This window comes from Nymphaea colorata, chromosome 12 (genome assembly GCF_008831285.2).
Source record: "Nymphaea colorata isolate Beijing-Zhang1983 chromosome 12, ASM883128v2, whole genome shotgun sequence".
In the NCBI taxonomy this organism is placed as follows: Eukaryota; Viridiplantae; Streptophyta; class Magnoliopsida; order Nymphaeales; family Nymphaeaceae; genus Nymphaea; species Nymphaea colorata.
In genome coordinates this window covers 20,729,220-20,870,106 of record NC_045149.1, presented here as the reverse complement: position 1 = coordinate 20,870,106, position 140,887 = coordinate 20,729,220, and the positions used below count along the sequence as shown (strand labels likewise).

General features: G+C 37.5%; 15 protein-coding genes across 21 annotated transcripts; 6 read left to right on the top strand and 9 right to left on the bottom strand.

Moving 5' to 3' along the window:
• The first annotated feature begins 1,063 nt into the window (after positions 1-1,063).
• On the top strand, positions 1,064-6,188 carry LOC116265346 (NADH dehydrogenase [ubiquinone] iron-sulfur protein 6, mitochondrial). Its single transcript, XM_031645902.2, has 3 exons — positions 1,064-1,265; positions 5,665-5,749; positions 5,926-6,188. The coding sequence occupies exons 1-3, from the start codon at positions 1,137-1,139 to the stop codon at positions 6,033-6,035; spliced, it is 324 nt and encodes a 107-aa protein (XP_031501762.1). The 5' UTR covers positions 1,064-1,136; the 3' UTR covers positions 6,036-6,188.
• A 5,398-nt stretch (positions 6,189-11,586) lies between these two features.
• Positions 11,587-19,408, top strand: LOC116266227 (secretory carrier-associated membrane protein 4). 2 transcript variants are annotated; one of them, XM_031647351.2, is made up of 12 exons: positions 11,588-11,749; positions 13,946-14,056; positions 14,141-14,200; positions 14,635-14,668; positions 14,741-14,863; positions 15,840-15,902; positions 16,013-16,106; positions 16,624-16,669; positions 16,755-16,822; positions 17,698-17,746; positions 18,710-18,775; positions 19,171-19,408. In XM_031647351.2, the coding sequence occupies exons 1-12, from the start codon at positions 11,693-11,695 to the stop codon at positions 19,204-19,206; spliced, it is 807 nt and encodes a 268-aa protein (XP_031503211.1). In that variant the 5' UTR covers positions 11,588-11,692; the 3' UTR covers positions 19,207-19,408. The 2 variants fall into 2 exon arrangements, with proteins under 2 accessions (XP_031503212.1, XP_031503211.1); XM_031647352.2 differs by lacking the exons at positions 18,710-18,775; positions 19,171-19,408 and adding an exon at positions 18,456-18,652 and having other exon boundaries at positions 11,587-11,749.
• Positions 19,409-22,579: 3,171 nt separating this feature from the next.
• LOC116266337 (phosphoribulokinase, chloroplastic) lies at positions 22,580-26,337 on the top strand. The gene is made up of 5 exons (XM_031647504.2): positions 22,580-23,424; positions 24,543-24,627; positions 24,708-24,792; positions 24,878-25,122; positions 25,887-26,337. Exons 1-5 carry the CDS (start codon positions 22,874-22,876, stop codon positions 26,136-26,138), a joined length of 1,218 nt encoding a protein of 405 aa, XP_031503364.1. The 5' UTR covers positions 22,580-22,873; the 3' UTR covers positions 26,139-26,337.
• Positions 26,338-27,799: 1,462 nt separating this feature from the next.
• LOC116265143 (protein BASIC PENTACYSTEINE7-like) lies at positions 27,800-29,869 on the bottom strand. 2 transcript variants are annotated; one of them, XM_031645665.2, is made up of 2 exons: positions 29,716-29,869; positions 27,800-28,853 (listed from the first exon to the last, which is right to left on the bottom strand). In XM_031645665.2, exon 2 carries the CDS (start codon positions 28,787-28,789, stop codon positions 27,944-27,946), a length of 846 nt encoding a protein of 281 aa, XP_031501525.1. In that variant the 5' UTR covers positions 28,790-28,853; positions 29,716-29,869; the 3' UTR covers positions 27,800-27,943. The 2 variants fall into 2 exon arrangements, with proteins under 2 accessions (XP_031501525.1, XP_031501526.1); XM_031645666.2 differs by having other exon boundaries at positions 27,800-28,863; positions 29,716-29,856.
• Positions 29,870-34,004: 4,135 nt separating this feature from the next.
• LOC116265137 (plastidal glycolate/glycerate translocator 1, chloroplastic) lies at positions 34,005-39,938 on the bottom strand. The gene is made up of 8 exons (XM_031645653.2): positions 39,558-39,938; positions 38,890-39,205; positions 38,244-38,505; positions 38,045-38,160; positions 36,844-36,953; positions 36,176-36,353; positions 35,213-35,342; positions 34,005-34,291 (listed from the first exon to the last, which is right to left on the bottom strand). Exons 1-8 carry the CDS (start codon positions 39,822-39,824, stop codon positions 34,141-34,143), a joined length of 1,530 nt encoding a protein of 509 aa, XP_031501513.1. The 5' UTR covers positions 39,825-39,938; the 3' UTR covers positions 34,005-34,140.
• Positions 39,939-42,034: 2,096 nt separating this feature from the next.
• LOC116265758 (F-box/kelch-repeat protein At5g60570-like) lies at positions 42,035-43,941 on the top strand. Of its 3 annotated transcripts, none has more exons than XR_007574982.1 (2): positions 42,035-43,555; positions 43,692-43,941. XR_007574982.1 is itself a non-coding variant. In XM_050080845.1 (1 exon), the coding sequence occupies exon 1, from the start codon at positions 42,257-42,259 to the stop codon at positions 43,421-43,423; it is 1,167 nt and encodes a 388-aa protein (XP_049936802.1). In that variant the 5' UTR covers positions 42,035-42,256; the 3' UTR covers positions 43,424-43,618. The 3 variants fall into 3 exon arrangements, 1 of the variants encoding a protein (XP_049936802.1); XR_007574981.1 differs by having other exon boundaries at positions 43,688-43,941; XM_050080845.1 differs by lacking the exon at positions 43,692-43,941 and having other exon boundaries at positions 42,035-43,618.
• Positions 43,942-44,618: 677 nt separating this feature from the next.
• LOC116265759 (choline-phosphate cytidylyltransferase 2-like) lies at positions 44,619-48,849 on the bottom strand. Its single transcript, XM_031646634.2, has 8 exons — positions 48,427-48,849; positions 47,306-47,419; positions 46,387-46,482; positions 46,205-46,247; positions 45,964-46,119; positions 45,681-45,770; positions 45,123-45,233; positions 44,619-45,004 (listed from the first exon to the last, which is right to left on the bottom strand). The coding sequence occupies exons 1-8, from the start codon at positions 48,645-48,647 to the stop codon at positions 44,927-44,929; spliced, it is 909 nt and encodes a 302-aa protein (XP_031502494.1). The 5' UTR covers positions 48,648-48,849; the 3' UTR covers positions 44,619-44,926.
• A 7,560-nt stretch (positions 48,850-56,409) lies between these two features.
• Positions 56,410-63,504, bottom strand: LOC116266095 (CSC1-like protein At1g32090). Its single transcript, XM_031647188.1, has 11 exons — positions 63,002-63,504; positions 61,548-61,700; positions 60,955-61,090; positions 60,695-60,793; positions 60,056-60,172; positions 59,846-59,926; positions 59,225-59,544; positions 58,641-58,886; positions 58,172-58,478; positions 57,236-57,466; positions 56,410-56,861 (listed from the first exon to the last, which is right to left on the bottom strand). The coding sequence occupies exons 1-11, from the start codon at positions 63,313-63,315 to the stop codon at positions 56,511-56,513; spliced, it is 2,355 nt and encodes a 784-aa protein (XP_031503048.1). The 5' UTR covers positions 63,316-63,504; the 3' UTR covers positions 56,410-56,510.
• A 5,742-nt stretch (positions 63,505-69,246) lies between these two features.
• LOC116265416 (CSC1-like protein At1g32090) lies at positions 69,247-77,019 on the bottom strand. The gene is made up of 11 exons (XM_031646001.2): positions 76,465-77,019; positions 74,955-75,107; positions 74,359-74,494; positions 74,092-74,193; positions 73,418-73,537; positions 73,209-73,289; positions 72,491-72,831; positions 71,903-72,148; positions 71,414-71,738; positions 70,577-70,807; positions 69,247-70,027 (listed from the first exon to the last, which is right to left on the bottom strand). The coding sequence occupies exons 1-11, from the start codon at positions 76,776-76,778 to the stop codon at positions 69,740-69,742; spliced, it is 2,337 nt and encodes a 778-aa protein (XP_031501861.1). The 5' UTR covers positions 76,779-77,019; the 3' UTR covers positions 69,247-69,739.
• Positions 77,020-79,377: 2,358 nt separating this feature from the next.
• LOC116265202 (uncharacterized) lies at positions 79,378-85,266 on the top strand. Its single transcript, XM_031645752.2, is given in 9 exon segments — positions 79,378-79,711; positions 79,714-79,848; positions 80,220-80,328; positions 80,649-80,764; positions 82,182-82,301; positions 82,455-82,544; positions 83,171-83,328; positions 84,056-84,341; positions 84,909-85,266. Coding segments are annotated over 9 exon segments (1,251 nt in total). The 5' UTR covers positions 79,378-79,627; the 3' UTR covers positions 85,062-85,266.
• Positions 85,267-86,499: 1,233 nt separating this feature from the next.
• Positions 86,500-91,408, bottom strand: LOC116265848 (transmembrane 9 superfamily member 3-like). 3 transcript variants are annotated; one of them, XM_031646800.2, is made up of 8 exons: positions 91,180-91,408; positions 90,694-90,950; positions 89,583-89,623; positions 88,869-89,454; positions 88,634-88,771; positions 88,385-88,541; positions 87,812-88,296; positions 86,500-86,938 (listed from the first exon to the last, which is right to left on the bottom strand). In XM_031646800.2, the coding sequence occupies exons 2-8, from the start codon at positions 90,837-90,839 to the stop codon at positions 86,719-86,721; spliced, it is 1,773 nt and encodes a 590-aa protein (XP_031502660.1). In that variant the 5' UTR covers positions 90,840-90,950; positions 91,180-91,408; the 3' UTR covers positions 86,500-86,718. The 3 variants fall into 3 exon arrangements, with proteins under 3 accessions (XP_031502660.1, XP_031502661.1, XP_031502659.1); XM_031646801.2 differs by having other exon boundaries at positions 90,694-90,873; XM_031646799.2 differs by having other exon boundaries at positions 90,694-90,878; positions 91,180-91,407.
• A 2,213-nt stretch (positions 91,409-93,621) lies between these two features.
• Positions 93,622-106,757, top strand: LOC116266268 (uncharacterized). The gene is made up of 8 exons (XM_050080972.1): positions 93,622-93,851; positions 99,492-99,538; positions 100,825-100,932; positions 101,087-101,316; positions 101,723-101,805; positions 103,431-103,542; positions 104,373-104,441; positions 106,339-106,757. Exons 2-8 carry the CDS (start codon positions 99,529-99,531, stop codon positions 106,474-106,476), a joined length of 750 nt encoding a protein of 249 aa, XP_049936929.1. The 5' UTR covers positions 93,622-93,851; positions 99,492-99,528; the 3' UTR covers positions 106,477-106,757.
• Positions 106,758-111,445: 4,688 nt separating this feature from the next.
• LOC116266465 (uncharacterized) lies at positions 111,446-115,529 on the bottom strand. Its single transcript, XM_031647704.1, has 4 exons — positions 115,223-115,529; positions 115,021-115,093; positions 111,803-111,889; positions 111,446-111,717 (listed from the first exon to the last, which is right to left on the bottom strand). Exons 1-4 carry the CDS (start codon positions 115,394-115,396, stop codon positions 111,665-111,667), a joined length of 387 nt encoding a protein of 128 aa, XP_031503564.1. The 5' UTR covers positions 115,397-115,529; the 3' UTR covers positions 111,446-111,664.
• A 2,233-nt stretch (positions 115,530-117,762) lies between these two features.
• Positions 117,763-129,420, bottom strand: LOC116265605 (D-xylose-proton symporter-like 2). The gene is made up of 14 exons (XM_031646330.2): positions 129,150-129,420; positions 128,945-129,051; positions 126,353-126,431; positions 125,105-125,164; positions 124,914-124,980; positions 124,714-124,838; positions 122,879-122,980; positions 122,412-122,780; positions 122,227-122,274; positions 122,056-122,118; positions 120,910-120,990; positions 120,594-120,692; positions 119,460-119,597; positions 117,763-118,137 (listed from the first exon to the last, which is right to left on the bottom strand). The coding sequence occupies exons 1-14, from the start codon at positions 129,216-129,218 to the stop codon at positions 118,006-118,008; spliced, it is 1,539 nt and encodes a 512-aa protein (XP_031502190.1). The 5' UTR covers positions 129,219-129,420; the 3' UTR covers positions 117,763-118,005.
• A 9,208-nt stretch (positions 129,421-138,628) lies between these two features.
• Positions 138,629-140,486, bottom strand: LOC116265957 (STOREKEEPER protein-like). The gene has a single exon (XM_031646976.2). The coding sequence runs from the start codon at positions 140,389-140,391 to the stop codon at positions 139,108-139,110; it is 1,284 nt and encodes a 427-aa protein (XP_031502836.1). The 5' UTR covers positions 140,392-140,486; the 3' UTR covers positions 138,629-139,107.
• Positions 140,487-140,887: the final 401 nt, after the last annotated feature.

Sequence of the window (140,887 nt, the reverse complement as noted above, 5' to 3'; positions counted from 1 at the left end):
AGCTCTCCTTGAAGCTTAATCTCCCTCCTCTACCACTGACTAAAAGGGTCGTGGGCTAGGAGATAGTTGTCATGGATGAACTTTGCCAACAAGAAAGCATTGTTGATTACTTGATATAACTCTGCACTTGATAGGTCTTACGCACTTCACCATAATGCAACTTGAACTTCATGACATTATTGCAAAGCAAAATTGGTTTAAAATTATGAAGTTTAACATCATTTAAAAACTTAGAAAATAATTTTGCTTTTTGGAATGTTTGAGAAAAAATAGGGTTTTGTTTTGAAATGAAGAAGAAAGGGACTTGCCCATCAATACAAGGCCTAGCAGTTCCCATTTCACTTAGGAATAAAGCGAGCCCTTGTATATCAATGGAATAGACTCCATAGAAGCTTCTAGGTTGAATGAGGTTTCAAGGTCGAGCCAAGTTGCGGCTTAGTCGAACCCTGACTTCTTATCGGGCTCGGGCCGGTCTGATGTCCGGTCTTCATTTGAAACTTTAAATCCAAGAAAGTTAGGAAGGAAACTTGGCTCACATTGGTCATGGATTCCGATGCAAACCTGCGGGGAGATGAGTCACACATTGGTCATGGGTTGAGTTGGGAACATGTGGTTGCAGGCAGTTGGGTCGAGCCCAAGTTGCGGCCTAGCCCAATTCTGACTTCTTGTCGGACCAGTCTGATGTCCAGCCTTAATTTCAAGCTCTAGCTTCAAGAAATGTATGTAAACTTGGCTCATATTGGTTATGGGTTCATTGGTCATGGGTTGAGTTGAGCAGATGAGTTAAATTGTTTAAGAGATTTAATATCTCCTGCTCAGATGGTATTTATTTTTCTATGTTATTTATTAAATTAGATCAGGTAAACCATTCGGATCTAGATTCAGACCATTATCCTTTGCATACTAAGAGTTCAAATCCCGGAGTCTTAAACCATTGTCCTTTTGCATCCTACCCCAGTCCGACCCGATTACTTACTCCCCCAAAGCGTTCGACAATATCCCCGGGAATCCGCGTAACTTATGTAATTTCAAAGAAGTGCATGCGCATCTGCAAATTAATCATCTTGCCGCCGTAAGAAAAAACTCTCATCCTCACCAGAAAATTGGAGAAGCTCCCTCTTCCCTTGTTCTGAACGATGGCTTCCGGAAGGAAATTAGGGTCTTTCCTTCTCTCTTCGTATCTCAGGAGATTAGATCCGTCGTACGCCCGGAGCTCGGTTCGGAATCTGTCCCTTGTTAGTGCCCACACCGCAAAGTGGATGCAGGTCCTTACCTTCTTCTCCCCTTTCCAATACAGATTTGTTTCTCCATTTTCTTATACTTTTGATGGGGCTTTCAGTGTTACCTTCTGCCCATTTAGACATTTTTTGGTTTTTCTTAGTGGATTTTCGTTTTTTGGTGATTCTGCAACGTTCGAATATTAGTTGTTCCTTCCCTTTCGTGGGGCTATTTTTTGTTACGCTCCTGCTCTTTTCTTTCTTTCGTTTTATTAGTATTAATATAAAATTATGCCCAAGTTGTTAATTGCATATCTTACTTTTCTTGTTCATAGCGAGTTTTAACTCTTGGGTTCGAAGTCTTGTGTTTGATGTTGTATGATTCATGTGTTTCCTGTTCTCCTCTTGAGCGAACAGCCATTGCAAACTTTACTTAAAAAAAACTCAAATGCTCTGACATTTCATTTCAAGGCTCCAAAAAAATGGTGATCTTCGGAACCTTTCAATACAAGTAATTCACGCACCTTAGAGACTGAATGCAGTCAATTAGTTACCCAGATAGAGATAGTCATCCGGAGAACATGGTGTTACTGTTACACAATAAACTCTAACCATGACTTGATGTAACTAGCAACTACGTTGGTGCCTGTAGCGGGAATGAACTCATGAATAAATAAATTTTTTAAAATGCAGTTCACCGTCCCACACAGTCTCATGTGAACTGATATTCTTCCGACAATCTTGCACTTTCACTAGATTATATTCCATTCTAGTGGAATAGCAACCCAAATCTTAAGGTCACGATGTACATCTTGAGTTCTAGTGGTCAAGGGCATGAGAGCAGCTATCAAAACAACATGCTGTTTTGGATGGAATTCACTCAGCATGACAACTTCTTTATGGCATCCATTGATGAAACACTGAAGGCAGGTCTGCACATGCTTATTAAGAGCTTGACTTTACCTGTCAATTTGAAGATGATATGCTGAGCTAACACAAGATTCTATGCTTTGCATTCTGAATATTTCTTGCCACATGAGAGTTTCAATTGTAAATTGTCCATCACTTGCTACTTAAAATTTAGACATTCCTTGAAACATGCTAAAAAAAGAACGGGCCATCATGCTTATTTGTATGGGCAACTTAGGATGGCATAGTGAGCTTGATTGATGTAGCTGACCACCAGATAAATAATTGATCTGTTCAGAATGGCCAACCTGCATGATGCCCATGGCCCTCCCATCCACTTGAAGTCCCATACTCACATGGAGGCCAGCTTTTCAGCAGAAGAATTTTCTATTTGGTTAATCTGGCACATCTCATATTTCATATAATCCTTATTCTTTTGTCTATTTTCCAGGGACACACTTGCTACACCCTTCTCTTTGCTACAGCTGAAATCATATTGATTAATTTTTTCCTCACACATACAAAGATGAGGCATATTTTTTGAAAGTTCAACTAGAATAAGTCATGGGATTCCTTGCTTCCATGAGTGTGACGTTGATGCTTAATTTGCACGCGCAACACCTGATAGTGAATGTTTTTTAAAGTTTAGTAGTGCCAAGCCTGGTGAGTGTGTCAACTATTTCAGCTGAACATACTCCAACACCAGACCCAACATAGTACATCACTCTATATAGCTTTCCGAATTGGCATTTGAATAGCTGCACATGGGTTTGAGAATAGAATTTTTAGTTGAGTTGAAAATAGAATTTTAAGTTGAGACAAATGTTCTCCTGGTATCCTCTCCAATTGAAGAAAATTGTTATTTATTTATTTATTTTTGTTGCAGTTATGATTACTAAATATACTGACAAGCGTAAATGGCATTGTCGAGAACCTCCCAATCCTGATGGTAGTTGTTCGGATGCCCATGTTTATGGAAGTGCATTTAATAGTATCCAAAATGTATATCATGCTTATAATAAGAACCTGCTTCTTGACAGTATATAGAAATAAAGTACATATATGAAGTGAAAATGAGCATCTGGAAACCTAAAGCTGAATACACGAGGTGCCCTAGTTAGAGGCAGATTCTAATGTTCTTTCCTATGCCTTTCTCTACCTCTTTTCTCCTTAGGTGAAAAGGATTGGAGGAAGTTGGATATTTGATTACTGATTGGTGAGTTCCATACTTAATGCTATTAAAAACACAAATGTTGAACCTAACTTCAGTTTAATTTGATTTTTGATCGACCCTTTCTTGTTTTGGTTTTTGAAACTTTTAGTCTATGGTGAACCTTTGGATTATTTCTTGCGAATTCCTCCATGTTTTGGTTTTTGAAATTTTTATTCTATGCTGAAGCATAACCTTTGATGTTCTTGATGTGGCGAGCACACAACAAGAATGTATTTTCTCAGGCCATGCCTGATGGAAAGTTACTACCCATGCTTGTAGGCGGGATTGTAAACGAAAAGTATCATATTTCATAACCTTTAGTCGTATCTAGTAAAGGGATCTGAGTCCAATCACGAATCAGATTCAAATTCAGTATACAATTTCATAACTATATCCAATCCCGAGTCTGTTATCTGACTGAGGTCCGACCTAGGTACATACAAATGTCAGATCCTATGCTACTTGGATACAAATTCGGTTTTAAGAAATAGTGTTGGAATCTGATTGCCAATAATTCAGTTGAAGTCAAATTTGGTAGATGTTGGATCTGATTCAAACCTGAATCATTTGCATTGCCACATGTTGAGTCTTGCTTCAGGGGGAAGCATCTTAGCTTGCAAGAAACTCATGGACAGCTAGTCTAATGAGCTACTGGTTGTATCCGTGATATTGGTCATTCTACATGATTAAAATGCATATATATTGTTGGATATGGATAAAGAACAATGTGCTGAAATGGAAGTGGGAACTTTATCTTTCAAGTATCCTGGTCCTCCGGGACATAGTTGTGACTAAGCCTATGTAAGCCTGTATTTACTCATGAGTAGTGCTACGCTATGGAACCCCAAAAGATTCTCCAGTTTATGATTTTTGAGAGAATCAGAAGCTTAACCTTAACTGCCTGACAGTATAGGTTGGTCGGTTCTCTGTCTTTGTACTCCTTTCTTTTTGTCCCTGCTGCTCCTAAACTTTTAAGGGCGCATTTAGTAATTTAACTTCTTAGAGCATGTAGAACAGCTTTATGTCCTAGTTGTCATTATGAACTAATAGACAACTGATACAGACAATTGTTTCCTTGCCATCTTAGACTTCAGGAGCAGCACTTGTAGAGATTTAAGTAGACATGTTTTGGTGGCTGACAGTGGTCCATGTTTCTGAGAATTACTTTGGTAGAGCTCCTATTTTCAAACTGGCCCCTGGTCTTAATTTCACATGAGACGAATCAACAGTGGAGGCTTCAGGTGAATTGGCCTGACAAAATTTCTATACTGACACTTGATTCTTCAAACTTCTCAGTATGTTTATAATGGACGATCTGGGTTGAGTTGCTTTCTCACAATCTCCATTCCATTGTAATCTAAAATATGTTGAGGCACTGTCCACGTTGTAAATGAAGTACACCACAACATACTTGATTCTCCAGCCTTGGGCCCTTGTGCTTCTAGATGGCTGTATACAACCTATTGATGCCACTGCCATATTTGAGGATGACTTTTTCAAAATCAGAAAACAGGTATACTCTTTCCCAACCTGAATTACCTTGACATGGTCTTGTTTTTTCAAACACTACCAGATTTCTCAGAGAGAGAGAGAGAACATATTATTAGATATTTTGGTATGATGATTGTAGCAGTTGTTATGAAAATGAGTCAAGGTGCATTGCACTCGTTTACTTTGCTGCAGATTAGGAACATGCTGAAAATGTTCAGGAAATAATAGAATTGCATAGGCAAAGTGAGTACTGATTGTGAGATATATCAAGCTTGAAGCTCTCTCAGCCGTCTGATAGCAACCAAAACTGTATCCAGCTTGATATATGGCAGACAACTTATGTTGTGTAACAATAAGAGAAGAATATTTCTCCAACCAAAACACCAAAGAAGTGTTATACACCTCTCAATGTGTGTAATGTGATACCGCAAACTCCAACCATGATTGACTCCAAGGATATGATCGCTGAGTTCTTCGAATGCCATAACATGTTTCTTATGAGAGAATATCACTGGCTGGATTGATTATGTAACTGATATCAGCAGTTAGTTTAGGATTTATCTGTGTGAGGCTGCGAGCAAATTTAGGGTCTTCATAAACTGACTACAGAAGCTGGAAAGCCGAATGAGTTTATGGACCTTGACAGGTAAACACGGGAGTTAGTCTCTAGGGAAAAGGAGTTGCCCTTGTTGAAAAAATGTGTTCTGTATCAATGACTGCATTATATAAATAATGATAACTTGATTGTTGTGTCTGCTTCATTTATTTTCATGCGATTAGTTCTCTATGCCTGTATAATATTGCTTATGTTTTCTGATTCTCTGATCCATGCAGGACACCAGTAGGAAATCTCCCATGGAGTTAATTAATGAAGTCCCACCCATCAAAGTCAAAGGACGCATTGTTGCCTGTGAAGGAGGTAATGCCAGTCTTTCTTGTTCTAAATATAGTATCTTGCATGAACTTAGCTTTTGATTAACTGGATCATTAAAGACGAAGCAATCTAGTCAAGGTACTTCTCTTGTAGCTTGCCTAGCACCATCTTTTCTTCTGATTGCATCTTACTTTGATCTTCTTCTTGATTCTTGCTTGCAGATACCAATCCAGCTCTTGGGCATCCGATTGAGTTCATATGCCTTGACCTTAAAGAACCAGCTATATGTAAATACTGCGGCCTGCGGTATGTCCAACATGATCATCATTAGAAAAGGGAGCCCTTGACTTGGTTCCAGTTAATCAATGCAGAAATGTCTATTATCTTTGTGACGTCCTCGAAGTGGTCATTTCTTTCATACCTGGATTCCAAATGCATCTGGCATGTACCTTTTCATGCCTAATAAGAATTTCATTGATAACAATCAACTTCTTGCTCTCTTGCACTGAATGAGAACAAAAGATGGTTTGTGGACTGAAATGCTTATCTGTGGATTGTTCTGGTAATTTTTGCCACACCCAGTCCCATTGATGCCATTTATCAGATATGACTGCTTATACTGGTGCTAGATTCAAAGAAGCATAGGCCAATGGTTTCAAGTTGAACTTGAAGCACTGTGTTAGCTGCCGGACTTGTCCATGGATGAACAAGCAGACCGCATGGTAGAGACACAAACCAGTCCTGATGTATTCAAGTAAACCTGGTGTTTTCTCGTCGTTATTGATTCGTTATCTGTCTTTGGTTAGGTTTTTCAACACAGCATCTGGTGGGAAGCCTCCTTTAAGTTCGAATTTTAATGTACAGGAAAGAATCAGGAATGAGGCAAAAATAAAGACCAAAAGAGAGAGTCCAAACAATGGGACACTCAGTAAACTGTTACTTTGTTGCTTTTAGAACGAATAGTTTTGACTCCCACTGACGTAAGTACTAATGCACTTTGAAAAACTGAGGCATTCTTTGCAATGCCTCACCCAAACTGCATGGGGCGTTCGATAGTCTACTAAAAGAAACTCAGCCCAATGTTTTTACCTGTATGGTTGTAGGGGAATCAAATAATTGTTTATTGTAGTATTATTAAATTCGGCTTTCGAAATGAGTCCTTATAAAAATATATAGGTGAAGGTGATTGGCTGAATCAAAAAGGAGTCAGAATCTTTTTTGAATTGAATCAAATCAAAGTTACATAAAGAAAAAAAAATGAACCCGAAATATATAAGTTCAAGAACAAGTTAAATGAAAAATATTCCGCGTATTTCCTTTGAATCAGAGCGCGTATTGGATACAACTCATTGTGTGGGTTCTTTTTTTTTTCTCCCCTGTATACCTTTGGACGTGTTTTCTTCATTGGAAAAACTATCTTTTGATAACTTGTTCAGCCAGGAGCATTTAGGACGTGTTTTACTCAAACATCTCTTCGACTTCTTTAATTGTGCCTGAATTTTTTCTACCGGATTTTTTAGTGATGATAAAAGTTGTCTAAGGTGCTCATTTTTTGTGTTTGAGTGACCTTTTAAAAAATACACTCTAAATCTAAAACTTAAGATCTTAGCAGTCGAAATCCAATCGAACACTACCTTACTTGGTATCATCTTACTTGGTATCATCTTAAGGACAAAAATAACGAAAAAAAGGAGAAGAAAAAGGAGGATAAAGATTTATTTATTTTTCCTGCTAGCAAGTCGTGGAAGTAGTCCATACTTTAGTACAGTGCTGGCATGTCAAAAAAGTAGGCCTAGGCGTCGGGCCGGGCCGCCGCCGGGCCCGAGCCAGGCTCACCGGCCCGATGCCCACCCTTAGCAAAAAGTACTTGAAAAAAAGAATGGTAACGTCACATGAGAATATTTTTTCTTTATTCTCGTATAATTTCATCGGTTGACTGTGACAACTAAAGTTTTTACGTTACTGAGTTCTTTAAAAGCGTGATTTTGGTGTCTTATCCAAACGCGCCCTGAAACTTTTCAAGCTGGTGTTTGTTGAGATGAGCACGCGTATGCGTGCCATTAAGCTTGCGATGACAAACCGGCAACCGAAAAAATGAATGAATATATATAAAGTATCCAAATTTAAACTCTTATCATCTGCAGAAGTAAACTTGAAATTTTTGGACATAGATTAAGGAATCAAAATGCCTTTCTCAACTTACGGCAAAAATAAGGACATGCCAAGATGTGTGCAAAATAGATTAATCATAATAGTAGCACGTTCTAAAATTACTATGATAATTGAGGAATCTTGCAGTCAAATCCCCATGGAACTAACCCCCAATTTGCCTGTTCATGTCAAAAGGCAAAAACGAGAAGGAAAAAAAAAAACTCTATAAAGGTTCATAGAGTGGGTAGTTATTTGAATTCAAAATTTATGTTCTCTAGTTTGTATAAGATTGTCTGCATGTGGGTGCAACTTCATTTTGGCTTTTGGCTAAAGAGAAGGTAAAAATAGCAGAGATCCTGCTGTTTGATAAGGACAGACCCAGCTTCCTAAGGTCCCACTGCTTCAGGGGATGGAGAAATGGACCACATAGCAGTTAGATGTTTTCCAATGAGTGTTCGGGGAATCTTTTCATAGGAAAACCATGACTTGTAAGTTCGAATGCATCTCCTTAAGGGTTGCTTGACAGCAGGACACTATGTGAGTGTTTAATGACATGTTAGTTCTAGTGTTCCATGAATCTACCTCAATATATAAAGTCCCTGTTGACAAACGACCTTTATAGGCTTTGCTCGAGATGTGTTCTTGTTGAATATGGTGCTAATTGTTGGAGAACTTTGTAACTTTGATCACAATCCAAACTAAAAAATTCATTCATAGAAGGAGATATTATTTTAGCAAAGCTTCAGCAAGTACTTAAAATGTAATATAAATTTCTTCATTGTTGTGCATAAGGTGGAGAAGAACTTTTAAGAAAACATAGTTGGGAGAGCCAGAAAATTCTGGATAAGGAGTACTAGTTATAAAATTTTAAATTTTAAAAGGCACCAATGTGTAAATTATAAAGTTATCCTGAGGCATCAATATTAGAACAAGTATTTTTTATTGGTTTGTGTGGGATTGCTCACATAATGCTCACACCTGCCTTCGCCCCTAAATAAAGTATTCCAGTTATGGAATGGTCCGATTAGAGATCCAACAGTTGGATTTGATACAACCCAAACATGCAAAACTTTCAAGTTGAATCAAATGATTTTCCATCCCTAAACCAATGTTACCAAACTTGAGTACTTGTTTTCATAGATCATCCAGTTACCAGTAGATACAACAGTGCATTTGTTCGACCGACACGTGGAAGCGTGCATGCAAGCTTGCAAACACATGCCAAATTGCAAGTTTAAGGGAAGTTTGGATAGCTAAAAAAAGGGCACCTAAGATGCCTTTACCCTGGAAAACATTACCAAGGTAAAGAGGCAAAGAAAGTGATTTAATGGTTAGAAAAGTTGTCCCGGATGTCTTTATCTTGGAAAACTTAATATGGGTAAGAAAAGTCTGTCCCTTTCCATCTCTGGCTTTTCATTCTTTTTCATTAAAAGGGAGCCAGCCATGTAGAAGCTATCTGCGAAAAAAAGGGTTACTCTATGCATGATTGGTGTCATGACTCTCAAAAATTAGGTAGTTTCCCTTGTCATCTAATAAAAGTAATTATTCCACCCTTCTATATTGGTTGAGATGTCGTAGATCTCAACAACTATATATTAATATATTTTTTTTCTTGTACCTAACTCATCAAAGTGCTATTACATGAACCTCAACTACTTGCTTTATATTACGTCAAATACCTCTTATGAAAGCCTTACATTGATGGCATTGTTATGTTCCCCGACTATTAAGAACCCATGTGAGATCAAATTATACTATTGACTGGGGTATCCCGTGCCAACTAATCGATCCAATATTTTATGATTGAATTTTCAAACGGCTTAGAGACAACGGTCTGGGGTGGGTAGGGGCGAAGCCAGAAGATTTTAGCGAAAGGGGCACTAGGTAAAAAATTTTAAATTTTTAAAAGACACCAATATGTAAATGAGAAAAATTACTAAAAAATATCAATATAAAAATAATAAGTTTTTGAGGTCCATGTGGGCAAATGCACCCACTTAGCCCACACCTATCTTTGCCTTTGGGCAGAGTTTGAAAGACGGTAGTTTTCATTTCGAGTATTAGGAGTGTCAACCTCTTGTATCTCACAAAAGAGGTCACCAAAGTACAAAATGAAGAATATGTTGGGTGACAACCCAAGTTACCGAAAGCATGCCTTAGACCTTGTGGATCTAAAAAATTAGATGGAAGTTATGGTAAGCACACAAGCTTGAAAATGCACTTCCAAATATGGATTTTGAAAAATTGGTGGAATAACAAAAACATACTTAAATTTTATTTTTTTTTTCACTTTAGCTGTCAGTTTGGAGAGAGAGCTTAGAGCTTGTTGTCGTAGTATTTTCTTATGGCATCCGGTGAGCGAGATGTTTATCTCACCCCCTGAAGTGAGGCCCGAAGTGCCCATTTCCCCTTTCTTCTGGGTCTTGAACTGCGTCAGTGTCATCGATAACAACTGTGCAACCTTCAATTTGGATGCCGCACCATACCACTTTAAGGCACATGAACATAATGCCTACATGAATCAAATTAGATACCTGTCTTTATACAAGCTGATAATTCGATGAGCTACGCTATGCCTGTTGAGGTCATTTTTTTATGGCGTTCAACCTCTTAGAATAAAGAAAAGATTTTCCCAACATTGAGAAGTTATATGAACTCCAATTTGACAGTCTTTTCAGGCAAATTTTCCGGTTCCACTTTTCTCAAGGGGCATTTTGTTAATAGCTTTTTAATCAAACGCGGGAGAAATTCAGCATGAAAAAGTTCACAATTGTTATGCCCCTAGTGATTAACTTCCGAGAGGGTGAAAGACGAGTGAGCCCTAAACATGAGAAACTACTTTTCCTTGAAATTTTAATCCGCTTTAAACACGAGAAGATGTTAATCTTGGAATTTATTTCTAGGGATCAATTGTCTCCTCCTCGTTGACAAATTTTTACGAGACTCGAGTCCTCATTTCGGAGTGATCCCAGATCCTGCGCGTGTTTGCATTTGAATCCAATTTGAGATATCGATAATTGGGCTTTGTCTTTTTCTATGCTCTTTGCCGTTGTTCCGATTCAAATTTAATGTTTTAGCCGCCAAGTTTCAAATGGTTCCAATCTAAAATGTTTGTTTTTTTTTTCAGGCTTATTTTTTCTTTATAGTTTTTTAAAAATACTACTTTTTGTGTTTTCAGTGTACCTTATATTTTACATGAAATTTGTTAAATAAGAGCTTAAAGCGGAATGTCTTTAACTAGTAAAACAAAAAAAGTATTACCTGCAATCATTTTTTAGTATTTACTTCTAACTAAATTACAACTTTCTAGTTGTAGCTAACTTTTTTTTTAGCGAATTTATTGTAAGCCCTTATTGAGCAATCTGTTTGAAATTAGTGGCCCTCATTGAAAATTAAAAAAAAATTATATATTTATATTTTCAAGCTAATTTGGAGAGAAACCGAGGTCCAAATAAATAAAACTTTTTTCAAATTTACAACAAGTTACTCGATTTATATTTATAGATTTATATTTAAAATAGTTCAATCGGATATCCGATCGGTATCCGATCCATATCGACCCAGAAACCCGCGCCGACGACAAGCGCGTTTTGTATGCCCCTTTTAGGAATTTCCCGCGCGCGCTCCGTGGCATTTCTGTTCAAAAGGTTTCACGGCCAATGCTTTCCGGTAAATTCAACCACCCACAGTGGCCACTGCCAGCGCTCTGAAAGGCATTTTATTCCCACTACCTTTCACAGTTTTGAAGTTAAGTTTACAAAAGTTCTCTTGCTCGCTTCCCTTCTCGGTCAATCCCTCGGCCTTCCGTCATTCTCGCTCGCCAGTTCCTCCGTGAAGATGCCTCGGAGAGATGACCCCAACCCCTTCGACGAAGAGAACGTCAATCCCTTCTCAGTAAGAAATTGATCTATCATTTCCGTGTTAGTCAGTGGATTTTTTTTTTTTTTTTGGATTCCATGTTTGTTTTTTTAATTCGTTTACATGGTCTAGTTTCGCCTGCATTTTCCTTGTTGCCGGTAATTTCATCAGGATCCTTGTTACTTTAACACTAATATGCCTAGTGTTTAAAAGCTGGAAAAAATCCGTCGATCTCTAGAAATGCTTCTGTTCCCTTGAAGAAGTAGTTGATACTGTGCCGCTGCGGGGTCGATTCAGTGTTCTGTTTCGGTTTCGCTTTCTTAGTCGTCATTTGATCGATGTTTTTAACGAGTTCTAGTATAGGAATAGGCTTGTTTTTTTTCTTTTTGGAATTTCCTTTTTTTATAAAATGCTGTTTCTAGTAGTGGGATCGTGATTTGCCGACTGATTTGCTGAAATGGATACTAAAGCGCGTTTTTAGTGGTTGGATGTCGGTTGTTGATATTTGAGATCTGTTTGATATTTTTTGGGAAAGAGCATGGAAGTGACGTTCATCTGCACGGGAAAGTGAGAGCTTATATGTTTCATTTATATTGACATACAATAGAACTTGAATCTGTTTTGCTAAAGCTCATAGCTTTTGAATTTACCTTTTCGGCTTGCTTTTTTTTTTTTTTTTGTTGTGTTGGGGGGTGGGGGGGCGGGGGTGGTTGGGGCGTGGGGCGGGTTGTAAGCTCAGCTACATGTGAAATTCTGTACGGTGCTTATATCTGGAACGTGTACAGACTCGTGATTATTGCTTGATGTAATTAGCTCATGCCGTGGTCGGTGGTTCCATACAATGCTTAATATACTTAATTTAATTTAACAAAGATCGGTATCCCAGAAATCCCGTATTGATAAACGCATTTTTGGATGACATAAATCTCTATTTCCAGATTGATTTTCAGCATGCTTGATTGCCACATAGGCATGATTGAAGATTAGATCTGGCACCGTATGCCTGATTCAACCTCCACTGAAACTGGAATTTCTTACCCAGGTTCGTCTACTGAGATGAAGAAAAGAGTGTAAGAACGGATCCCTTTTTCCTATGGTTTTAGTAGGAATTCTTAAAACAGAACAGACCACACCATGTGAGCAAGACGGAATTTACTACAGAGATTTGTTTGTTGAGGGCCTTGGGCCTAAACTTTTTTTCTATTGTTTACAGAAAATAACATTTATGGTCTTCTAGAGTCTACACTACCGTAGAAGAAGGATATTTATAATAAATTAAACAGTGGAAAACAATTAGCTGCCAATATATCCAATCTAAGCTCCTCGTTATACTTTGAAAATATAAGATTTTTGGCTGAACCTGTGGGATTGGTTCTGATTTCCTTGGCTGAAATCCACAGATCTAAGTTTGCACTTTGCAGTACTCAGTGCAACCTTGAGGAACTTTAAATTTCAAAGCATGATCCTGAGAACCATATTTTTTGGTTTGCCTATAACATACTAGGTGCAGATGAAAGCATGGGTTTAAAAGGATGAACATACGGGGTAGTCCAATATGCACATGGGTCATGTTTACATATGTGATTGTCCGTATTTTACAAAACAATCCAACTATAATTTATAAATAAGCTCTTGTATGAGGTTATAAATACACACATGAAATTTATAAACGGTCGACCTTGGACTAAAAATCTAAGACCAGACGAGGATGCATGGGAATAGAATTAACTATCAAAGAAATGATTGATATAATGATATATATCTAACATTCAGTTATTTTACGCGTAAATCATAGGCTTGTTTAGTATGCCCCTCTACTCGTTCATATGATGGAAGGGGTGTTGAATTAAGCTTGAGACCCAGTAGATATCTGCAAACAGAAACAGTTGAGCATTCAATAAGTTCATAAGGTAGCCCTTTAATTCCACCTTGCCTCATTTGAGCTGCTTTGAAAGTTTAAGTTGGAAATGCAAGGGTCTTATATTCCTTTTTCCAAAGTCATGCTTCCTCATTGGCCAATTATTTATGGTATGACGATTGTTTGGCCAGTTTCAGTTTCCAGAATTGTTTTCAATTTCCATTTGGTACTCCCATGATGGTTTAGTATCTCATTTGCTTGCTCTTGTTGTTAGTAACTTGTTATGTAGCAATCATAATTTGCTGTTGTTTTCAAATTTCAATTAATTGCAAGTTTTTTTGTTCATCGAGCTAACATTATATATCTTAAATTAGAATGCTGCTGCACCACCAGCAAAATCACGGCTTTCCCCTTTGTCTTCGGAGCCTTTTGGTTTCGGTCGCAATCATGATGCAACTGTCGACATACCTTTGGATACTACCAATGTAAGCGGTGCTGTCCTCAGAGTTGATTTTCACTTATTGTCATCACTTTCAGGCAACCTCTCCACTGATATTATATCTGTTCAGGACTCTAAGAAGAAAAAAGAACTTGCAGCCTGGGAAGCAGAACTAAAAAGGAAGGAACAGGTAGAATTTGCAGCTACTCGCTGCTTATGCTTTAACGATATGATAGTGGCTGGATCACAGGTCAAGGGAGTCTTTTGGGTCGGGTCTTAAGACAGACCCTGTATTAGCGGTATATATAGGTAAATGGGAGTGTTCAAGGGTTTCATCACAGTTTTACGAGTGTATTTTGTTTTAGAGGGAACAACCTTAATCTTGGACTAGGGTTTGTGTTGGTGAGTTCAGGGATCTTTCTTCTGTAATTAGCCAGGGCAGATAGTTAGAGACTGCCACTATGAGATATGATTGTGATATTTTCTTCCAAACTGACCTTGAGTATGCTTTCATATTCTGTCTTTTGGTTTGAAATTGCATATAGTTTTTTCTTTACTGCCCTAGTTTCATCCAGACTTGATCAATTTTTTTTTTAATTTTTAATTTTATTTTTGTTGGCATAGGAAATCAAAAGGAGAGAGGAGGCTCTGTCAAGGGGTAAATTTTGATTGCACTAGTTGGTTTTTGTTTATTTCAGTAGTCTTAGATGCTTTTGTTTTGTGAATGCAGCTGGGGTTCCTAGAAATGATAAGAATTGGCCTCCATTTTTCCCCATAATTCATCATGACATAGCAAATGAAATACCTGCACATGCTCAGAGGCTGCAATATGTGGCATTTGCAAGTTGGCTAGGTTTGTTACTTAAACTTAAATGCATGTCTAGTAAGTTAATTTTGAGCATCTTACACTGAGAACACAGTTGCACGGCAGATAGTAGTATGTGCTAATATCTAATACTATTTAGTCTATATTACCTAAGCCTTTTATTGCTTTCTATTTTCTCTATGCTAACAAAGTTTCCTGTACGAGTGCACTTGGTGCATTCTGCATTCAAAGAGGATGAGAATGAGATGGATGTATACTTTCTTCAACTATGTAATTTTTGTTTTCTCCTACATATTCTTTTTGATTTCCCGCCGCAAAGAAAGTAATAATATGAAAAGTTAGAGTACATCAATGAAACATAAGTTTATATTGCTAATTTTGCTTTTCTGTAAATATTACTTCACCTTGGATTATCCATTCTTTTGCATTTTATTAAAATTGCCCAATGTGTATGTTCATCTCTTGTTCTTTAGTTTCAGATACGGCCAATTTTTTGGTTCTTGTCTATTGTGTACTTCATGGATGATAATATGCTGATTCACTATGTTACTTATTCGTAGCTTCTTGTTTGACACTCGAAAATGTGGTGACATGCTTATGCACTTTTACATGCATTCAGGTTCAAACATGTGCTACTTGGGATATATAGATGTAGGCTTCCTTGTCAAATGAGAAAACTATGTTAAAGCTTGTTGATACTGTTTTCTGCATTTTGAGGCACAAACTTGATTTGTCAATGGCAACAAAGTTGTCTGGCTATACAGGAAAAAGCTTGTGTGGTGCTGCACATTTCTATCCTCATTCAGAAATTGCCTTAATGAATCTGTTAGTATTTGATCTTCCCATTGGGAGTAATTACCATATACTCTATATCTGAAGAGAATTTGCAGTTCCTTGATGAACTAAAATGGAAAAATCGATGGACTGTTTAGGTGTCTCTGGTGGTCTGATGCTTTTCCGTTCGAAAAATTATGGTTTCTTAATGTCTTTGTGACCTCTGCAGGAATAGTTCTTTGTCTTTCATATAATGTTCTTGCAGTGACAGTTGCTTGGATCAAAGGAGAAGGTACACATTTTGATTCTGTTGTCTATGGATTTTCCTTTTTCCTTCAAAATTTTCAAGATGACACATTTTGGAGGTTGCAATATTATTGACTGGGTAATTAATAATTTCAGGAGTCAAAATCTGGTTTCTCGCAATTATTTATGCTTTGCTTGGGTACCCCCTTTCATATGTGTTGTGGTATAGGCCTCTGTATCGTGGCGTGAGGTGAGCAGACAATTAATTTGTTTATTCAGAGCATTCATATAGCTTTGTTATAGTAACTGGATAGAGTTCCTGTTGTTCATGTTATATTGTCCAAACTCCAAAGTTTTGTATTTGTGTGTACTGATCAATAAGGTGTTGATACATACTCTTTCTGATGTCACTATCTGACTATTCAGAGATCTTTTCTTTTTCTGTAAATAAATATGATAATTTACGAAACTTTTACTTCATAAAGTGGTCCCTGCTACTTTTATTATGACCATGGTTTGTGAAATTTTGCCATTTCAATGGTGCATATTGAGTAATAAACTGCGGATGCCTGCACATGCCTTGTGGTGGTTCTATGTTTATGACCTTATTACTTGACTGTTAAACATGCACTTATGGTTCATTTCACTTTGCCAGACTTTGATAGTTGGATATTGAGGGTTTCATTTAGATATGTATATATTTAAAATGAAATGGTTCTGAGATAGTCACAAGGCTTTGTGGCTTATTGTGGTTTTATGTTTTTCAGGACTGACAGTGCCCTGAATTTTGGCTGGTTTTTCATGTGGTATTTGGTAAAATTTCACTATTTTGGCATCTAATGTATTTGATATTCATAGAAAGTTACTTGTCTGTGATGCTTATCTTGTAGCTCTGCAGGTGCATATTGGGTTTTGTATCGTAGCTGCTATTGCCCCTCCAATTGTCTTCCACGGGAAATCCTTCACGTAAGATATTTGAAAATGAATATTCGCCTTCAGACGTTTGTGCATTTTTTAATGCTAGGAATGCTGTAAAGTGACACAAATGCATATATGGCTTGTCAAAAAGTTTAGGTTCAGCTAAAAATTGTGGCTCTTTTCTATTCGTTATGAACATTAAGTACTGCCATAAATCTGAATTGTTCAATAATCAGTCCCAATGAGTCGTACAATAAAGTCATCTTTGAGGCTTAATTGTCTACTTGTTTTGATGTATTTTGCTAAAAATTCCTTATTCTTTTTTTAAGTAAATTTAAACATGTTAAAAGAGAAAATTTGTTTTGTCAGCTGGATTATCTGGCAGTTCCCAAACTTTTGCTTCAGCCTTGCACTTGGAAATGTCCAGACAGTAATTATATACCATTGCATTGCATTGTAAAGTATTCTCGCTTATTTTTTATTACATGTTTCTACTTGAACATCAAGAAGATGTCCTCTCTGATTTGGATGAACAGATTAACAAAGGCATTATTGATCTCCACAGACCGACATTTGCATTTCTTTTCCTAGTTCATGTCTAAACTAAATTTCCTTCTAGGACTCAGATGGATTGTCTTTCTTGTATTATAGTATCTAAATTCAATATCGGAACTTCAGGTTTGATATTTTGACCATTTGTTATAGACTTATAGATAGCCTTTAGAAGATGTATCTGTAATATAAATTTGCTTACATGTATGAAAAGAAATGCCACTTGATCGTCAACAAATGGTTCTGTTAATCACCTTATGTATCCAGTAGTTATTATTGCTCCTTCGACCATGGAATATTGTTTGTCAATTTTAGTTAGTGATTGAAAGTCTTCTGATTTGTGATGATGCCTTTTTCTTCTGTGCACTCAGTGGGATTCTGTCGGCTGTCGACCTGTTCTCATCAAGTGTACTTCTGGGGGTAAATTTCTTCTAATTCATTGCCTTCTAATTTTAACCTCTTTTGATTGGAAAGCCATAAGTTCATAAGGTGATTAGAAAACTTAGTCTCTGATGATTGGGTAGCATCTTCTGATGCAATCCTCCAGAAATTTCCTTTCTTTTCCTTGAGTCGTGAGCTGGGTATTTCCTCTTGCTCTTTCCTAAGCACTGCATGAGTGATTTCTTAGTTCTTCTTATAATTCCTTAATACGTGCTTTGACATTTCTAACTGGGGAAACATTATTTTAAGGATTACATTGGAGCATTGATTTGATGCTATCTAAATGGAAGGCTGTCTCCTCTGTTATGCTTGTCCATGACATCCATTATGCACGCTTCATCCATAGAATTTTATGGAAAATAAGACACCATAAAATGAGCACCTGAATTTAAGAAATTCCAATACACAACTGACTTATTGACCTTTAAGAAGAGATATTTTCAATCGGTAAGAGTAGATTTACAAACTTCTGATATGTCATGATTTGTTAAGCAGTTTCAAGAGCTGTGATATACAAAAGAACTTTTCATGATATGTTAATTGTGCCCCCATTCTTATTGGAGTGTATTGTGTGGTTGCTCAATAGTTGACATTTAGGTATCTGTGATCCTGTTAAGTTATACCAATTTGGTTTTTTTCCCCTCCTCTTTCATATGCTGTTTCCTAATCTTGTCTTGTTTGCTTACAGATCTTTTACTTGGTTGGGATTGGCTAATTTTGTCTGGAAGTTGTGATATACAAAAGAACTTTTCATGATATCTTAATTGTGCTCCTAATTCTTATTGGAGTGTATTGTGATGTTGCTCAATAATTGACATATAGTTATGTTTTTTCGAATGTTAACTTCAAAGTTGTATCTATGATCCTGTTAAGTTATGCCAATATGGTTCTTTCCCCCCTCTTTCATATTGTGTTTCCTAATCTTATCTTGTTTGCTTGCAGATCTTTTACTTGGTTGGGTTTGGCTTATTTTGTCTGGAAGTTCTTCTTAGCTTATGGGTTATCCAGGTTGTTACTTGAATCTTGTTATTTCTGATGGTAACATCGAGGTGCTTTTGGCTTATGTTATTTATCCATCCATCGTCAAAATATTCTGGTTTGAGGAGATATGTCAGTAATAGTTTAGCAAGGTGCTTGCAAATGATGCATGTCTTTATTTATGCATCCATCGTCCAAGTATTCTGGTTTGAGAAAATATGTCAGTAATGGTTTAGCATTGTGCTTGCAAATGATTCATGTCTCGATAGTCAGATGATTGGCCATCTTTGGATTCTGTACCGTCATAATGCTTCTTATTTTATCAAGGAAAAGGATACATGATCAAGCAAATTCTGTGCTATGTTTGAATTTCTGTCTTTTGTTGGATGATTTCTTTTGACATCTAGAAATGTTGTCTTGTGCAGAAAGTTTACATGTACTTCAGGGGATCCAAAAACTGAGGGCGTGCTTAGGATATGCTGAGTGACGGGTTATCAACCTATCGTCCATCGGAGTGTTTTCCTGTGCATTGGTTGTATATATAGTTGCTTTTTCACAACCAGTTAGAGAGCTGCTTTTTTCCTTTTTTTTTGGTGGGTCTTCTTTCTTTCCTTCTTATTTGTGTATGCTTTTGATTTGCTTGTAGAGATTATTCTTTTGTTACTCTCTCTCTCTCTCTCTCTCTCTCTCTCTCTCGCTTGCGTGTCCACTTCCATATCGACCCTCAATGGAAGGTTGCAATGATCAGTTTGACACTGGCAGTAGCGATTGCTAGTTGTTTAGCTCAAGTAGAGTCCAGAACAATTCGCTCCTTCTCTCAACAATGAAATGTGTAGAAGGTTTTCTTGTGGCTGTACCAGCTTAAAGCTCTGCAAGCATTGGTTTTTCTCGACTTTGGAGATTTTTCCAGCTCTTCTTTCATGGGTTACCATCAAAGACTTAGAGGTCAATATTCTGACGCGATTGGAATCTCTATTTTCATCGCCACACTGTTTTCGCTGGGCAAGGAACTCTCTGAAGATAAAGGCTTAACTCATTGCGTTCAATTGCTTAATAATCTATTTGGAATTGGAAGAAGGTAGTATGCTAATGATGTTTTTCTTTTTCAGGATGCTCATGTTATTTCACTTTTGTTTTCTCAAAAGCTGATTCTTCGCGCCTTATAGCGAAGGCACTTCTAGTACTTTATGAGAGAACATTACGAAGAAGTTACTCCAAGTTTTCATGGTGCGACGAAAACGTGTTGAAGTTTCAATTCTTTTGATTCAACCGCCCGCTTTTTATGTAATTCATGTCGTTAAATGTAACAAGTTCAACCGAGAATATTCCTGTCACCCATACAAATTTGAACAAGGTTTTCAAAAACTTTCCTTTGTGATATCTCATTAACTAGAATACCATATTTTCATTTTCTGGTGATGATCCATCGTTTCCAAATTCTTCATATGGCAATGCTGGCCTCAACACCGTTGGGAGCTTCCGTATTGCTAGTTGGGTTATGTTTCTGCAGCGAGGGTGCGTGCAAGGAGTGGAACGGACCCACAATTGAGTATGCTGCTGTAACCGTCGTATTAATTCATTCAACTCTTTATTCTTCGTCGTGTTGAACGGTGCAGCTTCCCTGAGTTTACCGCACAACTTGTTTAATGTAATGACCTGACTTGAAGCCCTACTGGGCTTTTCAACTTGAGGTTACATTTTGTCGTTTAAGAACCCCGAAGATTTGTACACATGGATTAGTTTTGAAATCGTTAGTTTGATTTTTGCTGATGTGTTCATATAAGTAACAAATTGGCCTCATATAAACAGCATACGTTAGTGCACACCGTGTAACAGCACCCAGTGGCATCCCCTTAGATGAGCCAACAAACTTAAATAATCTATGTTTGAATAAACACATCCTGTTGCACAATGTTTTTTAATTCTATCGAGTTGAATCATGTTCCAACTTGTCAAACTGAGTTAAAGTCGAACATGGGTGATTTGAACTCCGTTCGGGCCATGAGTTCTCAGCCTAGTCCAACCCCAAGTGCCTATTTTTTTAAAATTTATTTGTTTGAGAAATAATTTGCACCATTTTAATTTATTAAAACTGGCTTCCAACATATGAACAAATAATACATTATCAATTTAACGTATTGCACGAAATGGGACAAATAGTTCCTGTTTCAGGGGGATGGCCATGGCTGGTCAGCAAAGAGAAAACCGTCCTGACGTCTGTTTTCTGTCACTTAGCCAAGGGGACATGCGTCCCGGCGATTGCGTCACAGGAGTGGGCCGATCGTTTCGTTGGTAACTTGGTATGGACAGTGGACTAAATATTTCCGCAAATATACGTGTTTTTTTTTTTTGAAATTTAACCTAAAATTTTTGGAAACATATTTTAATTTTTGTTGACGTTTACTTAAAAGGATGATACTCAGGGGGAGCCAAAATGTAAGTTTTTTGTTGCAGTGGCTGAATTATCATTTTAAAATTTTAACAAGAGCCAAAATAAAAATTTTCAATATATATATTTATATATTAGTTTAAAATTTTTTAGATTTACATACAAATTTTTAAAGTTTTTTAGTTTTGAAGGACGGGGTGGGTGCGGGGGCACCAGTTCAACCCAAGGTGGTCAATAGGCGTGGTCCGTGGACGCTTCTGATCCGAACAGAAATTGAGTCATCTTGCAAAGACTCAGGAAAGACATATTTGTGTTTGATATTTAAAGAAAACGCACCGTGTCTGAATTTTCAGTCGGGAGTGTGAAGTAGTATACTGGAACACATGACAGTGACCATGAGATTCAAATTTCTGATCCCTTCAATGTGAACTGTCTTACTGTCCAATTGCACTACTAACTCCTTGACAGTGACCATGGGATTTAAACTTCGGATCCCTTCAATGTAAGCGTCTTACTGTCCGGTTGCACTAAACTCCTTGAAGCAAGTGGGAGCCTATCCTCAGCCGATTTACCGATTTAATTTTAAAGGCTAAACAGTGATTCATTGTTCTGAACTTCTTCTCCACAGCACTTTGTATGAAATTGGTCACAGTTTGCTTGAGAGTGAAAACCAATAGCAGCATTGGCAATCTCCACTGCTCACTGCAATGAAAACAATGGAAAACGATTGCTATTTTGCAACTACTATTTCACTTTCTGTTGTGATTCAATAGCTGAAACTTGCAAATCATTTTTGACTTTACAGTTTTCTCAAAAAAAAAACATTCATTTATCTCAAACTTGCTTTCTTTTCTTAAGTTCTCCTGATATCTTTGAAAAATCAGAAACTTTTATTGCCCCCAGTCAAGTATTTCCTGTTTGCTCGACTCCGTATCATTTTAAGAGAAGATTGGATGGAAACGGCAGTGGTTCAAATCGCAGAAAGCATGGGCATCATCAACGTTATTCTCTAATGAACGGCTGTGATTGTTCTAAAACGTGAAGGGAAATTAATTTGGCGTATAACACCTGACAGCAAGGTAGTGAGAGGGACAGGGAAAACTGGAAGAGCTGAAACCAGTGAGGAAGGGAAGGGGAGGGGCCATTGCTTGTGGTTCTCAGGCACTGTTAGATTTTGAACATGATCCTTGGGATCATTCTAATTGGATGTAGCTTTACAGACCTCCTCCACCCCTCATTCTTCTCATCTCCAACCCACCACCCTTCACCAGCCACGTGGCGGAGAGCTCTATCCACAGCGGAACCAAGCTTGGCCATACAGCCTAATAATCATGGATTCAACAGTGATCGGCCTCTGATCATGAATCTTTGGCGCTAATCATTCTACAGCAAAATGACTGAAAAAAAAATGGAGAAGGCGGAGAGACCTATGCTTCTTTTTTTTAACCATGTCCATCCTCAGTTATTTCAGTGACTCAAGACCTCCAAAGGTCTCTAATCTTATGAAACTTCCCTCTTCACCACCCAAAATTTTAAGTTGCTCTTCAAATCCTAACCAAACCAACTAGCTAAAAACATGTTTTTATGCTTGCTTTTGTTAGCTATATAGTTGAAACATCAGCAACTTCCTGCCCCGGCTGAGCCTCCTCTGAAGGTGTTCTTCCAAATTTGGAAGATACCCAACTGAGATACGCAAAGAAAGAGGAGGAGGGGAAGGAGGAGCCCTTTGACAGGAAGAGATGGCTTCATGCACAACAATCTATTCGATTTCGACCACCCCAACGAAAACCAACTGGGGGTTTCACCAATCCATCCACAGGCATGAGAGCCATGTCTTCTTCTACAGCAGCACAAGGAGAACAAAGAGGTTCAATGGGTTCTCTGAGATTTCATGCTCTGCAGAGGAAGCGAAGACTGTGGTCATTGGGTTGGCAGCAGACTCAGGGTGTGGGAAGAGCACATTCATGAGGAGGTTGACCAGTGTCTTTGGAGGGACCGCAGAACCACCAAAGGGAGGAAACCCAGATTCCAATACCTTGATCAGTGATACAACAACTGTCATCTGTTTGGATGATTATCATTCTCTAGACAGGACAGGGAGGAAAGAGAAAGGGGTGACCGCATTAGACCCAAGAGCCAACGATTTTGATCTCATGTACGAGCAGGTGAAGAAGCTTAAAGAAGGGATAACGGTGGAGAAGCCAATCTACAATCATGTCACTGGTCTTCTAGATCCTCCTGAGGTTATCCAGCCTCCCAAGATTTTGGTCATTGAAGGTCTTCATCCAATGTTAGTGCTCTCTCAACTCCGTTTCTTACAGTTAGTTCTTTGGATTTTCCCTTCATTCTGTGGTTGATCTTTAAACTGCAATTTTCTTTTGCAGAAGAGTACTTTTTCTGCTGTTCTTTTCAATATCCTGAGAAAGTTTGGTTCTGTCTAGTTTCTTATCTATATTAGCTGTAACAGAAAGTGTGGTCTTTTTCTTGACGTTGGTGTATTTACTATCCTACCAAGAATTTATGAATTTGCTTCCATTCTTTAAGTTGCACGTCTATGTTAGCAGCGTTCCCTCTTTTTCGTGTCTATTTTTTGGTTTTCCAAAGAGATCTTGGATTTGGAATCTAAAAATGGAAGTTTTCAAGATTGATTGCTAGTTGAAAACTCTGGAGTTCCTTAACTTTTCGGTCAGTTTACTTTGGAAAAGTTATCATTTATGTAGGAATAGGTTACCTCGGCCAATACGATCATGTTAAATAAAATCTCCTCAATTGGAACGTGCTAGTAGTCCGCTAGTCGCATAAATTAGCACGTCAATATATATTAAGTTATAACATATACTTTTTTCACTGATGGTACCTGGTTTTTAACTATGGCGAGCTTATGCTGCTTGAGAATTGCTTGAAACGTAGAGAGTTCAGTTGTGCATTTTACTTATCTGTGCTCACTCTCTGAAAAATGGATTCTTAACTTTGCTCCCCATTATACCTCTACTAAATTAGTGCTCCCATTTTCTCTATCTGTGAACTTCCTGGTTACATCGTTTGACGCACAATTGTCAGACTTTATCCACCATTTAAGAATGCTGAGTCCAGTTTCATGGGATCGTATTTTGGGTACCAAAACTCCGTTCGAAGGTTCTGTCACCACTAATCGTTTAAATGTGTTAGATATAATGTTCTCTCTTGCATGACTGGATGCCAGTTTCAGGTAGGAGGAAAATTTTCGTGCTTATTTGCCTACCATAGATTTATTGTTTATGTTATTTATTTCACTAGTGTAAATGCAAGGCATGTATACTCAAAGGGTCAGCTATCTGATTATATGGAACTTAAGAATATCCACATTATCATCCAATTTATGAAATCGGTCAAGTACTTGATCCAACAGTTGTTTTTTCTGATTCTCAGGTATGACCCTCGTGTCAGAGACCTTCTCGACTTCAGTATCTACTTGGATATCAGCAATGATGTCAAGTTTGCATGGAAGATTCAGGTTGGTAGATAAAGATAGACAAAGCATGAAAGATGGTTTTCATTTGTGCTGATTCATCTACACTGGTTTAAATATGACAGAGGGACATGGCAGAACGGGGCCACAGTCTTGAGAGTATCAAAGCTAGCATTGAAGCTAGGAAACCAGACTTTGATGCATATATCGGTAATGATGGTTTTCGTGCATTTTCACCGCCTTCTCATTTGTTTCAACATTTGAACTAATTGACTTTGCCATGTCCATCATTTAGACCCACAGAAGCAATATGCTGATGCAGTGATTGAAGTTTTGCCGACACAACTTATTCCCGGTGACAATGAAGGGAAGATCTTGAGAGTAAGGCTGATAATGAAAGAGGGAGTGAAATACTTCAACCCTGTTTACCTTTTTGACGAAGGTTCCACTATTTCATGGATACCCTGTGGGAGAAAGTTGAGTTGCTCATACCCAGGGATCAAGTTTTCCTATGGACCGGACACTTACTTCTCCAATGAGGTATAACATATTTAGACCTTTATCCTTATTACCAGTTGAAATCTTTTATCTGTTTGACCTCACTCCTCCAACTGATCACTAGTTGATATTCTACCAATCGCATCCCGTTGTTCATGCTGTGCATGGCTATGGGGTGTGTGTGTGTGTGTGTATATATATATATATATATATATATATATATATATATATATATATATATAAGTGAGAGAGAGATTTGTAGAACCCATACTGAGTCCAATTTGGTTATATATGTTCTGTGATTTGAGTTTTCATTATATCTTGACTGAAGAAATTTGAATCAGTTTCTCTATTTTCCTTTTTCGTACTTGCATGTTTCTAGTATAATGCAGTTGATACCTTGTAGCAGGGATGGAAGTATATCGCAGTATAGATTTTGGCTATCTCCAAAGGATTTTACATGTTCTTTCTGCGCGTTGTTCACGCTAAATACTAGAAAAAATGAAACCAAAGATAATTGACCTCAAAGGGTTAGCACAATCAGGAAATCCCCTAGCCAGTAAGTCACTGGTTGTGGGTTCAAACTTCATTGTTGTGAGACGGAATTTCATCACGATTGCTTGTATTGAAAGTTCCTGAAGTTTTGTCGAGCCAACGTAGCCAGATCACCCACCACAAGAATGGTTTCTCTATTATTGAAAGAAAGGAATCAAAACCATTTTTTTTTTCCTGCATTTGATCGAAAAGCCATGAAAACAGAACAGTTCCATTCGTGTTTTACAGTAATTGGCTAACTTTTGTTTCAGGTCTCTGTATTGGAGATGGACGGCCAATTTGACAGACTAGATGAGCTGATCTACGTCGAAAGCCACCTGAGCAACATCTCTACCAAATTCTATGGTGAAGTTACGCAGCAAATGCTGAAGCATGCCGAGTTCCCAGGCAGCAACAATGGCACTGGTCTCTTTCAAACCATTGTTGGATTGAAAATAAGGGACCTCTATGAACAGATTCTCTCCAGCAAGGCCTCTGCTACTTTACAAGCTAGCAAAGTTTAAAAATGGGCCCGAGCTTTTACTTGTTTCATTCATTTTTGGGTTGCACGGGGGCTCTTGATATGTAGAGCCTTTGATGTGTATTTCAAGTGATGCATGCAGTATTGGTGTAATATAGGACAAGATCAAGCGTATTCCCACTTCCTCTGTTGGGGCATCCGAAATCATGATATCTAATGATCTCCGCATCTCCTGCTTTTAATTTGACGACTCATCGAATTCATAGTTGAAAAGGAGGCCAGGATGTATATTTGGCTGAATGCAAGCGCTGAGAAACCAGAGTTCCAGAACTAAGACCCCAAATTAGTCTTGGACTCTCGGGTATAATTACAAACGGCTCAGATAACATGCAAATCAGTATCCCATCTGCACTGCTTATGTGTGTGTGTGTGTGAGAGAGAGAGAGACAGAGAGAGAGGCGGGGAAATAACACATCATGGGATGCAGAACAAATTTTGCTACAACGTTTGCACTTTACTTTGTCAGACAGCTGGGGTATAATGCCCCTCAGGAAACCCAGATAATCCCAGCCTAAACGTCGGCTGGGATGCATTTGCACGCCTATGAGCAGAAGCAAATAAATCGAAATTTAAAATGCTGCTAAGCAGAAAATTGGCATTATATTTTGTTGGTCATACCAAAAGTTCTTAAGGACAGGCAAATTGCAGAAGGTAGACAAAGGGCTCTATACCAGTAGAGCCATGTAAATATATTTAATTTGATGGGTTGAAAACATCTGGACACGGAAGTTAGAAATCAAGCCATCTACCAAGCTAGCCTTGTCAGCAGCACACTGCAACTCCTGAATTGAACCTAAGGCCACTAGGTTCACTTGCTAGACCCATTCCTCAAAACAACGAAAAAGGCACATAGAGTCCAGGTGTAGATCAGCACAGCAGATTATTAAGAGCTGTTAGGCAAAGACTAGAATTTGTTAGCCGAAAACAAGATCGACCACGTACATTCAGTTGATGACCCCTTTCAATGGTCCACAAGAAACAACCACTTCTATGAAAAAATCTGAAACTCCGCATACAAGTACCCAACCAAAATATCTCGGATATTGAGTGTTTACTTTTAGTATCAAAACGGTCGGAGAAGTTTGTTTCTTGGTTATGCATGAATTTTATCAATTCTAGAATATGCATTGCATGTGAAAGCCTCAGGTACACATACATATGCTTTCCCTTAACGAGAGAGAGAGAGAGAGAGAGAGAGATTACTCCAGCAAAGTGCCAACAGACAAAAACAGTTTCCCCTAAGCATAAAAGGACAAGCTGGTGGATCACAGGATTTTCCGTCGGGGTCAATGCGATGCTGAACAAGTTGATGCGATGATGAACAAGTTCAAGGTCACATGAAAAAAAAGGTCAGATTTCTCCATCTCTAACGTCAAATTCTTGTATACGTAGAAAAAGAAACATCATTCTTAAAGGAAAAAAGGCATCACGAGAATTATTCACGGATAGTGCTATCTGTAGGATAAGTAAACAACGGCCTCTTATGCTGTGCTTCCGAATTTCTTAACGAAAGTGTCATAGTGAAATTTACTTAATGGTTAAATTGCAGCTACGTGCCTAAACATGAGTAACAGAAGCCACCATATAAGGAACTTCTATTGTGTCCGTAGTCTAGCTCTACGTGCAGAATCAAAAGAAAAGAAATGACAAGACAATGGGCCTAAAATCCCATACTTGATTTATAGCATGTCTGTTACGCATGCAAAAGTTACAGTGAGCAGGCAACCATGGTTCACACAAAAAGCATGAAATAGTATTAACAGGGAAAGAGGAGCATCAGCGACTCATCTATCTGATTGTAACAAATTTATTTGTACCATGTTTGGCCCAATAATTTTTCAAGTCAATTGCAGTAGAAAGATCATGACCTTCAGCTGCTACTCTTTCTAATACTTTCCTATATGCTCCGTTACTCATTTTTCGTCCAGCTATACGTGCTCCAGGTCTTGTATTGTTCAGTGGCAGAGGATAAACAGACAAGCTTGTGGTGCAGCATGAGGACTGCCATCCACCAACTCCCCATTTATAGCACTGCCTAGGGACACCGGTGCAGGAGCAAACTGGTACTGGTATACTTGAAATGTCATAAGTTTCCCCGTTAATGACAATGTCAAGGCTCTTTTTATCAGGTTTCTCACGTGGAATGCGGCCACTTTCTTTGTTGGTGGGTAAAGACTCCTTCTTCTTCGACTGCTTTGGTTTGGAAGCTTTCGGTGCAGAGCTGTTAGATGTTTTTGTAGAAGCTCGCGGCTTTCTACCTTTTCCTGGTTTAGAAGTCGTATTACCATTGTTCACTTCCTGTGATGGTACTCCAAGAACACTTTGTGTTTCCTTAACCCTGCTGTCTGGATTGTCATTGGGAGGTTGAGCTGGATGCATATTGGAGGGCATGACAGGCCAGCGGTGTCCTGGGAATCCCATAGAGGATGCAGCCACTTGAGCTTCAGCATACGAAGGTTTTCTATCTGCAAAAGCCCCATTTAGCATGACTGTAGCTGTGCGCTCTGCAACTGTTACCGAGCTGTCTAGGACAGTAGCACCGGCCAATGATTTTAACATTGGATTTCCATTCACCGGTTGCCCAGGGAACCCCCAGTGTCTGAGATGATGATCCATTCGACTCCGTTCATCCATGTAGAAGAAACACAACAAGACTGAAGTTCAAACTCAGGTCTATCAATTTATCTTCTGATTCAAACTGCAAAGGGCTTCAAGAGTTAAGTCATTTGAGATGCTTGCACTAGTGAATGCTCTACTATAAGTATTAACTGTGGCAAAGACTGAATTTGACAACTAACAACAAGCAATGGACTCCCTTCACATGCACTGAACAGTCCTTGAAGTATTAAACCAGAACAAACAGACACACTGGTGGTCACGCAGACAGACTTTCCCAGAAGGTTGACTACACCAGAATACTGATCAGATAAGAAAACTGCACATCTAACAACATCCCCCAATAAATCACAACCCCTAACTGAGGAAGCCATAGTCATGACAAATATCACAAGATCAAAGCAAGCTTTGAAGAGAAATAATTACATCAACCATCTCAGTGAAATAAACGAGTCCACAATGTTCAGAAATAAAGCCACAAAAGGACACTTTTCGAAAAAGAGAAGATCCACTGGTTTCTGCTGCAAAGAAGAAAAGACACCATCAAAATGAAATTTCAGCCGTCACCAAGAAACCCAAATAACACAAGCGGCGAGAATATGGCCAACAGAACCAACGCAAGCCCCCAATTTACAAGACACCCAAGTTAAAACATATAAGTTTTTTCCCAAAAATCTAAGATGCCTAGAGGACGGTGGAAAAAACCCAGATCGTGGACACACTTGGAGTTGCAGAAGCAGGAAAAATCTCAGAAGAGGGTCACCGGGAATCCACACAAAAAAAACACCAAACAACAGAAGGAAACAACGATCAGGGTTCAAGCATATAAAATTTCTGGGTTTACATTTGCATATTGGGCATGCACCAAATAATCAGATTTATGTACAAGAAATAAATAAAAAGGCAACCTTGAGCGAGAGAGAGAGACACAAAGAAAGACTTACATTTGGGACACGGATATTGAGTGGTTATCTTGGATCGGAGAGAGAGAGAGAGAGAGTTGCAGGGGGGGAGAGAGAGAGAGAAGGGGGAAGAGAGTTTTCTCCTCTTCTTTTTTTTTTTTTCCTCTTCTATTCTGTAGACCTTTTTTCTTTTCCTCTCCCTCACTTTACCTCAAGTCCTTCCATGAGGAAGCACCGAAACGCAAAATATTTGTTTATTTCTTAAATTACGGATTCATCCCTACCACTTGCTGGAAAAAATTACCCACAGAGACTTCAGATACTTTCGACTCCACAAAACCGCCACTTGAATAGCGAACGGGTCGGGTTTGCATCAGGTGATTCGAAACGGGTCCGATACGAACGGGTCGGGTTTGCATCATGGATACCCAAACCTGGATCCGATACGTTTGCTAGATGCATGCCTACTCCGGCCCATAATAAAGATCCAGATCCAAACTTAGATCTGATCCGTTACCAGTCAAGTCTGGCCTGAATAAGGTATCAAGATTAATACTGGATTCAAATTCAATCCAAATCCAAAAAGAAAAAAAGTTATCAAACTTAAATGAGGTGCTAAAACTACTGGATTTTGGATTCGATCGACGTAGCCCGAATACGGTTGCCAACTGGTCAGGACCATCTTCATTCATACTAAATGCTTGATTTATTTTTTGGTTAGGACCCTTTTCATTGGTGCTAATTCCTTGACTTTTCTGATTGTTCTCTTCATGGGTAGTGAGCAGTTGGTGAAAAAGATATGTGAGGGGTGTCAACTTGAAGACCTTGAATTAGTATTCATTGATTGAACTTAGTATTTATTTATTAAACTTTTTTTTTCTTGGTGTTGTCTTCATCAGGCTTATGTTAACCATCAAATCAAAAATAAAAGCTAGTCTATTATATCCATGATTCTAATTGGATATGTAAATGGTTCAGATTATGGTTCTAATTTGGGTCTAATGGGAACTTTGCACACTTCAGCTTAGCCAGATTCTATATAACTGAGGTTGGATTCAGACTTCAAATTTTGAAACCAAATTCAAATTCAATTCGAATAAAATCTTGCATTTATATGTAGTCGGTTGAAATCTTTGTCAGACCTTAATTAGTCAAATATAGAACTCGAGTTCAAATTCAGTTGTTAACATGCATACCATATCCGAACTCGATTCATATCCGAGCTCGAGCTGCTTCTGTCTAGCTATTCTCGACCTCAAGGTTTCATTAGTCGAGCCGAACTCTAGCTAACTAAAATCGAACTCAGACTCGGCTCGTGCTCACCCCTACAGGTAGGTCCTAGCTGAACCCATAAGGCTGCTCAAGAGAAAGAAAGAAAAAAAAAAGAACCGGTTTCAACCTCTCATCAAATCGCCAGGGATCGAATAGATCCAATCCACCGACGTCGCTCATTTTAGCCGTACTTTTGACGGTACTAACCAAAAGCATGTTGGATCCGGGTCGAGGTTCTACTGTATAGGATCTGTTGTCACCATGCTGCTGTGGAGTGGAGCTTGTTTTTGAAAATGAAGCAAATCCAGGGTCCTGGGAGATAAAAGACATTTTGGTAATTTTTTAAAGATGGTTCTGGATTCCGATTGGTTAAAGCGAGACAGCCAGGACGCACGACAGGAAAAGTTTCACTACATTCCCTTCTGAAGGAACATCCACATCCATATCCATATCTATATCCATATCCATTTTGAAAGGTTGCATTGAGCTCCGACATCTGTTCAAGCCCCAAATCCACCGTGTCTGAAAGATTCAAGTTTTTGAAGTTGAGAGCGTGATGATGCTATAGATAGATAGATAGAGAGAGAGAGAGAGAGAAGAGTGAAAATATGAACAAATTCATATTTCGCTTTCTAAATTTGATAATGCTTGAGATATGAGATGAATGGCTCAATAGACACGCTTGTTGACAATTCTCACTGAATTTGAGTACCCTAAAGAGATCTTTTCTGGAGTTTTTGCTACTTATTATTGGGGGAAAAAGAGTCAAAGATAAAACCTTTCGGAAGTTCTTCATGCAACGTTAGCGATTTCTTTTTTGTCATGCCACAAACAAATCCAAAACCAGTTCATTGAATCATCGGTTTTAATTTTAAGGGTAAAAACAAATCTTCACAAGTTACACGAGTTAACATTTACACGAGTTAATGCTTACACAAGTTAATGAGTAAACGGGTTAAATGAGATAAACAAGTTGAGTTCAAACTCAATTTTGTGTAGTCAAGTCGAGCTCGAGCTTGTTATAAAGAGCTTGACTCGAGTTTGAGCCGAGCTCGAGTTTCTGCAACTGGTCAAGTTCAGGCTCAACTCGGCTCATGTACAGCCCATCTTTTTATCAAAAAGGTAGCAGTGCATGATTTGGGGTTCATTAATTGTGCCAATGGAGTCTGACTTGCTTTGGAGGAATCTGCATTGCCTGATGGCGTAAAACCCTGACACTCCACCCCCCTTCTCGCTGGCATCATGAAGAGCAAGTGTAATTGTTTTAAATGTTTTAGAATTGGTAAAGCTTCATGGTGGTTGATTCACAAAATTAGTTTAATATTATGTTAATATGTTTTGATATATTGATTGTTTATATATGTAAATGTCTCAAAAAAATTAAAATATTAAATTAGTGCCCCCACCAAGAGTTGTTAGGGGAGGAAAAGAAGGACCCCTTTTTTTTGTTCTTCTTTTTTCATAAAGGGCATTCTTGAGCGATGATATCAAAAAGAATCTCAACGCTTTTGAATTCTTTAATATTCGCCTAACCCTTTCTCGACAGCTTTCTAAAATAAAAGCTTAGAGATATTTAAGAACAATTCCTAACTTTTGACATATTTATAACTGACTGCCCAAGATTTGACAAGTTATAAATAACTGTTTAGATTTATAGAATGTGTCAGCACAATGCTCAAATATTTTTAACAAGACTTTTTGGTAAAAATGTCCTTGATTAAAGAGTTCTTTGCAATTTGCATTTTTTTTCTTATTCATCTGTGATTTTTCTTCCTCTTTTGCGTGGTTGTAGGGAAATCGACTTGAAAGACATATATAATTCGTTAGTTTTTAAATATATTCCCGTTCAAGAACCAATGTCTGTTTTTTGATAAAGTCAGGCAGTCATTTGCAATTCTCAGGTGGTTATTTGCAAATGCATCAGAGCATGCCAATCGAAATGATGATTATGTCCCTTGAAGATTAAAAGCTTTCAAGTACAAAAATCACACTGTTCTGCAAGTAGAACGAGTCCATTTATACGGAAATCATAAGAAAATCAGAAATGTGAAATCAACTTTTAGATTATAATCAAAAGATGGGGCCTAGATTTCTCTTTGGGAAATCATTTCGTATTAGTTGCAATCTCACCAAACCTATTTATATCAAAAGGAGAATTACTGTATCTGATTTCTTTTGAACATTCTACTGCCAGTTGTGCTCCTTTATTCCTTATAAATGTGAAACCATCCATGGATCAGGTTCGACCTGGATGTGATCCCATATAAAAGCCGACTTTTGAGTTAGAAACTGTGGATGCCATGAACTTATATGTTGCATATTCTGCCAAAATTTCCAAGACAAGAACAAAGAAAATCCCTTTGGGGAGATCTCATGAACTTGGGCACCCAACGATGCACCTCTGTGGACCATGCTTGGCAAAATGTCACTGAAACGTCCTTTTCAGTTAGAAAAGCATGAAAAAGGGAAGAAACTCGGCCTTTTTAAAGATCTGTAAATTTAACTTTCATGAGAGAAAAGTTTGCATATAGCAGACTGAACTTTGACGACAGGTCCCATGAAAAAAGAAAGCTAGGTGCATTTCCATTCTTTTTCTGCTGTTCAAATCAAATGACAATAATTTCCAACCCTGCTGGGGATCTCCCCCAAGATTCTCACCTCCCACCCACAGACCTTAGATCAGATTTTCTGCCACTGTAAAAAAAGTAAGAATAGGACCCCAAGTAAGTTTGACGAACCATAGATCTATTGTAAATCTTCTATCTTTCTATCACATCAAAACATGTATTTAAGATCAGAAATTATCAAACGCCCCCTAAGAAGGTCCAATCTTTTTTTGAAAAATGTACGCACACAAACATCAACGATCAAATGACTTTATAATCTGAAAACCATCTGCTGGAGGTTAATGACTTTATAATCATGTTTACACATATCCATGTTAGGTCTGTTAAAGTAATTGTTGAATTTGTGCATGTGATGCTGATTTCAAATTGCGGAGAAACACCTTTACTGCAACAGCAGAAACACGTCGATTCATTGTATTCTTGAGAAAAAAATTTCTGATCAAAATCATTCTTTTCTTTCATCATCAACTTAATTGAAACTGAATTCAGGTGGTTCTCTTCAACTTTTATCTAGAACCACTGTATGTACAACACGTTGTCCACGTACAAACTCAACAAGCTAAGTTTATCATCCAACAATCAGCAGTAAGCTTTGCCTAACAGTGGGAATTGAACAAAGTAACGAGCCAAATATGCCTGTCAACGCATAAGCAATTGCACAGAATGGCAAAGCCTCAGGCTCCTTGGCTGACAATGCTGCTGTTCCCAATCCATGGGCACTGAAACAGATCATAAAACAACTTCAGAATGTTGGATGACGGCTTTTACAAGTGAAATGTTAAAAATGACATGAACAAAGTTTTAAGAGGAATAGACATGGACCATTAACCATAGACTGACACATGATTGAATGCTTTTTCCTTAACGTTATACAGTCCATGATTAAATTTAATTGGTATGTTTTAAACAAAGAAATACATTAAAAAATCTAGTTAATCTCAGGCAAGAGCAACATGTTTATCTGGCAGATACAATCGGATCCTAACTTTACAAGCCTTAGGCTGCTTTATGTGATTGCAATGTTAAATGCTTGCGATGGAAGAATCCAAATGGTAAACTAGTGCAACAATAATTAAAAGAACGACTGTTTGCTAACTGTTATTATATATATATATATATATATATATATATATATATAAACCTGCACCCGCATCTGTGTGACATAGATGAGTACAGTCTCATCATTAAAAACTTTATCTTCCAACTATGTTAGGATCCCTATGCAGTTCTGAAGTCCTTAACAATCCAATTACTGTTTTCCTTTTTTTGATAGTCTTTCCATCCAAAGCTAGGAAGAATACAAAATCAATCATCCAGAAGGATTTGTTCAAAACAGAATCCGCTAAATCCGTCATAGCCACCATGGAGCCATTCACATTGAAGTAATTTAATGGGCAACAATTTTGTCCTGTTCATGTGAATTGCTTTCAGTAAAATATTTTACGCAGTCTCTACCAAAGATTAATGAAATATGAAGGCTGTACAGCACTAAAGTTGGACATCATCTGCCACAATTTGATGAATTTGTTGCAAGACCCATTAATAAAACAATAAAAATTATAAAACATGTATTTACGTATTTAAATTAGAATGCAGAAAGAAACCAGACAAAATTCGACCAAGTGAAGAAAGTAACACACCTAGAAGCTGTCGCAAGTCCTCGAGCAATAGGATCATATAATCCAAGTTTGTCAAGCATTGCTTGCACAAAATTGGCACCAACAAGCCCCGTCAAAACAACCACAGCTGCAGTCAGTGATGGATTTGCACCTGAACATCAAGAGGCAGACAACCTGAGTTCACTCTTCCCAAGCATACTCAATGTTGGATCCTAGAGCTTATAGAAATCAAGGACACAAACACATGCATTTTGTGGATACGGACACCACAAGTAAAAATATGACATCCTAATGGTGGCAGATAAACTTGAATAAGCAAGATTTATGTTGCACAACAGACATTTATTCTGAATGCATGAACCAACATTACCAAACATCTCAGTGGCAAGAAACATCTGATAGTTCTTCTCAGCAGTTCCTCATAAGAAAAGAGTTTCCTTGAAGAAAAATAGACAACTCCGTCCCTTAACTCGTTTACTGCCCGTAATGGATAATAATGACAAAGAAAAAGCTCAAATATCCTCTTAATTTTTTGTTGTTCCTGTTCCTTGGATATGTTATTTATCGATTTTTCAAACAGTTTCGAGTTTGTCGATATGCATTCAAATTTAATTATTAAGGAAAAGGATTTGTAACATGCAATAGCAAAACATGCTTGCGGTGGTAGAGATGGGGACAAACCCATCTCTGCCCATTTGTTTAATCTAGGCGTGTTCTTCTTCTCCCTAGGCTAGGTTCTCCATTATAAGGGCGGGAAAAACAAGGAAAAATATTGTTAATGCCTAAAGATCAGACACTTATATGTTACTGGCTCAAAGTATTGCATTGCAACATCCCCAGATGCTCTCATGGGTCAAGAGCTAAACATGAAATCATACATCACAACCATCTGTCGTGCCAAGATAGTGATGCCTATGGCGAAACGAGCTATAAGACAATATCTAAAAAGTTTTTGCACATTAGAGTGACCAGAGATTTGCGTACCTTCAAAAAACGAGACAATGCTGAGAGCCAGAGCAACAGTGATACATCTAGGCAAGATTGATATGGTCAAAGCAGATTCCAAGTTGAGAAGCCGTCCAACAATAGCAGTAGAATATAAGGAGAAAACTGTGGAAATCATCACAGCAGAGAAGATCTCTGCAGCATGCCTTTTTACTAGCTGAAAAAATACAGAAATGTGTTATCTGGGAATACAGTAAAGCTAAACATTGAACTACATTTTATTTTACATTTTAGATTTACCGGAATGTCTAGCTGGAACGTAAAAGTTCATACCAATAGGCATTTATGTTAGTGGTCATTGGTCAATAACCTTGAAATGTTTCATGAACTTTTCTTGCACAAGCTTCTGAAGTGTGCAGCTAAAAGCACTAGGTGAGCCTAGGCAGAGATCCCATAGGAAGGCCTAGGAAGTTCCATTCAACAGAAAAAAGGGGATAAAGAAAGAAAGGGAAAAATGGGGGCCTTGAAAAACTCTGCCTTAATCAAGCCATTATAAGATAGAACAAACAAAAAAAGGTAGAGAATAAAGTTATTGAAAAGAAAAAGGTAACACTTTTTTGTTTGGACAGCCTAAGTTTGTCACCTAGGTTGACGTCTTAGTATGCTTTTAGCTACAAAGCTTAAGATGATTAGCTTTTTGTCCTTACCTTTCTTTGCTTGAACATTGAAAAGGCAAAGGAAATAATGACTGAGCCTAGGAATCCCATTAAGATGTCACCAGCTCCAGGATTTGATGACACTTTAGTGAGATAGTCTCCTGCATAAGACCACAACTTATGAACACTTGTACAGAAGTGAACAAAGAAGGTAAAAAGAACGTTGAAAATTTGAATGGTGAAGAAGCAAAAAAATGATTCTCTTCACATTATCTTAGCCAGACATTTGAAAAGCATGCAGTAACAGCCAGCAGGAAGTTAGCAATTTTAATGTGCAAGAACACTTGGTCAGACCTTCACAGGAGTGTGTTGAAACACATGCCAATGGAATCCACTTATACCATCTACATGAGAACTTGCACATCTCTGTGTACAGGTATACATTTCCTACTGAATCCGGCATTAAAAGCTAATAGCTGGTCCAAACTTACAGCACATTTTGGGTATAGTTTAATTTGGATACATTTGCAGACATATTTTCAGAATTTAGTTCTTAGATGAATTAAATGTGAATCCTGTATTCATCCATCCGCACCCATTTTATTAGATATTACCATTTACTAGGGAACCTTCCTATCCTTAGATAAAGACAAACTTCAACAGCAAATGATACACAACTATTCCTCTGACTAAAAGTAGCTGAAGATCAATAATATTGTAGTATTTAACTGACATTGTTGGAACTAAAGTGATGCATTCCAGTATCACACTCATACCTTCTAAATGTGTGGCCAGAACTTCAAATCAAACTAGACCGGAAGTGATTAAATTTTTTGCAGTAAAGCTAGCTAATGAGCCAAAGCATGCCAAAGGGAAAATTTTGATAATCAAATAAAAAATAAGCATGTAAACATGACAGGAGGTGTCAACTGTCAAGACAGCCAGCAGTGTGGCATCTCATCTGTAAGAATTCCAGATAGGGATGATGGTCACCATTAAGGGTGCTGCATATGCATGGCACTAGTTAAAGATTTTTTATTCAAACAGTATGTAGTTAGAAGCCTAGAATGAACAGCACTTCTTTCAAAAAAAGACAAGCACCCTCTTTCTTGACATTATGCGACAGGAAAATAGCAGATAATGCAAGAAGCAACTGTTTCATCATCATGTATTGCATGATTGAATATAACTTGAGTTGGGAGCATTGATATATTGAGATCAATAAGAAAAAATCAAGGCACTAAAGTTGTACCTAAAACAGGTTCCAGTCCAGAACCTGAAAAAAAACCATAGAAGAATGCTGCCACGTCTGCAGATAATGCACAACAGATAATTGGATGAAACACCTTCCTCACACCAGGTGATAATCTGAAATTCACACGACAGTAAGCCATAAAAAATAAGAAAATATTGAGCCACATTCATCTGAAAAAGAAAATACTGCAAATTACCCCGAGCCGACCATGTATCCTAGTACTGTAGCTGCAAGCAAGAAGGGAAGGCAAGTTCTTGCAGTTGTCCCAAGTGCTGTTGGGGAGACTAATGCAAAGACAAACGATGAAACGAGTATAGTAGCCCACGTCCATATCTCTATAACCGAAAAGGGAGGAGGCTTTGACATGGGCTCGGCAGGTATCATTTCTGTCTTAACCATCTTCCTGACCGTAATTGCAGTGTATCCTGCCACTGAAAGAGAAGCGACCCATCCACCAACTGCATTTTTTCCATCCACAGAATAAAGTGACTACGAAGACCAAAGCAATAAAAGTGTAAAAAACTGCATTCTTGACCACGTATAGGATGGCAAAATATTTTACTACTTCCCCAAAGATCTGGGAGGTTGTGCTAACCCAGTTCATGGTGATGGCTTTGTATACATCGCATGAAGCACTTACTGCAATCCAATGCAAGTGGAAGGGGGAAAAGGTGTCATCAGGCAAGGAATATCATTTCTCAGGCTACCGAGAGAGTGAAATCCATAAATAAGCAGATGATCAAGGTTAGAGGTCACTATCATTTCGAATCTCCATTTAGTTAAGAAAAATCTGCGGAACATGAAAAGCTAAGAACAGAAAATCCTCAGAAAAGGATACGTACCTAAGATGAAGAAAATCTTGGCACCGGAAGTTGCAGGTATATCCTTAACTGCCAAAGGCAGCACTACTAATGATGGTACATAAAATAAAGGAAGCCATCTCTGGATAAACAAAATTGCAGGCTCAAAGAAGCTCATCAATCCCGCAGCAGCAGAAGACACAACGGAATCCAGTACCATCAGAATAGAGAAAACGCAAAACATCCCAAACAGAGCGCTCGGAAACTTAATGGCAGCAGATATGAAGACCTTCTTCAGAATCTTGTCCATTGCCACAATTATCCCAAGAGACACAAGCAAGTGTAGGATCTGGACCACCTGATTAAATAAGAACTCATGACTTCACACACTCCCGTAAACAAGTCCAAATGCAATAACAAATGGATTATAGATGCTACAATTGATCATAGATGTTACAATCTTAAAATTTCGACGGTTAAACCATCCAGAGGGATATTCATCCATTCTTATGCGAATCAAAGACACAAATTTCTCATCAAAATTCGATCTAAATCACAGTGGTCATCTCTGTTTCCGAAAATTTAGCTACCGAAACTACTTATGGACAACAGGAGCATGATACTACTGAATAAAAGGTGAACTTGCACGTCCTTAGACATGGTTCTGTCCAAAGAAGTGAACAAAAGGGAAGACCAAGATCGAAGTGAACCTTCTGGAAGCCTTTGGAAGAAACGGAGTCGCTGAAAGAAGATGATCTTGCGAGGAATCGCTGATTTCTGCTACTTTTGACGAAACCCATCTGAACGAAACTAGGTCGACCTCCAAGATTCTTGGTGGGTAACCCGTATTTTTGAGATTGAGGAGCTGCATTCATTGCCCAAGAGCCATGGACGTAAATGGGCCTCAACCGAGGCACTTTTTGGAATTTCTGAGAGTGTGGCGCAACTATTCTGGGGATGGTGGACACGGACGCCATGGGGATGCGTGAAGCAGACTCATGGTCTCAAAGGTCCTTTTAGATTTGAATCGTGTGGTGCCACCGTCTTTCTATCTATCCCCCATCTCCAACGGCTGATCAGCATCAATTCTAGTACTTCTGTTCATGAATCGATCATATACGCTCGATCTGTTGTTCTCTGCTTAGGTTGAGATTAGGCTGCAGCAGTGCCTGACTAAGATCAAGCTCAAAAGTGGGCGTGCTTAATCTCTCTCTTTTCAAAGAAAAAAAGGAACTCATACACTTTGGACTCTTGATTTTGAATGAATAACAAAAAACTCGTTCACATTTTAATATTATATACTTGAACATTTGAATTCAAACATATATGACACAAAATCTGTGCTTAGTTGAAAGCATTTGAAGCTTAAGCTTATTCTTCTTCATATTAAGAAGGCTCTTGTAGTCTTTTTTATCAACAAGAATGTCTTTCAAAGCAACATCCTACCTTTAAACTAATGGCATAGACTTAGACTTCCCTGACTTAATATGAATTATAATATAAATCACTTTTTTTTTTGGTTCGTTTGACATGCAGAGATACCTTTCCTGGCTTGAAAGTCAAGCTCGATCACTTGTCTCAACCACAAAGAAAGGCGTTGATTCCGTGCTGCTAATGGGGTCTGTGACTCTGTATAGATGTCAAAAAAAGTCCAAGACTATGGATCCCACTAACACCAGTGAGTCAAACACCTTTTACATATTTGTGGAAAGTAAAGCAAGTTGGTATGAAGAAGAGCACCGCAACTGAGTGATTAATCAGATTTATGTTGAAATTTTAGCATCTTAGATATGAAAGGCTCCAAAATAGCCTCATCATATGAATCAAAAATTAAAAAATGGGTGCTCATATATTCTTTGACCCAATTACTACTTGTGTCTTGATTACCAGCCTGTGCAGGACTTGAATGAAAACAGTTTGCAAATGAGTCGGACTTTGTCATATCATGTATTGAAAGTCACTACTATAAAGGACATGAAATCATACTCATCTTAAGCTTAAATTCAAAAAAAAAATGCATGTTTTTCTTTTCTTTACACGAGGAAACCCCAGAGAAGCATTTACTCATTTTCTTAGTAGTAATCTTTGGCAGCATAAAACTCCAAGTTTACAGAACTTTCAATTTGAATGATTGATCCTCATGGGACTCCCACTATTTCATGTTTACTGTTGATATTGCTCAATAAAATGAATTGGAAGACTTCATATGTGAAATCTCCTAACGTTGCTTAAGGGAATGGATCGTAGCATTTCACATGCGAAACCTGATATTGATCAAAATTGAAAGGAATTATGTTCATATATAATAGGGCTCAATTATTATCTTCTATCTTGGTTTTGGTTGATTTGATTTCAAATAAAAGCACATTATTGAACCACACAAATGAAGGAAAAAGAAAAACATATTACAGATCAGTTGGTTTGGAGGAGGGTCACATGAGAAACTTGTCATCTATGCTTCCATATAAAGCAATTAAGCATAGAAAGATGAACCTACCGTGAATTGAAATCCAAAAACCCAAACTTTCACTATCTACAGCAACTCTAATATTCTGGCAGAGATCCACCAACTTCCACCTTGCTTTTCCAACATCAGATTTTGCTCTTCTTCCTCAGCATCCACCAATTATTACTCTCGCTTTTCTATATTTAGTTTTTTCTATGAGGCATTTACAAACGAAATATTAAATTCCTAAACAAACAAACAAAAAGAATAGTTGAAAAAGAATCGAAAAATCAATTTAGATGTATTTGTCGAATTGCAATACGCATATGCTGCTGATTTCTATTACATATTTTAACAATGTATTTCACCATGATCTTCTGTCAATTGGCTGCAAAAGGAAAACATCACAAAGTATAAAGTACTGAAAACTAAATGTGTTGATGCAACAAAAAATTTGGTTAATATGAAGTTTAAGAATGATTTGCCATTGTTATAAAACGAATGATTGATAGAAAAACAAAAAGAAAATGAAATTGTCATATTATTGTTATTTAACATTAATCAACAACTTTTTTTTTAATTTTTTTTTTCATCATCCACCTTTTTATTTAATGGCCAAGGTGAAGATGGATGGCATGGTACCTACTAATTTCTTAATTTGCAATAGCATAATATATAGGCGAAATGGATGGTACGATACAATGCCAATACAGGTTTTTCATTTCCGCAAGAGTTTTTTGTTAAATTTTATCTGAACCTGAAATAGATAATTTCGATGCCTCTTCTTTTCTCCTCTGCCACGCAAGTCGCGTGGGCTTCGAAAAGGCTTACAGATAAAATACGGGCAGTTGGTACACACCACCCAGGAAGCACCACTTTCAGGCGAGGAATCCTCACAGAAGACAGAGAGAGAAGAAGTTTAATCTGATCATCCTGGAAAAGAGCAGAGAAAAGAAGAAGAAGATGATGACGATGGAACCGTCCGAAGAGGCAAAGCCAACTAGGTCTAGCACCGCACTCATCCCAGGGCTACCAGACGATCTAGCTCTACTCTGCCTCGCCCGCCTACCCAGCCGGTGCCGCGCCACCGCTGCCGTCACCTCCACCGCCTGGAAGGCCGCCCTGTCTCCGTCCAGCATCGACCCCGTCCGCCGATCCCTCTCCCTTCCGTCGGAAGCTTGGCTCTACCTCTTCCTCCTCTCCACCACGACCACCCGCTTCTTCTTCCTCGACCTCCTCTACCGCCGCTTGGTCCCCCTTCTTCCCCCCGACATTCCCTCCGCCTACCACGTCCTCCCACGGCAAGCCGCCTCCACCACCACCCACTTCTTCCTCCTCCTCTACAACACCGTCACCTCTTCCGTCCTCCTCTTCCGCTGCTCCGGTGCAGGGAATCCCGTTTCCTGGACCACTACCACCGTCCCGACGCCTCACTTCTCTCTCCCCCTCTGGCCTACCTGCATTGGTCTCAACTCCCGCCTCTTCATCGCCGGCGGCTGTGATTTTTCACGGACCACCGGTGTGGTCGGAGCCTTGGACGATGGTGGGGAGTGGCATCAATTGCCCAGCCTCAACGAACCCAGGTTCATGGCCGCGGGACTGGTCCACAAGGGGAAGATTTGGGTGGTGGGTGGCCGGAAGATGACCGGTTCCGGCCTGAAAATGGTGCATTCCGGCGAGTTTTACCAAGAAGGAGAGTGGAAGATGGTGCCGGGGATGTGGCCGGAGGCGTTGCAGTCGATGGAAGAGACGATGCCGTGCTTGGTGGAGTTCAAGGGCAAGATCTACGCATTGAAGATGGGAACCAACTTGGTGGTTGTATGGGATGATGCAAGAAATGTGTGGGGTTGTGTGGGATGCTTTGGGGAGATGTATGTGGAGAAGGGTTTCAAGGGTAAAATCTTGAGCACCAGAGATGAGCTTTGGGGTGTGAAGGAGGACCCTTTTATGATTTTCAGGATTGAAATTAGTGGGGAGGAGGTGGGAGAGTTGAAGGCTTACTATGAAGAGCTCAAGAGCAGCGGGCGCTTCAAGAGCTTGAGAACAACGAGGATTGATGAAGAGTTCGGTTTTGATGCAGATGATGAGTACCAGGGGCTGCTTGATTCTGCTTTCGTAACCTTCAGCTAGAGAGAGAGAGAGAGAGATGTGAAATGGCAACTGCACGCTAGTAATCACTTACTAATGTTGTTGCATCGTGCTCATCCTTTGCAAGGTTGGATGCCTTTGGGCCTTTTCAGAAAAAAACGAAGTCTCTGCACTGTGAGTTCTGTATAGAGCAAGAGTAGTTCTAACAAATTTTTTCCCACAATTTTTGAAGCAGCAGAGCATTAGTTGGCTGTGGGCCACTCTTGAAACACTTTTTAGTAACAAAATTTATTGGGTGCTGACTAGCTAGGTGCTGGATCAGTGGATTGTTAAAAAGAAATGAAGCAGGCAACTACATGCAGCAGCAGCAGCAGCAGCGGTGGTCTTCTTCTTGTCATCCTTGTCAAAGATCTTCCGGCGCTTCTGTCTCTCCCTGGCCCTGTTGTTCTGAAACCAGTAGAAAACGTTTTTGCTTTCAATCATGCCGTAGGAGCAGAGCTGAGATGATGTCCTCTGTATCTGCTTGGCAGTCGTCGGGTTCCACCTCCCACTGTCCCACACTTGACTCCCCTCCTCCTCCTCCTCCCTCCCTGAGACAGACAGAACTCTGATAATTCTTCCTCCATATTCCCTCTCTCTCGTGCATCTCTCATTTAAGAAAGCTTTCTCTTTTGATTGAGTTGGGTGTGATCAGTCTGATCTCCTCAAGAACTCCAGCTTTTGTTGATTAATCATGAAAAACAACGGAAGCATGCATTTTTAGTCCCTTTCTTTCCGCAATCTTTTCTATAGAATATGGATTAAGGGTAGTTATAATAATATTTTTTCAAAATCTTTCCTGTTTCCAATCACCACAGCACTCCCTCTCAATCAACGGATATTAAGTTACGATTCCAGTACAGCCGTTTTTCTCTTGTCCGCTCGCTTGAACAAGTAAACAAGTTTATGTCGATCCTAGAAGCCAGTGTCCACACACTGCTACCAGTTAAAAAGAGCAACAGAGATGAAAGGCTAGTCGTCTCTCAGAGCAACTTGACCTCTCCGTCCGGTGGGCCAAGATGGAACTGGAGTCTGCCATTCTGTATGGGAGCAAATAGGCCGATCTAAGGCCAATAGAGGTTTTCATTTTTCATTTTTTTAACTTTTAATCAATATAAAATTAGTTTAAATTATATTTTAGATTCAAACAATTGAAAAAAGATCGGTATGACACTGATAAAGTGATTTCACAAACCAATAAATCCAGGAAGCACTCGAGAAGTAGATTTTTTTTTCCATCTTATCAACTTAATTCTCACTGACTGAAACTGTCTAGCTTTTGCATTACAACCTATTCTCCATAAAGACCCAAAAAAAAAAAGTAAACAAGGAGTCCACAGAGACTGGGACCAAGAGAGGGTGACCTTAGGAGCGACGACTAGAAACATCAGCACACAAAGAGGCGAAACTAAAGGTAACAGATCAATTTGCAGCAGTGCCGGTCTTACAAAATTAGACAACAGAGATGAAGGAACAAACTGGTCCAGTTATGTACTACAGTGATGGCTACTCCAGCATGTCTACCAGGCTTCTCGATTGCTGCCTTTTCAGACCTTCTTGGATACGATCCTTGATGGCCGTCTCCTGTGAACGCAGAATAATATATAGCCGTTACGATGCTAAAAACAAAATTATGAAGAGAAGATTTGATTGATTCTTTAATTTTGAAGTTAGACAACAGCGGTCATTTCAAATGACTAACCATCATGTGGCATCCTTCCTCAAACTTCTCAAGGAAGCCTGCGATCCAGCGATCAGCATTTTCAACCCATTCACTGTGGTGCATCCCAGCAGTCTTTGCCACAATATGTAGCTGCACATGAGAGGACAATAGATTATTTCCCTTCGTTGCTCATGAACACAAGTCCAAATCATAGATCAAACCAAGCTTGAGAATGTACGATAACGGAGTTGCATTATGAAAAGACCGTCTTTTGAGAGAGCGAGAGAGTGTATAGCACATCTAAGTAGAAGGGACCCCTTACACCTCACACAAGAACACATTATAAAGTTCTCATATTACCAAAGGTCGGCCATGAAAGGCCAGATTGAAAACTCTAGCTCCAATATGCATAGCGAAAATAAACATAACTTCCATCACAGTTCCAAGCCAATATCTTGTGCATCAGGAATGTGCCACAGGAAAACGTGGCACATCTCGACCGACATCTCAATCAACAAGCAGGCAACTGCATACGCAATTTGTTTTAGTTGAAAAATGAAAAAAGGGATGGACTGTGATAGAGATGTGGACTGATACCTTCTTCCCTATCTCCCCTACTTTTTCTCGATGCTCGTTCACCTTTTCCCGCAGCTTCGTGATTCCCATGTTCACCCTCAACTGTTTCTCCTGATAATACATATTTGAATAAATCATAGTCAGCACATCTCAAAGCAAAGTTCAGATAGTTGAATTTGAAGTAGTCCACTCATTTACCGATGAACAGAGACAACTATAAAGTCCGTGTTCACCTTTCTGTAAATAAAGGTAAACAACCATCTTATATAATTAAATATGTAAACATGAAATTGTGATAGCATGCCTTCACGTAGCTGACACCAAGATCCTTTCTTGAATATCCTCGAGCTAGATTACGCATAACATACTGATTGTAGTCTTTCAGAATCCTCATTATGAGATCTGATGTAGAGATTCCTTCAGTTCGTTTAGTTTCCTTGAATTTTCCGACAGCCTTAACCTACAACAAGGAGGAAACCAGGTCACCTCTTCAAGAAGATATCAATCTAAACAAACAAGAGGACCTATATACAGGTGCAACTCACAAATTCGTACACATCCTTGCCAGCACCACTTGCATCTGCGTATCTACATGTCAAGAGATAGAGGGAGAATAAGGCTTCTTTTCAACTAAAGGAAATGCATATATAGATGCCTCTCCTTTGCTGACTACCAACAATAGAGCTTCAAATAATCAAAATTAGTTATTAAGCATGATTAATCTTACGGGAGGGCATCATGCGCCACATAGTCTATCTTGTGTTTGTCAAGAAACTCCTGAGAAATGACCCACGGAGCATCAGGAATAACTTCATCAACCCACCTACCAAAAACAGAGAGACCAAAAATATTAGAGATTCGACCTCTTCAAAATTGGCATTTAAGTTACTCTGCATGCTGAAAAACCTTCCAGGGGACTTAATAGACAAACATGCAGTAGACTAAAAACGATCAGAAACTGATATATGAAATAGTAAAGACAAGGTTACAAAGAAAATATGTTGCAAAATTCATTGAATATCTCAAATTTCCCATATTTAGGACATCAATTTTGCTTTGACAATTGACTGCTTCCTAAGTTACCTATTTCCTTATCCCATGCTTCCTCACATGCAAATGTCTTTTCAAAATCACAGTATTAAGAAGGCCACCCGACTTTCTTGTAGTTCTTCACCAAGAAGCCTAAAGATCCAACTGGTATTTCACATGAGCTCTAAAAGTTTGTTATCCATGCCTTTTCTGTTCTCAGTAAACTTTGCATGTTGGCATGACCTCTAAGAATTTGTGATCCATGTTTCTGCTTCTCAGTTTTATTAGCAAATTTTATAGATTGTGGAGAATTAGCAAATATATTTTTTATAGAAGTTTATGGCTTTTGCTTAATTGCCCTCAGAAAATTGTTTATTGCATAAGATTTTATGATAAACTAAAAATGTTTAAGTCTTCGCAATTTCCAAAACGCTATGCACGACATGTATGTCCAGCACGAAGGGACACTTATAAATGGTGATAAATAATTACATATGCCACAAACACTAAAACATTCAGGACATATCATCTGCAATTTATCAAAAAGAAGATGAAATAAATTGATGCTACAGTGAGTTCTGTTATTGACATTCAAAGACAGAATTGAGAATCAAGACCTGCAGTGGCGAAGTGACTCATAGCGCTCAGATTCTGTCATCACAGTTTTCCCCTTGTACCTGTGTGTCACTTCATCACTGCAACAACCAACAAGAAGATACGTGTTTGGGAACCTGAAAGCGCAACACAATATTAAACATAAGTCGAATTGCTGCTTGGAAGGAAGAAACAAAAGGAAAATGCTAAAAACTGCAGTTAACTATATCAAGACAAAAAATCACAGCAAAAGCCAAGTAACGTGGATAAAAATTGATAAATAAGATCTTATTACAGCCAAGAAAGTAAGAAGTCATTCAAGCACCTAACACAGAAGATCAAGTGCCTGGCTCTCAATGAAAAGATGCAACTAAAGCAAACCCACTGAGCAGTGGGTTATCCTTGAAAAGTCAAATCATCAAACACAGAATAGTTAGTACAAAAAGTTTATTTTGGAGAGCTGTTACTAGATCTCAAACTTTAAAGGAGAAAAATCACATCTCTGTTACTAGATTTATGGTTCATCCAAGATATATTGCCGACAGATAAAGATTATCCGCAGATCGGATATTAACGCGTAAAGATTCATCACAAGCCAATTGCTGACTTACCTGCCAAAACAGAGGCAGATCGAAGGATCTCTGCTTTATGTCAATCATAAGGGAGATGCTGTGTGATCATCTCACAAAGAGTAAAGAACTCAAACTCAAAGGACAGGTGCGGATCTGAGCCACAAGAACCATTTGCTGGAATGAAAATTCGCCATTCGAGCATATAAAAACACATCAGTAAGTCAGGATAGATAGTTCCTGCTTACTCCATCAAAAAACGAAGAGCCTGAACTCTAATCAGACGGTTTCCTATTAACTCTGGAGATAGATATTCCTACATACTAATTCAACACTCGACCCTGGTGACGCTCACGCGGCAGAGTCCGCTCCCACAGAATATCAGAAGAATTAACCAACTTCTCCCGATCGAAAAGTGGAATCCTACGCGAGAACAAAATCTCATAGAATTTCACAAGAATTCACCAACTTCATCCCGACTGAACAAAGAAACAGAATTCAGATCCTGACAATTTAAAGAAAAAGAAGCACACACAAGGAAAATCCGATGCATGAAAGAAAGGAAGAGCGCTCACGCTTTCTTCGCCTGCTCAAGCGATCGCGCGTGACCGAAGTGGAAGAGATCATAAATTCCATCGGCGTACACCCGGACGGGCCTGTCCCCCGATTCCAGACATGAATTCGCCGGCGCCGGGTGCGGTTCGAACCTAGCCGACGGTGTCACCGGCTCCTCGACGGATTCCGGCGCCAGAGAATCACTGCCAGTCACGTGCCGCTTCTTGGGCAATCGAGTCATTTCCCGGCGCAAATTCTTTCTCCCGAGCGGCCGATCTCCGGTGATCCTGGATGGATCCGAACTAGACCCCAGGAGTGGCCCCAAGAAAGCCCCTAGGGCAGAGAAGCGGTTTTACGGGAACCGGAAGATCGAACAAAAGCGGTTTTGAGGGGTCCGGGAAACCGCTCCCCTTGAGGAGACACAGACACCCGTAAAGACGCAACGCAGTGGGAAAAGCCAAGGACTTGGGATTTATAGCATTAGCATGTGGAGATCCCTTTTTTCTAATTATTAATTTTAAAAAATAAATCAAAATTTTAATATATTTTATTTGACCCTCTTCTTAAAGATCTTGACTCGTCAAAGAACGGTGGAGACTAGCCAAGACCTAACTTTAAGAATTTATCTAAAATAAAAATGTTCGAAAATAAATTATTTCCCCGTTTTTTTTAAAAACAAAATAGGTATTTTCATGCTCTAATAGCATAGGACTGTGCAATAAAAAATACATAAATACGAGAAATTTTGGTTACCTTTTCTTTTAACTAAAAAATGTTGGCATTTAAATTTGGGCTTGAAATTTTTAAAACAAAAATGCATTTAGCAAGAGTGAGATTTATTTATTCTTAATATATCAGGACTTTCAAATTTTGATACTCACTAAACCCCTGTAGGCACCCTCTTGAGGCGATGGCCCACGCCTCAATGATCATACTTCTTACTTGTATAGATTGTGAAGTGAAACGAGTAAAAAACTTATTGTTTGATTTTGTTTGCAGGTATATTGAGCACGTCGAGTAGGCCTTGAGCGACAAGATTCGAAGCTCGAAGTGATTTTAGGTACTTTGGCAACGTGCGACAAGTATGACATCATTCCATGCAAATCTCTGCCTGGGGCAAAATTTGGATCAGTCGTTCATTCGAGTGGCATGAGTACTCACTTTTTGTGCTAATTAAAAGAGTACATTTCGTGCCAAACTTTTGCCCAAGACGAGTCCGTTGTCAAGTCCTATTCAAAATGGTTACTTTTATATTTCGGGGTTGTTTGGTGATGGTAACAATATATTAATGTACCACTTATTTGCTATTAAAATTAGGGCAGATTCGTATAATAATTTGAAAGTGTTTTAGAAATTTGTTTATTTTTTTTGTGTAGATGTATGAAATATTAACATATTAACTCCGTCACCAAACTAAAATTTGCCTACTTTTTTTGTATGTAGATGCATGAAATATTAACATACTTACTCTGTCGCCAAACAACCCATCAAAATATATTCTAAGGTCGAGGCAGAATGTTTTAAAAGCGCATTGATAAGCCAGGGCATTGGGCCGGACCTGACTTAATCGGGCTTGCTTGGGCTGCCCGATTAAGCCTAGTCCAGACCTGTGCCCCATTTTTTTCGGGCCTGAGTCGGACCAGGTACCCGATACTCATTAGGAACCCGACCCGACGCCCAATCTTACACATTGACATCGAACTTTGATTGATTATGGGTCGACCAGATCGTAATTTTTAATTGCAAACCACGCCCCACATGAATGTGACCCTTAAATTACTTGCATAAATATCATGGTGTGATAAGCATAATGCTTATTTGCTTAGACTTCTTATTGGTACCCATGTTTTTTAGCAAATATAGATATTTCATTAAGCTGTTCTTTCAACTTTTAAAAAAGCTATACAGGGAGAATATCCTTGGTTTCGGATGACTTTGGACCGCGGCTGCTAGAAGTTTCTCAAAGCCAAGAAAATCTGGCTTCATAGTGCGGTCACATATATTCTTCACATTATTCCATGGAGATGCTCAAAATTATGCTCACTTTGTTAAAGATTAAAGTTTAAAAAAAAAAAACATGCTTATTAAGACCCAAAAAGTTAAAAAAAATTGAAATAATTAAGTACATTAAAGAAATATTTGATTACTCCGTAGCGCATGTTTTTCAATATAGTAACACATTCATACTAAAATTTTTATAGTTTATTAAACTAATAATATTAAGTTAAACCTAAAATTCACATTTTAGGCCTTCATTTACTTTTTGTCTTAGCAAAAGGCCTGATTTAAGATAAAAATGAGAATGTTTGATCTTAAATCCATGGATCTCCAATCCTCAGACAATAAATCAAAGCTAATTAAACTCGCCCTTGTCTCTCCAAATAAATAGACCTCTAATAAAAGAAGACACAGTTCAATGAATTAAAAATATAAAGGATTGGGATCATGCAAGAGTATTTTATGTATCTTTGATACCATTTATCTTAAAACCCTCGTTATTGGTCATGAATCTAAAAATCTTGAGATCTAAGGTTTCGGGATCTCAAATCCGTTCGAACATAAAATCCGAGATAATCAAACGCTACCTCAAAGGTAAAGGTGAAATCAGATCAAACACAACTGAAAAATGACAAGATCATGATAACGAACATAACCAATGAACATAACTATACCCAATTATCATTATAAACATAATAGCTTCTTTGATAAAAAAAAAATTACACCAACTTGACTTCTTCCAATATAATATGAACCTGCAGGTTGTGAGTTGGTGAATTTTTGTCTCAATCTGTAAAGAAATTTTCATTGGAATTGATGATTTGGCTTTTTGTGTGGAATTCATGTAAAAAGTAGGAGAAAAAGAAGTTGAAGTGTCAAAGAACTGGGCTGAGTCAAGTTGTGACTAAACTGGTGGATGGGCCAAGTGTTTGGAATATGGACCATCCAGGTGTGATTGATTGCTCAGAGTGGGTTCCACCCACCTTTTATTGGGACACAACACCATAAACAATGGTGCAGAGAGAGCTGCCCAACTAGAAACATTTAATGTGCTCCTCTTTGTGGGTGTAGTTGCATGTCTACCGAGTCGAGCTCGAGCTGTTTCCGTTAAATTATTATCGAGTTCAAGCCCAGTCGAGCTCGAGGTTTTATTAGTCGAGCCGAGCTCGAGTTGACTGAATTCGAGATCGACTCTGCTCGTGTTCACCCCTAGCTTAGATAAGGGCCTGCTATGATGCATACCGGCCGACAAATCCGATATAGAGTGATATTGATGATATGGGTTGTGCCTATTTGACTTTCTTAATGCATTAATAGCTCTTTTTTATAAAATCTGATGTGCTTAAAATTACTATTTGACTATATCATTTGTTAAAAAGTGAAGGTGGTACTTAGCATTAGCACAATATATATTATAATTGCTGATGGTAATTATAGTAATAATAATATGATATGACTACTTAACTAGTACGTATAAATATCTAAATGAACAAGTATAGTTCATACATTAGATAAGTGACCACTCTTAAGATAAGGAACCACTTAATAAGGTGGGGCACAATGGCTGCAAGGATTGATCTTATCCAAACCAAGATATTCATATTTGGGCCTGCAAAAATTGAGAATCCATGGAACATTTTGGGATATTTTTTGGGAAATATTAGCATGCAAATAAATTATATAAAATATAAATAAAGTGGTTGCTGTAGCTATGCTCCAAGCATCATTTGAGGTGTTAACACAAGAACAGGAGAAGGAGAAAGAGATCATTTTTGCACATGAACTCTTAAAAAAACACACCTAAACATCTAAACAAGAATAGAGTGTTTGATAAAACATAAAACAAATATGGCAGCAATATAATTTATTTCTAAAACTTTGGTGGAATTCCTAAAGTTTGTAATGATGTTCATCAATAAAGTTTTAAATTATGTAGCAATCATCCATGTCTACATAATGCACAACAGGTTGGATTATTATATTTTTTCCACATATATATATATATATATATATGATGTTCATCAATAAAGTTTTAAATTATGTAGCAATCATCCATGTCTACATAATGCACAACAGGTTGGATTATTATATTTTTCCATATATATATATATATATATATATATATATATATACATACATACTGGAGCCCCTTTCATTAGTCAACAATAATTAAGAGAGTCTTGAGTTAAATTGTCCTTTTCCTTTGAACCTTTTGCTACATATTTTTTTTTTAGTGTGAATTTTTCTGGCAAGAAAATATTGTCTTCTCAATTCTCAATGAGAAGGTTCTCATATGAACCAATTTTATTTTGCCACACAAGTATTGAAAGTCATTCTCTCAGTTTGTCATCTGAACTGTAAATAAGTCAGATTGAGAATAGCTAAATGCATTAAGGGTTTGCGCGGAGATTCAAAGCATATTCATAAACTATTGTGCTACAGTATTGCATGAATTTGCTTCAACGGTAACAAATTATTCTAATTGTTCTGATTGCTTAATGACCCTTAAAGTTTAGGTCGACATCGAACCTACTATAGCCTCAGAGGCGTAGATAGGTGGGGGCTCAGTGGGGCATATGCCCACGGAGCCCATAAATCAATGGTTTAACTTAGGTAGATCTAAGTGTAGTTATATAAGACAAGTCCACTAGACCTAGGTACGACCAATTGAAATTTTGTTAACTATATCCATAGTATTTCATGAAAAAAAAAATCTGACTCCGCCTTTGTATAGCCTTCACATCAATTGCAAACCTAATTATTTGGGCTCTTTATGGTGCATGTATGACTTGAATGCTTGGCTTTGACTTTTTTTTGTATTCATTTGTTTTCATGGCAAATTCATTGAACGATACCAACAGTGTGAAAGTCTTTCATTTTCCCCTTACTTTTGGGGTTTAGAGTTGCATGGCGACTGAGTGAACTTACAGTTACTTCCTTCAACTCGAAAGTAAAGTCCGTTATCCTTTACCGTTCAAAAAAGTAATGTGTACGTGAATCAAACTGACAACCACGACTGATCAACTACACTATATCCCTTGTGACCAGTTATGAATTTAGTTGTTGAACATGCATCATTTCTTTAAATGAAATGCATTCAAAATTTGAATGCATTGATCAAATTGCGGCCAACCCACAGGTTTGGCCAATAGCCCGAGGATTTCTGAAACTTTGGGAATGATTCATAAATTCGAGGAGAGGTTGTGATTTTTGTTTTTGTTTTTGGAGTTTCGTAGTGGTGATTCTCTTTTGAGAATCCAACTTCAATATCTTTTATCTTTGAAAAATTTGGAGGGAATTATAGTCCGTTATCAAGTGGACTTTTTCATTTTAAGTGCGTGTTCTAATTTTTCCCCCTTTTTCAAAAAGTTCAGTGAGGCAACGACCCCGTTCTTCTCCACAATCTAAAACTCATAAGAAACAAATCTTTAAAGTCTCGGAAATATGTTTTTGAAATAAAAATGGTCAAAATCCTGTCGGCAAAAAAGTAATTTAAAACGACGATCTGAAAAAAAAAAAAAAGTGATGCCGCGAACTGTGAAAAGGGAAAGTTTTGGCCCTTGGATGGAAAAGCAAAAGGCCGACGAGATATTTTCTCGACTCCCAACGTCTAGCTTGTCGGCATCTCGTTGGATAAAAAAAAACAAGCTTCAACGTACGGACTATTTAATTGGCACAAATTCCCGCAATGAATTGTTTTTCTCGTCGCGATAAAATGTCTAAAGCTCGAAAATCGCTTTAAAATGACGATATGTGAGTTTTGATAGGTTGGACCCAAAGGGGTTTTTGAACGAGAGAAGCGAGTTCGTTACTGTTTCATAAATCTGTCTTAAATATTTTGTATAGATTTATAAAGTCATATAAAACGGTATTATATAAATTTATTTTGATATATGAAAACAGATTTATAAAACAATAACATAACATTCGTTCACTCTACTTTTATCGACTTGGTTCTTATTAAAGCGATAAAATGGGTTTTTACTACCATAAACTTGTAAAATGTGAAAACTTCAATGTAAATCTTTTAAGCCACCTTGGAGAGAGGAGGGTAAAGTATATGAGTCAGTGAATTTGAAATCCTATGATATCAAATTCGTGGACATTAGATCTACAGTGAAACAAACACACCCTAATGGTGTTCAGATTTTCCATTTCCAAAACAAATTGGAGCCCAACCAACTTGTAATCGGCTTCAATCTTTATCCGATCAAAATCAAATATGAGACCCGAACTCAAATTTGGTTGTAAAAAATTACATGCTAAATTCAAATTAGTTTACCAAATTTTGACTAAACGGATTCGAAATCGAATCTGCAGCCGTAAAAGGTACTATCAACAAATAAAAGATGTCGGCGGGTCTGACTTGGTTTGATTTACTTTATATAATGTGAAACCGCGTGCTTCTTTACATTGTTCTCTTGAGTTAAAAATTATTTTTTAATTTTCTAATAAAGAATATAACATCATTCATTCATTCAAGTTGAATAACTTTTTCACTTTAGTGTGTTCTGACATCTAAGTAAGGTTCTATCCAAACATGGATCCATCTTCTTTTCAGTTAATAGCTAAAAGCAAGCATTTAAATTAGATTTTTTTTTTTTTCCTTTTCCTTCTTTGTTGCTTTTGGTAGGCCAGGAATGAGAAGTTTGTGTCGGCAGTCGTGTACGTTTTGTGTATTGAATTCTCGAACTTCCTTTTCACTTTGCTCATCCGCATGTAAGCTGGTGTGGGCAGTTGCCCCCACGCCACGATTCAGATAAGTTTATTAGATAGAGGACTTTTGGTAACAGGAATGTTAAATATTTTAAAAACACTAATATATATATATATATATATATATATATATATATATATATATATAATTGTTGTTAAAATATACCATGAAAGTATTGACAATGATATATGGTATAACAACAGGTTATGGGTGTGGTCGAGTTGATTGGGGAATCATTCGAGTCCACTGGTATCGCCAAAAATCTGGCCACGAGTCAAGGTTGGCCCAACTCACTCTTGACTCGGCTCAACTAAGCCCGATTCAGCTTTACATTTTGGTTATTTGAATATCAAACCGAGTTGGCGAGTCAGCTCGTTAACCCCGAGACTCAGTCATTTGCCGATCTGAGTCCGGATCACAGGTTTGCCAACTATGGTGAGAACCTGAGCTAGAAGATTCTCGGTGTTCAAATCTTGAAGTTCTCAAATTCAAGGCTATCAAACGGATTGATTGTAAAATTTTTTTCTATTTCAAATAAATCAAACTCCCAAAAAAAGTTGTGGATCCCCTCTCTCTCTCTCTCGCTTTCTCTCTCTATGTCAACCGGCAGGTGGGGTTGGTATAAGCGGGTCAGACAGGCGTGGATCTTGGATGGAATATTCCGTATTAAATGAGTCACGAAGAAAGATGTGGAAGTTTCGGACCTAGGTGGGCTTTCAGTCCTCTTTGTCCTTTGTTGATGACACAAGAAAAACGCGTAGATTTGAACATTGTTAAGAACGACTAATACTCTACCATATTTCATTATGGTTTCAGTTTAAAACTCATGGCATGAAACTTATTTTTTTATCGGACAAGAAGAGAAGAATTTATTTTATTTTAGTTATTCTTTTTATCTTTTGATGAGAGGATTCGAGAGGTTCTAGATAAAATCCAGCAAAGCAAAGGACCGATCTGAAATTTTCGGGTGTTCCAAAGATCCAAAATGTTGGTTTTTGTGTGAATCAAAAATCCAGAAAGTAAAGAGGGTTCTGGATTATGCTCATGGATTTTCTTGATTTGATTCTCTCTCAATCCACAACTAATTTCACTTTTACTTTTTGAAGCTTGTTTAAACATTTCAATGGCTACTGTTTTAAGAAAATTAGTAAAAGAAACTCAATTTTCCATAACTCAATTATTCTTATTTTTAAAACAAAAAATGTTGTTTTTCGGCATTTTTTTTTTCATCTAAGCAATTTTTGCATTTTTTGAAATTCCAAAGTGGAGCTTTCATTTTGCATGCATGATAAGCAACCCAACTGAACAAAGCAAGATTGAGGGAGACCTTCCTTCTATACTGTGTCTCCCTAAAACACTGGAGCCATGCAAATGATCTCAACTCCTCTCTCATACGTATCCGAACTTATAATATTGTGGTGAAGGAGAGCTGAGTTCGCTGATCGATGGCGATGGAGAACAGTCTGCCCTCCGACCGCTTGCATCCCTCTGGTGGCCCAAATCGTGGGCAGCTCCGGTGATAGGTGCCGATACAGGTGAGTCTGAATCTTCTCTTCTCAGACTGCTTGCTTCCCTTTTCATCAAATCATCAACAACTCGGAAAATTGGATGCAAGTAAGCACCATCCAACCAGGGTCTCAGTTTCAGGACTGGCTCTGCTTCAAGCTCGACCGTGCCCTTTGCCGCTGCTTTAAGCTTGGCCTCTGCTTCAGGCTCGTCCGTGTCCGTTGTCTTTGTTTCCTGAACAACATTTATGGTTTTTTATGCATTTTCTGCCAAAAATCCTTTCGGCCTCATGGTTATGGTTGCTTTTCTATCGCCCAAACTCTCTCTCTCTCTCTCTCTCTCTCTCTCGATATATATATATATATATATATATATATATATAAAGTTTGAAATTTTAAACTTTAGATGTTTGGTACATTTTTGTGTTTTCATTTAGTGTGGATCATTTCCTCTAGTCTATTCCTCTTCGAGGAGACTTTCAAAAGACGCAGTTGATCTGGTGCCTCAAACCACAGATGCAAAATATGATCGCCATCTGCTGTAACTGACAACTGGGTGGAATTCAAAAGGAAGAATTTAACCTCGCAATCGTTCATTTGAGGGCTCACCTCCACTGGGTGCTTCGAGAATGTCGGCTCGAATATTTTCCTACAGTAGTTACGGAACCCGATCGTCAGCATAAGTAGAATGGTTAGCAGGGGAGTAGACGGAGCTTTCTTTGTGCTGAGAAGAATGATCAGGTGGAAGTGTGATGTAATCAAGCTTGTCATAATGCTCTCGTGCACATGTGGCCAAAATGCTGCTATGCTGTCGTACTGTGGATCATAGACATTGATAATCTGGCAAACCAACATAAAAACAAGAGCCTTTATAAGCAATTGCCATCAAAACACAGAACAGAAAGGAAAGATGATGGTATAGAGTTTAGTATTTTGACAAGTCACTTTTGTAACTTATACAGTAGCTTCTGTAAATATGAAAGAAGCAGTTCACTAATGTTGTCGAATGCCGATAAAAATAATTGAGCACCAGTCATAAGCATCAATGTTAATCTACAAACATGAGAAGTAAGAACGATAAAGCCCATAGACCCTTGCATGCTGATCATAATTGTGATTAATGGCACAAGAACACAAAAAAGAAAAGGAAGCAAGAACAACCTTTTTTGTCCGATCTGGTTACAAATATTTTTGGAATGTAGAAGACAATGAAAACTAGATGTTGGTTCTATGAGCTCAGTTTCATCGTCAAGCATTATTCGTTAACTTGCAGAAATAAACTTGTTGCAGATAATGATTCTCGCATGGCTGTCATCTGTACTATATAAGTGTTTTAGGTGCATGGAGTGTGTGTCCTGCACACACACACACACACACAGAGAGAGAGAGAGAGGTGCACATTCATAGAAGGGGAGTTATGTGCCCCCCTGATGTAAACTTCTGGCTCCGCCACTAGAAGTGACATTATAGTTACAAGGACTGGATCATGTGTGTGATCTAAAGAGTCTGCAAGTTGGAGAGAAAAAGGACAAGGTTAACGGGAACCTGATGGCGATAGACAAGGAATCCCAAGCCAAAGAAAATGATGACAAAAGGCAGAAGGATTGGGGAGACAACTGCATAGACAAGTCCAAGAAGAAAATATAGATGAAGCCTTGGGAGATTCTCTGGAATCCCAATGTTCTCTTGTTCCATTGCTTGTTCTCTATCTTTCTCAGTTCTTAGATGGTATAAGGCCAGCGACTTTGTTCGAAGAAGTACAGTAGCAACGGCAGACCAACCATCAAGCATTATGTATGTTATGAAAAACGTTGCCTTCGTTGGAACTGATACTCCAATGGTTTTTGCTATCCTGTCAATGTGTAACGAAATCTGAAAGTTAATTTCATGCTTGCAGTAAGTGATGACAGGAAAAAACAAAATTGTGAAGGCATGCATGTGGATTCCTTGATCTATGCTCTTAATTTCTTAAGTGCAGCAAAGTAATCAACTGTTGTTGAATTGAAGGGCTTACTCGCTCGGCGGTTGATGCGGAAATGAACTAAGCTGTTGAAAAACTGTTCCAGAAACTATGCTTCCTAAGAATACATTCACCAACATGAAAGAATAATGTTTGTCTGCTGCGATCATATCTATCTTTGACAATAACACATGGCCTTCAGCTATAGACATTGCTGTCAAGATTGTAGGGAGGAAAAATAAGAAAATCTTTAGTGCTAATCCAGGAAGGAAGCCCTGAAGCAATGATTTGATCACCTTCCTGACAAGACAAATCTACAAGTTAGCAATCAATGGTGAAATTCATTGGCATCGGTATGAAAACTGTGATGTTTCAGAAATTATGTCTGTCGAATAAGAGCATAACTGTAACTAGTGACATAAAATTGCTGTTTTTGTAAATTACCATCTCTGCACTTCAGAAATGCAAAAAAGTGAGGACATGAAACAGTTAATTCAGTTAAGAAATGAGTGAGAGAAGTTGTTAAAATGAGAAAATGGTGGAGTACTTATGATTGCAGGGAGTTAGAATCAGAAGTAAAACATATGAAAGCACGGAGTTTCTTAGTAAAGGTTAAAAGGCTTAAGTGGAATACTCACGGTTCATTGACTGGCGTGAGGAAGGGTGAAATTTTGGCTAAACCATCAAGATTTGCGAGTGATTGCGCAAAGACTATAGGTATCATATAAAAGACCATCAATGCAACTTTAGATACTTCTATGACTAGTCTTCTGATGATCAGAGAGACAAATGGTATAGTCAAATTCTGCCAGTATACATCACGTTCGTCAGCCACCAAGTCAGTTAACGAGTGTGTCTGAGCACACAGTGCTGCACCCAGTCGTGAATTAAAGGAAACAAAAGCTACAGGTAAGGTAGCCTTTGGATCATTTCGAACCTTTTGGTTTTCCATATATATCTGAAACACAGAAGTGCCAATCAGTTAGGTACTATTTTAAGATAAGCATGACTAGGCTTGTTGAAATATGAGCGATACAACTCCTTATTATAAAGGTAAAACTTGAAGAAATAACGGTAAAATCCCATATCTTCTCAAAATCTTCAGGCTTTCGAGATATGAGTACTTAAAAATACAAAATGTAATGATTTTATTACTTCTTGTTTTAGAAATAGACAAGCAATTCTTCTTAATCATTAGCTATAGAAGTAATTCTCCATAAGGAAGTGAAACTCGAAAGATATTACGATAAATCCTGCACCTTGTTGCGAAGGACGTCAATTTTTTGCTTATGGTAATCAATTGAACCCACTCTCCTGCCAAAAAGGCCAAGAAATCCTGTCTGAAAAAAGCAAGTCAACGATTACATGAATAGACTTTGAGCAATGAAGCTATGACGGAAACATAAGTGCAGAACTTCAATTGTAGCAGTCGTAGAATAGTTAGGATCAAACTCAGAAAACATCCAGACCCTGCATGTAGGTTGGGCTCCAGAAGTCCTTTCAATACGCTGACAATAATCTAGCCAATTGTTATGGCTCTTCCTTTCTTCCACAAGCTTGATTAATTTATTTACATTGTAAGCTACCTGGGATAAAGCAGAGGAAGACCATGAGTATGTTGCTTGAACCAATCGCATGCAAAGTTAAGGAGAGAAAATTTCCATTTTTCCTCCAGGTTGTTGGAAAAACAGACTAAATCAGTTCCATATGGCTTGGAAATGGTCACCCCTTTTGGTTCCATGAAACTTCATATATCTGCTCAATCATAGCAACTAAAACTGCTAATCTCCTGTTTTCCTCAAAAAAAAAAAAAAAATCATGTTCGGAAGATAAAATTTTTGGTTCAAACTAATATAATATGTAGCAGATTTTTTCTTCTCAAACCGCTTGTCTTCAAATAATGCTTTGTTATAAACTCGGCTATGTGCTGAACTGCCAGAACTACTGCTTGAATTAATGCATGAGTAACTGTGATATTAGTGGACATCAGAATTAGCAATCCTTTAATTCCTGCAGGAGTCTGCCATGGAATGAAATCATAAATTGGATCTTCAGAACTCAAGGTACAAAAATGAGGAAAATAACTTTAAAAAAGGTATTTAGTCCACCTGATGCTCACGATAGTGACTACGATAGTGTTTCAGGAAAAAACGGTGCACTTCTTTTGTAGAGGACTCAGAACCAGAAGGCACGTTTCTGACAATTACCTACAATGGAAATCGAAGTATCCAAATAATTTACATCAGAAATCTGTGAAAATAGAATGATGCTCAAACATCTTCAAGACGTCAAAACTTTTAATTTTTGCTTCCCCTGTGAAAAATGTACACTACCATATCCTTTCAGAGTGATCAAGAAAACAACTTACAGTGAATGGTTCAGCACGGCGTTCTTTTGAAGTCAAAAATTGTGATCTCGTTTGGGCAATTGAACTATATTCCTGGTAGAGTAGGAAGCAGGTCCATAAAGTGAATATATAAGCCGCACCAACATGAAACCAGAACCTGTGTGCGAATGGACAAAGTCCATCGAAGTGTTGAAGAGCCGAGGATTTGCACAGGCAAGCGAATAACATTGTTATTGTCAGTAAACCACACAAGAAAAAAAAGCTTGGCTCAATATCTTCATATAAACACAAAAAGTCATTCACGTATTAAAAGGGAAGTAGCAGTATGTGTCTGTAAATGCTTAACCAATCTGTAAAGTGGAACATCAAAGGCCAGCAGGGCTGCTACAAAGTCTCCCTATATGAGAATGGATGTGGGAACACGTTACTATGGATGTCAATCATAGGCTTATCACGCATATAAAGAGAAAATCGTCAGCACTAATGAAAAGTCAGAGCAAAGATTCAACTTAAAGATATTGAGAAGACAACCAAGAAGTTTAATCACATAGTACACACCACCTGCATCTACAACTTGTCAGAATTCATGACTACAAAGAGATGTGCTGTCATACTTCTGAGATCCAGGACTGACATTTGATATTGATAATTTATCAATGTCATTTTGCAGTGCATTCTTCCCCAAGAAAGAAATAGTTGAGCCACATACATTGACGGGTACAAGGACTAGGATGGCAACAAAGGCAATTGGCACAAACATCTTCAATCTGCAGCTCAAAGAGTAAGAATTAGAAATGCACAAAGATTGTTTGTACAAGAAGGCATCTTTAGCTATAGAATTTGAAGAAACGACAAAAACATTGGCAAGATTCAGATAAAAATAACGTACCTGAAAACTTGAAAGTTGTGAGTGGGTAAGTAAAAACACCAACTTATTCAATTTCAGATGTTAATCACAAGATCCAGAAACGATATATTAGGCTAGATCGAAGCCACATCTCTAAATATTTCTACCCATAGCATGCTGATAATGGAGTCAAAATGGTGGAATAACAGGCAAAAAAACCATTTCAAACGCCTATTCAAGCAATTCATTGAATACGGTAACTAAAGATGCTGCAGCAGACAGGAACCATATATTTTCCAGTTAGAAATCAGAAATTATGTTGAAATCATGAAAGTAATGACCTGATGTTTATCATGATAAGTATATTCATCCAGGAATTTCCGATAGACTTTTTCCTGGTTCGTGAGGATTAGCAACCTTTCCTCCACAGAAATTTAGCATATTAATGGCAGCTACTAGAACTGCATCAACTTCAGTTAAATTTTATATAAAATTTTAATGGCATCTGAATCCAGAATCAGTTTTTTCCAATGTCAACGCTATGCTAAATGTGAAGCTATGTTATGTGACACAAAAACAGAAAGTGACAGATTATGAAGAAAATATGTAAAAGCAGATAGGGAAGGAAGCCTCAAAATTCAAATATGCTGTGTCAAAAAAGCAAACCACTGTGCTTTACAAGCATTTGATAAGGAAAAGTTTCAATGCTTCTATCCTCATGAAATGAATACTCTATGGGAAACAGGAGAATCAGGCATAAAAACAATAAATGATAGCAAATAACTGAAATTTCTGCCAAAGTTTCAAAATAAGCTTAAAAATTTGATATTGGGCACTTGAAGATAAGATCAAAGTGAAACAACTGTACCACCACCATTCAATTTACTCATAAGCGGACACTTGCACTACACAAATGAATAGCAGCAAATTATGTCCTTCGTAGTGCATTAAGAATACACAATCTTCATCATCTTCTTGCAGATAACTAAAAGTCTAAAACCATGCAAATAGATTAAAACTGAGTAACCGACTAAAGCATGTCTGCCAAACAACCTTAATCAGTAGATGCGCATATCATATTTCAGCAACTAACGTAGGTGCATGTGACGTTCTCAGACAGAAACTCTATTCAATAAAATCTTTCAATATCTTAAATTATCAAACGCCAGATCCTGCTAAACTGAAGGCTAATTTCAAGAAAAGAACAGGAAAGGCAGATACCCGAGAAGGTAAAGCCGGAGGTAAGCTGCTGAGTCTACACCGTCATGCTTAATTATATCTTCTTTCTCCTTCTCAAGTGCTTCAGGAATCGAATTCAAGAACTTCACGAATGTTGTAAGCTTCAGATTTACAAGTTTAGGCCCCAAGCCCTCCGAACTCCTGGTGCTCCTCCTTCTGCCATTTATATACGACTTTGGTAAATATACTCTGTCATTGATGGGCTGGCTTCTGAGAAGGGCAAATGCTAGCAAGGATGCAAAGGTGACCAGAATGTTTATGACAGCAGGAACTGCAAGATCTTGCATTGTCGTCATTTTCTCACGGTTTCACACGATTAATACTCTTAATAAACTAAATAGGAGTTGGAACAAGAAAGAAGTATAAAAGAAGCCACTTTTCTAGTGAGAACAAGTTGAAAGAGGGTTGCAGCAGGACTGAAAGATAAGATGGTTATCATCAGATTTTGGCATCAGAGGAGACAGGCAACTGAATCTGATAGTATGCAATCTTATTGCCTAGCTATGTTCTGTCAGGTGGACAGTGCTCTCTCTATATATATAATGGATGTAATGACTACTCGACAAGGAGTGCGTCCAGTGTCGTTTCCAGTAAGCCTGCCAAAAACATACATTAGAGTAGATAGTCTCTGTCACATGCCAGAGAGGCGTGAAATCGACTGCTGTGATTGCATTGGAACTTAATGTCAGACAGGCTTATGTGAGATCTGTCTGCAAGGAATTCAATCAGAATGCGTGGTTAAACTTCGAGGTGACAGGATCCGAATGAGCATGGTAAACTGAGAGGTGGAATCCAGCAATATTCTATTGCTTCCCACCACCACCAGCATTAATGGAATACCACCTCTCTCTCTCTCTCTCTCTCTCTCTCTTCTCTCTCTTTCTGTGGTTGTCAATTTTTTTCGGCCAACTGGGTGACGACTGCAATGGCTCCTTCTGTGCTGCCTCTGAGAAGACCGCGACATCACGGGCCTCGCTTTATGCTTTATCCAAACATGCTTCCTTGTCTACTTGGCGTGTATGAAAAAGTCCTAAGAATGAAGAATCGCCAACCACCTGCAACTTGCCAATATATATGCATATATGCACACGCGCCTCTCTCTCTCTCTCTCTCGCTCTGGAGAGAGAGATCTTTGGTTCTTTCTACTATTGGGAAGAATGAATGTGGGTTACGTGATTTCAGAAAAACTTGACAGATTATGTTAGTGTGTTTGTGGAGTGCCATTTTCCGAATTATACCTTTCAGATATGAACATGACAGATTTTTTCAATTCAAAATCTAAATTCCACCAAATCAACCCTATAAATCACGTCTGCAGATTTTTTATTGCATAAGAAACTGAAAGAAAGGATCACACACACACATATATAAAGAAAACATGTTTAAGTTTCATTCATGAAAAACAATTGATTTTGTTAGCATCAAAATTTGAGTGTTCTATGAGCTGTTAATTTTTGAATAATTGCTACAACAGTTTTAAAATGTATAATGAAGGGCTTAATACATGTCTCCTGCCAAGTGACTCTCAAGATCGTTTCTATGAAGTTTGAACAATAAAATATGTACCGGTGATACATTTTAAGAGGTCTGGGTTTTGTCCCATACCTAAGAGAGAAAGTATGGGTGTGGCATTTGTGTATATATATTATATATGTGTGTGCTTATCTTCTTACTATAAAATTTGCAACTAATTGTTCATGAAGTCACTAGGAAAATGATTTGCATGGCGCGGTAGATGAGTTGAACACAACTTGACAACCTAAGGTCAAGGTTTTGTCCAGCGTGTGTGTCATTTATGTATATATAGTATATATGTGTGTGTTTATCTTTCTATAAAATTTGCAACTCATTGTTGATGAGATCACTAGAAAAATTATTTACATGGCAAGGTAGATGAGTTGACAGCTACAACTCAACAATCTGCGAGTAACTGTACTCTTGATTGGCATGGTTAACTTAATAGAAGGACTCAGCTTCACTACTCTATTGTGATAAGAATATATAGTTTCATAGCTCTCAAGGCTTCCCCAATTGTTTTGAACAAAAGGGAGAGATAAGTATTTTGGGAAATAGTTACCACAAGTTCATAAAAATGAGTGTTTTCTGTTGTTACAAACTCAAATTTTACGGTTCATAACTTTTTAAGTTTTGTTAGATAAAGTGGCCATTAAGTCAAGGTTCATGAGTCCCCCAGGGGTGGGCACAATGGTCAGGATGGAAGCTAGTAGACAGCTAGTTCTCATTTTGAATCATTGGGACGTCAACTCTACGTGTTGCAAAAGGAGAGCCACTGATGTACAAGTTGAAACATAGTAGAGATGTCACTCCGAAGCATCGAAAGCAAACTATGCATCTTAGGAGGACAAGATTTTGGTTGAGAGCTTTGGCTCTCATCAGGATGGTAGAATGAAATACTCCTTACGCTTACCTAGAAGTCATGGTTCATGGATTTCTACAATCCAGTGCCTATGTAATTTTTTTCAAATTTTAATCATACAAATAGATGCAAAATGTTGAAAAAAATGTAGCAAAATATGTGAAAATTAAATGATGTCTAAATTGAATTTTATAAGCCGCTAAATATACAACTGAAAATGTTCATTATTATTTTTTATATACAAGTTGAATTTACACCAAAACCAAGTTGAGCATTACCAAAAGAAAGACCATTTTCAACTGACTTCTTTAATTTATTCTTCCCCAAACTAATTAATCAATTTTTTTTGTCATTTCTAAGCTAGTTGACATTATTTTAACTGTTCAAAAGCCAGTTAGGTGCACTTCAATGATGACCTTTTCTTTTATGACCTTTGAATGATAATAAAAAGGTTGGATACGTTACTTGTAGTTGTTCCAACATTGGGCAATATGCTAATCTACCACATATTAAACCACAAGAACATAAAATTGATAATTTTTTGGTATTTTTTAAAAAAATATTTGAATGTACTGAATCCAGCAAGTTGTTAGAATCAGTTGGGGGAGACACCTCCAAAAAGCTAAAGCCTCTCTCCTTTTCCCCTTACCCTAGGATCAACAACTACTTTAGGGCCAGAGCGAATCACTCAGTTGTTTATATATATATATATATATAATGTAACAATTGGTGTACCTTGTATTGAACAAAGGAAGCATGAATCTTTAAAAAATGTTTATCCGGATCTTAGCTATATATGTATTCAAAGAAAAATGCTTAAATCAACCTGATCCTACACCGGATTAACGGGGTTCAAACTTATTTGGGATGTTTGCTATAAAAGGAATTTGATATGGATGTCGAAATTTGTCTAATGTAAAATATGTTGTTGGTATCGACTAGAAGGCATGGACTCATTGACAAAAACTTGAGAAGGATACTTGTGACAATAATTGAGATTATTTTCAGCAACTAGAAGGGAGAAGGAGCACAGATTTGAGTAAGTAAACTTTGTTACCACAAAAACCGCGCCACATGTGTAAGATCAGCGAAAAATATTGAGTGTTAGAAGATTGGTAATTTGGCTTAACTATATCCAAAGTAAAGTCAATGACCTTGCACTTGCAAGTTGCAACCCCAATTAGAAGATTCATAATTCAGTTTAATTGTCCATAAAGTTAAAGAAATGAGCTTACATTTGCATCCACAGCATAGCCACAAAAACACATTAAAAAAAAACACTATAAAACGTGTGAAATAAGTCAGCCGTTTAAAACTTAAACAAAATGCCGTTTTTTGAATAAAAAACCAAAATAGTTTTCTCGTTTTTTCATTTTAGACTTTTTTTTACAATTTTTCAAATGCCAAACTATTTGTTTTTATTTTCTAATTTTTGTTTGTTGCTTATTTACTTATTTTTTTGATGTTTGTGTTATTAATTTCTTACTTTTTTATTTATTTTATCCTTAATTTTTAATATTTTTATTTTAAAAAATTTACCATATTTTTTCTTTTTTCTTTTTTTCTAACCCCACAGTAGTATACATAACAAACACCATTTAAAATATAAGAACATTTTCTGCTATAATAGACAGCAAAAGAAGCAAAGTAAGATTCATGGATACATGTTTATTGCAAATGTTGATTACTATGGACTACTGAGGATCACAAGGAGCAAAGTAAGATTCATGGAGACATGTTTATTGTAAATGTTGATTACTATGGACTACTGAGGATCACAAGGAACAAAGTAAGATTCATGGAAACATATGAGACTGGGGATGAGTTTGGTAATGAACCAACTAGGGATCAATTTGGTAATGAACCAACTGGAAATCAATTTGGTAATGAACCAACTGTCTGAGGAACAGTTTGGTAATGAACTGACTGGGGATCAGTTTGGTAATAAACCAACTGAGCATCAATTGTTTGAGGAACAGTCTGGTAATAAACCTACTGGGGATCAGTTTGGTAATGAACCAACTGAGCATCAATTGCCTGAGGAACAGTCTGGTAATGAACCGATTGTTTGGTAATAAACCAACTGAGCAAGATTCGTTTGAGGATCAGTTTGGTAATGAAATGACTGGGGATCAGTTTGGTAATGAACTGACTGAGGATCAATTTGGTAATGAACCAACTGAGCATCAATTGTCTGAGGAACAGTCTGGTAATAAACCGACTGGGTAATGAGTTCATTGATTACCTTGTGGATTGATTTATGGATCGGTTAGACAAATAACCAATTGAGTTCATATTCTTCTATACTTCAGACATTGATAATAGTCACAAAAGTCAAGAACTCCACGGTTATATTTGAATCATTGTTGCATGCACTAGAACCGACTATTCATTTGATGATCAAGTTTGATCGATTGAATAAGCTAATAAACGGTCAATAAGGAACCGACTAAGAATTAATTTAGTAATGAACCGATTGAAGCTTATTAGTGATCTCAATGATTATCTTGTGCAATACTTGAATGGAGATATTTGAATTATTGATGCATGCATTTGTTGGCGGAGCTATGTATTGACATTGATGAGTTAAATGAGGTAAACGAAATTATTCTATGAGAGGGTATATTGATAAAAACTATACAAGATGAAAAATGCTTGTATAATAGACTATGAGTTAATTGTTCATTTTGTTAAATAGTCATAATAAAGATTAGACGTTGCTAATCAAGCTGATGACTATGTAAATATTTGATAAGTGGGATCACACTTGAATATGCCATTTGCTATGTTGAAAAGCTAATATGTGTTTTGCCATATAATTATGTATTGTATGAATGTTTTGGAACTCTTGTTGTTAAAGGAGTTAAGTAATTGTGGGAAACAATAAAAAGAAAATATATCATTTGTTTTCGATGTATATTAGTTTGTGTGCTGGACTTGATACAAGCCTTTTAGTTTGGCTTGTCAGTATAAATTAAAGAAAGTCCATGTTGGCCTTGTTTTAAGGCAGTTAAATATTTTCAGATCTATGAATAAAACAAAGATATATTCATATAGTTGCTAGAATATGTTAATAAAAGGAATTTATAATGATTGTTTTTACCAAACATGTAGCCCGTATGAGGTTAAGAACATCCTGACCTGCCTCATTGTGAGGTGGTTGAAAAATATTCAGGTTGATTTTGTTGTTGAACAAGAAGAGAATATGCGTATACGTTTCTAACACTTATATGATTGCTAGTATTTTGATCAAGAGAATTCTTGATGATTTTTATGTAAAGCTTATAGTATACATGAGACTAAGTTTTAACATGTTACGATGGAAATACCTGTGCATGAAGAAAACCTCGTAACAAATGTGAAATATATTGAATACTTAAAGGCTGTAATGAAAAACCGTTGAAAGGAAAATCTCGCTACAATCCTTGAATGAAAATTCAAGTTACGATGAATAAACCAATTATAGGAAACCTCATAACTAAATATTAAGGAAACCCATAAATAGTGGAAGCAATCTGACTGACTCATGACTAAGTGAAAGATGTTGGATAGTGGCTTTGAACCTTATCTCTACATCTTGTAACTCCAAGAGGACCCACCTCTTAAATAAGAAAACTACCCATTAATTGAAAAAATTAAATAAAAAAACTGGTCATTAAGTGAGAAAATTAATTTCTTTGACCGTCCGTTGTTGGGAATTGAGAAAACGTTAAAGCCAAACTTATCATTTGCTTGGGGTTAAAAATTAAGATTAGCCAACCGAGCGCCTCTACTCCTATAAGCAAACCCGTGAACATTTTACTTCTTCTTCCTCTCTTCTTTTTCTTTTTCATATACGTGCTGCCGCCTGTAAAACGCTGCCTGAGAACACTGATTGCAGGCCACCATTTCGCTGCCAAGCCACCGTTCTGCTGCAAAGATCTAACACTACTGAGGATCACAAGGAGCAAAGTAAGATTCATGGAGACATGGTTCCTTTGATACAAGCATGTTTCATGAATCTGCCTCATCAAATATTGAATTATGCTCATGATACAACCATTTGTGTAATGGAGCGTCGGCTTTCGGTTTGTGTCAATTTGGTGACGTTCACACGCCATTTGACCACATAAACAGAGGCAGAGCCTCCATGAGAGTGACCTCCAAAAGCTTTGGCTGCACAACTGTTACACAGATTTAAAAGGATGGAGCTTTCGTTTTGTATGCATAATAAGCCACCCAAATGAACAAAGCAAGATTCAGGGAGACCTTCTATATCGTGTCTCCATAAAACACTGTCAGAACCATGCATTTCCTGGTGGGTGAGCACCCTGTACAAGAGACACTTGATCTCTACTCCTCTCTCATACGTGGCGGGACACATAATATTGTGGTGAAGGAGAGCTGAGTTCGCTGATTGAAGACGATGGAGAATAGTCGGCCCGCCGACTACCTGCTTCCCTCTGGTGTCCCAAATCGTTGGTAGCTCGGATGATTGGTGCAGAGTCTTCTGTCCTCCGACTGCTTGCTCCCCTCTTCCCCAAATCGTCAACAACTCGAAGAACTGGGTGTAAGTAAGCATCAGCCAACCAGGGTCTCAGATGCAGGTCTGGCCCTGCTGCCCGTTCGATCGCGTCCTTTGCCGCTGCTTCCTGATATTTGAACAGTATTTATGGATTTTATATATATATATATATATATATATATAAGGAGCTAAAATCTTTAAGCATACGAAATAATTTAAACAAGACTAACATGTTAAGAATACTAATTTAGTATAGAAGGCAACAGAAGCACTGTCAAAGGTCTATGGCATAGCAACGGTTTATGGTGCTTTTAGTGACTGTTTATGTTGCATTTGGTCATGACTTTTAAATTTAGCCATTCTGCAGCGTCGGCGGATTTCAATTTTCCTCTCTCTCTTTACATATATAAAAGAGGTGTGTCAACCCCTTATAATGGTGAGGTTTGCAATTTTAAAGTTAGATATTTGATATATTTTTGTTTTTTCATTTAGTGTGGATGGATCATTCGTCTGGTCTATTCCTCTTTCAGTTGACTCTTTCAAAAGACCAAGACACCAAGTTCATCAGGTGCCTCAACCCACAGCTGCAAAATATGATTGCTATCTGCTGTGACTGACAATGGGATGGAATTCAGAATGAAGAATTTAACTTCACAACCTTAGTTTGAGGGCTCACCTCTACTGGGTGCTTCGAGAATGTCGGCTCGAATATTTTCTTTGAGTAGTTACGGAACCAGATCGTCAACATAGGTAGAATAATTAGCAGGGGAGTAGACGGAGCCTTCTTTGTGCTGAGAAGACCTATCAGGTGAAAGTGTGATGTAATCAAGCTTGTAATAATTCTCTCGTGCACATGTGGCCAAAATGAAGCTATGCTTTCGTAATGTGGATCATAGACATTGATAATCTGGCAAACCAACATAAAAACAAACTTTATAAGCACTGGCTATCATAACACAGAACAGAAAGGAAAGATGAAGGTACATAGTTTAGTAGTTTAGACAAGTGATTTTTGTAACTTATAAAGTAGGTTCTGCAAATATGAAAGGAGCAGTTCACTAATGTTGTAGACACGATGATGAAAATAATTGAGCACCAGTTATAAGCATCAATGTTAATATGCGAACATGAGAAGTAACGGTAAAAACCATTTTTGTCCAATCTTGTTACTAATATATTTGGAAGCTAGAAGACAATGAAAACTAGATGTTGGTTCTATGAGCAGTTTCATTGTCAAGCATTATAAGTCAACTTGCAGAAATAAACTTGTTACAGGTAATGATTCTCACATGGCTGTCATCTGTACTATATACGTGTTTTAGGTGCATGGAGTGGGTTGGTCATACAGAGAGTGAGAGAGAGAGAGTTACACATTCATAGAAGGGAGTTATGTGCCCCCCTGATGTAAACTTCTGGCTCTGCCACTAGTAGGTGACCTTATAGATACAAGGACTGGATCAAGTGTGTGATCTAGACAGTCTACAAGTTGGAGAGGAAAAAGATTAACAGGAACCTGATGGCGATAGACAAGGAAGCCCAAGCCAAAGAAAATGATGACAAAAGGCAGAAGGATTGGGGAGACAACTGCATAGACAAGTCCAAGAAGAAAATATAGCTGAAGCCTTGGGAGATTCTCTGCAATCCCAATATTCCCTGGTTCCATTGCTTGTTCTCTATCTTTCTCAGTTCTTATCAAGAACATGTTTTGAAGATGGTGTATGGCCAGTGACTTTGGTCGAAGAATTTCAGCAGCTATGGCAGACCAACCATCAAGCATTGTGTATGTTATGAAAAACGTTGCCTTCGTTGGAACTGATACTCCAATGGTTTTCGCTATCCTGTCAATGTGTAACGAAATCTGAAAGTGAACTTCATGCTTGCAGCATGTGATGACAGTAAAAGAAACAGAATTGTGAAGGCATGCATGTGGATTCCTTGATCCATGCTCTTAATTTCTTAAGTGCAGCACCCAAATCAACTGTTGTTGAATTGAAGGGCTTACTCGCTTGGTGGTTGATGCAGAAATGAACTAAGCTGTTGAAAAGCTGTTCCAGAAACTATGCTCCCTAAGAATACATTCACCAACATGAAATAATAATGTTTGGCTGCTGCGATTGTATCTATCTTTGACAAGGACACATGGCCTTCAGATATAGACATTGCTGTCAAGATTGTAGGGAGGAAAAATAAGAAAATCTTTAGTGCGAATCCTGGAAGAAAGCCCTGAAGGAATGATTTGATCACCTTCCTGACAAGATAACATCTGAAATGTTAGCAATCAATGATGAAATCATTGGCATCGCTAGGAAAACTGTGATGCTTCAGAAATTATCTAACAAATTAAGAGCATAACTGAAAATAGTGACATAACTTGTAGCTTTTGTAAATGATGGTCTGTGCACTTCGGAAATGGAAAAAAAAAAAAAGTGAACAGGAAACGGTTAATTCAGTTAAGAAATGGATGAGAAAAGATGTTAAAATGAGAAAATGGTGTGGGATACTTACAATAGCAGGGAAGTAGAATCTGAAGTAAAACATATGAAAGCACACAGTTTTTTCATGAAAGTAAAAAGGCTTGTGAAATACTCACAGTTCATTGACTGGCCTGAGGAAGGGTGCAACTTTGGCTAAACCATCAAGATTTGCAAGTGATTGTGCAAAGGCTATGGGTATCATATAAAAGACCATTAATGCAAACATAGACACTGCTATGACTAATCTTCTGATGATCAGAGAGACAAATGGTATAGCCAAATTCTGCCAGTAGACATCACGTGGCTCCGGCGCCCAGTCAGTTAACCAGTGTGTGGGGTTCTTGCATTGTTGTGTCTGAGCACATATTGCTGCACCCAGTCGTGAATTAAAGGAAACAAAAGCTACAGGCAAGGTAGCCTTCGGATCATTTAGAACCTTCTCGTGCTCTATAATTATCTGAAACACAAAAGTGCCAGTCAGTGTGATACTACTTTAAGGTAAGCATGACTAGGCTTGTTGGAGCGATTTAAAAATACAAATATGTACTGATAGCTTGGTACTTGTTTTAGCAATTATAGGTAGTTATGCCCGGCAATAGCTAGTGATACAACTCCTTATTATAAAGGTAAAATTTGAACAAATAAAGCTGTAAAATCCCGTATCTTTTCAAAATATTTAGGCTTTTGAGATGCGAGTACTTAAAAATACAAAATGTAATGATTATATTACTTTTTGCTTTAGAAAAAGACAAACAATTCTTCGTAACCATTATCTATAAAAGTAAGTCTCAATAAGGAGGTGAAATTCTAAAGGAATAACAGTAGATCCCGCACCTTCTTGTCAAGGTCTTCAATTTTTTGCTTATAGTAATCAATTGAATCCACTCTCCTGCCAAAAAGGCCAAGGAATCCTGTCTGAAAATGCAAATCAACAATTACATGAATAAACATTCAGCAATGCAGCTATGATAGAAACATAAGTACAGAACTTCAATTGTAGCATTTATAGAATAGTTAGGATCAAACTCAGAAAAGAGCCAGACCCTGCATGTGGGCCGGGCTTCAGGATGCCTTTCAAACTTAAGGTGATAATAGTCTAGCCAATTCTGAAGGCTCTCCCTTTCTTCCACAAGCTTGGCTAATTTATTTCCATTGTAAACTACCTGGGAGAAAGGGAGAAAGCAGAAAAAGACCATGAGTATGTTGCTGCAACCAAAGGTATGCAAAGTTAAAGGAGCGTAAATTTTCATTTTGCCTCCAGGTTGTTGAAAAAACAGACTAAATCAGTTCCATATGGCGTGTAAATGGTCAACCCTTTTGGTCCCATGAAACTTCATATATCTGCTCAATCACAGCAACTAGAACTGCTAGCCTCACGTTTTCCTCAAACAATTCTAAAAATATCATGTTCAGAAGATAAAATTGTTGGTTCAAACTAATATAATGTGTAACAAATTTTTTCTTCTCAAACCACTTATCTTGGAATAATGCTTTGTGAAGATAAAGTATGTTGTATGCTGAACTGCTAGAACTACTGCTTGAAGGGTTTAAAATAATGCATGACTAACTGTGATATTAGTCGTCTATAGGATTTGCAATCCTTTAATTCTTGCAGGTGGTAAGTCTGCCGTGGAATGAAATCATAATTTGGTTCTTCAGAACTCAAGGTACAAAATGAAGAGAATGAGAAAATGAATTAAAAAAGGTTTTATCCCACCTGATGATGTAGATAGTGATGAGGGTGGTGTTTCCGAAAAAAATGCTCCACTTTTTCTGATACTGAGAGCCCAGAACCAGAAGGCACGTTTCTAACAATTGCCTACAATGGAAATTAAAGTATAAAATAATTTACGTCAGAAATCTCTGAAGATAGAATGATGCCTAAACATCTTCATGTCAAGCCGATAAAACTTTTAATTTTTGTTTCCCTTGTGAAAAATGTACACTACCATATCCTTTCAGAGTGATCAGGAAAACAACTTACAGTGAATTGATCAACACGGCGCTTTTGTGAAGTCAAAAATTGTAATCTCATTGAGGCAATTGAACTATATTCCTTGTAAAGCAGGAAGCAGGTCCATAAAGTGAATATATAAGCTGCACCAACATGAAACCAGAACCTGTATGCGAATGGGAAACGCCCATCATAGTGTTGAAGAGTCGAGAAGTAACTCACACAAGCTAATAACATTTTTATTCTCAGGATAAACCACAAAAAAAAAAAGGTTTCACTCAATATCTTGATATAAACACAAAAAGCCATTCACATATGAAAAGAAAAGTAGCAAAATGTGCCTGTAAAAGTTTAACCAATCTGTAAGGTGGAACATCAAAGGCCAGCAGGGATGCTACAAAGTTTCCCTATATGAGAATGGAAGTGAGGACATGGCACTATGGATGATCATAGGCTTATCGCATGTATAAAGTGAAATTGTCAGCTCTAATGAAAAGTCAGAGCAAAAAACCAACTTAAAGATAGTGAGAAGTCAATGAAGAAGTTTATACATAATCACATAATACATACCACCTGCATCTACAACTTGTCAGAATTCATAACTACAAATAAATGTGTTGTCATACTTCTGAGATCCAGGACTGACATTTGATATTGATAATTTATCAATGTCATTATGCAGTGCGTTCTTCCCCAAGAAAGAAATAGTTGAGCCGGATACATTGACAGGTACAAGGACTGGGATGGCAACAAAGGCCATTGGCAGAAACATCTTCAGCCTGCAGCTCAAAGGGGAAAAATAAGAAATGCATAAAGATTGTTCGTAGAAGTATAAAGAAGGTCTCTTTTGCTATAGAATTTGAAGAAACAACAAAAAATGGGCAAGATTCAGACAGAAATAACTTACCTGAAAACTTTAAAGTTGTCGGTGGCTAAGTAAAAACACCAACTTATTCAATTTCAGATGTTAATCACAAGACCCAGAGACCATCTAATAGCCTTGCTGGAACCCACATCTCTGAATATTTCTACTCATAGTATGCTGATAATGGAATCCGAACAGTGGAACGACAAGCAAAAAAACCATTCCACGACAAACCTATTGTCAGGTTCAATAAATTCATTGAATACAGCAACTAAAGATGCTGCAGCAGGGAGGAATCATATATTTTCCAGGTGGAAATCGGAAGTTATGATGAAATCATGAAAGTAATAACCTGAAGTTTATCATGATAAACAGATTCATCCACGAATTTCTGATAGACGTTTTCCTGGTTCAAGAGGATTAGCAACCTTTTCTCCACATAGGAATTTAATATTTTTCTTTCTTGGCAACAGCTGCTGGAATCCTACCTGCATGGATACCAGCTTAAATTGTTCTTGGCTACTATAACTGCGTTAACTTCAGTTAAATTTTATATAAAATTCTAATGAAATCTGAATCCAGAATCAGTTTTCCCAATGTCAATGCTATTCTATGTGACACAAAAACAGAAAGTGGCACGAGTAAGAAGAAAATAGGCAAAAACAGATGGGGAATGAAGCCTCAAATATGCTCCGTTAAAAAAGCAAATCAGTGTGTTTTACAAGCATTTGATAAGGAAAAGTTCCAATGTTTCTATCCTTAAGAAATGAATACTGTATGCGAAACAGGGAGAACAGGCTAAAAACCAGAAATGATAACAAATAACTGAAAGTTCAAAAGCCAAAGTTGTCAAAAATAAGATAAGAAAGTTGATATTGGTCACTTGAATATAATATAAGAACAAAAGGAAACAACTGTACCATCACCATTCAATTTATTCATCAGTAGACATTTGCACTACAGAAAGCAATAGGAGCAAATTACGTCCTTCACAGTATACTAAGAATGCAAAATTTTCAGCATCTTCTTGCAGATAACTAAAACCATGCAAAGTAAGAGATTAGAAATGAGTAAACCGACTGAAGCATGTCTCCTAAAACAACCTTAGTCAGCAGATGCGCATATCACATTTCAGCAACTGACAGAGGTGCATGTGACTTTCTCAGGCAGAAACTCAACCCAATAAATTTTTTCAATATCTTAAGTTATCAAACGCCATATCCTGCTAAACTGAAGGCTAATTTCACCAAAAGAACAGGAAAGGCCGATACCCGAGAAGGTAAATCCGAAGGTAAGCTGCTGAGTCTACACTGGCATGATCAATTATCTGCTTTTCACTCATGTTAAGTGCTTCAGGCATCCAATTCAAGAACTTCAAGAATGTTATAAGCTTCAGATTTACAAATTTGGGCACCAATCCCCCCGAGCTCGTGGTGCTCTTCCTTCTGCCATTTATATATGACTTCGGAAAATATACTCTGTCATTGATGGGCTGGACTCTGAGAAGGGCAAATGCTAGCAAGGATGCAAAGGTGGCCAGAATGTTTATGACAGCAGAAACTGCAAGATCTTGCAATGTCGCCATTTCTCACGGTTTCACACGCTGAATACCCTTAAGAGCCTAAATAGGAATTGGAACAAGAATGAAGTATAGAAGAAGCCACTTCTCTAGTGAGAGCAAGTTGAAAGAGAGTTGCAGCAGGTGGACTGAAAGATTTATTATCAGATTTTGGCATCAGAGGAGATTGGTAACTGAATCTGATAGTATGCAGTCTTATTATCTAGCTCTGTTCTGTCAGGTTGACAATGCCCTCTCTCTCTCTGTCTCTCCATGATGGGTGTAATGACCACTCAATGAGGAGTGCGTCGGTGTCGTTTCCACTAAGCCGGCCAAAAGAATATGACTACTTGCATATTTTGTCAAAATTAACTAATGTCAGAAAGGCTTATGTGAGGTTTTTCTGTAAGGAATTCAATCAGAATGCATGGTTAAATTTCGAGGTGGCAGGATCAGAACGAGTACGGTAAACTGAGAGGTGGAATCCAGCAATATTCTATTGCTTCCCACCACCACCAGCATTGGAATACCACCTCTCTCTCTCCCTCTCCCTCTTTTTCTCTCTGGTAGTCAATATTTTTCGGCCAACTGGGTGACGACTGCAATGGCTCCTTCTGTGCTGCCTCTGAGAAGACCGCGACATCACGGGCTTCGCTTTCTTCCATCATGCTTCCTTGTCTACTTGGCGTGTAAGAAAAAGACCCAGGAATGAAGAAGCGCCAATCCACCTGCAAGTTGCCAATATAGCTCTTGAGAGAGAGAACTTCGGTTCTTTCTAATACTAGGAAGAATGGATATCGGTTGCGACATTTCAAATAAACTTGGCAGATTTTGTTAGGATATTGGTTGAGTGCCATTCTCCGAATTCTACGTTTTAGATATGCAAATCTCATTCTTCTTTTTCAAGCCACCAAAACGATGCGTGCATTTCATAAATCATATGACAATAGACCTTGTCTTTCACCGATATAATTAGAAAAGTTTGAAAGCTGACAAATTTGAAATGTGTGCGTGTGTGTATATATATATATATATATATATATATATATATATATATATATATATATATATATATATATTTGAAAAGTATGCTTCTTGCAGGGATATATAAAAAAGGGCTTAATATGTGTCTCCAGCCAAATCACTCATATAAGATCATTTCAATGATGTGTGTGTTTATCTTACTGTGAAATTTGCAACTCATTGTTGATGAGGACGTTACGAAAATGACGTGCATGGCACGGTAGGTGAGTTGAAAACTACAAATCAACAACCAGTGAGTAACTCAACTCTTGATTAGCATGGCTAACTTAAAACCTTATAGTTGAAGCAGATAGAAGGATTCAGCTTCACTGTTCTATTGTGATAAGAATATATAGTTTCATAAATTTCAAGGATTTCCACATTGTTATTTTTTTAACATAAGGGTGAGACAAGTATTTTGGGAAATAGTTGCCACAAGTTCACGAAAAATGAGCGTTTCATGTTGTTACAAACTGAAAGTTTCCAGTTCTTATATTTTATGTTGCTTAGCTAAAGTGAATGGCCAATTCAGGGTTCATGGATTTCCACAGTCCAGTGTCTATGCATTTTTTTTTATCAAAATTTAACCGTACAAATATATGCAAAATGTTGAGAAAATGCAAAAAAAAAAGTGAAAACCTGTGTCTAAATTGAATTTTGTAAGCACGAATCATATGACCTAAGTTGCTCATTGTTTTTGTTTATATAAGCTGTGTTGACACCAAAACCAAGTTGAACATTACCAACTGAACATTTTCAATCGACTTATTTAAAATTTATTCTTCCTAACAAGTCTCTCTCTCTCTCTCTCACTTTCACGACACCAAGAGAAAAAATGAATAAGAGAAAGAAGAAACAAAGATTTTTGTGTGGTTTGGAGACAATGTTCTCCTATGACCACGGTATATATATATATATATATATATATATATATATATATATATATAAACATAAGTTTTCACTATCACAAAAGATCTAAAAATACAAAAAACCGCTCCCAAACCTTGATTAAGGGGATTAAGACAAACCTGCAAAAGAAAAAAATTATATAAATACCCCATTAAGTATAGATCAAGCTTCACATTCCAACACCCCCAACTAATTAATTAGGCTTTTTTTATCATTAATGAACTAGTTGCATTATTTTATCTGTTAAAAAAACCAGTTAGGTGCATTTCAGTGATAACCTTTTCTTTCTTTTCTTGACCTTTGAATGATAATAAAAAGGTTGCATACTTTAATTATATTTGTTTCAACAATGGGCAATATGCCAATCTACCACATATTGAACAAGGAGGTCATAAAATGGATAAGTTTTGGCAATTTTTTTTATTTTTTAAAATATTTGAATCTAGTGAATCCAGCAAGCTGATTGAATCAGTTGTTTATATATTTAAATAATAAAATCTGATAGTTGGCGTTTTCAGCACCTTTAATTAGATAAATGAAGCATGGATCTTAATAAGATTTTATCCGGATTCGAATGGAGGCGAATCGGAGGATCCATGCTTATCAAGATATTTATCCGGATCCAAATAGGAGGATCCATATTCGTTTCGAAAACCTACCCATTAACTCCAAGTCCCAAAACCCGAGCGAAAATTTCAAATGGAGGCGCGCAATCTCGCGGAATTCCTCGTTCCTCAGACAAACAGGATCGGGATTTGCCCCCATCTTTTCCGGCTCGAAGTTCTTGATTCCGCAGGATATTTTTCTCGATTTTCCTATCCTCGTTCCTACTTTCGGTTCGATCTTGGTTCGTGAGTTCATGTGATGAAGATCATCTGGTAGTCCCTCTCTCTTTCTCTCTCTCTCGTGCGTGGGAGCTTGACTGGGGTTTTAGGATTGTTCGGATGGGAGCCACTGCCGATTCCACGGGAGGGAGCGGCGTTCCGGCACCGGCGCCACCTCCGAAGATTCTTTTGGCGAAGCCAGGCGGCGGGGCCGGGGAGGGGGATCGATAGTGAAAATCGGCAGGGGGGATGAGGAGCCCTATGCCCGATCTCGTTTGCCTCCCGGGTCCCTCAGTTTCGTGTCGGATTCGTGGGAGGTTCATCCGGATCGCCTTTTGCCGGTGAGTTGCTGTCAGGTCGTGCCTGTTTCAGGGTTTTAGATTTGCTTTCTTGGTGAGATTCTGGTTCTTCCATTGCCTCCACGTTTTCAATGGAGAGTACGGTTGGAATTTCCGATTCGGAATCAGTTCCATTTATTTTTCGGGGGAACCCTAATTTCTTTGGAAAGTGTGATTCTCGGCTACCCTGTCCCGTGTTCTTATGATGGTCGTAAGTTGCTGTTGTCGCTGGATGCCGTTTCACTTCACGACGATATTTGATGAAAGATGCTTACTCCCCATGCTCTGAAAACTCCATTGGGGGGAGAATATGATTAAGACTTTGAACCACATAAAACCAATAATAACTAACTATTTCCTATTGCATTTCGCAGTTTATGTCAGATAATAGTGAGTTCACAGTCATTGGAATTATTGGCCCCCCTGGAGTTGGCAAATCGACCATTTTGAATGAGCTCTACGGCTATGACAGCAGCACAACGGGTGAGCGTCATCGCTTCTCGTGAGAAGTACTTGATTTGCAGTACAAAAATGTGCTTCTAAGTTCTAGTTCCGCACTTAGTGAAATTTTCAGGTGTCCTAATATTTGTTGAATGAAAAAATTGTTTGATTTTGTTGGTATCTGCAGTCTTTTACATAAACTTTCCTGGGTGTGTCAACTAGACTTTAGAATCATTCCTTTTTGCTTTTACGAGGCATATAGAGCTAACAGTAAGATGTGCATGCAAATATGGTGGACATTTTTTTCTTCCTATTTACAAGAAGTACCACGAGAGATAACTCTCACTACTTTTTGCTTTCAGGAATGCTTCCACCATTTCCGATTGAAACGGAGGAAACGAGAACGATGGCACGACACTGCACTGTTGGCATTGAACTCAGGGTCACCTCTGAGCGGCTTATACTTCTCGACACTCAGGTTGCATATGTCAACATGTGCTATGACTCAATTCGTACTAATCATTTTTGGTTCATATGATTGTGTATTTCTGTAAGCTGACATGCCACTGTGATATTAACATCACCAAACGATGGCTCTACATGTGACCTGCTTTATTATATGAAATTATGAATCATGGTAAATAAGTTTATGTATACATATGTACATACATACGTACATATGTACGTGTGTGTGCATATATATGTGTGTGTGCATGTGAAACTAGGACCAGTCGGTTGCATGGCCAGGCTAAGCACCAGTCAGGCTTTCAGCCCACTAGTCTCTAGCTCCAAATGATTGGCCCATTTGTGAAACTAGTCAGCCTGCTTGGTTGACTGGTCGACAATAAGCTGTTGACTGGCTAGTGATTGGCATGGGCCTTTCTAAAAAAGTGGCTTTTAAAGTTTGATATGCATGTGTGTTATCTAAGTTATGAAAATCAGAAGAGGACACAGGTCATCAAAGACCCTAAATAGGACTAATAGGTACTAGTGAGTCTGACTCTCTACCCAATTTGATCGACTGTAAGTAAATAAATACATATATTTATATGAAAATAAATGCAAAAAATGATGTGCATATGAATCTATAAACTTATAAATCAATGGATTAGTCGGTTGACTAACAACTAGGCTGACTAACTAACTAATCTGACCCACTAATCACTAATTTGAAACACAATCAGTACATAACCGACTCAGCTGACTAATTGGACAAGTCAGCTGACTAGTTGGGATTTTACATGTGTTGTGTCTGCAATTTTTCTGTATTTATATAGATCTTTGTGTCTTGTATATCTTGTATCTCTGTCCACAATCTCTCTCTTTCTCTCTTTATATATATATATATATATATATATATATATATCGTCTATATATTCCTTGACCTACCTGAGTCCGACTCCGAAGACAATTAAGCATGCACACATTCATGTTTGTTGAAAGGGAAGAAATGAAGAAAACTGTGAAACTAATAGATCAAGAAACTGAGATAAATGACTTCTAATTGTTGAACTGATGTTTTTCCAGAACATTCTGCTTTTACTTTTCTTTTCTATGGATAGAAAGAACATGCAATTTGTTGTACAAAGATTTAAATTGTTTACCTGCTATCCGTGGAAGTAGTGCTATAAGGCAGTTGTTGTGATCTTCTTTACTTTTCTAGTATCACTAGAATAAGGCTCTGCATTGAAGTGTAACTGTGTAATGATTTCCTTGACTGCATAGAGGTGGCCCACTACTGCACAACCACTTGTTTTCTGTTTTTAATTGGTTCTGTTCTTTAAGAACCTCTTTTCTATAGACTACTTTCAGATTGTTCTTCACTCGTGCCAAATGAAATTCTGCCTTTTGAACTAGTGAATGCCTTTATTTTCATATAGTTCCTCTTTATGCAGCCTGTCTTTAGTCCTTCTGTCTTGGCTGAGATGATGAGGCCAGATGGTTCTTCTGCAGTAACAGTACTAACTGGTGAATCTCTGTCTGCTGAGATGGCTCATGAGCTGATGAACATTCAGGTACTCGCTAGTATTTGAAGTTTGATGCCAAAGCGCGATCTTCTAATTGCTTGTTAAATTGTTGACGTTGAATCTTTTAGAAATGTATGCAACACTTGAAATATTCCTTTTCCTTACTTTTCCTTCTTGTGATCTTGCAAGGGATTGTTCTAGCTTGGTGTTTTCCTAGCATCCATTTGTAACGTCTTGCTGGTGGTATCAGAGGGACTTGATGATGTTAAGATGTGGCACCTTATGCTAACAGTATGTAAGCATTCTTTGCATCTGCAAGGTTCACTGGTTGCTTTTCTCTTAACCCCATTTCTTTCTCGTGGATGACAATGTTCCTTTGAGGTGGATGTATATTTAAGAAAATGAACTTTTTTTTTCTGCAAATACACTTGCCCTATGTCATATAGGTATGGGTATCAGTGTGAATGCGGATGTAAGGCATTTTCAAGAAGATGAGGTACACCAAATTTTACCCTAAAAAAAAAAATTGAATCTGCTGCGTCCAAGCCATGTCCTTTACCCATACCGTGTCTAGCCATGCTGACATGGGTTCCATTGCCCTTCCAGGTTTGTCCTTGTGACATAGTACCTGCCTATGTTTCCATCTCATATTGCTTACATAGGTAGATGGTTACATTGACCTATATGGTATAGCAGAGTCATTTACAGTCTTTTGCTAAAGTTTTAGGTTTGAAAGATTTGTACGATGTGTCAAGTTCTTGAGATTTGACTGTCTTTTATCATTCTTTCTTTACTTTTAATCAGTAATGAGCATTCTTCAATCTTCATTCTTAAAGATTTTCTTCGGAGTTGGGTATAAAAGTATAAATGTCAACTGTCAAGGTCCATTTAATATATTTTTTGCCTGCTATTGTCAGGTAGACTTGCTGAAACAAGGTATACCTGATCCTTCTATGATGCCATCAGCAATAGGCCATCCTCAGGGTCCCAGCCCAGCTCAAGAGAAGGAAGAAAGGGAGAATTTTCAGGAAAGAAGTGTGGAGTTTATGGCTGACCTTGTTTTCATACACTCAAAGTTGGTCTTCTCTTATTTTTTTCATCTACTTCTTTCTTTATCTTGTTTTTCCCACTAGCAGTCCCTTTCTAGTTTCTGGCATACACTTCAAAGTTGGCCTTCTGGGATGCAAACATTTGGACATATCTAACCATGATGTAATTCCAAAGACCAATCTTCTCTTTTTCTTTGTGTTTTAGATAAAACAATGGAGGCATCTTTTTCTATTCTGATTTTTCAAATGGAGAATATCATGAACAGGATGTCCTGAGTTTTGCTTTTGCTATTGGATTCTACAAATGTTTCATAAGTTGAGGTAGAAGAGACTACCTACACGATGGCAAAAAGTTTTTTGCTAAAACTTGTTTTTTGAACTATGAATCTCCTTTGGATCGGCTTCCATAGTTCTTCACTTTGTGAATTGAACAAAAATGCCTATGTTTTACTTTGGGGACTAGAGTTTGCACCTGACTTTGTTGTATTATGCATGCATAATGCAATGGTTCATCATACAATAGTTTTGTCTTGGAGGAAAACTAAAAACAGGATGATCTGTTAAGTGTGAAACGCTGCTGGTTATGGGACACCTTCCCATAACTGTCTCTTGTATCTAACTGAAAACAAAATATGCTTGTTAAAAGTAAACCATCCTTTCGGTTAGCTATCTCCTAGCAGTAAGGTCATCCTTTTGTCTTTCAGCATTGCCACTTTGTTTGACCTTATTTTCTTCTAAATTTTCAATATGCAGGTTAAGGGACCAGGAACTCTGCCCAAACAACATTACGTTGTTGAGACAGATGCTCTCGCAATATTTTGACACTTCGTCATTCAGGACAGAGGGTTCAGAGCCACTAAGAACTAAAAGTGAAGATGAGACCAAGATGCATAACGACTCCTTAGAAGCTGAGACGAGAAAATCTGAGCAGAATGGGTTGGTGAAAAATCTGTTCTTTTTGCCATGCAAGGTTCATGAAGATTCACAAAAGGGCCAGTATGAAAGTTATTCTTCCATGCTTGGGAAGCTTCGTGATCAGGTCATTCTCTTTGGACTTTGTTCTAATAGAATATTTGGGGGCTCAAGCTAATGTTTTGCATCATCCATGGGAAACCAATTTAAAAATAAAATAGTCAAAGGCTGTACCAACAAGAGCAATATCATTGATGATGCAAATAGTTGGACTGTTTAGAATCTTTAGATATCTTGTAGGCTGTATTTGTGGACGAATTTGGAAATAATTATTGCAGAGACCACCACTTGAAATGAAGTAGTTGGTTCAAAGGCACGAAAAGGCCCCCACTCAAAGGGGAAAGAAATAGATCAAAGCTGTAATACTGTCAAGGACTATATGAATCATCTTTTATTATAATTAAAGTTGAAGTGCTTATATAAACGGGGGAATGAAACATCAATAATAAACAATTTCATTTGTTTCAAACTTTCAAACTTCTGCTTGAGACTCAGCAGACCATGCTTCCTTGGAAACTATTTTTGCTGGTTTGCTAATCTTGTTTTTTTACATTGAATTTTTATGTATTAACTAGCACCAAGATTTCTTTACACCATTCTTCAAATTCTTCAAGGTTGTGTTTACTTGCTGAAGGTACTAACCATGCGGGGAAGACCTTTTGGGAAGCCTATGTCAGAGCGTGACTGGTTGCGTAACTCAGCACGGATTTGGGAGAAGGTGAAAAAATCTCCTGTAATTGCTGATTACAGCAAGTTGCTCCTGAATTCGGGGATGTTTAGGAAGTAGTAGCTGTTGTTTACTAAGTTAATTTGTTTTACCCTATTGAATGACAGCAACAAAGTGCATCAACTTCCTATTTATTTGATTTTGTTTCCTACCATTCAGAATTCTCTTGCAGCAAACATAGCAAATGGTATGAACCATTTGGGTTATACCGTTATAGTTCTTGTATGATTGTAGTTTAATGACATTGATAATGGGTTATACTCCACCAACAAAATGATAGGAACCGTACTTGTATAGTTGTATTTCATCATTATTTGCAATGGGCTAGAGAATTTGCCTGCGTGGAGATTTTGTTAAACCCAAGGGAGTCTTATTCCATAGTTTGTCATGTGCAACTGAATGCGTCATCACCGAACCTTGTATTGTTGACAACAAAAAGTATTGTGTGACGGGGATTGTCACAGAGTGTTTCATTAACATGCAGCAAGGGTCCACATGTCCATGGCTTGTAAGCGTGTTTGAGATGGTACACCAACTAACATGTTTTGCCTTGGCGGCTTTCACGTTGACAATGTGCAACACTAAATGACTTAATCTGCTTTGGGGTATTGATGACAGTTCACAATTTTAATCATTTCAAGTAATTGCCGTTTTATAGATTAGATCTTTCCCCTACTAGATGGGGCTCTTGGATAGATTTTATAGAACATTTTAACTCATTCAGCAATATGGATTCATTTTATCTCATAATCATGTCACCCTTCGGTCTTCAGGTGAGTAGGGGTGAGTGGAAGGCAATCCTGCCTATCACGGAGAGGGAAGCAGCCCCACAACAACACCCCCAACCTTCCATTCCTTTTCCCTGTCCTTAAGGTCCAGAGCAGATTTAAGACCGGTTACCCTTTCAGCCGTAGGTGTCATCTTTCAAGACATGGACTTTTATCAGGCCAAACAACCACAATTTGCACAATAGTGTGTTTCTTTTCAAGAAAGCATTTGATGCGCTTAAGAAAAAGAAAAAAAATCAGTTTCCGTTTCCTGCCATTGTCAGTTTTCTTCGCCAAATTATAAGCAATAGCCGCTGCACCTAGCGTTCCAGCATCTCTCAACATTACCTCGTTAAGCCAAGGTCTTAACCACCAACTGCCTTTAACTAGAAACAGAGCAAACGTTTGTAACCAAGATAAGGGCTTCCCCAGTGACATGGCTGGCTTGGCTCTTGAGCTCACCTAGACTTCACATACAGATCATGCAGAAACTATAGCCCTTAACAGCAATAAATGCCCCAATAAACCGTGATACATAGAGTTTCTCACGACCACGCATAGAAGCATCTAAATGTATCCAGGTTGTGGCCAAATATTCTGATGCTTGGTCGGAGCTCAATTGTAGTTCAAAATGAAGCACATGGACTGTCGATGCTGGAGGTTTGGTCAATCAAGTTAAACGGTATCCTGCCCATCTAATAGCAGATTGACTATAACATTCCAGAAGTTCCTTAAGTGGAATAAATACGATTAGAATTAAAACAATTGCATAATGGCATGAATAGAGGTATCAAGATAACAAAACTTAAGTCAATAGCCAAGTCTTTTTTCTACAATTTGTCAAACTAGTATACGAGACTGAAAGGCTCTGTCGTTGCATAGTTATGAAGCTCTTCATGGCTAATGCCCACAGCAAGGTGGGTTACGCTGATACAGACTTGATGAAGCACTCATTCGCATTTGATTGATCTATATATGTGGCGAACAAACAGTAATGATGCACGGAAACCAACGGTGCCCAACATCAGGAAGAACCCATAGCATATACAGGCCATATAGCCAAAGAAAAAAGATGTCTGCATAAAACCAGACATATCTGATCTTGCATGATAGTAGTAGATGCAATAGCCAAAGATAAATACTCCAGTAGAACCTCCACAAACAACAGATCTGGAATACAACATCAAGCAAACATATTAGATGTACTAGAATTATACAAAAGGAAGTGTTCATAGACACCTGTTCAAATTATTACATTTCAGAGGACGATCATCAAATTTTTATGCATTGAACAGATGACCCTTTTGTGAGTGCACACACAATTTATGAACTTAAATAGGTTTCTTCAACAGCAATTGTTGTTTGGTTATCTAAAGCAGGTTCACACAGAAGAGTTGACGCTCGTTGGAAATAAAATAAAATGAATAAACTTACATAGATCAAGGGAAGCTGACATGGGGCTAACACACTTAATAGGGATGAAGAAAGGAGGCATTGCACAACCCATACTAAAAAAGCTAATCAAGGGCAAGATTAAGGTACAGAACTATACAGCAGCAAGGCAACAAGAGATGGAAAACTACAGTAATCCCAAAATCCAATTAAAAATTTCCACCTTAAGTATCATAGCAGCATGATTGACTAGCAGTTTACACGTAAAACCATAAATGTAAATGGAACAACAGAGGATACTATACTGAATATCTCAGATAAGCATTTCTAAGATAATGCAGACAAGTGGTTGGATTGTGAACATGGTCAAACAAACACTAAGATGCCAGATTAAGGAGAAAACACCAATTAAATGTGTAACATATTGTAGTCAAAGCAAAGATATGTATGAATAACATGATTAACAAGATGTCAAAATTGGAGAAATATCTACAGCAATACAAGCAACAATATTGACTTCAGAAAGATGAAACAAGACACATAGAGGGAGCATAATATATGAATTTGGGAAGTGAAACAAATTGTTGGCATCATAAGCAAGGAACAAGATGGGTTAATGTACTGAACACATAATGCAACAATAAAACTTGCCTCCACCACCATTCGTGGTCCTCCACTGCAAGCTGGAAGTAAGTCAGTGCGACTGTGATGAAGGCAGTAACGATTATGAGGATGATAAAGACTATAAATAGGATGCTGTAAATGGTATAGATTTTGTGACCCCATACACTTGCAAATATGTAGTAGAGCTCAATGTAGATTGCACTGAAAGGAAGAAACCCAGCCATAGCCATCTGAGGGATGGTTCCTCTGTACCATGGTAATGGAGGTATCTCTCTTGGGTATTTCTTTGTACGACAAGGAGCTTGGAACTCAGTTTTGCTGTTCTTACCAGCAATCCCTCCCAATACAAGCAATGGAGATGTCACCAGTGCCCATATAAGAAGAATCACCAGGATTGTGCCAACTGGTAAAGCTGCAGTTGCACTATATACGATAGCCACAGTGTTAAGGAAACAAAATGTTAAGAAGAGGGGTCCACAGAATAGACATCCAGTCAGCAACAAATTTCTTACCTGAAAAGGCCAGAAAAACCAGTTACAATTTACAACAATAGCACATTTTGTCATAGATTGGACAAATACATTGAAAATAAACCAGTACCCAGTTTGTTCCTTCCAGCTGCAAGTAAGTGGAGGTTGCTGTGTAACCAGCGATTCCAGAGGTAAGCGCATATATAACAACTAATGCAGTAAATAATGCACCTCGGTTGTATGGATAAAATACCCCAACTAGTGAAAGGATAAAGATAAATATTGTCCTGTTTAACACAGAAGAAAGGGTTAGCATACTTGGATACTATGGAATTTTTTACCAAGGTCACAAGTGTATAAAGTAGTAAATGTCACATACAGAGTGAACAGCTGAGTTCCTGATCCAACAACTGCAGCAAATAATGACTTGTGCTTGGGGTATCGGAATACATCCCCATGGATATATTTCCACCCAGTTTCTTCTTGGTCATCAGCTGACTCCTCATCATGAGAGTATCTTCAGGGAAGAATGGAAAACGAAAAACACATCAGCGAAATAAAGGCAAGAAAAAATTTTAGAAGAATAGCATGGCTACACAGTCAGATGTTCATACTTGATAAAATCATTCTTAAGCACACGCATGAGAATAGTTGCAAGGAATCCAGTTAGGAGAAGAACTGTGACACATGAATTTATTATAGAGAACCAATGAATTTCCAAGTGTTGAGGTGCTGAAGATGACTTTGAATACTTGTCCATTCTTTTCTCGAAAGGGATATCAGTCTCTTTCCACTTCACTGAGTATAAGAAATCTACTTCCATTTCTTTTTCCTCTGATATGTCAACAGCCAAATTGGCGTCAGTCTGAACATTAATCTCTATGACACGATCTTTGTTGTAGGAAATGTCAAAATGGATATGTTTATAGAGTAAATACTTAAACTCGCTTGGGTCATCTTTGTCCTCTCTGTCTACCTTCCCTATGAAACCCCAAATAGGCAAATCGTCATAGTACATCTGGAAGTAGTAGTCCTTTAGGACAGCATTCTTAAACTTGGCTACATCTTCTTTTGTCAACTTCTTCTTACAAAGGACTTCTGACTCTTTGTCAACCTGAAAGTTCAGCTGATATGGTGCATCAACTAAGCGATCGCCATTCAGAACTTCACCAAGATCTTCCTTTTTCTCATTGACATGATCTGCAATTTTGACAAAAAGAACTCATGATGCTCTACAATTAAAAAAAAAAAAAAAAAAAAAAAGCCCTTCAAATAACAGCTCAGGAAAACATTAATTTGAAAAGGAGAAAGGGAAAACTAAAACAGACCTGGTATACAGAATGGCAGGTCATAATAGCGGTATGTTTCGCTGCAGAAAGCGGAAATACAAAACTTTTGTGAGAGTCAAAGTGGAAAATAAGAAAAACATTTGCAGTTGCATAAGTAGAGACGGCGACCCAATAACAGAATCAACAGTTCAATCACTACCACAAAGCAGAAATTCCCATTCACTTCCTGCTGACACTCAATGAGAAAAGACAGCACCAGATAATTGAAAGGAACAAATACTTGCACGATCAAGAGTGCACAGCATCAATGGAGCCCAAAAAGAGAAAAAGAAAAAGGAAGTTTAACATGAAGGAATCATGCCATGAAAGGCAAACCTCAAATGCAGCTCTAATAGTAACATTTCAGATTGTTAGCTAGTTCAAGTCTGAAAAAGGAGGGAATCAACACCATTAATCTACTAATTCCATCAGATTAACAATACAAAACTTCCAATGATAGAGGATCTAACGTATAAAGCTCTCTTCGCTGACCTAAGTTTGGACATTCAATCAAATGCCTTAAGGATGGATATCCAGGCCAGATCCTTTCTGAAGAATACCAAAGATAAAGATCCCATACACAACATGGTAATTACAAGAGCTCAACAGTCAACAGTCAATATCTGTTAGTTACACGTGAGTGGAACCCCACTCATAAGTTTATTGAGAAACCACACTTCCTAGTAGAAAACTGCCATGATACGACCCAAAAACCAAGTGAATAGCAGGTCATCATTTAATGCAGATCAGGCCCAAATTCCAGTCCTATAGCTGCACAAAATGGTCTGTAACTCATTAAAACTCCTGCAGGAAATGCTATAACATTGATAAGAACCAGGGCAATGCGGGTCGGTTGTAGATAGAACTATAATGAAAAGAAGGAAAAAAGCCGTCCATCACATAACAGATCTGCTGCAGAATCAGACGGACACCCAGATTCCCGAATGGAAGGGACAGCATGTTCAAACTAGATAAACCATGAAAAATAACATATGATTAACTATAAAAGTATAAAAAAAAAGCTCGAGAAAGATAACAAATAAAAGACCAAAAACATCAACTTTCATCATTTCGAGAATTAATAACAGTAAATAGCAAAATTTGCACTTACCTTGGGTTATGAAAAGGGCCTACTTTGTTGACATACAAAGGAACATCTTCTTTCTCTATATACTTATGATCTGACCCGTCGGCTTCAACCCTTAGACCAACGAATAGAAGCAACACCAATTGAAAAAACCGCGCCATCTTCTTCATTGTCGATAATGAAATCTACCCGCTCCTGCACCTTCTGTCCTGCACAAGAACCAACTCTTCTGAAACTAAACGTCAACCGGGTTCCCTTTTCTAGCGTGCCCACATGATTTACTGGACCCCAAAAGAGAAAAAAAAAACTTGGATTAAGACATGACAGAATCTGAAAAATCAATTGGTAATTTGAACAAAACTCATATTTCGCCGATTCCCATCACAGGAGATCCATATTTCTGGACCAGCCAATGGATTACAGAAGATGGGTACACGCACGCACACACAGAGAGAGCTGAGAAACCAGAACCATTTACAAGAAAACTGAGATGATATACAAAGAAATTACCACAGATCTGTGATGCAGAAGCCGGTAACCAATCGAGAAAGTCCTCCTTATGTCTTACAAGATCTGGCAAGAGGATGTTATCCGGGATTTAATCGTGGCGACCTCTCCCTCCCTCTCTCTCTCTAGTGGCTCAAATCCCCCCCATAGTGTCTGACCATGGACACAAGCAGGAAGGTCTTAAGCACTTTGCGGATGGGACCCAGGAACACACATCTGGATGGTCTGCTCCAAAGTTTTACCTCCTTAAAAACGCCAGACATTTCCCTCAGAACCGTATTATTTCTCTACTTATTCTGCCCCGAATCGAAAATGTTCTTATTTTCTTTATTTTTCTGGTTTCAGCCGACAAAGTAACGCGGAAATATCTCTTTATGGTCAAAACCAAAACTTGAAAGATCGATGATGTAGGATGACGAGGCAATTACACGGAGACGAGTCTGAACAAGTCCCGTTTTGAGCACCCTACCCCTCAACTTGTTCGCTTGCCTGAGTTATAAATTAGGCAAAAGGTTGTATACCCACAATCTACAAAATTTCAGTTGTACTAAATTCTGAAAAAAAATGTATATGTTCAGATCAGAAACGCAAGTGTTTCAGTTGTGGTTGTATTATACTCAACTATCGTGCACAAGGGTTCATAACAACCCATCCATATCCTGCGCCTAAACCCAGTTCTCTTCTTAATGACAGATTTCTCCGGCCGTCCGAATGCTCCGGCTCCTTTGTATGCAGGACGATGCATTTCACTGCATTGCACCGGTCTGGATTCATATCAGGCCGAAGGATTTCAGCTATGTATAGCTACACAGAGAGAGTCATGAAATCTAGCCAACTAAACTTTCTAATTATTATAAGTTTCTAAAAAGGATAATATTATGGTGCATGGAGTATAAGGCATCACCAAAACTCTTCGAATAATTGTTTTGCTCTTATTTGTTGATAGACCATTTCGTTGTACTGAGAAAGTTGAAAGTAATTCGTCCTATTAATGTGATGTTGAGATTAATGCAACATAAACGAGTACAATAATATCTGAAGTTTTACAATAGTGACATGACAATGCACTCATACTTTGAACGTTCTCCAATTTACCACTTTTAGTACTTAATTCAACAGCTAAATTAAAATTTTCAAACAGGAAATTTTTTTACATTACTTACGCCATAGCGCCATATTTGGGGGGAGACATAGAAAGAGAGAGAGAGAGTAAATGTGAAAATAAATTCGTATTTGTTTATACCTTGGAAGGAAATAAAAAACTGCCAACAGATTAAATAATTCAAACAAAATGAGACACTCGGTAGATATGGATATTTCTTGGCAGTACTGAGCGACACCCGTATGAGCCAGTCGGTCCTTTTGGTTTATTATGTAAACTACAAAAGACCATACAAAGGACCAGACAATAGTCCTATTGGACAAGACAGAATATATATATATATATATATATATAGTTTTTTAAAGTCATTCCGCCATCTAAGTAAAACCGTCCGATCCAACATGATGGACGGTTAAGATAAAATAAGGAGAAAAAAGTGGTGGGTATCTTCGTCATTTATTAATTTTCATTTTTTGCAATATTTTTCATCCATTTACATCAAATAAAATAAGCGGCTATGATTAGATGACTGAGTAATTTTGTATAGCTAAAGTTACACCAGAGATAGAGAACAAGCTTTTTTTCCCAATTTGTACACAGATTCTGGCTTATGTGTTATATCGTTGATAGTTTGTCCCTCTGTGTGAAAAAAAAATACCATACATGTTTTTTTTTAATCCTCTAACAAATGAAGCATAAGATGTGACTAATTTATAATATAGTAAATAAACAATTTAAATAGAACAGCTTTAGAATTAGAATACCACAAGATTCAACCTTAAAACACGAGAAATCAAGGGGGCATTAATATAACACATTCATCTAACCCAGTTTTGTGAAAACCAATTTTTTAATTAATTTTATGAATCTTTTTTTTTTTTTTTGAGTGACACACCTAAAACCCTGTTTTTGGATAACCTAGGGGAACAAGTTTTTCACTCCCTTTGACAAAACCAGTGTATGTCAAAACCTGAATTTTCTTCAACTAAACACTCTACAAGCTTGGTTTCTTAGGTAAAAACAGTTTGATTACTCTTGACTCAAGATCCAAGATCCTTAATATTTGAGAACCGCGAATTTAATATGAGATTATTCCCTCCTTTGATTTCAAATCAGACCTTCAATGCAAAAAGTTAAAACTAAGATTTTACGTGTGGACCTTAGTTTAAGATCGTTAGCTTGATAACTCATAGATTTTTACTTGGATATTTACCACATCAGCGCAAACATGACATATCAGATCTATGGATTTCAAATTTGAATTAATCAAACATTCCCTAAGGGCCCGTTTGATGGGCCGGACAAATCTTTTCCGATTCATCAAACGCGGAAAAATATTTTTGCCCGTTAAACCTGAAAACGGAAATTTTTTTCCGAAAATTTTTTTCCACCACGAGAGGTGGAAATATCTTTCGAGAAATATTTTTTTGCCCGTTAGGGCTCGCCTTTTCCTCGTCAACGTTTCGCATCGTCCTGCTGCTGCTGCGTTTTTCTCCTTCCCTCTCCCTCTCTCCTCCTCGTCAGAGACCGTCTCTCCTCCGCTGGACAGCCGTGATCCTCCAGCCGTCCGCCGGTGAGCCTCCACCGTCCCTGTCCCATTTCTGTCCCATTATGTTTTAGATGCTATATATTCTGGATCAGTCTACATGTCTGCTCTCTTTATTTGCCACTAGTTATGCTCTTCTTTTGCCGCTTGTTTTATTATTTGACAAATCTTACTTGTTTGACATAAATGTAGCAGACCGAGGGTTTAACTCTGTGCTATTTGCAGGAAATTTGTTGTGAAATAAAATTTGTAGCTTAGTAATCTATTGGCAATACGTTTCTAAAGTTTGGTTTTCCCTTGCGTTGGCAATGCGGTGTTTTTTTTTTTTTGGGAGGATTTTGAAGCCTGTGTGATTTTTATGGTTGAAAGCCTGTTATATTGGTTATAAATAAAGTCCAGCGCCAAGATTTTGGTTCTCGTTCGTGTTGATATGCAACTTGGTGATTTGTTTTGGGATGATTTATGAAGAAATTTATAATTTTTATGGTATTATGGGTTGTACAGTCCATTTTCTGATTACTGGATTTGGCTTGGTGGTGGTTATATTGCTGTTATATCATGGCTTGGAGTCTTGTTGTGTAAGAGACTAGAGCTGTATTTTCCTTTCAATTGGGAATATTCTTAGATGGGGTATTTTAGATACTATGGTTATGAATCTTTGATCAGCATTTGTGTTTGGGTTTGCTCAAGTACATTGATGTTATGTCCACATTGATGTTATGTCCATGAACAAACCAAATCAGTATCTTGGTAGTTAGTTTGTCATCATCTCAGTCACTTAAAAGTCTGATTTTGCTTCATTTGGGAAATCATACCTGTTTTGACCTCTGTCGGAGAGAAAAAGATTTGTCCAGCGAGCTGAAAGTGAAGATCGAGGACCTGAAAGCCAAAATAGAATCCCTTGGGAACCAGAAGTTTGAGCTGAAGAGCAAGCTTGTGGAAATGCAATCACTGACAACTTCTCTCAAGAAAAGCATCGAGCCCTTGGTGCAGAGGTGGAGGAGAAGTAGAAGCAGATAGAAAACCTCAGCAGGAAAAAAGGCCTCTCGAGGAAAATGTATATGCAACTGATAGCATTGAGAGAAATCTTGAACACAAAGAAGATGAGATCCATGAACATAATTGACCTCTTGCTTAACCTTGATTTGTTTAGTTACATGCTAAACAGATTCAAGTTTAGATGCTGATATCGAATTTAAGTTGCTTAAATTATCCTTTATGACTACTTTATTGTATCATGTATGTTTGAGTTGCTTGATGAAAGAATCAATTAGGGTTACAAGCTTGGTTAAAATATGACTAAAAATGACAAATTATGTCATTCCATAGAGATTGACTTGTCAAGAACTAGATATTTAAGAATTGAGACCGAACTTTAATGAAGGTTGCTTTCATTTCAAGGCAAGCAGTTGTAATGAGCAGAGAAATTTATCGAAATATTGATTTTTTGTGTAATTGTATAAGGAAAAAAGCGATGAAAGAAAAGTAAGAAATCAACAAGAAACCAGAAGGAACCAAGTTTAGCCTAATTTACAAATTAAATAGGTTGAATTGTGATGGTTTTGTGTGGTCTGCTCTTATATGTTTGATTATGCAAATCTTGATTGAATTATGTAAATTAAACTAAGAACCTGTTCATTGAGTCATTAATTGCTTCAGTTGTAAAAGTGGCACCCTTATTTTGATTAAGGTGACTTCACATTTTCTATGGTATACATTTTCTTATGCAGGTCATTCATTTGTCTTCATGTCGTTATTTCTTATGCATGTTCTTCATTTGTAAATCCGGGCAAATGTTTCCATATCATCAAACTAAGAATTAAATTTCTGGAAATATATTTATGTACCATCAAACTCAGAAATATAGAATTGGAAATATATTTATGAGTCATCACACACACACCAAAATTGGAATCGGAAAAACTTTTCTCATTCCATTTTTCCATTTCTCATATTTCCAGCAATATATTTCCAGAAATTTTTTTTCATGCCATCAAACGGCCCCTAAATGTATTTGAAATTATCATGAAAAGGCTGTAAAATAAACAAGTTTGTTTATGATATGATATATATTTGATCATTGTATCGTATGTATCATATATAATATAAGTAATCACATCTCTATTTCAGGAATAGGTTTCACATATGATCCTTCTAGCCTCAGATTAGCAGTCATGGAGGCAAGGATCTCAGGGGATATGATCCTTCATAAATATCTCACAAGAGCCAAATAAATGGATACTCTTTTTTTTTCTCATCTTGTTAGAGCTTTTGACTTAAGAGAAAGATAAAATTAAAAGGCTCCTATTTAGCAATGCCCATGTCATTTTTATTTTTGAATTCAATAATATGGAACTCGATTTTGAAATCAGTCATAAGATTGACCACTAATTTTTTTTTTTAAATATTAAAATCATTTCTGATATTGTAGAAGTCACAAATCAAATAATTGTTGGGCCCTTTAGGATCCATTTGATGTAGTTTTGGATCTAGAATAGGGTTCACGTGAGATTCACTATCATGCAAATAAAAGATTCTTAAAAACATACGAAACCGCGTATATCTTAGATCCAATGTTATATGTTATGGCCGCTAACAAAGGACTATGTGTTATGGACTATAAATAACGGGAATGCCTCCGCCCCGCCCCCTATAATGGCAAAAGAACATTATAAGAAAATGGTTCAAATCATATATATTTAAGCAAAAAAAAACTTTGACATCATCATCTTCAACTTGAAAATGGTCCAATTCATGTACTTTTAAGCTTATGTTAAGGGATGATGATATTTTAAGATTTGGCAGTCTTCACTTGACAATACAAATGAAAAATATGCCCATTTTTTAAATTTGTCATCCAGGTGGTTCACAATGTAAATTTTTGTATTTTTATAAGTAAGATATGAAAAATTCAGAAGACAATCTGTTGATCTTAAATTTAAAAATATACCCATTATTAAACTTAAACAAAAAAGTGGCCTTCACTAAACTGGGACAAATTTTCAAGATATGCAAAATTGGGCCAAATCTTTGAACAATGTACTGTTTTTGGCATGATTATGCAAGTTGTCCGCCATTTTTGTTGAGACGATATGAACTGTTTTGATGTGAAATCATAAATAAAATCTCAATGACCCTTCGATTCTACAAAGGCCGTTTTATTGATATGGATGAAACGTAAGAGATGTTCGGAATAAAACCGGTTCGTACTTTTGGTCCGATTTTAACTCCGGAATTAAAATTCCGGACCGCCCGCGAAGCCTTTCTTCCTCGCGCCAAGAAACCCTCTTCCCCGTGCCTTCATTCGCGCGTTGGCAGTGCAGCCGCCATTGCAGCTCTCTTCAACTCTCCGTCTCTCCGACAGCAGGTATGCCTCTCCAACAGCACTCTCTTTGTCTTCCCCGAGCTCTCTCTCTTCTCCTCTCACGGAAGGTGTGCGTCGGCCACTGTTCCCTTTGTTCTTCTTATCTTTGTTCATTTTGGACCTTCCTTGGTCTACCATGGCCGAGCATAGAGGTCACCCCGACAGGAGGTGTGCGTCGGCCATATCCGACGCACAAATAGGCTGCTCCGGCAGCGCCTTTGTTTTTTGTTTTTTTTGACGGATAAAGGTGCTGTCGTGGAAAGGTTTTTTGGTGTTCTGATGGACGGCGGGTGACTCCCACGGTTTCAATAACCATTTCAATATTGATGAACCTCCTGCTTTCAGTTGGTCGGTTAGCCGTAGTTCTAGATGCATATTGAGTTCTAGAGCTTACTTCGCTTTTTGTGCTTATCTCTGTTTTTTTTGGGGGGGAAATGATCAGAAAGGGCTTTCTTCAAAGCAGCCCCTGCATTAACAGCAAGCTTCACAGAACTAATCGCTGCCTTGCGCCATTTTTATGGGCCAATGTTTCTCTTCACTTGTTGTCCACCTTAGAACCTCTCCTTGCTAACTTTTCCTTAAAACAGAAACTAATTTGCAGATAATATGTCAAACGAAATTGAAAAGACCTTCTATTGCTTTGATTCCCAGCAGAATTAGCCTATACAGGGGGTTTCACACTGAGCCATTTGAAATTGGTTTTTTTTTTCGCACATTTCTACTGTACACTTCTCCTGCTTCTCCTTTTTTTATTGGGTAGTGGCTAATTCTTGTCCTTGTATGATGTTTGGGTGGTTTCCTGTCTTACTAGAGTGTTTCTTGAAGACAGTTTGCTAATGGTTTTGTTTCTAATCCTTCTCTGTGCTTCTGTGTGTTATGGTCTTTCTGTGTCATGTATTCTTTGGGACTATAATAACACATCTAGCATCAGTAGACTCCTTGGCTTATATTTCTTTTGGCTTTCAACAAGACTTCAAAGTGCATCGGCAGGGTAATCTAGTCTTACGACTCTTCGTATCTGCCTGTGGTCTTTCGTTCTTAGGCGTTCATTTTGACTGGCGATCAGTTTAATGTTTCTATTTTGCAATAGCCTGGCTTGTAAAACTTGAATCCCAACTCTTAGGTGTTTTTTTTTCTTTTCAAATATATATCAAGCCAAAGACAGTTTTTTGTAACTTTTTCAAATATTTTTAGGAGGGGAAGACCCCCAGAGAGAGAGAGAGAGAGAGAGAGAAACTGGAGGAGGAGTGGATTCCAAGCCTATGCAAAAATTGCGCTATACCCGAAACTAACCCTTTCTGCTTTTGTCTATTTAGTTGACAATAGCAGAAGCAGGGCAGTTGTGATATGCTCTCACCCTCGGTCTCACTCCAGCATAGTCTCTCTCTCTGTCCCGCTCTACACCCTCCTCCTGCTGTTTCTCCTTCCTCTGTTGTTGTTGCTGCAAATATGCTAATTTGATTAGATCAAGTAGCATAGAGCAGATAACTAATATGGACTCTTCAAATGGGTTGTTGCACCCAACTTGACACGACTTGGGTGCAGCTGCCTATGCAACTTGGTTGCAGCTACAATCAATTGCTTCATCTTTTGTTGAATGCAATGCTGTATGTATTGTACGATGTGGAGTCGTATCTTACAATATGTATTGTATCTGTTAAAGAAATATGATATGATATACCACTTGTATCTTCAAAGCTGGTGTATTGCATTTGTATTTTATGTAGCATATGATACATACCACCATATCATAAATACAGCATGATACGCCTTGTGTCTTATGATCATGGTCAACATGTGAAAATGGGGACCTGAGCCCCCCTTTTTTGAATTAGGTTTTGAAACTTTCTTTTCCCCTCATTTATAACATTATTAAGAGTTGAAAGAGCAGGTGTTCCTGTTGATTTGAAGAAGAAATCATCAATTTAATCATCCATTTGAAAAAGTGCTGTGAGCAAGGATGTTCAATTTGAAGAAGATGATGCAAATGAAAACAAGAATAAGAATGAAAATGAGGTTGATGAATGATCATGATGACATTATCATTTGTCATTTGCATTGAATAATTTCATCTTGCGATGTATAACACTTTAAAGTTTAAACCTATTTTTTGATGTGTTATGGCTTATAACATTAGACTGTGTTTTGTTAATTACTTTAAATTGATGAATGTTTACAGCTTTATAAGCCTATATTTGTGCATGACATGTTTTTATAGACAACATATTTTTCTTACTTTTCCTGATATTTTTCTTTATTTTTCTGTTTTTTAATTGAAAAAATAAATTTATGATATGTTGCAGTGTGTTACGATGCGGTGTATCTATTAGCCAGACCAATATGGGTTACGGTATGCACTTTACAACATTGGTTGAATCATTCATTAGATCATAGTTTGTTAGTCGTTAATTGTTGTTTTAATTATTTGTGGACAATTTTATTGCTAGCTGTATTATGCCAATTTGACTGGATCTAGTAGTTATGTAGCAGCTAAGTAACACAGACTCTTTAAAAATGTTGTTGCACCCAAGTTGACATAACTCAGGCACTGGTGTGAGTGCTTCTGCGGCTTGGGTCCAATAACAAATAAATTGCCTTCTTTGCTGCGAATCATTGATAAAATTATAGCATGTTAGTTGTTATTTACTATTTTTATTATTTGTGGACAATTTTGTCGCTAGTTATATTGTTTGCAAATGTATCCTTGCCACACACACATACCCATGTTTTTTTTTTCCTAGAAACATGCCACACCTGCAGCCTCACTCACACCTATACCTGTACCCCTGTGTGACATAGTAGAGCAGTTGGTATGGGTAAAGATTTTAGCATCAGAAATGCAGTATTATTGTTTAGATTTCTTTATGTATATCCATTTTTTTTTAGTTATTCCGCCCCACAGATGGTGTTCTTAATTTGTGGTTAATCTATACGGAAGTTTGTTCTTTTCTTTAGAATCATTTCATTTTTGGGTTCCAACCAGTTGACAGTTCCAACTGTGCACCAACTAGATAGTCTGTGTGCCTGTGCCTTGTCAGTTGTCACTAAAACTGTAAAGAAATTCTTGCATCAAATGCAGTGTGCATTTCATCATTAAAGCCCAGGTGCTAGGTCATCTATGCAGTACCTCAGCCTGGGAAATTAAGGTCATCCAAATTGGGAACTAGCCACCAGCTGTATCCTTTGTTCTCTTGCATCCTTCAGGATGGTTTGCTTCTCATCCTAAAGTTCTTAATTATAAGGAAAGATTTTCCTGGTGCAAGGGTGACCGTTTCTGTATTTTTGTTACTGGGGTGCAAATGAGCTGGACTTGGTGTCGAGGTTTTCCTGTTCTGAGCTACACTAATTTTGATATGCTCTGTACCCTCATTATAATTTAGCTATTTCTAGGCTGATCCATTTACATCTGAGTTGTTAACTTGTCACAACTCACAACTATATTTCTTATGACTGATGAAACTGGTATCAGCAGTCCGAGGTGCATAGGGGGTCCACTCTACATAGGAGACACTCTTTTTGTTACTTGACATGTAATAATCATGGGGACTTAATGTTGATATCCATGAACGTTGGCACCTGAAATCCTGTTTTAGAAATTGATGTAAGTATGTTCATTTTATCACCTTTTATTGGCAGTGAATAATGGTTCAGAAATAATGGAGCGCAGCCACAAAAAAACTGGAAAAAAAAAGCGATCTTTATCAGAGACTGATCTCGTGGATACAGAAAAGAATGTTGATAATGGTAACTCAGGGTTTGAAATTTTTCTCATTGATTTGAGCCTTTCACCACATATATGATGCTTGTCTTATGATTCTAATAATTTGTAACTTGTAATGGCCATACAAGATGTAGTGCTTACTAAAAACTTTTGTTTTTGTTCCTTTGGTGGATTTAGACCTTGTAAATGAGGCTATGAACTCATACAACATGGAGGAGCCTACAATGGAAGAAAAACTTGCAAATCTAGACCTAAGAGATGGTTCCAAAATGATTAAGCCACTTGATGAGAATAATCTGGAGGATCGGCTACCTAGTGCAGACTCCGTTGGCGTTTTGCTTCAACAAGCACTGAATGCTGATGACAGAGCTCTTTTGTTGGAGTGCCTTTACACACAAGATGAAAAGGTCTGCACTCAAACTTCAAAGAACTAGGATCTGTTGAGAACTTACCACCAATTCATTTTTTTTTTTAATTATTCGGTTGGGTGTCTCTTTTATCAGCATTTCTTTTGGTTTGGAATTCTGCACGCCATTGCTCTTTTATACAGTACTATGACATCATTGTTATATGCGTGTTATTTTCATTTATGTAATTCAGAAAACAAATAGGTATTCTGCTTTTGGTTCTGGTTTTGTAAAAGGTTTACAAAAAACAATCAATTTAAAATTTTCAAACTTTTTATAACCATCATTTATCGTTTCTGTTCTAAATACTTATAGATACTGTTTGAAACACACTTTGCTTCTAGTAATTTCTGTTCTCTTTTATCTTAATTTATCTATCTAACTTTTCCACTTACTTCTCTTTCAGGTTATTAGGAAATCGATCATTTCGCTGAATCCATCACACTTCTTCAAGCTTTTGAGTTATATTGCGTCTGTAATCCAGTCAAGGTTAGAATTGTTGGTAGTCAGCCACTGTTTGTTGTTTCCTTTTGTCTTATTTTTTAACCGTGTTTGGTTGAAAGTTGAAACTCAGAAACCATGTTTAATGCACTTTGGTTTTGAGTGTGAAATTGAGCTCAACTGCCAAACCCTGGTTTCTTGTTCATCTGGAAGACAAAGAGCTATATTTTCAGTGACAGCCTGGGAGGTGGGCGGTTTTTCATCCCCGTTGCTGCCCCCCCCATCTACCTTCAATATCCCAACACTGTTCCTGATTGTTATTTCTTTTTGTCTTGTGGTGAATTATGTTTGAATGAAACCAAAACTATGTTTAGCCTGGTTTGATTTTGGGTGTCAACCTGAGTTCAAGTGCCAAAATCTAGTTTCTTGTTCTTCTGGAAGACAGAAAGAGCTAGGCTTCAATGACAACCTGGGTCTCGTTTGTCGTCCCTATTTCTCCCTCTCCTTTACCTTCAACCTCCTGTAACCATCTCCAATGATGGGTTGTTGATCTATATCTGGCATATCTGTTTGAGGCTGAACGAGCATGCTGAATTGGCATCTTTTGTTGCTGGAGGTGGCTAATTTGTCATTTTATTATTGTCTGACGGCTGAAAATAGCCTTTTCTTTTATTTGGATTTTTTTGGATAGACACACACTGTCCAGCCCGTTTTCTAGCTGACAGGTAGCTAGTAAATGATAAAAATTACTGTGCTCTTCCACTTAACAAATTTGTTTTTTCTCCTAAAAATAACGCTGGCCCATTTCTTGAGTGGTTGATGGCCAAAGTTCTTTTAACATTTTGTGTTAAATTTACATTTTTTTATGCCTGAAAATGGCTGAAGGACTTTGTTAACCAAGAAAATCATGAAAACCTGGGATTTAGCATAACTTAGTTGCCCAAGAGCCTGGTTTTGTGGCAAATCTGTTTTTTCTGAAGGCAGGTTCTTGCTTCTTGTTATTCAAACAGTCCCTTGATAATATGTCCTATTCATTTGCAGACCTGAGTGTTTAAACTGACTTTTGTGATTTCACTTGATATATATCTTTGTGCATCGTCTTAATATCTGTAGCTAAACTTTTGCGTTTTTACCTCTAAGGTCTTTAATTTTTCATCTGATCTCCACCTAGTGCATACGTAGCACTGGGCTATGTGCCTATGTTCAAAATCTGGAGTTGATCAATTTTGATCAAGTCCCATTTGTTCATATTATTTATGGGAAAGGGAAAAATTCATCATCCCCTCAACTCTATCTCTCTGGTGGTCTTTCCCTCCCTTTGCTGTGTCATAGCTCTCTTTCTCTCCCACTCTCAGAATTTCTGTCTGCGAGTGGAATGCAGAACTCTCTCTCTTTCTGTAAGTGGAATGCAGACCTGGATAGCTCTATCAACTTTCTTAATTTATGTTTATATTTCTCTTTGGTTGTTTACTGATTACTTATGTACATGTGTTTATTTATATTTATCTATACATCCTTGCTGCACTGCAATCATATCCATTACCAGCACCTGCATGGCTGCACCCCACAACCCAGTGCTATAGGTTGCATGCATGTGCCTTTTGAAGTTTTTTTTCCCTTAATTTAAGCAAGTTATTCTGATACAGTTGTTTGTAATTTGTCCTAAATGACAGGGGAGCTGTAGTAGCTTGCACGATTCCATGGTTAAAAAATCTGATACTTCACCATTCTAGCAGTCTGATGTCCCAAAATTCTTCACTTCGTGCACTGAATTCTATATCTCAGGTCCAGCTCTCAGCTTACTAGATCACTTTCATACTCAATTTGGATATGGTTGTTTATGGAAAAACTCATGAAAGAGCTTGTAGCACATATGGTTCTTTCCCTGTTTTTCTTTCCACATTCAAACCAGCTCATCAAAAAGTAATTCAAGAGTTTGTGTTCTTTATATATATATATATATATATATTTATTTATTTATTTATTTATATATGGAAATAGGTGCATTGACACCTGCATCTAGGTTAAAAACATGTTGCAAACATCTATCTCAAGCAAAAGGAACATCTACACATTTCTCATGTAAAGCGGAGAAAATTTCCCATGTGATAGGAGAAGTTCTTGATGGGAATCACTTTCTTTATTACGTGTGAGCTAACTCATGCTCCTTGTCTTTTGGTTCAACCCAGACTTTATGCAAGTCAAGGAACAGTATTTGCATGCATGGGTTTCCATATTGTGTGTGTTGTATGTGAAATGTGTCTTTCCAAATATTTTAGAAATTTATGTGGCACATGGAAATGGTTTATCTATTCCTAACTGTAATAAATAATGATTTATTTGAAGGCTAATACATGGTTTTTGCCTGAGAAATTTTTTTGCTTTCCATAGTACTTTCTGAAAGTAAATAGCAAACATTTGAAAGACTAAATCCAATTGTTTCCATATTTCGTGGAAAATGTTCCATGAAAATAAGGACATTATATCATGGTAGTTAATGTCTTTTTGTATTAACTGCCCTTTTAGTTTCTTTGTGTCTCCTTTTAAAGTCACTAATGTTGCCATTTTTTGTTCAGTTTGCTGATTGTCCTTTGTTCTCCCCTTCCTTTTTGCAGCTTATTGAATCAAGGACATCAAATTTTGAATCAGCACTCAAGTTATCTACTTGCTTGGACCTTTTAGAGGTACAGAACATAGTCACGTAATATTACAGTATAGAGTATAGACAACATGAAAAATGTCGATGCTTTTGTTTGATGTTGCTTCTAAAGAATTTAGAGCTGCGTGTTGCAAAGAAGTCAGTGGAATGGACATTGATAGTCGAATCCCTTAACCATGAATTCCTCCTGTTCATATTTTTTCATAGATAAGCTTCTCTTTTATTTTGAATCAAAGGTGAGGGCCATTTTGATCTGAATTTAAGGGTGTCTGAATGGATCCTTGGGCTCTGTTTCAAATTTTCTGCTCTTCTTTGATTGTTCTTCTCTTGGAACATCATGGAATGAGCATCCAGGTCATATTTGTAGCTGTACAGGGGGTTGCCATGGAGGTTTGTGTGTTTAAAAGCTCAAAATCATGGATGTCAAGATACTTGAGCCTTGTTATTGTGTTAGCAGGTGCAGCCCATAGATATCTATATTTCATACTCCTTGACAAGGAAATAAAAAAAGACTCCAAATCATCTGTTCTGTTGATCTGTCTTAAGGGTTTCAATGTTGACAAAAAATTGCATCTGGTGAATAGCAACAAGTTTACTTGTACAACTGGTTTAGGTAGGCCAGGAATTAAGACTGGGGATATGCTAAGATTTTGTTGATGAACTGGTGGCAGCAATTGCTAGAATTGGTCATCTAGTTGGAAAATCATTTCAAGGCAAAATATTTGATAACAATATTTAAAGATTCCAAAATGCTTGCTACGACTTCCCAAGATGTGGAATTTGACCTTAAAATTGTTCTCTCTTTGTTGAATTGCTTAGTCCTCATTGGTCCTTCAATTTAAATAATAGGGCAAGCATGAATGCCTGATTGTTATATCTGGAGAGGTTCCTGACCAAGTTTAAGTTTCATAAGGAGGTTATTAGTTTTCAGAATGCACGAGCTTTGCACATTTGGAATTAAACAAACACTTATTCTGGAAATGCACTTTCTTTTAAAGAAGTGGTGGTCACCTTAAACTGAAAAAGAAATTTTTGATTCATGTGCATTCATGTGATACATCAGTTTTGGCTTGGCTTAGGAAAATAATACCTCCTTATCTGGGAATTGAATTTGACTTTAAGTTCAAATAGCTGTTGGCCCTCCTCATCGTGTGCATTATAAAATTCCTTTTGAAAAATCTATGACATCGAGGGAGGCTGATCATAAGCCCCAAGTTAGTTATCTGTCCTCATAAGCCTCACCTTGAAGCCATCATGAAAGGATTGAACAGTAACAAGAAAAAGGATGTGATTTACATATTTTGTTTAATGTAAAGTAAGTTACACCAACTATGGCATCCCACAAGTGTGAGGACATAAAAAATTAATGGTTTGTAATTTATCAAATTTTTATGGCTTATATATAACTATTTATTTATTTTGAATAGCATGACCTGAGGCATGATTTCTGGCAAAGAAGATGCGTTACATACGTCTGTATCATCAGATCAAGTGATAGTTGTTTTTTACCCTTATAATGAAAATGAATGAGGTGCCTGGATGGGGAGTGGTGGATTCCATCTTTGGAAGACTATTCTTTCCATTCACTATTTTGCTTATTGCTGATCGTGTTGGAATAGCCACATCTCAATACCAACATCTATATATATATATATGTGTGTGTGTATGTATATGGAAACTAGATTTTGGCTTCTACCAATCTGGAAATCTGTAACAACTGAGTTTATCTCTCTCCTCATCGAATAAGTTCACTATGATTAGTTGAAAAATTAGTTATTTCTCTTATCTGCTAAAGATAAATAATTTGCCTTTTGGGATAAGTTTGATTTGTTTGTCAGTATTATTTGCTTGGAACTTTACGTTCTTCATGTATTTCTTTTGTCATTCCTTCAAAGGGGAAAACTAATGGTGCATTTTGCCAGATATCTGATGATGCAGTAGCTGATATAAGCATGACACCAGCTGTTGTATATGAAGATAAGGACGATAGTGATGGAGAATTAACAGATGCTACTGAAACTGATGAAGATGGAGAAGAAAGTGAAGAGGCCTTCCTATAAAAGAATCCGAGTGATGGCATAATGCATGGGCTGCACTGAAGATCCAGTTGGGCTATGGATCATGACATACAAGGTGTGCGTGATTAGAGGTAAGCATGTAAATTGAGTCTTCCAGTTGTGACAGTATCCTGTTGAGATGAACTCTGTTGTGATAGTCCATTGGACATAAAAAAGTGGTGAAGTGCACGTATCTGCTACCTAGGTTTACTTTGGTTTGTGATCACTGCTATTTAAACGCATGAGCTGATAATAGTGATCGACAGGAAGATGCTTAAAGCAAATGAATGGTGCCTGTAGGTATAGCAGAACTGCATGGTTGTCAAGAGTTTGTTCATCATCTTGTGGGGGTACCACACCCACTAAGTTGAGTTATGGTAGAAGAGTAGGCTTCAGAAAGTGTCCAGGTCTCGTATCATTGCTGAACCAAGCAGGTGAATGACCTGAGCAAACCAAGTTTGGGTTTATTTTGGCTGGTTCGTTAAGCCAGAACATACGATTTTTCCGTTCACATGGGTGTTGGTGTGGGCACTTGTCCACACACCAGTGCTAACAAAATATGTTTAATTGTTTATACATGTAGACGCCGGTAGAAACATGAAAGTTTTTGAATTGGTGTTCCTCCACGCTAAATTTCTGACTGCCAGTATTGTTAAGATTAATGCAATATATAGACGCTCATATCTACTAATGCTTATATTCCAGGAACTCTTGATATAAGTAGCTTTTTCTCTAAGATTTATGGTTAAATACTTGAGGGCCAAGTAAAATGCTATCTAGAAAAATAAAAAACTATCATTTTTTGTCCTCAACAATCCCTCTTTTTCTTTTGGGACCTTTTTATATCAAATAAATCTCTTAAGATACTTAAGGAACTAACTTTTTAACTACTAAGGCTATGGATTTCTTCAATCGAGACGATCTAGCACAACAATATCAAAAATTTTACAAAGCGTCTATCTCTTAAAGTGGCTTTGTCCACTTTTAGTCCTCAATGGAAGCAGTTAAACTTAAATACTCAAATGTGAGCAATTTTTTGTTATTCCTTTAAAACTTGAGCATGTTTTCACCAAATATCGAGTAATATGTACCAAAGCAAGCTATCTAATTCTACTGGTCACTGTCGTAAAATCAAAATTTCTGGGAAGCCTAATCATCCCGTATCGTTTGTTATTAAAATAATAGTATATTGTTTTGAAAAAATAGGTTGTAACTCTCGTTGTGTGCAAATATGGCACTTATTGGGTCTCTATTGATTGATGCCATTTTCGACAACGTAGATACGGACACCATTTTTAGAGAGAGAAAGTAATTGTGAAAAAGGATTCTCTTTTCATATTCGGAACGTTAAAAGAAAAAAAGAAAAGGAACGAACACTGTCGACAGTACCAACAAATCATATAATTTTGCCAAGCGGCTGCAGACAGTGAGACACTACGTAGATTTGTAGATTTGTTTGGCAGGACTGAGTCAGGGCGCCCATATGCGCCGATGGGTCCTTTTGGAACATTCAGTAAACTACAAATGACCGGACAAAAGTCCCTTCGGACGCGCCAGAATGTGGGTTCAGTGTCGGCTCCTTTTTTCCTTTTCCCCTTATTTTTCTTTACACTTACTTAAATCTAACAGACATGTTCTGTCCTACAAGATGTAATTGTTTTTTAAAAGTTCTATCCTGCTGGATGTCCCTACATTATTTTTCTCTTTTAACGGTTACCAAGCATTTTTCAACATGAAAAGATAGTAATGGTGAAATCTAAAATTTTACTCTTAAAATTTGTCCAAACAGTGTACCAGGAAGCTCAACGATGAACCAGCGTCAAAAGGTGATCACCATAATGAAAATTTGAAATCTCCACGATGCACGCACAAGAAAAGCAATGCAAAATGCAGCAAATACAGGCGTATTTAATGTGACTTTCTAAAGAACTTGTGGCCAACCAATGCAAAAAGTCTACACGATGCAAGGGTGATCTTTCCACTGTTGTTTGCATTAAAAGCATCCTTCAAAAAAATGGAAAAGTAGTGAATCCTTCAAAATCTTCTATTGTTGTCTTTAAAGTAAACGAAAGCTTGTGTAATGAGATTCAAGAATGCTTAGGTTGGCAAACAACTACTCCACCACTTCAATATTTGGGTCTTCCCTTATTCAGTGGCAATATGCAGGTCACGCATTGCGATCAGTGTACTAAGAAAATTAATGATAAGTCAGCTAATTGGAAGGCGTAGCTCTTCTGTTATGCGGGAAGAGTATGCCGTATCAAATATGTGTTGCAACATGTTGTTTTCTACTGGATGATGACCTTTAAAGTCATCACTATTGAGAGAGATTGCAGTAATTTTTTATGGGGGTTTCATTCCAATGGCAGGCGATTGCACCTAGTGAGTTGGAAATCCATATGCTTCCCATTGAAGGAGGGAGGTATAGGGGTTTTGAACTTATGGACATACAGCCGTCCTCAGACGGTATTTTTGCTCTTTAGAATGTTTTTTGCTAACTTTAGTTGGGCTAAGTTTATGAGAACCAAATGCTTGTCATCATCAAACATGTGGATCATAAATTAGAGCCAAAGGCATTGTGGGCATGAAAAAGCCTATCTTGGGGATGGGAGGAGAAACCACTCTTTCTTTTGGCAGTTGGGACAAGGTGACGATATTATGTTTTAGAAAGATAATTGGGGATGGGGCTTACTAGTCTCCTTATTGAAGGATTATGACCTACATGAAGGAAGTAGTTGTTTACAATATAAGGTCTCTCAAATCTTATTTCAATTTCTAATTAGTTAATATTAGTTGAGAATTTTGTCGGGGATTGCTGTGGAAGGTTTCATTCACACCCAATCCGTGTCGAGTAGACCCTGGTTGTTCTGAGAATTCTTAATTCATGAGTTGCGGGGAGGAACTTATGTCACCAAAAACAGAAACTAAAGCAAGTGTTGGATCAAAGCTGGTGTTAAAGATTACAGATTGGCTTCATCTTTGTAGAAAGAGGCTCATCTGTAACATTGAGTTTCCTTGGCTTCAGCAAGTTCTTTGCATATTAACACTAAATCAAGAGGAAGATGTTCTAGTGTGGGGTCATATGAATGTTCGGAACCTCAAAAGAAGGGATATATATCATAAATTGAGGCATCATCAAGAGAAGCAAGACCAAAAACATTGGATTTGGGAAAATAGTGCCTGTCCTAGAGCAAGATGGCGCCTCTATCTTGCTGTTGCTAACAAGTTACTTACTTGGGATGGATTGCAGGGGTTTGGTTTTCATCTACCTAATATGTGCATCATGTGTAGATGGGATGCTGATATTTCCTAACGTGTGATATTGCTAAACAGGTATAGAATCTAATTGCAAAGAAATTTGAAGTTAAATTATTGTTGCAAGGAACTGTGGAAAGCGTTTGGAGAAAGTAATGCAGAAGATCTAAATGGTTGCTTAAAGCTTGGACAATGATCTTCCCTATTGTCATATGGAATTTATGGAAATTAAGAACTGATCTTGTGCATGCAAATATTTTATACCCAGCCAGTAATATATGCTTGCTAGTATGACATGATTTTAAGGACATGAGCTTAACAACTAAATGAGCTCTAAAGCATAGAACCGATATTGATATTTGGCTGACTTGGGGTCGAAAGCAGACCGCTGACCTTTTGGCAGTGCTGTTCTGATGATTCAAGCACTCTGCTTCAATGTTGATGGTTTTCAAAAGACTACTTGTTTGCTCAAGTCTGTAAATGAAGCTACCCTAGAGAAGGGAGTACTTGTCAGGCCTTTAAATATACATTGCCTTGTTTTTGTTATTTTTGTCTAGGCATGTAAGTAGAGACATTGTACTCATGATTTTGGGGCCACCATCTTGGCGTCGCAGGATGCTAAAGGCCATTAAACTAAACCTATCCAAAGGTTTGGGTTTTCGCAGTTTGGGTAGCAGCTTTTAGTAAGGGGACAATCAGCATTGATGATTTTCTAGTTATCCCTGATATCCAATTCAAACTTAAGAAAAGTGATCCATATTGCCAAATTCAATTAATAATTTGGACGCACATACAGTCCAGGTTTTTACAATTGGATCTGGTACGGGCCCAATCCCTGCCATGTATGCATCCGAATTTGGCGTTGCATGTTTTCACCATTGAGATCCAAATCTAGATTCAGGTCACACTAGACACATAACAGCAATCAAAGCCACTGACGTTCCTATCCAAAATGCAGTAGAGATGCAAAAAGTTGGGAAACTTTGAGTCGTCTGTAACATTTATCAAGCAACATGCACTAGCTTGTGGGGAATTTATTTCCGGTTCAATATATATAACTAATTCATTGCCCAGCGAAATTCGCTTCTTCTTTCTTGTCTGTCTAGAAGTATCAGATATAGACAAATGGCTGCCCTTGCACAAGTTAAAACCGTCACTAATAAGCAGCTTCAACATCATGCAGAACTGTGCACGCTCCCCACGTGGCCATGGGAAGTCACCAGATCAAGATAGCAAACTAAGAGTAGTCGAGAAGCTTAGTTTTAAGGCAACCGTCCTAGTGCTTTAATTCTTCAGCATGAAACAAATTGTCCTGATATTTGGCGTCTTTGAAACTACATGTGACGCAGAGCATGACCTTAGAACGTATACATTAGATGGTGTTGTTCAGGTTTCAGTCTCTTCCGCCCTGATACAATTTGAATTACAATCACCAAATGAAGCTATCGGGCGATACCGCAAGGCAATAAGAAAATGCTAGCGGATATATAACAGCCAAGAAAATATTAGCCCTAGAACTTCTTTGCAGTCCATTTACGTAGTAACATTTGATTGACACTATTTTCCAATGTTCCATCTAAAGCTTTTTAAATTTTCATGACCTAAACCTTGCCCATGTTGATGACCTTTCAGAAACATAAGCCTAACCTTATTGAATAAAGAAAACAAAAAAAGGTACAAAGTATAAATAAGAGAAGGACAAAACAGGGATCAGCCATTTAAGGTAAAAGAAGAGTTGATCAATATTTACCCAAAGTACCATGTCATCTGTTTCTGGTCATAATAAAGAACATAAAATAAAAACAGTTTCTTTCATTTACAGAGAAGAAATGAAGCTGGTGCAATCTCTCAGTTAGTTACATGTACAATGAACGAAACTAACCTACCGATGATACTCTCTTCCAAGGTTGTTAAAGCACCAAACGTAGTCCACAGGTCATTCTTCCATGGCATCAACATTTGGCTCAGAATCCTCCATTAGGACCTTACCTGCACATTCAATTAAGAAGAAAATGTTCACATGCTCGTCCAAACACTGCAATGAAGGTGAAAAAAAAAAGTAGGGATTATTTGCCTTTTCCTTTCTTCTTCTTAAGCTTAAGTTTCACATTCTTCTTCACAAAAAACTTCGTTGAAGATTTGCTGCTATCTTTAGAAGTTCCTGCAGTACAAGTCCACCAAGGTCAAATGCTTGCCAAAATATATAGCATCCCACACATCCGTGATGGACATGGCCTCAAAAACCTCAGCATCCCAAGCATCTTATTTGAAGCCTACTGTACAACATCTTCAAACAAATTCATAAATCTGAAACACTGTCTAAGCATGAATGGGAAAAGATGGAACAAGTATTGGAAGATTCCGTATCAAACAACCTGCAGAAAGCTAAAGAATGAAATTGGAAAGTTGAAGCAAACAGAAATTAAGATAACAAACAGTGCCATAAATGCAGCTGTAAATATAAAAAAGGAAATGCAAGTGAACCTTATCATGTATATCAAACTACTAAAAAGCCACCAGAAAATCCAACGAAACTCGAACATTGAAGTCTGTTCACATCTTGAATTTAAATGATGAAATTTCAATTGGTTTTCAATCAAAGGATAAAGAATCCATAAACTTGTTTCAAGAACAAAGTTCTTGTAAAATATCACCCAGTGACCAGCGCTATGTGCTACTTTTTTGCACTCTAATATGTATTTCTTATCTTCAAGTGAGAAGAGTCACATTTTGCTCCTATTAGAAAGCTCGTATCCATCACATACAAAATATGGACAAGGGAAATGATCTGACCGACAAGAGAACCAAAATGTGGCATTAAGCAGAAAAGATTATGTACGCCCAAAGGTGAAATTGCTTACTTCAAGAAGTTCACCCATCGAACAATCCTTTAAATACTGGATCAAAAATTTAGATCTAATGAAAAGTTAGTTTTAGCATCCCTCCTTAATTTCTAATCTTAAAATAGAACAAAGCATTCGAATTGAGTAACAGGCAATAGCTTTGGCCATGAGCTGCCATCTCAAGAATGAACTTCTTAACTAGCTCCTTGGCATAAAGACCAAAATCTCAATTTATTTTGTCCAACCATGAAAGAGTAATTCCTTGTCAACACATGGCAGATACTTGTCAATAATTAATGAGAATTGAACATTGTTTCTTCTTATAGCCGATCAGGTGAGCGTCCTTAGCAGAATATCTTAATCATTATCCTAACCACAACATAATCCTGAGCAGATGATGACACAATTTTATTTTGTTCCATTTATCATTATGAAGTCATTTATGTAACAATTGAATCACTGATGCCTCCCAATCATTATCAGTACATTCAACTGAATTTAAACAAATTTTCAGCGTCATATCTATCTGAATTTCTCCATGCCATAGAAACACTTCAAGATACTTTTGTTGTAACAGAACTAACTTTGTAATTTTGTATCATATTTTTAAATATACAATCCGAGGTTTACAGCATTGGTAATACCTGGCTTTCTATTGGTGAGATAGATTGACATTTTGAACAAATCGTCAATATGTTGATGCTGAACCCATTTGTTCCATCCATTCTTGGAGAATGCTTCTAAATAGATGAAAAATTCACTTCTTACAATTTACCAAGAAGTCTTGGTGGGTCAAAACATTTTTCTTAAGAAATAAAATTCATTCTTTTGCTTGCTTAATTTGCACCTAAACTTTTAGTTCATAGTTGGCATCATTCATCATGTCTTGTTGGAAGTTACTTCACTAAAAGTATTAATTGATTTGCATGTTCCAAGCTTGCAATGTTTGCGCGAACTTGATATGTCTAACTCCAAGAGACCTGTTTTTTCGTGCTTAACAAAAACTACCACATAAAAACTTAAAAGCTTCGAATGCACTCTGAAAATTACAATTTAATGAGAACAATTACATAATTTTGTTATTAGGAGTCAACCAACTTGAATCTACCTAGCACGAAAAAAAGTTGTTGGAGAGGTTGGCAAAAATGAAATGGCTGTTTCTAGCTATGATAGTAAATTAGGAACAATCTAAAATCATGGTTGAAATTCCTGTATCTTATCAGATAGATGGCTACAGTAGATCGGTGGAGTCTGTTCTTGTAGTGTGATGTTGCTTATTCATACTCTAAATCTACTATTCTAGTTGAAATCCTGATTGGGATGCATGCTTAAAAAGCTAAAAATATCAGTACATACTCATTCATGATCATCACTCCAGTGATGTCAGTGTTTGAAATTTGTGCAGCAAGCATGGAGGTGCCCTGGCTTACCCACTTCAAACGAATGTGAGAGAGTTAGTAACTAGTAAGTGTTTCCTTGTAAGCGATGTGAGCTTATCGAACAAGATGTGCATTCAGAGATTGTCCATACAGTACATGCTTCACTGAAGAAGTTCAGCTCCTAGTTTCACGTGACGTGACCCTCCCTTTAATTCCTAGTTGGTCAAATCAAATTTCCACAATGTACCAACACTTCCATAACATGAGAAGAGCAGGCGGACTAGAATGATATCCTTTTTTCCCATTTTTTTGAAGAACCAGTTCTCAAATTGATCCATCCCTTGTGTAACACGCACTAACAGATTTCTAATTGGCATGATGACACTCATATTGCAAGTAAACAAGAATGACAAGGAGACAGGGCCAGGGCTGTGCATGCAACTTTTCCAGAATTCCGAGAGGCCCACTCTCACACTAAGTTCAGGTTCCTGATGCTGGTCATTGGTCGAGGAGTATCATTGAGGCTTACTTTTCAGCAGTTATATCAGGCAGGAGCAATTCCAGAAAAAAACTAACGCGTCACCAAAATAAAACACAAGAAACCATTGGAAAATTAAAATCAAGAAAACATCAGAAAAGCTAACTGAAGCCTTCGGTTAACATCCACACAATGAAAACGCAAATGCACATCCAGCATTGACAAATGGCCAAATAAATAGCGTCAAGAGAAACTCATTCGAAGGAAACATTCCCAGACACGACAACCAACCGATCCTGGCGAAACTTACTTCTCCCAAAAGCCAAACTAACGTGAACTCATTCTCACACAACCAAGAAAGGAATGCAATCCGCATCGACGACGAAATGAAAACTAGCCGATCCTCACTGCTAGCGTGCAAACTTCACAAACCAAAAGAAAGAAGGAAACCAAAAATAATTAAGAAGGAATATCGAACCGACCGACGGGAACAGTCAACATCATGAAACCGTCATCACCCATTCCGTCACATCCAGTCAAAAATATCACGAGCTGAAGGCAACCAATCAAAAGATTAAGTCAAAGACCGTACCTTCCGCATTGACAGGCGCCATCTCCATGTCATCCATCGTCTCCAAACCCTGTACTAGCGCATCCTTATGCTCCTAAAGAAAATCCCAGCGATGAGTAACCAAGGGAAAAAACAGAGAAACACTTAGTGGGTACCAATCTCTTCCATCTACCAGGACGAGAAAAACCCAACACTCATGAAAAACAGAGATACAAAAACTCACTTTCCACATCCGCCTGAAGAGCTTGCGCTTGCGCTTTCCTGAAATGGAGAGGGGAGCGTCCTTGATCTTGAGTTTGCCGGTGTTGGGGTCGCCATAGACCTTGCGTTTGAACTCCTTGACTTGCGCTCGCTTCTCCTGAGTTCTGTTCGGCAGAGGAGCCTTGTACTTCCCCATCTTCTCCCTCACAGGGCTTCGAAGAGAGCATTCGGCGAAGGCGAGAAAGAAATCCGGAATCAGGGTTTTGGGGATCTCACGGGATCGGTTCCGGGTGCTGTGGGACCCACTAGCCGACGGCCCCCTTCATGTCTATCGTTACTCCAAGTATCGGGAGCGTATCGTCCAATAAAAGGTTTTTTATTTGTTAATATTTGCATTTTTAAGCGAATTTAAAGTTTCATTATTTTAAATTTATGAAATCGAAAAAATAAGGTGATACGAGCTGATTGCTCTATATGTCACGGAGGAAACCGCTACGGCACAGATTTTTACAACATCTCGAATCTTTATTTAAAACATGTGAACTGATTTTTTTCAAACAATGGCTCAAGGAAGACAAGGGGCTTCGTTTTTGAGTTGAGTTGTTTTATTCAAGGTACATAGCATAATCACTTCTGAAAAACATTTTTTTCCGTTAAAAAAATTTTATCACGTTAGTTTGATAGCGGAAAAACAAACAAAACTTCTTTGGTATAAATGCAAACAAGGTTTTTTTTTTCTTTTTCTTTTTTTTTTGGGTTCCAAGTGGCAGATCATACCAGGTCCAAGAGACCATCTCATTGAAGACACGTCGGTAGTTTGATTTTAATGGATAGTAAACAATGATTCCCATAGGTGCGATTTCATTGAAACATAAACAAGATCGTCGTACTTTAGTTGATAGATGTACCTACCCTATTTAGGTTTAAGCCAAGATCCCACAATTAGAGGTTTAGAAGGCAGGTTGTCAATGTCCTGGTCATACAAAAAAAAGTTTTTTTTTTTTCTTTAACAAAAGGGATAATTCCCCCCTCCCCCCCATATTAAAAAAAGGTCTAAAAAATAAGTAAAAAAATGTTAAAAAAGACTTTTACCTGATGAAAGAAAAGGCAAAAGTTTTGCTTTTGTTTGATAAAAAAATAAGTTTATGAAAAATGAGCGAGTTGCGAGGCCCATCTTTGTTATTTTTTCAATTTTTTTTTCCCAGAGCAAAGCTTCAGCGATGCAAAAGGCTCCTACAGTTTAACAAACGAAAGGCAGCCACGTTTCTTCATCCTGAGACCATCTTAACACTTCAGCCAGGTTTCAGTAGCACATTTACATAAATTTCTAATTTGTTATCTTTTTAACTGTTATTGGTTGCCTCTCATAATTATGTAGCCAAGAAATCGCTTTTCATTTTATTTTTTATTGAAGATCCATTCATTTTCTAGTGATCCTTTTTTATATTTTAAACACTCCAGTAATTTTTCCTTTTCTTTACTGAAGCATAACATAAAAATTTTAGAAGCACACACAACTTTTGCAGGATTAATAAAAAAAATCATGTTTGAATAAGTCATACTCAATTGCCTAAATTACAAACAAAGAAACTAGTAAGGTGAAAGAAAATTCAAACTTAAGTGTACTTTAGTCACGAAATCTGACAACAGTGAATGAACTTAGTAATAGCACCAAAATTTGAGTGTGTTTTCATCAAGTTCTCCAGAATGTAACTAGGCCCTCATAGATGATAGACCCAACAAGAATTTAGCTAAATTTGGTCCTGGATTCAGGTTGTTAAATTTTTCACCTTGGGACAAGCAGCTTTTGCACTCATCATTTGATCGAGGAACAAGAAAAATTCCAAAAGAACACATCACTGATTCCTGTGAAAGTAGCCAGTTTTTGTCAAGAACGACATTCACAATCTCTTGCTCAACAATCACTGTATAAGCATGAAACGTTCCCAAAAACTTCCAGAAAATCTCTCTCAGAAGTCAGAGAAAAGAATCCCAAGAGTGAATAAGACTAGATGTCCAAAAAACTTGGTTGTGTTACATTTCTTGCACGATTATAGTGGACCTGATATCACACGAAGATCTAACCTGATCATGCCCGTTTGCTTAAGGAAATGACAGGAAACCAATCATTTAAAAGAAAATAAGAAGATTTTGTTAGGCAACATTTTTCTCATGCAAACCAATTATCCTTCCCGCAGAAAAAGAGGCTCGAAACATACACTAAAGAGCAAACTACAGATAAATTCAGGTTATCTAAAGATATATAAGCAAAGCAAACACATACTAAAGAAAACAATATAGAACAGAAAGGCGATCCTCCAGAAGGAAAAAAACTTTTTCTTTTGGTAAGAGACCCCACCCAAATCGTGGGTTTTTCACGTAAAAATGCACTTTTCAAGCCAAACTTCTGAGTCTGCAGATGCGACAAAGATCCACTTCAGACAAGTTCTAAAATGCTACAAGATCCTGCACATGACGGATATCAATCAAATTGTTGGCTCTTAAAAATCAGCTATACAAATCACACTATGTGAACATAATCTGATAAGAACTCCCAAAGCATTGAGAAGACACTCAGTTCCTTTAATTGCAAATAGTAGCTCTCATTTTTTATTGTATTTCATTAGTGTGCCTACTAATGATGACAAACTCTCCAAATAAAGGGAAAGAGAATTATACAACAACCAGAGAAGCCACCTAACAATTTACAGTAACAACTTTAAGAATGCCAACAAACACACATACACGTTGCTATGTATATATGAATGTGGCCAGCAGAATACACGGAAGCTATGAACTTTGACTTCACAAGATTTTGGCTTCTATCTCCTCCAAGGTAAGTCCTTTAGTTTCAGGTACGTAGATGATTATGAAGATCAAAGATAAGATGGCTATCACTCCAAAGCCTGCAAAAAGAATGCCAGCTCCTAGCAGTTCCTGCAAGTACCACATTTCGAAGCTCAGTTTACCTGAAAGAATTTTGGTTGCTATAAGCAAATTCTGACCATCTTAATCCACTTGGTCCTTGGGACGATGCAGATGGCTGGAAAGTGCTAAGCATCGGATCATTATAAGGTCATCAAATGAATAATTTCCATAGCAAGACCATAAATTTTAGAACTCATCTGACAGCACAATAATGAGCATATTCAACCGGTTCATTTGGATAAATTTTGAAGTTCTTAATTTTTCCATGGATACAAATCACAAACAACCATTAGATGGCAACCATTGAGTCAGCAGTAGTGCAAAACACGATCTAGTTCTGGTCCAAATATGTCCCTTATATACATGCATATATATATGTTGATAATGTAAAAACAAAGATGTTCTATAACATAAAATGAACAGCTGAGACCTCACATTATGTCATACAGATAACTACTGGGTAAGTTGTAAAAATAGAGAAGTTCAATAATACAAAAATAAACAGCTCAGGCCCCACATTTATGTCATACAGATATCTACTGTGCAAGTTATGGCATGCTATGCCATGTTGATGTGATCTCACATAATGCACGAGATTTATAACTTGGGTTTGATGCAGTTGATATTTTCTTCTTGAATTCACTCTTCAGGCTGTCCCTAGTAACCATACACTGGTGTGTGATCTGTGACGCAGGTGTCCACAGTGGACACGACATGATTTCCAACTTTCCATCAAAGACACTGCAATAGGGGGTTCAACACTCCCAATTCACTGGTTTGTTGAAACAGTAGCTTTCAAAATGGATTGTTTTGTCAACATGAAAACCACAACATGGTGCTCCTCAAAATGTAACTTTTTAATGTCCCATTTGTACTACTGTTTTTGTCTTTGCAAAACATAGAATTAGTTCTCAGAAATGTCTTTAACTTGGGACTATTTTGTCATGATTAAAATTACTATATCCCCTGAAGCCCTTCTATATCACTACATCCTCATATCAGTGCATATTCATGTAGAAAAGATGGAAAAAACATGATAATTCATTGAGAGAGAGAACAAAGTGAAACATACCCTTAAAGGAGAAAAAGCAAAGGTTACTAAAGATATAACTTTTTAATATCCCATTTGTACAACTGTTTTTGTCATTGCAAAACGTAGAATTAGTTCTCAGAAATAAGTCTTTAGCTTGGGACTATTTTTTCATTATTAAAACTACTATATCCCCTGAAGCCCTTTTATATCACTACATCCTCATATGACTGCATATTCATGTAGAAAAGATGGAAAAAACATGGTAATTCATTGAGAGAGAGAACAAAGTGAAACATACCCTTAAAGGAGAAAAAGCAAAGGTTACTAAAGCATTAGCACCAAAATTTACGAGCACCGCAATGCTTAAACCACGACCTCGAAGGCGCAAGGGGAATATTTCAGATATCAGGAGCCAGCCAATTGGGCCAAATGATAACTGCAAAAAAACACTTCGATGTAATGACAAATGGACAGAAGGTTTGCTTACAAGCTAATTCCTGATAGTGCAAGCTTCATACTAAAGCTTGCATGACCACCCATGTGGTATGTGGTAAATTTCAAGATAAATCAAATTGATGGTTACAGCTCAACAATATAATCTATGAGAAAAAGATGCATCAGCAACATTTATTTAAAATAATGTTTAATTGCAACAGACAAAGAAAACTACTGACAAAACTTGACGTGCAATTGAGGATGAAAAAAAAAAAAATCTTTTGAAAGACTTTAACATGTCATATCATGTTAAGAAGGTAACAGTAACACACTAAATTCACAACAAGATTGACAAGAGCACTGAATGAAGCAAAAGAAAAAAAAAAAGGTATGTTATGATAGTATGCTGCCAATGCAACACAAAATATTCTCAGCACTAGCTGACAAAGATAGCCAGAAGTATTATATCAATGCAGGGAATGAAGAACAGAAATATTAAGGGCATTGAAGCGGTAACCAACACAGAAATCATATTACACCAAAGCGTTTTATAATATGAAGAAACAAAGTAACCTATATTAGATCCATAGGCAAAGATAGTAAATGCCACACAAAAATTTTAGATATCGATCAAAATAATTGTGCAGCCAGGATACATGCTGCAGTTTCTGAGCTATTGAAATTGAGTGTACCGTGCACTATATTGTTAATAGAAGATGTGCCTAGTCCGACCAACGTATACAATCTCAGTTGCATTAGATTAAAAGGTTGCAATTAACAATAGCAATGATCGAAGCAATACAAACCAAAAGAACAGAAGAAAATGCCTTTGTATCCTACTCACTGAAATGCCTTACTGGACCACTGTAATTTCACATGGTAAAGCAATAAAAAAGGGAAAAAAATCCTAAAATTCTACATGAAACCTATCGCTCGAAAACAATTATAAGGAAAAGAATAAACAGTGTAAAAATAACATAAATCTGTTTCATCGTACCTGATAACAGCTGACATACAACAGCAATGCGATTACAGCTACAAATGGTATATCCTTCAACAAGAGGTAATATCCAGCCAGCATAAACAATGAGACGATCTATAAATGAAAATCGAAGCACAAATTCAGAAAAATTAAACAATGCAATTGCAAGACGAGGCTGTAAAGTAAGACTGGCTTATTAGAAGTGAATGCCTCAGATCATGTGCTGTACATTGTTCAAGGCTATTAACTATAGTAGTAGCGAGCAGTGAAACTTGTTGTTCACAAGTATCCTTGAATATCAAACCCCTATATCAAGTAATAAAAGGCTTACAATTCCAGTGACGCCTGTGATCAATAACGGTCTTCTTCCCACTTTGTCAACAACAAGGACCGCTACTCCAGTGGCAATTAACTAACAAGAGATATACATTAGAGAAAAGAAAAGTCAGATGATGACATTTGAAAAGCAAATACTGGAAACATAGTTCTGCGTCTGATTAAAATTGCATGAGATAAAAGCTCAAATGTTCATACTAAAGAACAAAACAATGAACTTTCTGATCGAAGAACCAAACTTGTGACTTACAGTCAGAACCCGATACTTATGTATGCATGGTCAACAAAAATAAAGCTTTCAATAAGTGCACAAATAGGATATGTTGGCAATTTTATTTCATTAAAGGACACAAAGTGAAATTGAGAGACCAAAATCATCATGACTACGAGCAAACAATTATTAAGAGAACATAATTAGTTCCACATGGTATTTTATCAGTATATGAACCTGTGCACCATAAGCGTTTTCAAAAGTTTGTTGTAAGTTGTAACCATGTCAACATGGTAAGATGTAGTGTAGTTATTGAAATGGAGGCATACAGAGCAAACCTGATCTGACCTTAGGCTTGAAAACTTTTATTCTCAAGCATGCTTAGAAAGAGTATTCAAGCTTGCCTATGTCATGATCAAGCAAAAATCTCAGCAGATAGAAACTTTGCATGTAAGGCAATACAGCAGTTTCAGGAAACGCAACAATAAAGCATGGCTTTACTAATTAAGATTCCATGACATAGAATATAGAGTGTCCCAGGAGATCCTACCAAATGCCACAGTAAAGTAAGAGAAAATTTAGTACTATAAGCACCAGCTTTTGATAGGCCATTTCATAACATGCTAATCAAATATGCTTTTTCAGCCATTCCAACTGCAAGACAAGTGAGAATCGAGGATTTGAGCATCTGAAAATTTAAAAGTTTATCATGACAACTACACCAATTAGAAAATTTAGAACTAAAACCCATCAGGACAGTAACCCGGATACATTTAAGCATGTTCAGGCAAACCACAGACTAAAGATAAAATACAACAAGGTGCAATTGAGAAAAGATCATACCAACATTATAGATAAGCTGCCAATCAGAGCATTGGTTCAACTTAAGCTCAAATTTTCAGTGAAGAACTTGAAATAAGAATAAAATACCTTCAAGAAGCCAAGAAGTATGGAGACACGAGTAGACTCAGAAGCAGCAGTAAACCCTGCAGTCTGTTGAATGAAGCAAATAAGATGATAATATTCGACTAACTTGGCTCACAACTCATAAACTTCTTACTCCTGAAAGAAAAAGAACCGACTTCTCAAAGAACTATGTACCTGCAATATGGTTGCTGCATAATATAAGACACTTGGTTGTCCTGTGACCTGCCATATGAACATGTCATATTTATCAACCAAAGAATTTCCATTTTTTTTTAATAATAAGCCATGTCTTCAACAAGGAATTTGCAAAATTTTTGAACAGCTGATTGTGGACCCATCATGATGCAATGTAATGATACCTGCTGGAAGAAAACCACACCACAGCCAATTATAAGAGCCTTCAAGCACTTTCCCTGAAATACTTCCCTGAACGAAGCCTGTTTCTCTTCTTCCATAAAAGAAAGGTCAACCAACATTTCAGATATATGCTCAGAAGCTACTATATCTATAGGTTGACCTCTTATCTTGCAGAAGGCACAAACTGCTCTATTCTTGAACTCCTCAGTGTTGTCTCTATTTTGCATTGCACAAAGAAGCAACCAACGTGGCGATGCTGGCAGCCACAACATTCCAATGAACATGATTATGGACAATGGAATACTTGTAGCATACATATAGCGCCACCCTCCAACCAAATCTACTTCAAGACTACCAATAGTATACCCTAACTGCAAGGTGTGAATATTGATAATTGATTATTAAAATATCTCATTATTTCCGAACTGAAGAATAGCATGATGACAGATAAGAGACTTGAACCACTCACAAGCATTCCAAGAACTATAAAACACTCTTTGAGAGATATAAGTAATCCTCGGATTTGCATTGGAGCAGTCTCTGCTATGTACATGGGAGCTGCATGCATAGTCTGGAAAAAGGAAAGAAACATAAGGATTGCATGCTTGAGAAAAGAAGATAAAGCACTGTCACAAATATCGCATCTTAATAGAAAGACATGTTAAATACGCAAAAAATATGTCAGCCATATAAAACGGCAATAAGACATGTCTTTTTTAAAAAAATGCCAGAATATAAAAAAACTTGTATTTAATTTATATCGTGCATTTTTTTGTATTTTTTTATTAATTTCTGATTTATTTTATTTTTTATAATTTTCAACATTTTTTATACGTTTTAATTTTTTTTATAAATTTGCCAAGATTTTTCCGAGATATACAATTTTGCTGTATTATACTCAAGCCTCGCCATATAATACCCGTACACCATATATGTGACAATGAGATAAAGATGGTCATGTAACCATCTCAAAATGCTATAATTGTACAAGTAAAATGCCCTTCCACTGAAGCCATTAAAAAATGTTACCATAGCTTTCATGATCCATTTGGAGATCTTAAATCTGGTAGGATGGTAATAATCACTTGTCTATGAAGATTGGCAACTCTTCAGTAAGTACCACTAAAAAACTGCCCACTAATTTCTCGATAGGAACTTGGTAGTGCCTTAGCCCTCTACTCCAAAGGATCCCAGGATTAAGCGTTATCACTCCTGCCGAGAAGTACAAATCTCCCGTCCAGACAGTACTAGATCAAATAATATTTCCCAAAATGCAAATCCCAATCAACCCAATGCTCTATCTCTAAGTGTGTGTGTGCTCTAACCAGAGTGTCCAACCCACAGCAAGATGAGGGAGATTGAAAAAAGGATGAAAGGAGATGGACCTAGGACAGATTTCGGGCTTAACAGCAGCACACCGAGTGTCCTACGTGGGTCCCAGGGAGTGAACCCCGAACTGTCCACTTAAGGGCCTAGGAAGCACGGGGTGCGGCTGCTATGGATTCAGTGTGGGAATGACATATAGTGCTCAGCAAGAGTTTTGTCTCACATCGGTTTAAAGTAGTCTTTCCAAAATGTACTCAAGAAGTATGAAACCCTATCATGATGATTGTTTTAGGGACCCCATGCAGTTTACCTATACGTTCATGGAAGACTTCTTCTACTGAAGTAGTGATGGTTTTAAACATTGCAACAAGAGGAGCATATTTTGTCAGACAAACTACCAGAATTCATAAGCAACCTGTTTCACTAGCATAACTACGTAAGTATAGGATGCTTTAACCTACCTAGTGATATCCTCACAGAAACAAAGAAAACTACTCCTACGTAAATACTCCAAAAAAAAAAAGATTGTTGAACGTCATATCAAGAATCAGAATGAACAAGAAGGTTGGATCCAAGAAGACAAACCCTTTGAAAGAGGAACACCTTATTCCTTGAAATGTACCAGAGTGGGAACAAACATGACTATAAGTGACTATAAAAGGCAATGAAGCAACAAAGAAAAACTGTGGAGTTGCCCTAGTTACAATATGACCATGGTTGTCCTCAACAATTCAAAAATCAATATCTCCTCAAAAACTTCTCATGTCACAATGCCTCAACAAGCAAAGCACAGGTATATCCTGAATGGAAAGCAATTTCAGTGCAAAGGGATGACTAGTCACAGGTACAAACAACCAGATCTTAACCTCCAACCTGAGCACCCCCACTGGAAATTTGTTATAGAATGATTTCCAAAGAATGTGATTTTTTACGAACAAGGATTGCATGTTTGATAAAAAGTAAAACATCATAAATTACCAGTCCAATTCCTACACCATAGACAAGGCGCCCAATCACCAGGATAGCAAAGTCAGGTGCCAGAGCAGTTATCAGTGCTCCAATTATGTATAATGTAGAGGAAACAATTAACTCCCTTCGCCTACCTTCAAGCAAAATTTAAATATGTTAACATCTGTCAAAATGAATAGTGTGCCAGAAAGTCAGAAACATATGTCAACCTAAAAAATCTGCAACATTGAATGCGACAATTGATCCAATCAAGGCACCATACACTGATCCACTCACCTAAACACCAATTACAGCCAATTAATGAATTAACAGAAAAAGCTGTGATAAGAAAATCAGAAAGTCATAGGTCAAAGAAATTCTGACATGTGCAGGAGCACTCTAATATAAGGACAGAACTCACCACAACACCAAGTTCAATGGAAGATAAATTGTACCACGTGGTTCCACTCAATTCAGCAGACTGTAAAAGATACAAAGAGTATATTATTGGAATACATGCAGTTGAATAAAGAAATTTCATTTACATAAAATGGTCATATAAGTAATAGAGAGAGAGTGTGTGTGTGTGTGTGTGTGCCAGGGCAGCAAATTGATCCAGTTCGTGCCATTGATATCTTAGTTGTCAAAATCAGAAATCAGGGTCAGGTTGTTCAAAGCCCTAAAATGTTCAAAGCCCTTTTCTACATCTTGACAGAAGGACATCAATTTGAGTTTCGTAGTTCAAGGTATTTTGCCCCATCTGACCAACCAGTCTTCATGAAGGTTACCGACCATTAGTGCCAGCCAAATGTCTAAAACAAATAGTTTCTCCAGACAATTATGGGAAATTTCTGGTCCAATAAGTGTTTTAGTCTAAATTTTTCAATACATAGGTCGTGATGTCAAGAATCTTTGCACACAATTACTCAGCATTCAAGATTTTAATTAGGATAAGTCCTCCTATGGGCATACATTTGCATCAAAAAGTTCATACTCATAGAGCTTCCACATTGATTCAAGATCATAGACTGACCTACATGGTCTATTAATGGAACAGAATAGCAGCAAACCAAATGCAGAAAACCACAGTCCTACATTTCATTATCCACACAAACAGAAAAAACAAGCTAGGAATGCAAGTATTTCAGATCTGGAACAGCTAAATATATTGAAAAAGGGTTGGAATGACAGTGACAATGAGCTCCCACCAGATCCAAAGTTCCAAACCATTTGCAACACTTATCCAGGCATACTTGAAGAACATGAGAAGCTAACAATTAGTTCATTGCAATTTTGACACATCCTGCATGGTTAACACTTAAAATTCACTTACATTAAGCATTTTGTTTAAAGTTCTGCATGGAAGCAACTTTGAGGAATTTGGCACAGCAATTCATTAGAAAAGCACAACTGCCAGTTTAAATAAGATTGCAAAGGCAAAATATGATTTGGAAGTTTCATCATCCTTAATCACATAAAAGCAGAACATCACTTGGGATTCTGATCACCCTTAATCGCATAAATGAAATTGCTGTATGTGCCACAGCTCAACAGAAAGAAAAAGATATTAAGTTCTAAAAGACCAAGAGAGACCATGTGTTAGATCGTAAACCAGAACCACGGTGCATATTATGGAAAACTTGCATTTCATGCTACAAGTAAAATATACCTCCAGAGAAACACTCGCCCCAGATGTAGCACCAATGTCATAACCATACAACAGCCCACCTAGTGCTGGGAATAAAAACCTAACACATCCAAAATTTACATAAGTTACTATCATAGTCACAAATATCCTCAATATTTTGAAAAGATCTTGATATTATTACCGTCTTAAAGCTAGCCAAATAACTATTTTCAAAATATCACCAAAATGAAAATGTCAAATATTATCCTGATATATTCCCAAAATTTTTTTGACTCTTTCATAAAAGCATGTATCTTTCTCATTTTGTTTCTTTCATGTTTTCAAAAAAAGTTTTATTCAATTTTTTCTTTGCAATTTTGCAAGAATTATATTAGAAAACCTATTATCTCCTTTTAGCTTCTTTGCCCGACCAGTGCTTGAACCTTGGACGTTTACTATATCATCATTTGGTTTGGTACCACCACCCAAAACTTTCCCACAGTAAACTCCCGAAGAAAACAAACTCGCCAAAGAAGATGTTGGCAATGATGATTATTATAACAGAAAACGGAAAGGGAACTATTAAATTAATTGAATAACAATCAACACTAAATATCATGAAGGGAACAATGGTTCCCTGGTGGACACTGACCCAAACAAATGTGTTCCATACAATAGATTAGCTAACATGTGCAGCAGCTAACCCAATCCAAACCTAGTGCTCCATGGGTCCCCTCATGTCCAATGGACACTGATGGAGTGGAAAAGAGGATTTCTCCTATAATCCACGATCAATGCTAACTAATCTAAGGAGAATCAAAAGGAATGCAAAAACAGACACGGAAAAAAGGGGAAAGGGAAACATGTAACTATTAGGATTTACACTAACTACAAAACTGATTACAAATGAGGCCTAAATGCCCTTAAATAGTGTAAAAAACGGATCTATGGATCTGGAACCAAACAAAAGAGAGTAATAAATAAAAATCAAAAATATGAAAAATAGATATTGTGCACCCCTCCTGCGACAGACACCCTCAACCCTGCTTTCTCTGTTCTTTCAGGTTACTCCCCTTGCTGTTGTTGACTCCCCAATATCAGCCCTCTAACATTGTCACCAGAGTTTGGTCCTTGCAGCCACTACTCACATCCACCTGTTATGGGATTCACATGAGTCTTTCACTCTCAGTCTTGCAGTCACCCTTTTGTAGTTTAGATTTATGCCTCTATTACTGCCTCCCAACTGCCTCTATTGTTCCAGGCTTATGCCTCCGCCACTCCCTCCCCATTCTCACGCTCTTTGAGCCAGATTTAAGGTTTCACCATTGCCTCCCAATGCATCCCTCCTTTTACAAAGTTAACATTTTATTCAATAATCAATTCCAAGATCAAAGTCCATGCAGCAAAGCAGAGGATCCATAATCCAATTCATGTGCTTGCAAGAACAATTCAGTTTCAGTGATTTAGGATAACAATTTTGGTTGATGCACCACGAGAGCAATCCTGGCATGACATCAGAATACATGTACCGCATTCCTTCATGAAACTATCGCTTTTAGCAGCAAAAACATGTTATGGCTATTTGGTGGATTAAACATGCTATGAAAATGAAATAAATGGTTAAGCCTACTGGCTATGAAAAGCCTCCAAAAATTAGGAACGTTTCACACAGTTATCAGATTATTAAACAGAAGGATTCCATCCACCTAGGTGAGGAGTTTGGACTTAAGACCCTCAACTTAAAGATGGTCAAAAGTTTTGTCACATAAAACGCTTTTTATTCAAAAAAAATGTGAGAAAAATGTTAAAAACAAGAAAACAGCACGTTTTTTTAGAAAACGCCAACATGAAAAAAAAAGGAAAAAACTCTTTTTATTCACGTTTTATTCCCGTTTTCCATTTTTTCGGTTTTCTTGCATTTTTTTATTTTTTTATTTTCAATTACCAGATTTTATTTTCATGTTTTACATTTAGTCTTTTATTTTAAAAAAAAATTACAGGGTTTCTTCCGACAAAAAAACAACTTTACCGTATCATACCAAGAAAAAGCAAGCCGTTTTTAATACCCGAAAACGACATACGTGACAATGAAAAGTTCAACACCTGGACTGCATTTCTCTTGGTATAATCTGGGAGTAGTCTGCCTAACCTAGCTAGCCGATGAAAAAAGTTGTTAATCACTGCAATTGAAACGCTCATCAGTCGACGTGGGATCAGCAAACTGCTGGCTCATACGCCAAACGCGGTACAGGGCTGAAGTAGAACGGTCTAACCAGTATACACGAGGGAAAAAAGGCTATAATACGTAACAAGACAAGTGGCATTCGAAATCTACGAGTTGCAGTACTGTTCAAGAAAGCCAATCAATTACTCCGAATTTGCAGAAAGCCAGGCTTCGAATCAATCTGTGGGCCTGTGACCCAAAATCCCTACAGTTCCGAACAAGTTAGTAGGACACCCAACTCCCTTTCACCAAGACACAATCATCCGCTATCAAGAATTCGATGAACACCCGCTGACCCAAGCAGCCTCCCCTGCCGAAGCTCCCAAAATCGACCATCAAACACTCACCACCCCCCAGAAACACCGCCAAATGCCAAAAACAACAGAAAAATAACAAGTCAGAATGCGTACGGAAGAATCGCAGCGCAGCGGGAGTAATCCTCAGCTCTCCGATCAGCGACGACGGTGACGAGCGGCTCCCTCGCCCCATCCATATCGTCCTGCGAAGAGCTCCTTCCCTGCTCACCAAAAGCCCCACGCATGAAAAAATGGGACTGAGAACATCTCACACAGACCACCAAATTACGATCAAGAAAACAAAAAGACACCAACTCACGTCCTTCTTAAGAATCCTCTCGAAGAAGGAGAGCTTTGGCTGCTCGGGGTCGGACACCTCCGACGCCATTTCTGGAATTAGGATTCCTAGGCCACTCTAAAGCAAAAAGAGACGGAGGAGTGAATCGCCTCCGCTGAGAGGAGTTGCAGAAGCAGAGAGCGAGAGCGAGAGCGAGAGAGAGAGGGGAAAACTACTTATTGGTAGGTAGGTAGGAGGAGAAATGGAGGGAAAGCGGCCACGCTTTCTCTCGTCTCGGTTTCACTCTGTTCCCCTCTCCAGAGTCTTTAATAATTTCCCGCTCAGCGTTTGGGTGGCTTGGAGAGAAGGGACGTGTCACGGGACGCGGCAAAAGAAAGGGTAGTGGGACACCAAAAAATTAAATGCCCCCACCGGCGCTGACCGTTAGAGGCTGTGATGATGACCGTTAGTGGTTCTGATGACGATGCTGATTGTATTGTCAAATAATCATTTGATTGTATTATCAAATAATTATAAATTGTCACTTTTTTATCTTCATAAACTAGTTAAATAATCTTAATTTGGGCAATTTACTGCCCATTCAAACTATATAATGTTTCTTTCTAAGGTTAGATAGAACTTCATCAAATTCTTAGATTGCTCTCAACTCCAAGCACTTGTGACCTCAGGAGAACTTTCTCGCTAAGTGGATGGAGCTCTTTGTTATCTTTGTGACAATAATTAATGTTTTGCCTTTTACTTTTTTAAAGTTGTATGTATTCTTTTTTCTATTTTATTGTGGCGCATTAGTTGTTGGACCTATGAGTGGACAACAGAAGATACCAATTTCAAGATAAAAGCTCATATAAGTTTCCAGATAATGCTCTTTATCATTCTTGAACAAACACATGAATCTGATGAGTTGGAACCATGATAATCCAGCAAAAAGCAATGTTAACAGTTCTAGATAAAGTTTAGAAATGTTAGAGAGATGGAGTCTGGCCAAATGCAAACTAGAACTTTACTTTAAGCTTTCGAAACAAAATCCGATTTCGGGTACTTTAAACACTTTTGCATGTAAATTTAAGGGGTCGGATTATGTAAGTTTGCGTCGAGTTTATCGTTCAGATTGCCTAGACGCATCCGACAATCGCATAAATCTGATCCATTGGCATCCCTAGCCCAGTTTCATAAAATTTTCTCTATGAAACGGTGGATGGAATAGAAGATGAGGATTTGGATAAAAATGGGTCAAAATAAACTTGTTGGTAGTTGTGTGGGAATGCCTTGAAGATGGGTAGCTCATGAAGGTGGAAAAGCAGTTGGGGCACTCTTTCTTTCACGTTGAAATTCAAAAAGATGATTTTGTCATTACTGCTTTCTTTTATCTACCAAATCAACATCTTGGCAGTATAGTCATAGATTTCAGTCTCTAATTCTTGTCTTGTATAACAAAATTTCAGGATATTTGCAAAGAAAGAAAACAACTGTAGTTAATTTTTTTTCATCTATGACAACACAACTTGGTCATGGTTTGAGAATTCTTTTAATTTTTCAGGCTCAGACGGCTCATGCAGGTTACTTTGTTTGTTTTTTTTGTTTTTTTCTTGGCTGGGAACTGTAAAGTTGACAGGTAGTTTGGATGAAAAAAGACAAAACCTGGTCATAAAGCAACAATAATTTGCTTATTGAGTTATGTTTGTGACAAATTAGGCTTGCTGAAAACCTAATTTTAAAGTTATTTGAATCGCAATGCTATAAACAAGCTCTTCTAGCCACCCATGAGTTGGATGGCAACTTGGGTGTTTGATAGCTTCTGATTTGAGATCTTAGAAACTTAATTTCTTTGTCTGATTTTAAATCCAACATTTTTCAATGCAAAAAATAAAATAAGGGTCTTAAGGGTGGATCTTACAAAAGATTTTTAGTTCCATCAGCTATGAATTTATCATAAATCTTATGTCATATCAATAAAAACATGTCACATCATATCCACATCAAATCCATAAATTTTAAATTCGGAGTAAACAAACGCCCGTGAGATTTGTGAGTCCCCCCACGGAAAATAAACTGCACCTCTTGTAAATTATACGCCTTAATGTTCACTCGTTGAACTATAAATAGTTTGAGCGCTTGCCGGAACCACCTTTGTACTCTGATTCCCTCACCTTGGCGGAAATATCATTTTTTTAAAATTTTTATATAAGACAAGTAAAATTTTTTAAAATTTAATTGTAATTTTTTAAAAAAATTTGAGGTGGGATCAAGGGCCATGCGGGCTCCCCTTGTCTCTGCCCATGTTTATATTCACGTGATAATTATTTTTTAATATATTTGTTTATTTTTAGTCACCTAGTAACAATCAATAGATTTGGATCCCTCATAATAATAACATAGAAAAGAAGTTTTAACTGTCATCAAATTCTTTAAACGAAGAGCCAAGATGACAAGTTTAGTTAAGCCTAATGAGATCATATATGAGTAAATTGTTTAGTTCAGTTTTTAGGATTCATCATTTTCAAGGCATATGTATCTGTGTGTGTGAAACCTTAGGTTTGAGTGTTGAATCAACTTCGATACTACTTACAATATCTCATCTTGGTCCGCTTTTAGTTTGGCAGGCCACAACTTGCCGGCTAACAACTTCAATTTCAACCCCAAAAAAGTTGAAGAATGAAGACAAGCAATTACTTAGCGATTTTCTCACAAGTCCTTGAAATCCAACGAAATTTAATACAAGGCTTAACTTTTTGTAATGGGTGCTGCAACAGCGAAAATAGAGTGTTATCACCTTTTTCATTATGACCTTGTTTCCGAGTGAATGACGATAGAAAAAGAGGCTCAAAAGTGTCTTATGCTTTTTGCTTCTGGGGTCTTAAGCTGCATTGGTGTTCGTTATAGCGACATTGCACTATTCAACTTAAGTATCATATTTCACTACTTAAGCATGAGAATCGAACTAGAGAAGTGCCACTTTATAATCACTATGACGTGGTTTATATTCCGTAAGAAACGCTCCGCCATTCTAATGCATTTGTGATGATCTATTTAATATTAAGTTCTTATATCTCATAAAAGGTTTCTACTGTTTTTCTACATAAAAAAAACAGGGTTTAATTTTTTTAGTAGGGTGCATTAGATTGATAGGAAACCCGCACCATATTAAAGATAACCCACGAGGAAAGCCATCTTTTGTAATTGAGCTCGAGAAGATTTTGGCACAAGTGACCTTAGGACAAACCAGAGAACTATGTCTCGTGGGTGCAGGGCGTCGGTGTCGGTACATAATGCAACAAGGTGAGATATTTTATTTGTTTATATTTTTAAACTTTTGTGTATCAATGTTACCTTAATCTCATATAAAATTCAAATTTTTATTAAATAAAAGAAATAAGGAGAGAGAAAAGAGGAAAAGATATGAGAAGAAAAAAATGAAAAAACAAACAAGAAAAATAAAGAATGGGTGCGGTCAACAGCTCCTGATTCGGTTTGACCGAGTCAAGTGCCGTGTCGACCCCGCACCCGAGGGGACACCGACACCGGCGTGCCAGCGACACTTAGGAAGAGATTAAAATATAAGTAATAGCTGCTGCTACAAGTAACGAGACACCTAACGGGAAGAAGATCCTTGGCATCGTCGGCTGCGAAGAAGATAAGGTGGGCAGAAATTAAGGCGAAGATAAGGACCAGTTGGTGAATATGTGAGGTTTCATACCAACTTCTCAAATAAAAAATAGATACAACAATAGTCAATGGCGACTGCAAATCTCATCTTAAAAAGGAAGCACCAGCAAAGATTTAGGAACTTAATGAAATTGAGCTTGCCGCTTCCAGCCGCATTATTGCAATTTGAAAGGTTTTTTAATGACAAACTGCTTGTTTTTATTTTTAATTTTTGTTTGTTGTTTACCTACTTATTTTTTATGTTATTTATTAGTTTATTATTTATTTTATTTTCCATAGCTTTTAAGGATTTTTAGTTTTTTTTAATTTACCATATATTTCTCATTTTTTCAAGTTTACCCTATTACACCTGAGAAAACCCTTGTCGTTGAAAATACAAAAACAATATTTATGAGTACGATTAAGTATAACACATAACAGATAAAAAATTATGCGAATTTTGCGACATTTGTACCAATAATGCAAATAAAATAAGTGTGACCACTCAGATGCATGGCATTTTCGGAGTGGGTGCGAGAAGTATAACCCACGGTAAAAAAAAAAAAAAGTCGAAGCTTCTCACCTTACCCCCACCCTCTTTCCCAAACTTTTTTCTATTCTTTTGCCTTTGAGGTCCTGAGCTAAGTCGATGACAACAATAAATAAATTATATTTATTTTTAATTTATTACACAACAAAACTGCACATGCTTAGAGAAAGCAGTCATTCAAGATATGTTTTTTTTAGGTCACACATGCTTTGAGAAAGTAGTCATTCAAGATATCTTTTTTTATTGAAGCAGTTCAAACCATGATTAGAACCAAACTCCACAGTGCCAAAGCCTGTTAGGGCATGTCGCTAAGTAGAAAATTCTTGTTTTGAATTCTTAGGACATCAATTATTTTTTATTGCAAACAGAAACTTATTGACATGCAAGTTAAAACACAATGACAGCGGCATCTTGAGGTGGTAAAAACAAAACTTTCACATTATAGTGTTAAAAAGTTGGATGAGTGCTTCAACTCTTTCGAATGAAATAATCTTTCTGCTCACCAAAAAAAAAAAAAAAATCAAACTCTCATAACTTAATCCGATTGAAATCGGATGCCGAATTACTCATTTATCTTTTCCCCTCTGACTTTCCCTGTATTTTAATTATCTTTTTTGTGGTTGGACCATTTTTGAGATACACATCCTGTCATTTTCAATATATTCCATCATCAATAGTTGCAACTATCTATTTGGAAAAACAAATAATGGATTTTGCTTATATCTATCTTAACATGTTATCATCAAGGCGATCTTGGATTCCGTTCAATCACAACTACCTGATGCATTGTATCGAATGAATGTGATTAAACACACCATCCTGATAAACACTTATTACCACACCTTTCTACTAAATCGAACATGCAAATAGTAGCGGATCTACAGTGTGGCTGATGCGGGCGAGTGCCCACACCCTCTTCCAAAATCGCATTGTTGTGAATTTAGACCCACATATAAAATTGCATTATTTTTACTTTTCAATCTGTTTTAGATTTTTTCTATCTAGGCGGAGCCACATATGGGTTGATCAGCCCTTCAATGTTTCTTTATTTTTATATTAACATTTTTAAATATTTGTTCTATTATGTACATAGTGCCCCTTTGAAAATAGAAATATGTGAAAAGTGAACCTCCAGGAAATTTTTTCTGACTCCAACATAGTGTTTATGTATGTGCACACTGTCACACACACTTGTGATCAGTTATCACCAGTGTCATAAAAACCATAAATTGAATTAAATTAAACGATTTAGTGAATCAGTCAGTCAATCAATATAGATTGACCTAAAATCTGATTCAAATCCAATATAGCACCTATGAGCACATAAGAAGTCTATCAAATAGATTCTTTTTAATGAACAGATCTGATCGCAACTTCGAATATGAAACTCAAATGGATCAAATAGAAAATGATACTCTGAATCATATAACTATAATGAAATGTATGATCAACCAACATTTAGACAATTTAAAGCTACTCTGAATCATATAACTATAATGAAATGTATGATCAACCAACATTTATACAATTTAAAGCTAGCCTCTTTGGATTCTTTGAAAGCCAAGCTTATGGTTAGGACCAGATCAGAGAAACAATTTTTGTAAATCTTTTACTTTTAATGAAATTTATAAATTTATTTTAAAATACGATTTAAGAGTTTATCTTGTAATTGTGATTGGCGGCAAAAAAAAGAGAGATAAGGCTCATGGTCACTATCCAACACTGAGTGAATCAGTCGATGCAAGTCAATTTGTTAGGAATTGACAATAGTCACTATTATATATATTTTTTAAAATATGAAAAGGAGTTTCATATGAAATAAGCAGAATAAAAAACTAACTTAAAAGATACATAACATATATCAATGTCATTATCTTACATGAAGACATTGAGCTGGAAAAAGAGAAAGCTACACAAAAGTAAATTAACAGCCCTAATGCATTAACTACAATGGTGCAAATCAAGGCTTGAGTCAATTTTCTTTCTATCCATTGAATCTGATCCACATGCAAGGGGCAGAGTCAAGGCGGGGTCAATAGGGGCCCTGGCCCCATTTCAAAAAAATAAATAAATAAAAATTTACATATAAGTTTAAAAAAATTATTTATTTTATATCAAAATTTTGAAAAATAGTATTTCAACCTCCCTCAAAATTTTGAAACTATAATTCAGCTCCTTTCATTAAAAAAAAAAAATCTGACTATGGTATCTTGGTTTTCCCGCTGTTGCCATCTGAAGATTGGCATCATTTAAAAGTCATAAATGCATCAACAGAAACACGGTGTTTCACAAAAAGTTTGGTGGACTCTTGAAAACTAACTTTCAAACGGAAAAAGAAAGAGGTCCACCCTAACGGTCCAAATTCTGGAGACATCTCTCGTTCTTTTCCGTAACATTTCTTTTGCTTATAAAATTGTATCCGGCAAGTTCGAAATGTTTTTGGACATTTTTTTTCTTAATTAATAGAAAACATACATGTCATCCAAAACAGTTTTGGTTAAAAGACACTATTACATTAAGTTTCAAACTTTAAAGGGTACTTATATGTTAAAAAAAAATAAAAATTAATGAAGCTCCTAAGTGCAAATAAAATATAAATTTGTGGGTTGGTAGGGACAATTGCCCACAGAAGCCAAAACATGGCTATGCGATTACATGTATGTTATGCTCTATTAAATACATTTTACAGGTTTTCCAAATGCGTCGCTAGCTCTTTTTCGAGCGAGAATGAGGTTAACAACCCACCATGTGGAATTGAAGGTCTCTCTGGGGAGTCCCCATCCCTTCTTCCCCTTGGGATATTCTCAATTGTGTCAGGATCCCGGCAAGATATGGGATACTCATCAATTGGAATGTTGTGATTCCACTATTTATAGTCCAGAGAAGTACCATCCACAAGAATTAAATTAAACCAATAATACACTTTTTACTCAACCACTCCTCTAACCAACTATGCTACACCCTTTGAGGCAAACTACTTCTTGTTTTCTTCTTATTATTTTAAGTGACAAGTCATTCACCAAAATTAACAAACTCTCTCTCTTATATATATATATATATATGAACTTGTAACATCAGATGCAATCTTACAGATTCTGCTTCCAGATGCTCGTGGAAACAAGGTGGAGTTACGTGTACGTATTTAATTCCATATCCATAAATGCCAAACCATTTATTCAGGATAGATGCTGTTAGACCTTAACTGGGAAGCAATTGTTGTCTATTATTGTAAAACACATTGTCTCAAGAAAAAGCAACATGAATTACCAAAATTAATGCTGGAGCCAAATTCGGTACTCTCGGGAAGTTCAGAACATGACACAATGACGCAGAGCAAACTGGGAAGAAGGGACCGGCACTCTCGGTAGACCTGCGTTTGATAAGTAAGTGGAGGGAGGGGGCCTCCGAAGGTTGATCATTGAGCAAATGGTGAATCAAGGCAAGATAGAACGCCAGGTTTACTCGTATGACTAAAGGGCAAGGGCAGCACAAATTCAGTCCTTCACGCAAATTCACTCTGGTGGTGTTTGTTTTACCGGAGATCTCATATCACTGAGGACACCTCAGTTTGTTTAAACTGTAGTATCAGAAAACGCGTTTTTTTTTTCAAACCTAAGAAAAGGTAAAGCTGTGCGACTTGAAAACAGCGACACATTTCACGATACCATTGTTTGCAATTACGAGAAATAATGCACAAAATTTAAGGTAAAGAGGACCAAGAAGCAACATTCCACATTAGAATTTCCACGCAGCATGTGGATAGAGTAAAATTCCAAGTGCACAGTTTAGACAAAACCTCAATTTCTCAAGACACTTTCTCCAATTCAAAACCATGAAGAAAAGGAAGTCATTAATTCCAGCTCCAGTTTTTCTCCAGTTGTCCCTCTTCCAAGGGAACCCTTGAACAATTGCACTAACTGATGAAAGGAAAGCAGGCTCTACGTAAGCATGTCTTAGTCAAAAAAATTCCTCCTGCTTATCTTCTTCAACTTGAAGGTCTTAAATTCAAAATTCAGGCCAGGCGGGGGAGGGCGTTCTTCAGCGGCTATCTTTCTAACATAGGAAAATAAAAGAAAATGCGAAAAAACTTTTTTGAAAATCTAGTTCAGATTACTTGCAGCAATGGAGTAAATTCAGCCGTTCCAAAATAGATGAACTGATAAACTCAAGAAAACGAATGAACAAGTACAACATAAAGAGAAAAGGCAAAAGCAGAATATCACTTTCCTAGTGATTAGGCAAAATAACCACACAACGAGGCTTCCATGTTCAGTGGATAACATCGGGCCCTGTGGTCGACTGTTCTGTGGGAGAGATGTTCTGTTTTTTTTATGAGAAAATAACATTTACCATTTTCATTTCTGTCCTTGCAGGAGGTCCTCCTTTTTAAACTCAAATATAATGTGGACCGTGTTGGGGTCCCAACATCTAACCTGGTGGCTCATAAAAGCATCTGTTTTTTATGCAAATTGTATTTGTTTCAGCAGGAAATGTCGTTTTTCAAACCGAGCCAGGTAGGCTGTCATGGGTATCCGGCCGTCCTGGCGATGCCCAGCCCTACATGAGATACTGTACCTTTAGGTTCTGCTTTTAAATAGCACATTGCTTGACTCAATGGAGACATGCTCTACTTTGTTGATTTTTTAAATCATTTTTTTACATTTACAATTTTTTCCTCTTTTGCATTTTCTTGCTTTTCTTTTGTGTTTTAGAACAAAGAACACAAGTCTAACTCGGCCTGATTCGTACGACGACGATTCCTTGATTTGGCTAATATACTCTACGGCTTTGAGTTCATCATAGAACATGGATATGGCATACAGTATTTTTTACTAGCAAGTCATGTCTCAGTGGGTTTCCTGAATTTTCAAGTTTATGCAGTTTTATCATGTTTAAAAAATGACAGAGCCTAGCTTTAAAAGCAACACACAAATCAATTTTTTAAAGATTAACAAATAGAGGGTCAACTTTTCATAAAAAATCTCAGAAAGCCACTTCATCAATGTAAAAGCTATTTTTTAAATAACAAAATTACCCTCTCTCTCTCTCTCTCTCTCTAAAAAGTTAAGCACCTATTTGTTAATTTTAAATTGTTTTACAACAAAAGCATTCAAAAGTCAAAACCATTCCGTAGTGATCAATAATCATAGCTGAGTTACATGACCAGGAGAGTTCAAGTTCCTAACGCAAACGAACCAATTCCAAACCGCAAAAGGAGTGAGGAAACAATTTAACCATAAAGAAGGTCCTAACGGCCGGGTACAACATTATTCAAAAGAAAGAAGTAAGAACACGTAAGAGAGAGAGAGAGGCATAAGAAGAAGCTCATTGACCAATTCAAGTAACTGTAACAGTCTAAAGCAGACATATGAACATGATGGCGAACCAGAACAACAAAAAGATGGACGCATCACCACAGACAAGGATTTAGTTATACAACCCATATAATAGATCCAGTTTAAGTAAAATCATTATCTGAGTCAACAGAATTAACAACCCACGACTCGGAGAAAGACCTTCCCATTCCCATGCCTCTCAAGTTCAGGCCACATCGGTGTCAGCGATGGCAGTGGTATGGTGATAAGGTAAGATAGGCAAGTATTTTTTACATAGACTAAAGCAGAAAGTAACAACACAGTTTTAATTGACAAAACAAAAAGTAACAACACGTTTTTACATTGACAAAACAAAAAAAATCTGTGAAACGCACCAACGACAAGTACGGAATTACCTCAAAAATAAGGGTGCCAATTTTGCGAGTCTATCGGCCATGGCACGTCCTTCATATCATTGATCCACCACTCCGGAGTTGGCCGCCCTGAAGGCTTCCAATGCCAACTGCCTCTTTTTGCAAGCAAGCTCCAGGACCTTCAAATGAACGTCGCACATCATGTCTTCCAAATTTCTCCGTTTCTCTTCAAAACCGTTCACCTTCAGTTTTTCCGCCAACCTGAGGCCTTTCTCAATAAGTTCATCAGTACTCAACCATCTACACCCTAATTCCTCCCGCCATGACACTGTGCCTCCAACAGCTTCCTTGCACTTGTTCGACGTTTCGATATGAATTTCATCTTCCCAAACTGAAACAAAAGTTGCCTCTGGCCTCTGGCCAGAACTCTTGCCCTCATTTTGCAGCGAATTTGCTTTTTCATCATGGAAATCGAGCTTCTTAGCAACGGAACTATTCCTCCGGAAACGACCCTCTGACTTATGACCGGACACTGTCTTCTTCTGCTTCTCTTTGTTATTTCCCCTCTTTACACGTTTCTCCTTCTTTCCCCAGATGTCCTTCGAGATCAAGAAAATAACTTGCTCATGATGCGTCTTAAACGCTATTTTCCCCTTTCTCCGTTCCACAGTCGCGTTACTCTCGTACTTCTTCTTCAACTTACGGACCTTATCCTGAACCTGCCGTTTGATGAACTTTCCCATGTTCTTCCTTGAAGACTCGAAGAACGCGTTCATATCAGTCAAGGCCCCTGTCTTCTTCCGCGTGTATTTCTGAAGAGACTTAAGGAGCTTGATTTCGTCTTCCTCCTCCCATACCCTCTTAGCCGACTGCTTCTTGCCCTGCCCAGTTCTGGCGCTACTCCCTCTCCTCTCTCCCTTCTTTTCATCATCCGTCATCTCATCTTCCACCTCAATGACCCCATCCTTTTTCATCTTCTTTCCGCTGCTACCGCCCATCGGATCATCGCCCGCGGGACGCTTTCCCCTCTGCATTGAGGCACTTGCAGGGGATGTCGCTTTGCCCCCGTTCAGCGGTTTGGAGTTCAAGGGTTTGACCGACGTCATAGTTGGCGAAGCCGTTTTCAACCTCAAACTCCTGCGCTTTCCAGACATCGGGCCATAATCAGGCTTCGCCGGTTCGGGCTGGTCGCCGGAACCCTCCCCTCCGACATTGCTTCCACCTGCTTCTTCCTCCGACGAGGCCAAGGTTTCGGGCGAAGGCACAGAGCTCGCATTGCCACGGCGGGGCAAGCTCGAAGAACGACTTCTCAACCTCGCCGCAGCATTGCCTCCCTCTTCCTCTTCATCGGAAGAAGAGCTCCATTTTCCCTCGGGAGGCATTGGGGCACTTCCTAGCTAGCGTTCCCTTCTCCGGTAAGGAAGTCGAAAAGACTCGAGCAGAAGGCTGGCAAATTGGAGGCAAAGCTCGTCTTGGTATTTATAGGGAGAGGGACGGTGGATGCCAGTTAAAAGGAACAACAGTTCCCCCATTCGGCGGGAGAAGAAAATATCGGCGCCATAAATATCGCGGTATTTTAAATTCCAGTTTTCGGGATCGCCGGCCAAAATATCGCGAGACACACACACATATATATATATATATATATATATATATATATAAACAATAAAAGGACTAAAAAAAACGAAGTTTTTCACTTTTTGCATTATATTGCATCTAAACGTTAGATCTTCAAATTTTGTGGCAAAAATTCTCATGCTAAACAACTCTATCTTTCTAAGCAGTCAAAAATCATAGTTGGTAAGACCAGGAAGGAATGAGTGAATCTCACTTCACTCAATCTAAACTTAGGAATTCAAATAGTTTTCATGAATCCTA

Coding starts and splice junctions, on each gene's coding strand:
- LOC116266227 (XM_031647351.2), top strand. CDS start 11,693: ATGCCTCGGAGAGATGACCCCAACCCCTTCGACGAAGAGAACGTCAAT. Junction 16,107..16,623: donor CCTCTGTATCGTGGCGTGAG/GTGAGCAGACAA, acceptor TATGTTTTTCAG/GACTGACAGTGCCCTGAATT. Junction 16,823..17,697: donor TTCCACGGGAAATCCTTCAC/GTAAGATATTTG, acceptor CTGTGCACTCAG/TGGGATTCTGTCGGCTGTCG.
- LOC116265758 (XM_050080845.1), top strand. CDS start 42,257: ATGATGACGATGGAACCGTCCGAAGAGGCAAAGCCAACTAGGTCTAGC.
- LOC116265137 (XM_031645653.2), bottom strand. CDS start 39,824: ATGGCGTCCGTGTCCACCATCCCCAGAATAGTTGCGCCACACTCTCAG. Junction 39,206..39,557: donor CTTCCAAAGGCTTCCAGAAG/GTTCACTTCGAT, acceptor TTATTTAATCAG/GTGGTCCAGATCCTACACTT. Junction 38,161..38,243: donor GGATACATGGTCGGCTCGGG/GTAATTTGCAGT, acceptor TGTGAATTTCAG/ATTATCACCTGGTGTGAGGA.
- LOC116266268 (XM_050080972.1), top strand. Junction 101,317..101,722: donor TTTACACACAAGATGAAAAG/GTCTGCACTCAA, acceptor CTTCTCTTTCAG/GTTATTAGGAAATCGATCAT. Junction 103,543..104,372: donor CACTGAATTCTATATCTCAG/GTCCAGCTCTCA, acceptor TCCTTTTTGCAG/CTTATTGAATCAAGGACATC.
- LOC116265759 (XM_031646634.2), bottom strand. CDS start 48,647: ATGACTCGATTGCCCAAGAAGCGGCACGTGACTGGCAGTGATTCTCTG. Junction 46,248..46,386: donor GTGGCGCATGATGCCCTCCC/GTAAGATTAATC, acceptor CTTGACATGTAG/ATACGCAGATGCAAGTGGTG. Junction 45,771..45,963: donor TTGGTGTCAGCTACGTGAAG/GCATGCTATCAC, acceptor ATGTATTATCAG/GAGAAACAGTTGAGGGTGAA.
- LOC116265346 (XM_031645902.2), top strand. CDS start 1,137: ATGGCTTCCGGAAGGAAATTAGGGTCTTTCCTTCTCTCTTCGTATCTC. Junction 1,266..5,664: donor ACACCGCAAAGTGGATGCAG/GTCCTTACCTTC, acceptor TGATCCATGCAG/GACACCAGTAGGAAATCTCC. Junction 5,750..5,925: donor CATTGTTGCCTGTGAAGGAG/GTAATGCCAGTC, acceptor TCTTGCTTGCAG/ATACCAATCCAGCTCTTGGG.
- LOC116266095 (XM_031647188.1), bottom strand. CDS start 63,315: ATGACGACAATGCAAGATCTTGCAGTTCCTGCTGTCATAAACATTCTG. Junction 60,794..60,954: donor GCCGTGCTGAACCATTCACT/GTAAGTTGTTTT, acceptor TTTCCATTGTAG/GTAATTGTCAGAAACGTGCC. Junction 58,479..58,640: donor CCGCATCAACCGCCGAGCGA/GTAAGCCCTTCA, acceptor ACACATTGACAG/GATAGCAAAAACCATTGGAG.
- LOC116266465 (XM_031647704.1), bottom strand. CDS start 115,396: ATGGGGAAGTACAAGGCTCCTCTGCCGAACAGAACTCAGGAGAAGCGA. Junction 111,890..115,020: donor GGCGCCTGTCAATGCGGAAG/GTACGGTCTTTG, acceptor CTTGTACTGCAG/GAACTTCTAAAGATAGCAGC. Junction 111,718..111,802: donor TAAGAAGAAGAAAGGAAAAG/GCAAATAATCCC, acceptor TTGAATGTGCAG/GTAAGGTCCTAATGGAGGAT.
- LOC116265957 (XM_031646976.2), bottom strand. CDS start 140,391: ATGCCTCCCGAGGGAAAATGGAGCTCTTCTTCCGATGAAGAGGAAGAG.
- LOC116265605 (XM_031646330.2), bottom strand. CDS start 129,218: ATGGCGTCGGAGGTGTCCGACCCCGAGCAGCCAAAGCTCTCCTTCTTC. Junction 124,839..124,913: donor CAATGTTGCAGATTTTTTAG/GTTGACATATGT, acceptor TTTTGCTTGAAG/GTAGGCGAAGGGAGTTAATT. Junction 122,981..124,713: donor ATGGTGTAGGAATTGGACTG/GTAATTTATGAT, acceptor TCCTTTTTCCAG/ACTATGCATGCAGCTCCCAT.
- LOC116265143 (XM_031645665.2), bottom strand. CDS start 28,789: ATGGATGAACGGAGTCGAATGGATCATCATCTCAGACACTGGGGGTTC.
- LOC116266337 (XM_031647504.2), top strand. CDS start 22,874: ATGGCTTCATGCACAACAATCTATTCGATTTCGACCACCCCAACGAAA. Junction 24,628..24,707: donor AGTTTGCATGGAAGATTCAG/GTTGGTAGATAA, acceptor TAAATATGACAG/AGGGACATGGCAGAACGGGG. Junction 25,123..25,886: donor ACACTTACTTCTCCAATGAG/GTATAACATATT, acceptor CTTTTGTTTCAG/GTCTCTGTATTGGAGATGGA.
- LOC116265416 (XM_031646001.2), bottom strand. CDS start 76,778: ATGGCGACATTGCAAGATCTTGCAGTTTCTGCTGTCATAAACATTCTG. Junction 72,149..72,490: donor CTCAGGCCAGTCAATGAACT/GTGAGTATTTCA, acceptor TTATCTTGTCAG/GAAGGTGATCAAATCATTCC. Junction 70,808..71,413: donor TCCTTGTCTATCGCCATCAG/GTTCCTGTTAAT, acceptor TTGGTTTGCCAG/ATTATCAATGTCTATGATCC.
- LOC116265848 (XM_031646800.2), bottom strand. CDS start 90,839: ATGAAGAAGATGGCGCGGTTTTTTCAATTGGTGTTGCTTCTATTCGTT. Junction 88,772..88,868: donor CTTAAGAATGATTTTATCAA/GTATGAACATCT, acceptor TCTTCCCTGAAG/ATACTCTCATGATGAGGAGT. Junction 88,297..88,384: donor AGCTGGAAGGAACAAACTGG/GTACTGGTTTAT, acceptor TGGCCTTTTCAG/GTAAGAAATTTGTTGCTGAC.